The 142,576-nt window shown below is 51.0% G+C and overlaps 2 protein-coding genes and 1 pseudogene across 5 annotated transcripts; all 3 read right to left on the bottom strand.

The window, feature by feature from the left end:
- Positions 1–8,313: 8,313 nt before the first annotated feature.
- SLC6A3 (solute carrier family 6 member 3) lies at positions 8,314–39,415 on the bottom strand. Of its 3 annotated transcripts, none has more exons than XM_080678136.1 (15): positions 39,313–39,389; positions 37,121–37,453; positions 35,622–35,753; positions 31,258–31,489; positions 27,221–27,359; positions 25,795–25,929; positions 24,129–24,232; positions 22,446–22,570; positions 19,952–20,064; positions 18,673–18,801; positions 17,593–17,692; positions 16,191–16,291; positions 14,461–14,628; positions 13,775–13,846; positions 8,314–9,653 (listed from the first exon to the last, which is right to left on the bottom strand). In XM_080678136.1, the coding sequence occupies exons 2-15, from the start codon at positions 37,404–37,406 to the stop codon at positions 9,630–9,632; spliced, it is 1,860 nt and encodes a 619-aa protein (XP_080534262.1). In that variant the 5' UTR covers positions 37,407–37,453; positions 39,313–39,389; the 3' UTR covers positions 8,314–9,629. The 3 variants fall into 3 exon arrangements, with proteins under 3 accessions (XP_080534262.1, XP_080534261.1, XP_080534263.1); XM_080678135.1 differs by having other exon boundaries at positions 13,775–13,842; positions 39,313–39,382; XM_080678137.1 differs by lacking the exon at positions 18,673–18,801 and having other exon boundaries at positions 39,313–39,415.
- Positions 39,416–45,209: 5,794 nt separating this feature from the next.
- On the bottom strand, positions 45,210–84,008 carry LPCAT1 (lysophosphatidylcholine acyltransferase 1). Its single transcript, XM_080680556.1, has 14 exons — positions 83,737–84,008; positions 67,907–68,049; positions 65,675–65,889; positions 63,605–63,717; positions 62,055–62,115; positions 59,129–59,187; positions 57,150–57,184; positions 56,022–56,076; positions 54,180–54,262; positions 51,917–52,042; positions 51,143–51,296; positions 49,343–49,441; positions 48,930–49,071; positions 45,210–47,557 (listed from the first exon to the last, which is right to left on the bottom strand). The coding sequence occupies exons 1-14, from the start codon at positions 83,869–83,871 to the stop codon at positions 47,373–47,375; spliced, it is 1,605 nt and encodes a 534-aa protein (XP_080536682.1). The 5' UTR covers positions 83,872–84,008; the 3' UTR covers positions 45,210–47,372.
- Positions 84,009–119,825: 35,817 nt separating this feature from the next.
- Positions 119,826–120,345, bottom strand: LOC308253278 (peptidyl-prolyl cis-trans isomerase A-like; annotated as a pseudogene). Its single transcript has one exon. The product of its transcript is annotated as a peptidyl-prolyl cis-trans isomerase A-like (transcript).
- Positions 120,346–142,576: the final 22,231 nt, after the last annotated feature.

The raw sequence follows: 142,576 nt of genomic DNA on the forward strand, positions 1-142,576 counted from the left end.
ATAAACTTGCATTTCTAGTTAGAAATCAGAGAGAAGCCATAAAAATCTATTGCCTGAGTTAAAAACAACTTTCCGCCGAAACCGGTTTGGCTCAGTGGATAGAGCGTCAGCCTGCGGACTGAAAGGTCCCAGGTTCGATTCCGGTCAAGGGCATGTACCTTGGTTGTGGGCACATCCCCAGTAGGGGGTGTGCAGGAGACAGCTGATCGATGTTTCTCTCTCATCGATGTTTCTAACTCTCTATCCCTCTTCCTTCCTCTCTGTAAAAAATCAATAAAATATATTTAAAAAAAAACAAAAAACAAAAAACAACTTTCCTCCATGCTAGCAACCGTCAGTGAGTGCAACTGAGAATGTGATCTCGTTAGCGAATCACTGGAAGAGCCCATGAAAATGGCTCTACATCAACCTCATAACCCAGGCTTCCCAGCGCTGGGTGCTCTAAGACCCTCCACACTTAACTCATTTAATAGTTTCAACATCTTCAGCTGGGCCTGGCGATCACCTGTTTACAATGAGTAAACTGATGAGTAAACAGGCAGGCGGGAACTTTGCCCTTGAACTGGGCAGTGGGGCCCTGCCCACCCCTCCCCCCTCCTCCCATGCCCTCCTCCAACACCTCTGGGGTGGGCAGAGTACAGGGTGGACAGGACAGGGCGTCCCAACATTGACACACAGACAAAACTCTGCACCCCAGCGGCACAGGGCCAACATGGGCTTTGCTGCCGTGGGGAATGGATCTATAGGTGACTTTTCCCCTTCTTCCCAAGCTTTAAAAATAATCATTTTGTGGTATAGTAGAATATTTAAAATTTTAGATTTAGTGTCTCTGTGTGAAAAAGGCTTAAAGGATAAATCAGAATGTTTAATAGCTGATGGTTGATAATACCATCTTTGAATACATTTATGGAAAAGCTACTCAAATATTAACCTTTGATCCAGACCGGGCTAGCTCCCCGTGAGGACCCCAGGGCATTGCCCCTGGGCCGGGCAGCTAGGCTGGGCGCACAGTTTAAAGTGGGATAGTGTGTGAATACATTTACCATTCAAATTTTAACCCAATAAATATTCTGTTGGAGGCAACTCTTCATCTACACAACAAATAACTTTAAGGCAAGAGGAACTTAGCTCCTGGAATAAGTAAAATTATTTAAATTCTAGATAAATATATTCAGTGCATAAGTGGCTTGACTTTTAAAGTTCAGTTATATAAACTGAAGCTTTTTGCATTCAGTTTGGAAGAGCGAGTATTCCAAGCAAATAGGGTTTGTGATATTTTCTCCCACCCCACATATTTGCTAGGTATACTCAAGGACCCCCAAGGCTGGTGTCCCCAAGGGGGAGCCTTCCTTCCCAGCGAACACCACCCCTCCTGAGAAAGGGAAGGGCTGCTCCTCAGGGCAGAATTTCCTAGTGTCTGCACTCATCTCTGTTACCTGTCCACACCTGGCTGGTCTGCACTGGTGTAGGTGACCCGGGGCCCCACCCCCACTGGAGCCAGCAGTGCACACTCGCACACTATGGGCGGTGAGGTGTCCTGAACAGGAAAATGAGGGCCACTTAGCACCCCCAGTTCACTGGACACTGTTCTCTTCGATTGTGTCATTCATCAGCTGCCACCTTCTACTATAGCTGCCCTGGGGACACAGTGGGGCAAACATGTCTGCTCTCCTCAAATACCCCTCTGCTACCTTCCTCCTCGGGATACCGTGGCCCTTCTCAGATGTAACTGTTCTGAGTCTCACTCCTCCCGAACTCAGGGCTCCGCCCCTGGTCTTCACAGAGGGACAGCATGGGGGCTACAGGGGCTGCGGACTCCAGTGACCAACCATCCTGGGAAGTGCTGGGCAGACTGGGGTGGTCACTCAACCTTCCCAGTCTGGGCCCCAAGTCTTTGACCTTGACCTGCAAAGGCCTGTTCTCCCTCCCCCCCCCCCCCACCCCACACACACATGAAACAGGTTTCACAAAACAGAACTTGCCCTTCTCAGGTGCACTAACTTTGATATTTTGGGTTAAAATTTTTAAAAGTATCAAGCCAGAATCACTAAATTGAAATGCTCTGACATTTTCCATTCTATGTGATGTTACCCAAAACTGTGGGTCCTGGCCCAGTGCAGAGGTTCTTTTGCTTGGATTACCTGCGAAGCAGTTAGGTGCCCAGCCCCTCCCTGTTACCTGGCAAGCAGGGGTGGGGGCTGGAGGGGTGGAAGCCCCTGTGCGGCTGTCTGCTCCTGTTTTGTCTTCCCAGCTCCCACGTGAGCCTTCTGTGCAGGCAGTTAGCATGGATGCTCTGGGGTTGGTTTGAAGGGATGTGTGGGGAGGGTGTGGTGCCTCAGCCTTCTCCACTGGAATCATGGCCTTGTAGGTGGATTTTGTGCCCTTGAGGCTCCTTTGGAAGGAGGAGGGGAACAAGTTGGTCTGGGTGTGGCAGCAGCATCCATGGGGACAACTGAACCTGGGACTTGCTAATTACGGTAATTGTCTCAAAAAAAGGTGACCTTTTTCTCTGCTGCCAGGAATCAGGATTCAGGTAAAACCGCAAACTTTGGGCTGGTCAGATGCATCTCTAAAGATTAAAGGATTGTGGAGAAAAAGCAAAAAAGCTGAACACAGAGGAATCTGTTTACCCTTTAAATCACCGACTTCACTATTGCTGAACCTTAAATTAAAATGCTTCTCTCAAAGGAAAATCACATGGCTTTTCTGGGGTTTAACTTGCAGACTTTGTGTCTAAAGGTCACTTGGCAAACAGCATAAATTCGATGGTAAAGTGCAGGGTGGACAGAGGGCTGAGACCTCCCACTTGACAGAATTGGGGGCACAGGCAGGCTCTCCCTCCCAGGGAGCTTGGCCTCTGCACATGTTGGTGTAAGAAGAGTATACTTCTCCATGTGTTTTGAAATGGACAGTATTAAAGAGCCTGATGTCTCCTTGGAGAACAAGTGGTACATACAGCGTTCCTATGTCTAGCCTCAATGTCAGAGTACTTCAGTTTAGTGAGTCTGGATCAATACTTTTATTGGGGATCTTATACTGGGCCAGAATGACAGACTTTTAGATGTAATGCAGGACCTTCCACCCATCCACCTACTTGTTCATCTATCCAACTACCCCTCTATCTATCCACTCACCCATCCATCTATTATCCTTCCTTCCACCATCAATCCATGCATCCATGCAACCATCAACCCAATCACTTGCCTGTCAACCATCCATCCACATACCCACCTATCCATTCATCCATCCCTCCATCATTTGTCCATTCATAATCCATCATCCACCTACCCATCCATTCTTCTACCTTCCTGTCTCCCTTCCTCCTTTCTCTCCATCCTCCTTCTATCCACCCACCTATCCTTTTTTTCATCTATCCACCCATCCACCAAACATCCACTTACTCACTCACTCGTTCATCTAAATACCCACCCATCAACTCATCCATCTGCAAATATAGGGTGTCCCCCAAAATGTATACACACACACTTTAAATAATTATAAATGCAGTGCTTATTAAAATACATTTCATCTTCAAAATTGAGCTATCAGCTGTTAAAGTGTGTATACATTTTTTTGGACACCCTGTATATGAGTGACACCTTCCACTGTGTTCCAGGACTATCCAAGACACTGGTAGAAGTGACCGGGACCAGCTCAGGCCTGCTCCCAGGGGAGCTCCCAGCCGATTGGGAGGAGCGCCGCCCTTTCCTGTGACACCTGGGGAGAGTGGACATTCAGGGGGCACTGACCAGAGGCCAGAACCCAGAAGTGGGGGTTGGAGCAGGCTTCCAGAGGTGCTGTCCAAGAGAAGCCGGAATGGTGTCGGGAATGGTGGTTGGAAAATGGGGGCTGAGAGTGGAAAGGAGATTGTTCTAGACAGGGAGCAAGTGGGAGGCTCAGGAACTTGAAGATGAGTCCCATTAGGCTGGAGCCTGGAGGGTGGTCCCAGGGACCTGAACTCCACTCAGGGTAGACCTGCTCTCTCTGACATTCCCGGCAGGCCCACCTGTATTAGTTTTCTGGGGCTGCTATAACAAAGCACCACAACCTGGGTGGGATGGAGGGGCTTCAAACAATAGAAATTGATTTTATTTACCTTTAAAATGTACTATTTTTTATGCAGTTTGGGGGTCTGAGTCTGAAATCAAGCACAGGAAGGGCTGGCTCCTTCCACAGGGCCCCAAGACTGTCTGTTCCATGCCTCTCTCCAAGCTTCTAGGGGTGACTGATGATCCTGGGCATTGTGGGCTGTGGCTGCCTCACTCTCATCTCTCCCTCTGTCATCCCATGGTCTTCTCCCCGCTGCGTCTCTGTCTCTCTCCTTTTCTTATAAGGTCGCCAGTCATATTGGATGAAGCCTTCCCCACTCCAGTATGACCTCCTCTTACCTAATTATATTCCACTAGTGGCCCGGTGCACGAAATTCGTGCACATTAAAAGGGGATTAATTAGAGGAAACAATTTAATATTTCTATTTGCCCTTTCTCTATAATAGAAGTGTCAGAGATGAAAGAAAATTAGTAAAATGCATATGAAAACCTTCCTCCTGTCAGAGTCTGGGGCACACCATGGGACCCAGAGTCAAGTCCCTGCCCACCCACATGCGCCTCAAAATCTTGTGAGACCCAGACCTGGCTGCCCCCCCCCCCTCATTGGGATAGATCCAGAAGACCTGGCTAGTCCCACCCTTGTCAAGCCCCACCAGGCAGGGAACGTAGCCTCAGGTCCCCTGGCCCGGCGCCAGGACGGGGGGCATGGCCTGAGGTCCCCCAGCCCAGACCGAGGTGGGGGGACGTGCCTTGAGGTCCCCCGTCAAGCCCCACCAGGTGTAAGACATGGCCTGAGATCCCCTGTCAAGCCCCACTGGGTGGGGGGCATGGCCTGAGGTCCCCCGTCAAGGCCTGCCAGGTTGGGGGGGCCGCAGCCTCAGGTCCCCCGGCCCAGCACCGGGAGGGGGGAACAGCCTCAGGTCCCCTGTCAAGCCCCATTGGCAGGGGGCTGCAGCCTCAGGTCCCCCCTGGGCAGGGGGCATGGCCTGAGTTCCCCCGACCCAGCACTGGGGGTGCACCTTGAGGTCCCCTGTCAAGCCCCACCAGGCAGGGGGGGGCGCAGCCTCAGGTCCCCTGGCTCGGTGCTGGGGCAGGGGGTGCAGCTTGAAGTCCCCTGTCAAGCCCCACCTGGTGGGGGGCGTGGCCTGAGGTCCCCTGGCCTGGCGCTGGGGCCAGGGGAGCAGCCTGAGGTCCCCTAGCCCAGCACCAGGACGGGAAGTGCACCTTGAGGTCCCCTATCAAGCCCTGCTGGGTGTGGAAGGCGGCCTGAGGTCCTGTCAAGCCCCGCTGGTTGGGGGGCGCAGCCTGAGATCCCCTGTGAAGCCCTGCTGGCCTGAGGTCCCGTGTCAAGCCCCACTGGGGAAGGGAAGGGCGTAGCCTCAGGTCCCTGCTGATTGCTTGTTAAGGCTCCTTATGGGAACTTGGCCTCAGCTGTGGGTGCAGCCATCTTTGTGATGGAGTGATGGTTAATTAGCATATTCCCTCTTTATTAGATAGGATTAAATATACGTCCTGTGTGGGAATACCCCTGCCCAGCCACACAGCTAACATTTAAAAGAGGACAACCCCTTGTGTTAGTGAATTTGTGGAGCAACGGGAACTCTAATACTATCTATCCTCTGATACTCTCATACCTCCGCTAATGCTACCCCTAATGCTCTCATTTACCCTCTGATACTATGCTAACATAATAGTAATGATACATTTCCAATGAGGTGCTGGGGTTAGGACTTCACTGTCTCTTGCTGGGACACAGAACTTAACTTCTAGTGCCCCCATAAGTCAATGCCATCTGCTAACAGGTCCTTCCTTACCAGCTGAAAAGTTCCATTCATGATCTCTCAGTGTGTTGTGACAGACAGGTGTGTACGTGTTCTGCTGGGCATGTGGTTGGAGGTGGAATTGTTGTGTTTGGGGATGTACTTCTCCATAGGCTGGAACTCCTGAGAAGCAGAGGATTCCGATTCAGCAGAGGGGGTGGTCAGGAGAAAATGGGAAGGAAATGGGGTAAGAATGGGCCTGGTCTCAGGAGCAGGCAAGCAAGCCTGCCCTGGGGCACTCTGGGGCACAGACCCACCTCAGATCAGTGTCAGGCTTTTGCACATGGTCAGTGGTTGGTAACTGGCATCCCCATCCCAGGGCAGGCCTAAGCCCAAGCCCCAGGAGTCTCTGTGTGAGGGGCCCAGTCACCCAGGCAGCCCCCGGGGTGGTTCCAGGTGTGAGCTGTGCTGACCTGCAGCAGGTGCCACACCCGAAGGCAAGAAAACATCCCGTATGCCAGACAGAGAGCTTGCAGCGTGGTTCAACCTTGAAAATGCATATCATTTATTCTTGTGCCCGAAATGTGTTAGCGTTCCCATTGCTTGGCCTGCTCATCGACATGGGTGGGGAGTGACCGGCCTCTGGAGTTTACCAGGAGTGGTGGGCTGAGGTGGAGTGGACTCACAGCTTCCCCTGCAAGTCCTCGATTACGGATGAGGATGAGCATCTTTTTGTGGGACCGTTGGCCATTTGGACCCGCCTCCCCTTGTGTGCCTGTTCATTTTCCTATTGGGTTGTCCCTCTTTTTCTTACTGATTGGTAGAAATTCTCTACAGATGCAGGGTATAAGCCCTTTGTCATGTCCATTTGTGTCACAGCTCTGAGCAGCATGTGGCTATCTGTCTGGCTGCTTAGGAGGAACCCCAGCCTAGTAGCTTGGGATCAGGACACAGAGGAGACTCCCATTGTAACAAGTGGCTGCCAAGACAACACCCCTCAGCAGTTCTGGGGTGGCCTGGCTCCATGGAACAGCTCCCTGGGACCATCCAGGGAGGCACAAAGTTCCCAGGCTGTGCCCCACTGACCATGAGGCTCTCTGCTGATTGCAGTGGACCCAGTATGAGAGCATGTATGTGTGCATACACATGCTCATGTGTGATGTGAAGCATGCCTGGTGCATGTGCTTGTATGTGTACATGCAGGTGTTCACATGTGTGGGTGTGGAATGTGGTATGTGTATGATGTGTGCAGCATATGTGTGTCTATACGTGTGACACGTGCAGGATATACACTGTGTGTGCATGTGCATGTCTCTCTCTGTGTGGGAGAATATGTAAGAAAGGACAGCTTGGCTCCTGGAGTTCTCCCCACCCCAGAATGTGACACCTGGAAGGCTCCACGTGGGGGCTGTGGCCACAATCAGACCTTTGTTTCATGACTTTTCCCAGGGTCCTGTGATGCTCACACTGCACCTGGGGCAAAAGAACAGGCCTGTGAGGCCATGGACAGTTAGTCCAAGTGGACCACGCCTGCTCTGGTGACCAGGGAGCAGAGGGGACACAATGGTGCTGAGATCTGCTCACCTGGTCCCCTTGGGACAGGTCCTGTGTCCCGCCCAGGGTGTGTTGTGATGGCTGACAGAGGTGAAGACACCTGTGGAGCCAGGAGGGGGAGGGCTGGGTCATAGCCAAGGAGCAGGCAGTACCCCCAGGAAAGCAGCAGCAGCAGGAAGCGCTGGACAGTTGAGGCATGGCCCAGATGTGGCCAGATGGGTGGAGCCCAATGGGCAGACTCTGTGTGGTCCCCTGGTCCCTGGGAAAGTGAGACCCAAAAGAAGTGAGGATATTCTTTGGGGAACTGGAGCAAGAATGACCGTGCAGGGGTGGGTGTGTCTGCCGGATACCCTGGCTGGGAGCAGGGCTGGAGGGTCTGGCAGGAGTGACCAGTGTCCCATAGCCTGGAGGGAGCGACTGGCTGCCTGACCACTCAGATCACAGAATTTGGAGTATTTCAAGTATAATGATAAGCCACAGAGCTCTCCTCTAGGCTGTGACCTGAGCTGACTGGTATCTAGAAGGACTCCTTTGGCCATAGAGTGGATGAAAAGCCTTCAGACACCAAGGACAGAGAGCCACTTGAGACCCTGGTACATGTCCCTGGAAGGGGCATTTGGCCCAGCAGGGGCAGTGGTCAGACCGCAGGGCTGAAGTCTGGCCACGCAGGAGCCTGCAGGGGAGCTGATGGGCTGGATGAGGACTCTAGAGGCAGGAGGACAGTGTGAGGTTGGCCCGAGCCAGCGGGCACCAGGGAACCTACAGGCCTGGGCCTTGGGTGGGGTCCAGGTTAAGCCCAGCAGACCTTTAGGGCCAAGGCTGTGCTCCCTCTGGTCTGGGAGGTGCCAGGTGAAGAACTCAGGAGGGAGTGAAGCTGTGAGCCGAAGGCAGCCAGCCCATAAAACAATGGGGTGGAGCAAAAATGTGGCCACACAGCCGGGGTTGTCTTTCCCGCATACATTTTTTATTGTTGGTGATGCTGAGTATGGACACAGACAGACACTGACAACACCGGTGTTCTACATGGAGCTCTCGATGCTCCCCAAAAGGAGGAGAGGGCAGACCTGATTCCTCTTGGCCACACTGCAGACAGCCTCCAGCTGATAGTCTATCCCCCTACCGCCCTCCCTCCCCACCCTAGAGGCAAGTTCCATACCCCCTGGGGCCAGCGTCCACGGTAGGGGGTGCTGAGAAGGCCCTGCAAGGCCAGCACATGCAGTGGGACTTCTCCACGGGGCACAGAGTTGTGCCAGAGCTTATGGTCAGCAGCCCCGTGCATCCTGATGGCCGATGGCTGCTTTTCCTCCAGACAGACGCCAGGTGCCCGGAGAGCAGTCCTTGGCCAACAATCCTCACTTGGTTTTGTTAATACTCTCGTAAACAACAACTGGACATCAGCAAACAGATTTTCAGAGACCCATCCTACATCTGAGAATTAGTTTTGATTCACAGGTAAATATGATTTCAAAAAGCCATTCCCTAACTTAAAAAGTGTTGTTATTGATGTGATGTGTGCCAGAGAGAAATAAAATCCTGGCAGGGTCCCAGGCTGCCTGCCTCCGGGGCTCTGCATGGTCGGGGCCCAGAGCTGGGGATCCACAGCAAGATGAGCATGAGCTGACCAGGGCTCACATCAGACGGAAGTGGTGGCGGCCATACAGATTCCACAGGATTTGTTTTTCTCAGCTACAAGGACATAAGTAGCTTTCCCATCATACACGGGACCCTGGCCCTCAGTGGCTCTGAACAGACCGAGTGTGTAACGTGGAGATATGAGCACCTCCCCCTCCCCACTTGATCAACTTTTGCACTTCTTCCATTTCACCTTCTGCACAATTAGGCAAAATATGGTCTTTGTTTTTTAATATGAACAAAATAAATGACCGAGGGAGTTGCTGTGAGCACTGGGCTCTCACAGAGTGCACCTATAATTACTGCATTTCTTTTTGGCACACAGATGAGCGAGACCTGTTCTCTGGGTGGCGGCTGAGGGTGGGGAACATGTTACATGAATAGAACACAATGTTTTCTACCTGCAGGACTGGGCACAGATCTACGGAGTTACACAGCGACACAGGACGGACGCAGGCCCTCTCCTCGTGGCATAAGGGTGTAAACAGTCAGAAGATAAAGCTCCCGTGTTTCCAGTGAAGCAGAAGTTAAATAGTGGAGCAGCCCTCCTTTCTGTCCAAGCTCAGCTTTTCCGTCTTGGTTTGCGTCTCTCCCACAGGGACGGCTGCCCAGGGCCTCCCTTCTCCACTCCCCTCTACACCATGAGCCAGTGGCGCAGCTGCGAAGAAAATGGGCTTATTTAGAAGTGAATTGAGAAGCCTATGACCGACTGGTAGCTGTGAGGGGTCTCAGCAGAGGATGGTGACGATACAGCCGGGGACCTCATGGGGGCTGGGTCAGTTGCTGGCCAGACAAACACTGCACACCAGCAAACCTGGGGCTGGTCTCAGATGGCATCCCCGCCATCATGTGTGTCACCTGGGGTGCCCCCAGACCCCAACAGCCACTATCCTGGGGCCTCTGGTCCATCCCAGAAAGGCTTGCCCTGCAGTTCTATGACCCCAACAGGTGCAGGAGCAGGCCTCGTTACCACTCGGGCCGGATGAGATCGACAGGACAGCTATTTAGTCTTCCTGCAAATGTCATCGCCTATTATGCAGCTGGGAGTTCAGCCTATTTTTTGAGCACAAGCCATTCGATCACACTAAATGGCAAGAACTACGCTTTTTAAACATTTCCAAAACAAGAGCATGCAGGGCTTCTTTCTGATGCAGCCACAGCAGGGACAGGGAGATGCTCAATCTGCCACTGGTCCTCCTGTAGGGCTCTTTCATCACCCACATGGGGTGGGGACGCCAGGGAGCCGACAGCGACCGACAGGTGAGGCCAGTGCTGGCAGAGCCCGGACACTCTGAGAAGGGAACTGGTGGGCAAGGGAGGCCATGCCTGGGACCCAGGGCCGAGCCACAACCCTCTGTCCTGGCCATGGCAGCAGCAGGAGGCGACCTTCTCTGGAGGAAGGTGTGCTCAGGGGGCATCTTAAAACTCCAGTAGATTAAGATCAAGCCATGAGCTCGTGAACAAGGAGACCAGGAACATGGCTGCAGCCCACCCTGAGTGGGGTCAGAAACTTCAGACCCCACAGACCAGAGAGGCTGCCACTGTCAGATCACGGGGCAGCTGTGTAAGACGTTTTAAAAGTGACATCTGCCACTTACAATGATGGCGTATTTCACAAGAAACGGGCGGACCAAATGCAGCGTCCAGGGATGAAGTGAAGTGTAGCTGTCAGTGAAGTGGGGTACAGTCAGAGAGCCACGAGGTGGAGGGTGGGGGCCCTGTTGTGCCAGGTTTACACAGTGAATGTCATATAGCCGGTGGAGGGAGTGGGCCACAGCCACACACAAGGGTAGTTCTGGTCAAGAGGGAATAATAGGGACTGAATTTACTCTACTATCTGATGTTGTCCAAAATGAATAAAATATACATAATAATGCTTGTCAAGACACGGGACCCAGATGACAAGGGACAATGATACTGAGAGAAACAAGCATGGGGGCTCTCAGACTGCCCGCCTGGAGAAATCTATAGGTTGCAGTGGGGACCCTAGTGCAGCCAGTGAATCCCCTGGTGCTGGGGACACCACGGCAGCTGGAGTTTTCAGAACAAAATGCCCTAGAGGAGAGACCTGCACAGGGAGCCATGGGTTCCCCTGAGAGGCCACAGAGTCCCCCTGAGGGTTCAGCTGAAGACTCTGTGTACAGGAGGTCTGGGAAAGAGCCACCCAACAGGATTAGAGGGAACAGCCTCTGAAATGCACCCTGGATGGGAACCGTGCCTGCTCCGCCAGCACAACTGGAAAATCCCAGGTGTGGGGACGCTGGGAACAGTACTCATGAAGGACTCGCTTCAGTAGTGGGAAATAGCCCTACACTGCTATTTCCTACCCTGAATGCTGCTCTGCTCCCACCTAACAAATCCTAAAAGGCAAGTCTCCCAAAGATCACACTGTCCCCAAGTAACTTGACAATGTCCCAGAACAAAGCTCAAGAACGTTTAAAGGGATGCAACAATACCCAGCACCTAGCAAGGTAAAATTCACAATATTTGGAATGGAATCAAACATCACTAGACATGCAAAGAAGCAGCAAAATTCACACCTAATGAGAAAAGCCAACCAACAGAAACTGACATAAATGTTCAAATCAGCAGAGAAGGACATTAAACCTGTGATTATAATTGCACTCTATATGCTCAAAGAGTTCAGCAGAGACAGGAAAGCTGTGACCCAAACTGAACTTCTAGAGAAGAAAACTACAATGTGTGAGATGATAAATTGCTGGATTATCAGCACATTAGATATTGCAGAGGAAACAAATAGTGAAGTAAAATACAACAGAAAGCATATGAAATAAAACAGAGAAAAAAGAAAATTAAAGTGGCCTAATACATATAATTGGAGCCCTTGGAAGAGGTGGGGGCAGAAAAAATGCTGAAGAAATGATAGCCAAAATTTCCCAAATTTTCTGAAAACTATAAATGCAGAATTCCAAGAGGCTCAATGAACTGTGGGTATAAGAAGCAAAAAGAGAGTTGCTGTAACTACACACATGGAAAAAAAAAGCAAACCCCAAAGATTCAAAGCATAATGCCCAGGTGAGTCTCACACATCAGAGCCCCAAAGGGAAACAGAAAGGCAAGAGGCAAGATTTAAGCCTAGCTGCAAAATTCCCAGAACTGACAAAAAACATGGACACACACATCCTGGTCACACAAGATATCCCGAGAGGGCGTCAATGGGGGAAAGAAGGGGGACATTTGTCATACTCTCAGCAATAAAGATAAATTTTAGAAAAGAAAAAGAGAAAGGCACACTACCGGGAAACTGCAACACCAAAAGCAAAGGAAACAGGAAAGGGTCCATAGCACATGGCAACCATGCCCTATAGGACTGCAAGTTTTTCAGTGTGACAACAGAGACAGCAAAGGAGAATTAATGTCTTTAAAATGCTGAAAGATAGTAACTGAAACAGGCGGTAATATAAAAGCAGACTTGAAGAAATCACATTATATATTAAAATAAGCTTAGAACTGAATGATGAGGAAAATACTGTTAAAAGTTGTGGAATGCAGCCAACAGGGTATTTTGAGGAAAATTCATAGCCTTGAAGGCTTATATCAGAAAACTGAAAGGTTGAAAATTAGTGATCCAAGGTCTAAATTAAGATGTTGACAAAAGTATAACAGAGTAAACCCAAAGAATAAAGAAATAATAAAGACAGGAGGCGAAATTAATGAGATAGAAAACGAAGCAAGCATAGCAGCCTGCACCAAGTCATCTGTCCTTCAAACTGTGTAAGAGGAAGTTCTCTGTCTTAATAGACTACCTCGCCGTCCCCTGCCTAAAATCATGCCCCTTTGATGGTTTTTGAATCAATGTGGCATCCACGTCCTGGAAGGATTGGCCATCCAGCACTATAGCTGTCATTAGTGCCCTGACTCAGCCCTCACCTGATCTGGGGCCTTCTCACAAGGTAGTAGAAGAGGGAGTGCCTGCCAGGTCACCTCCCACTGACCAGCTATGTTACTGTGGGGTGTTGCTTAGTCTCTCTTGGAAGAGAGAATGACAACTTACCTCTTAGGATGTGGGAGTTAAAATGTATCACATGTTTTACTCTGTCTCTCAACAACATTAGGGCCATTTCCACAGCTGCTCCATAGCATATGGTAAACACCTATGGAAGCTCATGCATGCTCAGATGGCTCCCAGTTGGAAGGTGAGGAGAAAGAATAAATTCTGCCACAAGGCCTGATATGACCCGCTACTCTCTCCCACCAATGCCTCCCTTTATCTCCCCCAGTATCCTTGCAGCCCCACCTCAATATAGCAGCCCGAGGGAGCCTGTCCATGTCATCACATCTGGGCTCCATCAGATCTTGGCGCCAGATCTTCTGGAGCCTCTCACCTCCTGCAGATGACCAGCAAGGTGGCCTGGGCTGCTTCGAGTTTTTCTCCCTCGCTAGTTCCCCTTGAGGCAGGTGGGTCCTTTGCTGATCCTACAATTTGCCCTCCCCCCTCCCCCCTCCCCCCTCCCAGCAAATGCAGGCCCTTCCCTTCACACAGATGTCTGCTCAGATGCCATGTCTTGGTGGGCCTCAAGTCAGGTTCCGCCCCTTTCTGCTTTCTCTTTCTCCCTGTGCTGTCTGCACCTGATACACTTTGTCTGCTGCCCGCCCTCCTCAGGTTAGGGGTTCTCAGAAGGTAGTGGCAGGGAACATTCACTGAATGAGTAAACGAGCCTCCCAGCTTTCTGAGGGCTGTGGTTCAAGGATAGGCTTGCTCTCCAGATCTGTCCGCATCCAGCCGAGGAGACAGTGGGGACAGCAGCACTCACTCACCGTGAACTGGCGCACCTCCCCGCTGTCCACCAGCTCGCGCTCTTTCTCAGGGGTGATGGCATGGGCCACTTTCTAGGAGAAATGGAGAGACAGTGGGTGCCGGCACACACTCAGTAAGGCGACTAGACTCCCTGGTTGGCATGTGGTGGTCAGGTACAGGAGCTGACATCCGGGTCCCCTTAGGCCCTGGAGCAGAGTCCAGCACAAGTTAAAGAGGCAGATGCTGGAGAAGTTTTGTCTCCACATCAGCTCCCGGAGGGCTCCGAGGGGAGTTGAACAACACGCACCCCCACTGGCCCAAGTCCGGCCCCAGGGCACCTGAAGCTCACATGCCACGCAAGAGGAGCCTGCTTTCTGTCGCATTCAGCTCCAGGAAGCTGGTCTTCCTCCCACCTCCTGCCCCAGTGGCCCATGCCCCAGGGCTGGACAGCGTGGCTGTGCTCCTTGCTGGTCCTCCAGAGCCCATCTCTCAGCAGCTGCCACCTCTGACTCTCTGTGGCCAGGTTTCCTCTCCAGTGTCGCAGCCTCAGAGGACCCTCCCACAGCCTCACCTGTCTCAGGTACTGAGATTTTATGTGGTCTATGTTCAGAGTTTGGCTGGCGGGAGGTAAAAGTCCATTTGATGTAGTTGGTGGCCTCATGATCAGGTGACTGGGATGGGTAAGGGGCCCTGCTCACATACGCACCTCCCGCAGGGACCCGGGCAAGCTGCAGAACTTGTAGGCCGCGTAGATGGGCACCATGGACATGGAGGACGCTGCGATGGCCCAGCCCAGTGCATTGGCCCACTCGGGGAAGACGTAGTCTCCATAGTGCGGGGGCCTGAAGGTCACGATGCTGACCACGACCACAAACTGAAACCAAGGGCAGAGGTCATGCAGCTGCACTCGGCCAGCAAGCGGGGGTACAGAGGTGGAATGGAGCCAGCGTGTCGGGGCCTGGGGTCTTCCAGCTACCACAGCTCTAGGGGCCCTGTCCCTGCAGACCAAGGAACCCAGGCAGTGGCCTGCTTCGCTCGCTGCTCCGAGTCCCTAGCTGCTGCCACAGGATGGTGTTCCTGAGGTGCACATCCTCTCAGTTCTGCGTTTGACAGTGGGTATTCCCTCTGCTGTCCTTTGACAACCTCACACCTTGTCCCATCAGGGGACCTGAGTGTATAGAACAGCACAATAACACCTCACCTGTCTAGAGTTCACACACTCACAGCCTCCGCCCTCTGGAGTGCGGGGAGATGGGCATATTGGAGACAGGCCTCTGGCTGCCAGGTGGGGGTGGCAAGCAGCTTACAAAGGTTCGGGAGCAGCATCGTCATATCCGGTGCCGCACCCTGACTCCTCCCTCTTTCTCTCACTAGCCTCTGGGCTGGCCCATGATGGGGTCAGCCTAAGCTTCCTGTCTTTCCCAGGCCTGTCTGAGGTGCCCACTGGGCTGGCTGGGGAGAGCCAGGGGTCAGGGGGTGCTGGTCTCTGTGCACAGTTCCCTGACTCTCCATCACCCCAGGACTTGGCCTTGAACGGCCATCTGGAGTCACCTGACCAGACCTGCCGGGGTAGTTTAGGTGTTGAAAGCCATCGGGTCTCAGTCACAACCACTTAGCGCTGCTGCAGCGAGGAAACAGCCACGGGCAGCCTGTGAAGAGGGCAGAACCTCTTTTCTGCCAAGGGCCATTTGGGTATTTCTAACATCATTCATGGGCCATACAAAATTATCAACTTAAACATTAGCTTAGTATGTTTAATAAACTGACCCCTAATGCTTTGGCAAGGCCAGACCAAATGATTTTGCAGGACTTCTATGGCCCGCAGGCTGGGCGTTCCCCACCCCTGCTGTAAGTGAATGGCACAGCTATGTTTTAATAAAACAGGTATATGCGGTTTTGGCCCAGACAATAAAAGCCAGGCAGCTGCTGGATCGTGAGTGGTGCCTGTGCCTGGGGAGACCCCTGAGGTCAGAGCGGTGACAGAATCCACATCACTCTGTCCTCTGGACTGAGTACTTGTTGCCCCAGAAGGTTTAAATTCTTTTTTGGTCCTCAAGGCAAAACGTCAATAACCACACTCATCTCAGGCCTCCCCTCCAACACAGAGGTATGGCTGAATGCAGGACACACAAGGGCCTTTATGGAGGAGATCACCCTGGATCCCATGTGAGGTTTCTCAGTGGGCTTAGTGGGGGGTGAGCCATGCCTTCAGGAGGCTAGAGAGGATTTCAGGGACCAGCCTGCCCTTCTGGAGTCCTGCGTGACCGCTAACTCCATCCAGAGACCCTGGTCTCCAGGCAGCATGGGACCCCCCCGTCCCCCAGCTTCAAGAATATTCACTTGTCCAGGTGAAAGCTGCTTGCGGCCATCACTGACCCTGGGGTAGACGTGAGAGCTGGGGCAGAGCAGGGACGCGCATGGCCTTCAGCCCCTTACCAGGAGGAAGCAGGGGCTGACGAACTTCCAGCACAGCCGCCAGTAGAGGCTGGGCTGCTGTCCGGTCATCTGCTTGATGTCATCACTAAACTGCCGCACACCTGGGGAGCCAAGCAGGGAGGTCAGGACAGCACTTTCCCTGAAAGCCAGGCAAAGACCTTGGTCCTTGCTGACCCCCAGGGCCGCCCCAGGGAACCTCAAGCCCAGACTGCCTCCTGTAGGGACCAGCCCCACTCCAGACCGCCTGGTGGTCTTGCTGATGGCGGGTCCCCACACATGTTCCCCATGGTGATAATGGGTGATGTTTGCTCCTCAGTCCTGATGAGGAAGACCGGTGGGGTACCAGTCACTCTGCCTGACCCTCTCTACCCTCTGCTCACCTCAGGGGTCCTCCTGACGTCCCATAGCTGTTTTGCCCCACCTTCCCCAGCTGTCCTTGCCTCCCCACTGCAATCATTATTTTTTCACTTCAAGAATTGTGGCAAGCCCTAGCTGGTTTGGCTCAATGGACAGAGCAATGGCCTGCAGACTGAAGGGTCCCGAGTTCGATTCTGGTCAAGGGCACATGCCTGGGTTGTGGGCTTGATCCACAGTAGGGGGCATGCAGGAGGCAACCAATCAATCATTCTCTCTCATCATTGATGTTTCTATCTCTCTCTCCCTCTCCCTTCCTCTCTGAAATCAATAAAAATATATTAAAAAAAAAGAATTGTGACAAAATATATATAACAAAGAATTTACCATTTTTAAGTTCTGTGGCATTAAGTACATTCATGCAGCCATCATCTCCATTGATTTCTAGGATTTCTCTATTTTCCCAAACTGAGACTCTGAACTCATTAAAGAATAATCCGCTCCCCGCGCCCCCTCACCCCTATCTCTATGAGCTTGACAATACTAGGAACCTCCTAGGAGTGAACTCGCAGAGGATTTTTCCTTTTGGGATGGTTTATCTCAGCATAATGTCCTCAAGGTTCATCCGTGTTGTAGCGTGTGTCAGGATTTCCTTTTTTTAAAGGATGAAAAGTATTCCATTGTATGTATATAATCACCATTTTTTTAAGGAAAGTATTTCTAGATGACCAGTATTTTCTCCAGGAGATCTTAAAAGAATTTCTCCTGCCCTGAATGTGCCCCAGGCTCTGGCACGGCCGAGCCAGGTTTGCTGAGGGTGTTGGGGTGCCACCCAGGCTGTCTTCATTGATCCAAGAGAATGATGCTGCCAAACCTCTCATCTCTGTGATGCTGTGGTCACCACAATAAGCGTCCTAGAGGTAATGTTCTTCCCTTTTCAAGCCAGCTTCACTAGGAAGGCAGCGGCACAGCCACAAAGCAGCAGCACCGTGGCCAGGTCTCATGCCTGCCGAAGCATACCAGCCCCTAGGAAAGGTTTTGTCCTTACCGTAGAACCAGGCCACCCCAATGGCCTCGATGAGCACCCCAAAGAGGATGGATGTGCCGGCTGCAAAGTGGTCCAGCAGGGTGAAGACATAGATGCCACCCTGAAAGAGAAGGGAGTGCCCACTGAACTCCAGTGTCCCGGTGTGGCAGGCCTTGACCACAAAAGTGCTTTTCTTTCTTTCTTTTTTTAAACATATTTTTATTGATTTCAGAGAGGAAGAGAGAGGGAGAGAGAGATAGAAACATCAATGATGAGAGAGAATCATTGATTGGCTGCCTCCCACACACCCGCTATTGGGGATCAAGCCTGCAACCCAGGCATGTGCCCTTAACCGGAATGGAACCTGGGACCCTTCCGTCTGCAGGCTGACACTCTATCCACTGGGCCAAATGGGCTAAGGTGAAAATGCTTTTCTTAAAACATAAACCTGGCCTGTGGGTTCAATTTATAGACATATTCTGTTTTACTACTTCCTATAAAGTCTGATTTGAGCCACTAAAATTCAATTCACATGCAACTTCTTAGGGACACATCCATTACAAAGAAGAAAAAAAGGAAAAAGGCGAACTCTCCTTTCCTTTCTGAGGGCTCCTGGTGGCATGAGAAATGAAAGCAACCAAATGCCAATCTTGGTAGAGCCCCTACTGGGAGAGGAGGTGACCTGGGTGCCCCATGGACTAGCCTCCCTCCAGCCCCATAAATCCACAGGTGGGTGGCTGAGCCAAGGGCACCTCCCAGGGAGCTGTCCAGGTACTGAAGTAACTCTAGACCAAGTTCCACAGGTGCCATGGCTACTCCATGTGACCACGGCTATCCAAGTGTGACCACTGCTAGCCTGAATGTGCTCGTGGCTACCTGTGAGTGACCACTGCTACTAAAGAGTGACCACGGCTACTCCATGTGACCATGGCTACCCGAGTGTGACCACAGCTACCCAAGTATGATTATAAATCAAGGGTTGTTTTGGGGGGATGCAGCCTTAGAAGAGCTGTGCTCTGTCTGGCCTGGCAGCACCAGCCTTTTGCTGCCCAGTGCTGCGTGCTAATGAGACATGGTCAGGTGAACTGAGCCTGTACGTACATTGGTGACGCAGAAGAGGGAGAGGAGGAAGGTGACCAGGACGATGAAGAGGGTGAAGAGCTCCCGGTGCCTGTGCAGCAGCTGGAACTCATCAATGAGCCCGGTGATCACTGACTCCATCCCGCCCATCTGCAGCCAACACAGAGCAGGGGACGTGCTGGGGGGCACTCGGGACCACACCCGGGTGCGATTTACATGTGATTCAGTGGATGTTCACCCAGAAAATGGACATGGAGTGGGAACTGCATGGTGTCCAGGGTGCAGCATGCCCTAAAGACAAGACAGCCTTCATGAGGGCTTCTCTTGTGACATGGTTGTTGGAGAGAGAGGACTGGGGGTGGATGCTCCATCCACTGGTGACGACTTTCCCAGCCACTGTGAAGTCCTGGGGGTGGGGTGGGGAGAAGTGCTACGTGACTAACATATGAAGCCTTCCTGACTCTGAGTGTGTGTCCTGGCTCAGTGGTGCCCAGGGGGCCCTGACTGCTTGGGGTCCCTCTAGCCCCACTCTATCGAGACCACCTCCCCCAGGAAGTGCTGTCAGGACTGCATCCCCACCAGACCTGCCGTCCAAGGCCGTGGTTCACCCTGAGGGCTGGTGACCAGGCTGGCAGGAGAGGAGGTGGAGGGCTACGGAGTGTGACCAGCGTTCTCATGGGGAGGGACTCTGCACTTTCCAGGAAGCTCAGGGGAACAAGGCCAGTCACAAGGACCTTGAGGTCTCAGCTGTTGGTCAGGAGCAGGCAATGGGGAGGAAGGCTGAGGAAGTCCAGGAGGCCCAGGGCCACCCCCTAGTATGCCCCGTACACACACACACAAAGGGCCTCACATGAGACCCTCAATGGGCAAGGCCTAGGCTGCGGCTAGAGACTCCTGTTGCCCTATCCTGCAGGTGCAGCCACCCCTCCTGCAAATGCAGCCACCCCTCCTAGGGCTGAGGGGTTGGGAAAGTGATGCGTCATGAGGAACCTGCCTTGACTCAGTGTGGTCACATCACCCTGTTTTCCTGCACAGTCCTCTTGCTTCGTGTGTATTTAGGGCCCATGATGGCTCAGGCAGAGGGCGCAGCTGGCACCCCAAATGAAAAAAGAAGGGGTGAGTTGGTCCGAACACTCCATCCCAGGAAGGATGTCAAGTAATCATGGGCTCCCTCCCTGCCACCCATGTGGTACTCTGTGTGAACACAAACTTTAGGGGACCCCAGGGAGTGTCTGTGGCTGCAGAGGAGCCTGGCTGTTGTGGGCGGGACCCAGGCACGGGAAACGCTGATGTCACTCACGGCGCTGTCGATCCCCAGGGTGAGCAGCATGATGAAGAAAACCACAGCCCAGGCGGAGGACAGCGGAAGCGTGGCCAGCGCCTCGGGGTAGATGATGAAAATTAGCCCTGGCCCTGAAAGCAGAACCTCAGGTTGCCACCGAGTATCACTTCACTTTTACACCCTCTTCCCCACCCTCAAGAGGCCAACTCAGCCCCCACAAGTGCCTCCAGATTCAGTAGCATGAAATCTTTCCCATCACAGCCTCTCCTGTCCTCCCTCCTGTGAATTTCGCAGACACCTGGCTCTGGACTCTAGATAATGGAAACACAGGAGCAGAACTAGACCAATTCACCTGTCCCATCCCCAGGGGCCACAGCTCTGCTCCAGATCTCTCCTGTCCATGGCTGTGAGGGCTCGGGGGTGGGGGGGGGAGGGAGGACCTTTGGGGTCCTGCCTGTGTCCCTGAGCATTTGAGGACCCTCTGGTTTGTTCTTCCTGAGCAGGTTGCTCACACACTTGCACTCACTATGGCTCGTGAACAATATGTTGTAAATATTTTCTGTGCCCTGAAGTACTCTAAGGGTGATCTGTAAAACCACAGGCTAGATGCGCAGACCACATTCATGAGTGCTGTCTGGTGTGTTGCTGGGAACAGGAGTGCTCCTGGGCACACGCCAGTGCTCCTCAGATCAGTCCCTTTTACAACTTTCTGGAACTGGTATTGCTGGGTCAGGACAGGCGCTGTGGGCAGCCACACCTGCTCCTCATCCCCAACAGGTGAGATCCAGGTGGAGGTGAAGGCTGTGAGCCTGGCCAGAGAGGGGACGGGGACAGCGGGACTCACCTAAGATGAGTTGCAGTTTAGCTTTCAGTGACCTTAAGGTAAAATATATTCCTACAGGAAAGTGGTAAATATTTCCACAGAAATTTTCATGGTCAATTAGAAGACACACATACTTAGCTGACGAGCACTGTCCACTGAGAGTCTGCTTTGGAGGTGCCTTATAGCTCTTCTGTTTCTCCCAGTCCTCAGCAGACCTGCTGGCACCCGCTAGAAACAGGGTGCTTATATGGGGTGCTTATATGGGGCACTTATGGTCTTTCTAGAGGATGGGACAAAGGCCAGAGACCACGGCCAACCTTCCAGAGGCTCTATGGCCCTGGGGTCAGGCTGGGCTCTCTGATGACTGAAATGGAAGGCCAGGGTTTAATTCTTTGAGAGGCTGTAAAGTCTAAATGCCATAAAGCCAGGAACCCAGAGAGATATTCATCAGCTCTATTGAATTAATGTCAACACCCTCACCTTTCATTTCTGTATCCGAGTTAACATTTCACCCTGTTTTCCTGAGAATTAGAGCCATAAATGACATTTACTTTGCTTGTCATGCAAATGCATAGAAAACATCCAGCTTTACCTTCAAGGGTTAATAGAGGTCTTTGCAAGTTATTCCTATTTATCATAATAAAGGGCAAAAAAGACCAGTGAAAATGCATACATGCAGGTGAGTAAATTTCACGGTCTGTACTTATTTGCGTTATGTTCCCATTCTCCCACCTTTATTAATTTTTTTTCCAAGAGGGAAGAAGATGGACTTGAGACCATGCGAAGGATTCATCCCAGCCCCCTGCTTTCTCTGCCATTCCAGAGGGGTCCTTTTGGGTCTGTTTTCTACTTTCAAAGTGGGTTCTTAATGCTCAACTCTCGGGAAATAGATGGGATGATGAGGCTGCTGGCTGAGAGCTGAGGGCACAGGTGGGGTGGGTCCCTCCCTGAATGATTCCTGACCCAGGAAGATGAGTCAGGGAGCTGCAGCAATCAGAGTCCCCTCTCAGGACCCTTATCTGTGCCCAGCCTCCCAGCTTCCCCTGCCTGGCGCCCTCCCTGCTGGGGCCGAGCCCGATCCTGTGTGGTCTGTGCCCGCACCCGCACCCTCCACCTGCCAACTCCCAGGGCACAGACACCGTGTGCTGGAGAGTCCAGGTTTCCTCCAAATACTGTCCACATCCCATGTGAACACGTCATGGCCACCGGTGTTTGGAGGGAAAAGCTTTGGAAAAGATTAGCTGCTCATGTCAAAAACAACCCAACTTTTTTTCAGCTGATCATGCGTGGAAGTCCAAAAGCCTTGTTGCTTGTGACTGCTCAGTGCTCCCAACCCCGCTCATCTCCCCTCAGGGGGTAAACAAAGTCGGGGGATCCAGACTGACAAGGGAACCAGACCCTCATCCTGCAGCCCAAGTGGCCTCTGTGAGGAGCATGTGGCTGAGGGGCCACTGTCACACTGTCCCGCAAAGGGTGGGAGTGGGAGGATGCGGGGACAGGGTTTGTCCTGCTTCCAGTTACTTGTCTTGCAATCTGTCCAGCACATGAACATGTACAATTCTTCAGATCAGCAACTATTCTAGTACCAAGACCTGTGTCTCCCCCTCATTTTGCAAGAAAACACCTTTTGAGAACTGGCCTGGAGCAGGCAGAGGTGTGGGGGCCCCAGCCTGCCCTTGGGGGACTCACCATCCTTGGCCACGTCCCCGATGGGCACACTGTGCTTCTGGGCCATGTACCCCAGGAAGGAGAAGACCACGAATCCCGAGGAGAAGCTCGTCAGGGAGTTGACCGAGGTGGTGATGATGGCGTCTCTGTGAGAACAAGACACCCAGGCCAGCGCTGGAGCAGCTGCAATTTCCAGTCATTATTCTCAGTTTACTACATCTGTTTCCTGCCAAGCACGGCCAGTCCCTCCTGCAGCTGCAGAGCCTGTCCTCTGGCTGTGCTGCCCGTTGGGACGGGACCTCTCAGCTGCAGGTTCTGGGCTCTGGGCATGTCCTTATGGTGAGCAACCATCATGTTTGGCTGGGATGGCAAGGCTCCTGGGATACATGACTCAGTGTTGAAGGTGAGATGGTCTGCACTAGCAACCTGGGGGCTCTGGATGGACAAATGGATGGCCATGGGGGTCCCCACCCATGGTGAGGGGCTGTCAGGCATCAGGGACCTTGTTCAAATGCAGATTCGGACAGGGTGGGATTGGTGGGCCCTAGATGTCGTATTTTCCTGCTGCTTCTGGGGGAACTGGTGCTGCTGGTCTGGAGACTCCACTCTGAGGGCTAGAGGGGGGGACAGGGGTGGGATCAGCCCTCCTGGGAGCCAAATGAAAGGACATCATGGAGTGCCCCGGCCTGTGGGCACAGGTGGGCTCAGGCAGGGCTGTGTTGGAAACAGCCGTCCGGAGTTCACCCTCTGTGGGAGTCTGGCAGCAGTCTGTCTGGTCATTTTGCTGTGCACGCTAGCTGTCTTTGTATTTTTACCACTTTTTATCCTCAGGATATGAAAGAATATAAACACGAGCCTGTAGTCCTAGCCAGTTTGGCTCAGTGGATAGGATAGAGCATTGGCTTGTGGACTGAAGGGTCCCAGGTTCGATTCCGGTCAAGGGCACATGCCTGGGTTGCATGCTCAGTCCCCAGTGGGGTGCATGCAGGTGGCAGCTAATCAATGATTCCCTCTCATCATTGATGTTTCTTTCTCTCTCTCCCTCTCCTTCCCTCTCTGAAATCAATAAAAATATATTTAAACACGAGCCTGTAAAGGCCAAAGAAAGCAGGTCCCAGGTAAATTCTGTTTCTGTTTTTAGAAGGATTTTGGGTCCAACATGTGGCAACAGCTAAGTCAGGTCATTCTGGGCCAGGCGGCATGGCCAAGATGTCACCAGGCTGTGGGCACAGAGTGCAGCCACTTTCCTTCCTGTCCTGATGCTGTGTCATCTGGGTGCCTCTGCATAGGGCCTGGGATACCCTGTGGGACCCAGGCTCCCAGGTGCTTCACGGTGGGGGTATCTGAAGGAGGAGCCTGACCTGGGCTTTGGGAGGAGGAGGGAGGCAGGGGGAGAGGAGGTGGCAGGGGTGGGGCCTCGGGGGGAACTGCTGCTCCTGGGATTTAGGAGGCTTCCTTGCAGGGATGTGATGCACATCTTCATGTGTTTCAATACCTTCCTTAAAGCAAGGACCAACATTTTGCCTGTAGCTTTCCCATTTCAGTTTTCACTTAAAAAGCCATTTGGCTCAGAGGTTTTGCACACAGAGCTTATTTCCCCCTCCTTACAACTAGGTGTGATACCCCCACCCCCATATCAGTGATGCACATTGATTTTTGCACACCATCTTATGGGAGGAAATGGGACAGGAGCTCAGAACCTACCTGTAGCAGTTGTTGGTGAATTTATTGTAACTGGAGAAGGCGATTAGCACCCCAAACCCAATGCCCAGTGAGAAGCATATCTGGGTGGCAGCATCGATCCAAACCTGCAGCCAGAGGGGAATGAGCGGCTGTTAGAGATAATTGCAGAAGTGAGGGCCAGCTGTCACAAGGCAATTGTGCAAAGACCGAGGCCTCAGCTCCCTGTCCTCCCTGCAGGCGTCTCCTGCTGAGATGCCTCCAGTTCCATGGAACAGGGTGGAATTTAAACTCAACGTCATTATCAAAAAGCACCTGGCATCAACATGATCAGAGTCATAGGCGTCTCAAGGAATAAACCTTCCCGTGTCACTGGCCTGAAGGAGCGTGATGAAAAGGGACCACGTCTTTGTGCATTCTTTGCATTTGCCCACACGACCTCAGTTAATTTATTATGAATCAATGCTGGCATCTGTTTTGCTTCCTCGTGCATGTTGCCTGGAGCTGTGTCTGGGCCTCTGCTGCATTTCCTCTCTCTCCAGTCCTCCAGCTCCCTCTCCCTTCACCTCACCTCATCTTCCTTCCATGGCTCCTGCAGCTACTTCCCCTTCTGTGGCTTCCTTGGAGCTGAACCCCCGCCCCCCCATTCTTCCCATTTCTGCCTCAGGGCTGCTCCTTCCTGAGTCCCTAGTGAGCCCCACACCTGCCTCTCATTGCCACCTAGAAGCATAAGGCAGCCCCTTCCAAAGGGGCCCCAACCCCCAGCCTGGACCTTCCCCTCCTGTCCACATGCCTCTCCACACCTAGTTACTCCCCCGGTGGCTGCTGGAGTCCCACCATCTGCCCATCTAGTCCACCTGAATTTGCACCCATTCCCTTTGGAAAGCTGCCTACCCCTACACCCAGCAGCCAGCGGTCACCATCATTTCTGAGCTGTTTCCCTGCAATGCCCCCCCACTTCTCTCTCTTTCTCCGGAGACCCCTCTCCCATGGCCCAGCCAAGCCTCTGCTTTCCAGGAGGCTGCCTCCAGTACTTCTTCCTTTGCCGAAGAAACATGCAGCCTGACTCCAGAGTTAGTGTTTTAGATCATGCTCTTGTGCTGGGGGCACCCGGAGTGTTCACCATTGAGGTCTGGCTTCCTGAGGAGGCGCCCTGGCTCCTGTGATATCTCAGCCTTGCTGGGCCCATGGACAGGGAGCTGGAGCTCAGGCTGCATTCCAGGCGAGTGGTAGAGCTCTCTGGCACAGACTGGACAGCGCCATCGGTGCTTATCCGGGAACCCAAGAGCATTCCTCCAGGACATGGGATGGGACATGGGGAAGAGACCAATAGGCAGGAGCCTTCATCCTATTGCCTTTCCCCCTAACTGCCTTCTTCTGGTCCATTGAGCTCTCCTGAATTGCCCATCTAGTCCACCTGAATTTGCACCCACTCACTTCTGTCCATTCCCGCCCCCCCACCCCTTCTCAACAAGACGGTGAACTCTATGGTGGGATCAGGTTTGCACATTGCCCTGCAGAACCTCACACACAGCAGGGCAGCTAGCACCTGCTGGATTTATAGGGTGAGTGAGAAATTCCCACCCAGATGCTGCCTTTGGGATCTCCTGCCCCAAAACATGGGGACCCCCTGACACTGTGCCTGCCAGTCCACATGGACTGCAGGGTCGCGAGCGGTGGGCATACTCACGGACGCCTCACAGAGCCGACGGAAGTCAACGCTCAGGTATGCCCTGATGCCGTCCATGGCTCCGGGGAGAGTGATTCCTCGCAGGAGCAAGGCGAAAAGGACCACGTATGGCATGGTGGCCGTGATCCACACGACCTGGGGAGAGGACAGCGTCACCAGGCTGCACAGGCCACCTGCTGGCAGGGAGTGGGCACAACGTCACCCTGGTGGTTGGTGCTAGGAGAGCGGTGGCCTCTGATTGGGAAGCCCAACATCCCAAACATTTACAGGATGTCAGCTCAGCAAATGCTCACTGGGTGAGGCCATCATGACTTCTACTCTGTGTATCTTTCCCAGGGATTAAAAGAGGACAAACAATTTGGCAAGGAAGCATTCCTGCTCTGTGTTTGGTCTGTCACAGCAGGAGTGGCTGGATTTCTGATGAGTGAGATGTGAGCAAATTTCACTTGATTGTGCAAATGTGCACCTGGATTACGTGTACAAGATGGGTTCTGGGCTCCAGAGGGAGGAAAGTCACCTTCAGTATCAAAAGATTCCCATGTGTTGGCCCTTCACTACATGTATCATCACAGCTGATGAAAATTGGGTCAAATTGCTTTGGGTGCCCGGATAATAGCCAAAGTATTGTCATCAGCAAAAACCAATTTATGCTGCGCTTGTCTTAATGCTGAAACACTCTGCTGTGCTTTCCCCTTGATGCCATTTCTCAACCACAGTCTTGCGCTGACGCCTCAACTCAAACATAGACCCCCTGACTACTCCCCAACCCCCCACAGCCACCCCTCCACTTCACAACCATCTGTCCATAGTCCAACCTGCCATGGCCTGCCCTCCCACCATAAACCTCATGACAGCCCCCTGTTCACTCCCCCCATGGCCTGTGTCCACTCCCCCCATGGCCTGTGTCCACTCCCCCCATGGCCTGTGTTCACTCCCCCCCTGCGTGGCCATGTGTCCACTCCCCCCAATGGCCTGTGTCCACTCCCCCATGGCCTATGTCTACTCCCCCCTCATGGCCATGTGTCCACTCCCCCCATGGCCATGTGTCCACTCCCCCCATGGCCTGTGTCCACTCCCCCCATGGCCATGTTTCCACTCCCCCCATGGCCTGTGTCCACTCCCCCCATGGCCATGTGTCCACTCCCCCCACGGCCATGTGTCCACTCCCCCCATGGCCATGTGTCCACTCCCCTCATAGCCTGTGTCCACTCCCCCCATGGCCATGTGTCCACTCCCCCCATGGCCATGTGTCCACTCCCCCCCATGGCCATGTGTCCACTCCCCCCATGGCCATGTGTCCACTCCCCCCATGGCCATGTGTCCACTCCCCCCATGGCCTATGTCCACTCCCCCCGCAATGGCCATGTGTCCACTCCCCTCCCAATGGCCATGTGTCCACTTCCCATTTGGCTAGGCTTAGCCTCACCTTCCCTGAAGTCTTCACTCCCTTCCACAGGCTGAAGTAGAGCAGGACGATGACCAGCACCAGGCAGGATGTGAGCTGCCAGCGGGGAGGGCCCAGGTCGCCGATGCCGCGGCTCTCATGGAGGTGCAGCACGCCGCGCCTGGAGAGGGAGAAAGGTGGGGGTCCTAGAAGAGCACTGCCTCCCCACCCAGAACTGTAACCAGACAGCTGCGCTCGCCCAGAGACTGTCCTCCCCAGCTCCACATGGCAGACAGGACCCAGCCTGGCAGGGCCACAGACCTCCCCCCTGCCCGCTGAGAAGGGCCAGGCCCAGCAGTCCTAGCTGAGATGCAGGCTATATCCTCCAGGTGAGGGAAAGGGTGGGCATAGTCTTCTAGGAGCCCACAGAAGCCCAGCCCTGCCCCTCAGCACCCTGCGTTTGGAACTGGGGAGGGAATGGGTGCCTTGGGTCTTTGAAGAAAGAGTACAGAAACCAGAGGGAAGGTGTCAGCAAGGTGGTGGCCGCTGCTGCACTCAGAAGGTCCAGGCCCTTCACAGGGCTGAGGCTGAGTGGACCCAAAGTAACAGGTGTCTTTGCTGCTCTCTGAGGGTGACAGTTGAGAACTGTCCAGCTGTTGAGGAGGATTCTGTGGGTAACAGACTCAGGAAGAGTTTGCGCCAGGTTAGCTCAAGAACTTTCTGGGAGAAGGATCTGCCACCATAAAGACAGAGCATAAGGCCACATGGGAAGGGGACAGAATGGCCAGCAGAGCCCGCCCAGTGGGGCAGGCAGGGGTCTGAGGCACTTTCCACACAGTATCTCATTAAATCCTGTGACAACCTGTGGGAAAGGTGCCATTGTGTCCACCATGCACCTGCCGCCTCCCCTCCCAGGCGGGACTGTGAGTCAAAGCTCAGCCAAAGGCTGTGCTGCTGCCCAGACAGTGGAGGAGCCACACTGTGAAAAGGGCCATCACCACCGGATTTGCGAGGTCCGAGGAGATCTTCCTGGCACCCGTGGGAGAATGCCGCAGACCGCAGCATCCCAGACCTTTCACCAGCTGTAGGCACCTCAGGGTATGTTGGAGAAGTTCGGGTCTTCACACAGTATTGGAACAGGAGAGGCTGTGACAGGCAGGGAGAGCCCAGAGCAGCACTCCTGTTCCGTCCCAAACCCGGCATGGCCCAGGTTGGCCTGCAGTGTCCGAACTGTCATCACCATCTTTTCTTTACGGCACAAGATACACACTGAAGTGAAAGGAATCTCCTCACGCTGTCTGATAGCAATGTGGGATCTGGGACAGGGAGCTGCTTGGTCAGGCAGAGGAGGGGGCCACTGGGACATCCTCAGCCTGTGGTGCCCTGCCTGCCCTCCTGGGACCTGCCCTCCCAGGACCTGCCTCACCTGGGACATGCCCTCCCGGGGCTTGCCTCACCTGGGACATGCCCTCCTGGGGCCTGCCTCACCTGGGACATGCCCTCCCGGGGCCTGCCTCACCTGGGACATGCTCTCCCGGGGCCTGCCTCACCTGGGACATGCCCTCCCAGGACCTGCCTCACCTGGGGCCTGCCCTCCCAGGACTTGCCTCACCTGGGGCCTGCCTCACCTGGGACCCACCTCACCTGGGGCCTGCCTTCCTGGGACCTGCCTTTCCAGGGCCTGCTTTACCTGGGTCAGTAGAATTCCCCGTGTCTTTCTCTCCTCTTTCCCTCACCTCAGCCCTGGCTCTGTGTCTGCTGCCCTTGCTCCCTCCTCACCTTGCACTGGAGCCCCTGCCAGGTCTTATCACCTGGAACCTCTTTTCACCAATGAGAGAAGTCTCCTTGGCACAACACCAGTGAGGCCACACATTGTGTGGGGTCCAGACCAACCCCTACATACAATCCAGCTACGCCTTGCACACAGGGGCATGGGTTATGCACCTAACCTGGTGGCAGATGGCCACTTATCCTTTTGCCCGGGAAAGGAGCACGGTGGCCCACAGGGGTACAGCCTCCAAGGCCTGAGAGGGTGTGGCTGGGGAGAAAGCATGTGGCTCTCCTGATCATTAACTGCTTCTAGGACGCTGTGCACCCTGGTTTTACCTCAGATACTCCAGGCTGCTTTGAGAATTAGCCCTTCATCTGTGCTGGCCAAGTCCCTTCCCCAAGACTAAAAAGTCCTCTTGTTTGAAGTTGTGTGAAATCCCACAGCCACTCAGAGGGCAGGCCCTGCAGATGCTGTCAGCCATAGAGGAGCCAGCAGGCACTGCACTGCGTGGGACAGCCACGCCAGTCACGCCAGTCCCAAGAGCAGGTGCATGGTAGGATGAGGACAGGACATCTGAATAAGATGGTTTGGGACTGAAATGCAGACATTTCCAGAGTGTAAGTGGCCTGGAGGACCAAACAGGGATGGCCTGGGATGTCACCAGCCTCGGCAAAGATCTAACACTTCCACTTCCTGTGTCTTTCCTTCTCCAGGTGTGTTTAGTGTCATGGTTCTTGGATCCGGATAAGGGAGCCTTTGAGGCGTGCCAGGTATGCACTGGGCTGCACCTACACTGTCTCATTGGATCCCCACTGCAGCTGTGTTGCCCCATTTACAGCAAGGAACCCAAGAACTGAGAGGGTAAGAACACTATCCAAGCCGGAGGCAGCAGCAGCAGAGCCAGGACCTGGACCCAGGCAGCCTAACTCTGAACCCATGCTCTGCCTTGATGGGGGGTGGGGAGGGGATGGCTGCCATGGAAAGGAGGGGAGAGGCCTCCACTCTGGCCATGAGAAATTGTCATCATAAAGTACACCGAACGAGAACTGCAGATGTGGGACTGGAGATGACAACGCCCCACTTCCCACCTGGAGGCACCTCCCTGCCCCCCGCATGAGCATAGCATGTGGTCTTGCTGGGTAGAGCTTAGGGAGTCTCAGATGCTGAAAGGCTCTCCACAGGAGCCCACTGACTCAGCCATAGGGTGAGACTCTGCAGGTCTCTAAGCCCAGGCAGGGCTGAGGACCACTGATCTCCCACCAGCCACGGCAGGGGACTTGCCGATCACAGGGAGAGTTCAGTAGACCCTGGAAGGGTCATTGCAGTAGAGGTGATAAACCATTCCTGAAGCAAAGGCTGCCCCAGAAGCATTTCAACAACAAGTTTCAAAAGGAGAAAACTGTACCACAAGCAAATTAACTTCCTACCAGAGCAAATCCAACACTCATTACAGGAAGATTACAAAATTACTGGACAACAAGAAGCAAGATAATGTGACCTATAGCCAGGAGGAAATCAATCCATAGCTTCCTCATATCAAATACAAAAAGCCACTCAAATGGGTAAAAAACTAAATGTGAGAGCTGAAATTATGGAACTCTTGGAAGAAAACGCAGGCATAAATCTTCAAGACCTTAGGTTTTACAATGGACTTTTTATAAAAAAAAATTCTATTTATTTAAACAAACAGAAAACCCCCAGTTCACCCATTTTTTTTACCCTCCATCCCCTACCTCTAGCAGCACCAATCAGCTCTCCATACTTATGAGCTTAGCTGGTTTTTGTTGAGTTTTGGCTATGAAGTTTTTGATAGGACCCCAAAAGTACAAACAATAAAAGGAAAAAATAAATTACTGAATTTATCAAGATTAAAAACTTTAGTGCATCAAAGAACATTATCAACCTCCAAAAATATCTTGTGAATCAAAGATAAATCACAAGGCAGATCAGGGAACACTTTGAACTGAATGAAAATGAAAATACAACAAATGAAATGTTGCTAAAGCAGCCTCTTAGAGGCAAATTCGTAGCTTTAGATTTGTAATTTTCTAATTTACATTAGAAATTAGGCGAAAGCCTTCCATCTGTGCCGAGGACTCATGCTAGCTTTGTCCCACAAAAAACCCCAAGGGAACGAAACACGGGCACATGACAATGAAAGGGTCCTCTCACACCCCTGTGAGACAGCAGGGGTGGGTGGCTGACCCCTGGGCTGCCATAGAGAGCTTTGCTCTATGTCCTTCCCTTCCTGAGGCAGCCACAGCAAGTGAGGAGTCATCGCACCCTGAGGAGCGGACCTCCCACTTACTCAAAGTACTCGGCGGCAGGCGTGGTCCTGAAGCTGTCGTTGAGGCCGGAGCCGTCACTGGTGTTGCCGAAGTAGGCATCTGTGCAGTTGGGGCTGTTCCAGGTGTTGTTGCAGTGGGTCCAGGGCAGCTCCATGGTGAAGGAGGAGAAAAAGTAATGCAGCGCCCAGGCGATGATGACATTGTAGAAGAAGCCAACGTAGAGCGAGATCAGGATGACTGTGAAGCCCACACCTAGAGTGGCGAGAGCACAGAGCCACCGTCAATAGAACGCCCCTTCCCACCTTCCCTTACAGGAGACACTGCCACCTTGTGCCAGCTGTTTGCCACCATCCTAATATCAGGCAGCATCTTTAAATACACAAGGGGAGATAGGTGAAAAGGCAGATGCTGGACTTTAAGCTGTGACCACAGAGAGGGGCTTCCCCCTTCCAAGGCCATCTATGGCCATCTCTGTCTACTCAGAGACATTCAGAGAGTCTCCGAGGGACATTCAAGGTCTGAAAGGCCATCCAGGCTCATTGAAGGGTACCCAGAACCATGTAGTATGCCTAGGGACATGAAGAGTCATCCAGGAACATGTAGGATCATCTAAGGCAACCGTGGTAGAACAGGTCACACACAGACATACAGGGCAACTAAGGGCCACCCACAGCTATCCACTGCCACTCACAGCCACTCAAGATCAAACAGGATCATCCAGGCTCACTTAAGGTCATCTAGGGTGGCTCTGGGTCACCCTGAGCAATCCAAACCAGAGTTATCCAGCACCACTAGGCCATGCAAAACCATCCAAATCGTCCACTGCCACCATGGCCATCCATGGCCACTCAGGGTCATCTAGGGGCAACCAGAGATAGAAAACACCACCAAATGTCAACAAAGGCCACCCAAACCATTCAGGATCACAAAGAAACCTTCTGGGCCACCCATGATAATAGGTTTATCAAAGGCCATCCAGGGGCACACAGGAATACTCAGTGATTTCCAGAGCCATTCAGGGACAGCTAGAGCCACCCAGAGTTACCAGTAGTCACTAAGGGACAACTCGGTTCCTCCATGGCCATCCACAGCCACCCAGGCTCATCTAGGACCACCAGGGCCATCCAGACCCACCAGGGCTCATACAGGGTCACCCAGAGCCATCCAGGGCCATTCATGGCTACCCATAGCTACTCAAGACTACCCAGGGCAAACAAGGTCATATGGGTTCATTCATAGCTACCTAGGGCCACCCAAGGTCACCCAGGGCCATGCATGACCATTCTAGGTGCCTCTTCTCTAAACATTAAAGTCTAGTAATTCTTGCGCTGAATTGTTTATCTCCTCCATGAGCACAGCCCTGTGCTGGCTGCACAGATTCCCAGTCAATAGCTGACTTTCTGTGGTTTGCGATTCCCTCAATCCCAGGTTAGGAGATAGGTGACCAGGATCCGACCGAGATTCCACCCACAGGGGCCACATGGCACATCCTCCGGTGGCCTCAGCTCAGCCCTCCACACGGATGAGTTTCCAAAACTGGACAAAAGCCAACATGAGCTGCTAGGGTGTGGCAGTGAGGCTGGGACTCTGAGTGAGTTACCGAGGTGCACCATGTCTGCTGACTTCTCTTCCGGGTTCTGATACTTCTGGGATGTGGCCAAATGCCCCCATCCGTGGTCTCAGCTTCTCTAGAATGGGGTGCTGACAGTCATACTTCCTGTGTCGACCCCAATTCATTAGGGTTTAGTTACACTTTGAAATCCTTGGAAACTATTTATTGACATTTTATAAGCTGCAACATAACAAATCACTTCAGCATCTTTCTTGGAGAAAACTTTTTGTGGCAGGAAAAAGCTGGACATCAGCTTCCACCTGCTGGCCCGCTGGCCCCCCTCCCTGTGGAGCCACCATCCTTTTCCTCTTCTGCAGGCTCTCACCCATGGGCGCTCCAGAAAGAGGCAGATTTACTTTGACTCAGTGCTAGACTCCCCGGAGGGAGGTGGGGGCACAGAGTTGTGTCCTGTAAGAAACTATGACAGACAGACTTCGGACCAGAAGGACATGCTTCTTGAAAACCCAGAGATACAAACTGGTCCCACCACAATCTGTGTCACAGTTGGAGGCATTCTTCCTCAGCACTTCCCCGATGGTCACTTGAGGATAGACATGCTTAATTTCCGACTGGGCGCTTGAATGCTCTATAAATACTGACCACAGCGAAAGCTCATTGCCGTGCGCGGCCGCGTGACATGTCAGCACTGCCCAGCAGAGAACACGATTAACTCATTTGTGTCTTTTCTGTTAGCTTGGGTTCATTGCCCTCGGTGGCACCAACATTGGGCCAGTACACAGGTGCGGAAATGTCCAGGCTGAAACCTGTAACTGTCAGTCATAGGTGTCCGGTGTCTTCAGGTACCTGCACATTTCTCCACTGGGGAATCAGTGATGGTGCCGGAGGCGAGTCTCAGGCAACTCATTTTAGCTTTGACTTCTGTGTGCAAACTGCACAAGGGAACACCCAGCACCTGGCACCTGAACCCAGAGGTGTCCAAATCTCGCTCTGAAGTTCCACTTGAGGGTGGGCATGAATCATTTGGCCTCGGAAAATATTTCTAACATTTTAAGATTCACCCAGCAGTCCATTAAGCAGGAATAACACACGGTGCCCAGAGGAGCTATCATGCCCGGCCGGTCTCAGTATTTCCGCTGTGGGAGGGCGATTCTCCCATAGAGACGGACTGCAGCAGCTGTGCCAGGTCCTCACTCCTGAGGCTGATCAGTCTCTATCTGAGCACAACCCCCCTGACCCACCCACACGGCATCCTGGGAGGGACAACAGGGCTTTGATTCTCTTCAAAACATCAACTTTTCAAGAAACTCTAAGAAAATCTAAAGCCTGGTCTTTTAATAGCCATTTTCCTAATGAACCCAGCTGTCTGCACCAAGCACTTTCTCCGGTCTCTTTGAGGAAATACCCCTGAATCCTGCGCCATCAGCTCCTGTTGGCCCCATGGGAAGTCAGATAGGATTCCATCCCACCCTGCCCCTGACTAGGTGACAGGGGCCAGTTACTCAAGCCCCCTAATCTCAATGCTTACATCTCCAAGACACACAACACAGCACATCCCCTCCCCAGGGCTCTCATGAGGATGGAGCGAGGGAACTGTGGAGGGTTAGTCACCGGGACTCAGCATGAGGTGTGTTTGCTTCATGGTGTCATGGCATCTCAGTAGCAGCTTGGAAGGCTCAGTGAAGAACTAGACAGTTAGGTAGATTGTGGATAAATGATAGATAATAGGTAGCTATGATAGGTAGGTAGATAGTCGAGCTGCTAAATTACTAAAGTCAGGTACTGGTTGAGGCATGAGAAAATAATTCTGTTCTTGTTTTAAGTAGCCTGGGAACTTAAACCTTTGAACATCCAGTCCTGCATCAATGCCTGGATATATATCAAACCTCCCAAAAACCCTGATTACCCCCGAAGGACTAGGGATAGGTGTCCAGGCAGTCTGACATCCAGTATCCAGACCACCAGTCATCTAGAGCAGTGGTCGGCAAATGGTGGCTCATGAGCCACATGCAGCCTTTGGCCCCTTGAGTGTGGCTCTTCCACAAAATATGTGCAGGCGCGCATGTACAGTGCGATTGAAACTTCGTGGCCCATGCACAGAAGTCGGTTTTCGGCTCTCAAAAGAAATTTCAATTGTTGTACTGTTGATATTTGGCTCTGTTGACTAATGAGTTTGCTGACCACTGATCTAGAGGATTCCCAGCTCAGACCAACCCGGGGACTGAGAATGCAGGACTGATTCTTCTCAATTGTACTTTTTAATATAAGAACCTCAGTTTTTCTTTCTTCTTCAGAACACTCTAGCTATTGCCTAGTTATGTTTCCAATTTGTAAACCCTTGAATACATCTTTATCATTTATTTCTAGCCAGAGCCTCCTGATTTTATGTTCAGATGACATTTAATAGATAGATAGACAGGTTATACACAGGTTATACATAGATGATAAATAGGTAAGTAGGCAGGTAGGTAGGTAGGTAGATAGACGATAGATGGTTGATAGACGATAGATGGTTGAGAGATAGATGACTGATATATAAATGATACGTAGATAAATGGACGGATAGCTAGATGATATCTAGATAGACAGATAGATTGATGGATGGATACATAGATGATAGATAGGTAGCTGATATATGGACAGATAGACAGAGGTTTGATCTTAGGACCAAAATTCAAATGGTGTGTTCATATGCGTAGACATTTAGCAAAGCACTATGGACTGCATGCGACTTGCATGGGTTTGCTTTGAAAGCTCTAGAGCCGCAGCCTGATCTGTGCCACGCCAGGTGCGAGGACGTGTCCCTACCATTACCTTTGAGTACAGGGCAGATCTTCCAGACGCCGGCAGCCCCCTCCCTGTTGAACTGCCCGAGGGCCAGCTCCATGTAGAAGAGCGGCATCCCCGCAATGACCATGAAGAGCAGGTAGGGGACCAGGAAGGCGCCTGTGGACAGTACAGCATGGTCACTGAGGGCCGCAGGGCTCAGCCATCTCCACCAACTATACCCGTCTTGGCCCTGACCACAGTCCCTGTCCCTGTTTCTCCTGAAGCTCCCTGCCTGGCCACCCTCCAAGGGAAGCCACAGACTAGGTTGGTGAGTCTCCTCCGTCCATGCCTAGCCCCACTGTCATCAGTGCTCCAAAACCCTCTAAAGCCCTTAAAGTAAGCCCACCCCTACTGAACCCCCAGTGTCCAAGGTTATGGAGTCAACCCCTGAGAACACAGAGATGAGGCCCTGCCCACACTGTGGCTTCTTCCCCGCCTTTGGCCCCTCTTGCTCCTCTGTGGAATGTTGGACCCTCTTGAGTTGTAACTCTTCTGGGATCTGTGGGCCACCTCTGGCCTTGTGTGGGTTCCGTCATCATCCCAGCTCCCAGCATGTGAAACCTGCCTCGACCGGAGGCTGCAGCCCCTCAGGGAGGCGCCTTGTTCCTCTTGGAGCTACATCCTGCCCCAAGCACAAAGTCCAGGGCCCCAGGCTTTGCTTCCTAAAGGCCTGCCTCAAACGAGAGGTGATTTTGCCAGGGCCCTCTTCCTGGGACGGGGAGGGAGGCAGGGAGACCCCGCAGCTCTGTCTGTCCTTGGGCAAGTTAATGCACTGCTGAGGCATTGGTCTTTTCCCCCTCGACCTGGGAATAGTAATGCCAACCTACCCATGGGCATGCTGGAGGGCCCTCCTGGGACCGTCTTCCCAGGCCCTCCCTCTGTGTTGTGTGGTTTGGCCAGGGACTCAGAGAGGCCATTAGGGAAATGGAGCACCAGGAGGGTGGGCATGACCTCCAACTTAACTGGCTTTTTCAACTTGAATTTTTGGGGTGATCCTGCCCTGTACCTTCTGATATGTTTTCTGCCTGGAGTCCAAAGACCGTCATGGTTCTAGGACAGGTTGAGTTCAGGGAGAAGTGGGAGCAGGGGGTGGGGGAAGGGCAGGGCATCTTCCACCACTCCAAGCTCAAGGGCCTCACTCTGTAATACTGTATTAAGTCACCCTTCTGTGGCCTTTTCTTTCCAAAGTGAAAACCACCCTTGGAAACAGAAGGCAGGACGACAGTGCCTCCAATGGCTAACTCCTGCTTCCTGCTCTCCTGGCCTCAGTATCCTCAACTACGAAGTCCTGACATGGAGTGAGATTGCTCTGGACTCTGTTTCTCTGTTTCTGTGACGTACACCTAGGGAGTCTGTGCCCAGCTAATGCTAAGTTACAACCCAGTGCCATGCTGCCAGAGGGCGCGGATTTCTCGAAAGCCCTGCTTCCGTTGCCTAGGACTCCAGCCCAGCAGGAGAGCACAGAGAGGATGGCGGGGACTCACCCCCGCCGTTTTTGTAACACAGGTAAGGAAACCGCCAGACGTTGGCCAGGTCCACTGCGAAGCCAATCACCGAGAGGAGGAAGTCTATCTTCTTGCTCCAGGTCTCCCGTTCCTGGGGCTCCATGGGGGTCTGTGGGGAGTTGACGAGGGTGGAATTGGTGAGCTGCACCCCATTCTGTTCCTTGACCAGGACAAGTTCCACCGCCTTCGGGCACAGGGCGTTGGGCTCCTTAGCTGGGGCCACCACAGAAGGCATCGGTCCCACTGGGCATTTGCTTCTACTCATGGGCAGACTGGAAGGAATCTAGGATTCTGCGCTTCTTCCCTCTTGGTCTTCAGCCAGCAAGAAAAATAAACACACATAGGAATGCAATGAGTTAGTAGCAGAACTACAGATGTACCCAATGGCCAGAGCAGAGATCCAAGGCATTTATAATCATTTCTTTGGGGCAGAACAAATACATTCCAAGCAGCCAGGGGTGAGGACGACAGGAGATGAGTTATTTCTCCTGAGGGCTGGGGGAGACAAGCTGTGGACACCTCAGGATAGACATCTGCGTTGCCCCCTTCCCCTGGCTCTCCTCTCTAGTCCAACGAAAGTTCAGGGCTTGTGTAATCTCTGATTTTGCTTTTAACAATAATATAAGTGGTTACCTCTGCCATACCCCACACTGCAGGGAGTAATTTGCAATCTTTAAATAGCATTCAACAGTAAGACTTTACAAGAGTGCACACCCATTCTTTCCACCATAGCAAAATCACCCACAGCAATGACAAGTTGAAATAATGATTGTAACAGTTTCTCCAAGGAATGCCTACATGACCCACGTACACCTGTGGCCCGGTGGCTCACCAGCCCCACCTGGAAGAGACGGCATCATGTCAGCATTCACCTGAGGGACCACGAGCGCCTACACTTAGCAACTTTACCAGGAGCTCATTTCCAAGCCCTGGACAATGCCATTGAGGGAACAGAAGAAATTCCACAGTGACAGCCAGGAGCAAGCTGGGCCATCGGGGCCAAGAGCGGCTTCAACTTTGATTTCTGGCATTTGGACCCAGCAGCATTGCTGCAACTGTTCACGCACAGGTGCGCGCACATCTGCACACACACACACACACACACACACACACACATGCGCACACACACCGTGGTTGAAGCGGAAGCATATCAGGATGGAGCTTAATGGGAGTATTTTCCACTGTATCCAAGTTTGAACAAAAACTCACAACTTAAGTTTATGCACGACTCCTCTGTGGCCCCTTCCCCTCTGGTGACAAACCCAACAGTGCATTCCTGAGACTATGAAACACGGGCCAAGGGGCTGCATCTGCTGGGAGGCAGGTGAGATTGGCCTGCCGGGCGGTGCAGGTGAGGGGGAGCTGTAGAGGTGGCAAATTCCCGCCTTTTTGCTCTGACGAGGGCCCTTGCATTCCAGTCTGGCCACCTGCCAGGGAAGCCCCCACCCAGCATTTGGTGTGAGCTGACCCACTCCTGGAACCCTGCCCTCAGAGGTCAGGTCTGGGTACGGGAAGCAAAACGTGGTCTCTCAGAGGAACACAGCTGGCTCATAAGCTGTGGTTCGCTGGTCCGTCCCTGTCTGTGCTTGTAATTAGCCTGGAAGCACAGCTCCGAGCCCCTCCTCTCACCTTCAAAATCAAAGACAAAACCCTGCACGATGGAGCACTGGCTACGAATATCACCCTGATCAGATCCGGGGCGCTCCGCCCAGTCCGATTCGCCCTGCACCGCGTCTGGGTCAACAGGCAGGAGTCAGTTACAAACAGCTGGCGCCCGGGTGCCGGCGCCTCATGGAAGCCGCCCCTTCCCGCTATCCCAGGAGCCGGCGCATCCCTGGAGCCGGGGCGAAGCTGTGAACTGGGCGCTCCACCTGCAGGGCCAGGGCCAGGGGTCACGGGGGCGCGCACCAGCCCGCATGCTCCCTCGTGCACACGCCTCTCAGCCACCGATCGCCTTAAGGTCTCCAGAGGCACTGGGGCGCGCTATGCACCCTGGCTGTGAGCCACTTTTGGAGACGCTGTCGTCTGAGGAACGCGGCGCCTCCAGACGGTGCCCGTCCCAGCTCTGTCCCCCTCGGCTGTAGCCTTCGGGGTCCAGGGAGTGAACGACGAACCCGAGGATGCGTGGGGGCGCCTGTGTGGGAAGTCACCTCAGAGTGCCCAGGCCTTACCTGGCCTCCCGGCCTCGGCTCTGCTTTGGGGTCCTGCCGCCTGGCCCTTGCGGAAGCTCTGGCTCGGGTCCCGCTGCGCTGGGCGGTCTCAGCCTCCAGGCTTTTATCTAGTCGCCGCCCCGCTCCGCCCCGCCCCGCCCCGCCCGCTGTCGGGGGCGCACGCCGGCCGGCCGGCCGGGCTCCCTTTCCCGCCGCCCCGGGTGGGCGGGGGACGAGCCCAGCCGCGCCCTCAACCCACAGTCCGCGCCCGCAGAACACTCTGCCCCAGATCCTGCGTGTCCCGGAGCCTCAGATGCTTGGGAGCGGGAACACCTGTGGGTCCAGGCATGGCCGGCGGGGGGCTGAGCCTGGCCAAGACCTGTGCTCTCCCTCCCCCCAGCCCTCCGCGGCCCAATCCCCACCTGATGCTACACTTCACCCCAACACCCAGCTCCACAGACTGCTCTCCTGTGGCGGTTCCCTTCCGAGATCCAGCGCCCAGGGGATCTCTCCCTTTGAGGCCACGCGGGTGGTGTCCTGTCTGCACCCCAGCCCTGCCGCAGCGACCTCTGCCTTGCCCTGACCTGTAGCTGAGCGCCGGGTCTCCCAGCCTGGAGGTCTCCCAGCCTGAAGGTACGAGGTACCAAGCTGTGGAGACCTGGTCCTTCTGTGGCGGCACTGCCTGGGCAGGCAGCTTGGGGCGAGCAGCAGGAGGTCTTGATGGTTTGTGCCTGCAGCCATCGATTGGCACCAAGGGGCTCGACTCCTGCTCTCCTCGAAATCTGATTTCCCACAAAGGCCTGGTGGTCAGTACTAGTTCCAGAACTGAACAGAGTTGGAATCTTCCTAGCCCAGATGCCCTCTGCACGATTTCACATCATGACGCAGAAGAATGGAGACCCCAGGCCACCAAGCCAGGTTCAGATCCCCCAGGTGTGGAATGGCTCCAAGGTGAGCGGTGGCTTCTGGTATGGCAGCTGGCTGGTGACCCAAGTTCCAGGCATTAACAGCCCTGGCGTGTGTCCTTTGATTGACCCACTGTGCACTCACTGTAGGGGGACATCTACATTCTGTCTGGACTGCAAGTTGCTGCTCAGAACTGTTATGGAAGCAGTGTCTCTTTGTCACACCCTGTCACATCCTCAGTACCATTTCCCCCAATTGCTCTCGGCTTTCACCTGAAAACCAGCATCACTGCCTTTTACCCACAGCCTCAAGCTGGTGACAAAAACAGGGCTGGTACCCAGCCACAGTGCCAGGAACTGCTCTTCCAGGCTGATTAGAATCAAGGCCTTAGAACTCATAACTTGGTGTATCAGTCTTCTCCAGCTGCTATAACAAAAATGCCACAGATACTGTGACTTATAAACAATGGACATTTCTTTGTCACATTTCTGGGGGTTGGAAGTCCAAGATCAAGGGAGGGGCATACTCAGTCTCTGGAGAGGACCCACTGCCTGGCTCACAGGCATCTCCCTGCTGTAACCTCAGAGGGCCAGGGGCCAGGGGGCTCTCTGGGGCCTCGTTTATAAGGGCACTAGTTCCATGGTGAGGACTCTACCTTCATGACCCAATCACCTCCCAAAGGTCCACCACTTAGCACCATTGCATTGGGTGTTAGGATTCAACATATGGATTGGGGGTGGTGTACACAGTGCAGTCCATGGCACTCAGGGTTTCAGGAGATAGTAATGTGCCACCTTGTCTGTACACACCAGTGACCCTCACACAGGCTGTTTCTCCCCACAAGTGCTCAACAGCACAGGTTTCCTGGGACAGGAGTAATCAGTGATAGGGCCTTCATCAACAGTGTGCAGGAAATAAATGGCCATCAAGGAAACCATTGTCCTTTAAATAGGGGACACAGGGTAGAACTCATGAGTTCAGATATGTATTAAACACACAAACACAAAGAGAGAACAAAAAACATCAGGCAGGAATGCAAGCCAGGCAGGGGTGCAACTGTGTGTCTCCAAGTGTCCCTAGTCCTATTGGATCAGGGCCCTCGCTGATGCCCTCATTTTAACTTGGTCACTTCTGTAAATACCTCCAAATGAGGCCACATTCTGAGGTCCTGGGCTAGGATTTCAACATATGAATTGGGGTGGGGGGTACAATTCATGCCACTCTAAATAGGAATCTTAGCAGGCCTGTTCTGGAGGGAGCAGCTCAGAACATGACATGCCCCAAACCATGCTCTGCTGCTTGGCAGCCCCTCCTCGTGAGGGAGGAAGTGAGGTGTTGCGGTGTGGAGCGGGCCCTGAGCAGGAGGACCTCTTTGAAGGAAAGCCACCAGCAGACCAGGCACACCCCTGGTGCTCCTCTGTGAGCAAGAGGCTAGCTGCTGTCTTGCTTTTGGAGTGCAGTGCAACCCTGACTGCCATGTCCAGCGCATCTTAGGGCCTTCCCGTGGGTGGCTGGGCTCTACAACACTGCATTCCCCACCACAGGGCAGCTGGAGGCCCGAAGCTGCGTTTCTCAAATGCCCTGGCCAGCAGGGCTCAGGTCAGGGTCTGCCACTAGTGGGCGCACCTGCTGCGTCTGAGGGGGAGGAGGCCCAGGCAGCCGGACTGGGTTCCCTGCAGCTCCACAACGCTGGGACCCACACGCCTCCCACCTTTGTCCCTCTAAACCATCTAACAATTTTTAACCTAATTCTCTGCATGAAATCCCTTTCTGTTTATAACTTGTACAGTGGCTGGTGTTCCTTAGTCAGCTTGGGCTGCTATAACAGAATGCCCCAGGCTGGGCAGCTCGAACTACAGACGTTTATTTTTCTCACTCTGGAGGCTGGAAAGTCCAAGAGAGTGCTGGCGTGGTGGGGTTCTGGTGAAGACCCTGGGCTGTGTCCTCATGCGTGGGGGTGAGGGTGAGGGTGTGGGGAAGGTGAGAAAAATGGGGGGTAAGGGAGGAGAGGGAGTCAGCACACCTCTGATCTCGCCTTATAAGGGCACTGATCCCATGGGGGAGGGGCACTCTCTTGACCTCTAAATGGAGTCACCTCCCCAAGCTCCACCTCCTAATATATCCTCCCTCAGTGGGACCCTGGGGGGAGCACAAACATTCAATGCATAGCAGTCCCAGACCATAATGTTTCTATTATTCAAACTGAGCTATAGTGTCCTAGGATTTCATTCTCATGTTTCTTTTGATTAGAGTGAACACCCATTCTTTCCCTTTTAGCTGATTTGTGTTTTCATATGTAAACTGTGTTTCTTACATGCATTATATAGTTGGGTCTTGCTTTTATATCCAAGCTGACAGTTTCTACTGTTTTTTTTTTTTTTTTTTGGGGGGGGGTATTTAGACCATTTACATTTAATGTGAATATTGATGTGGTGTGTTTAAATCTAAATTGACTCTATGTTTTCTATTTTTCCAATGTGTTCTCTGTTCCCCTTTTCTCCTTTTCTGCTGTCTTTGGATTGAGTTTTAAAAATTCTATTTCCCTCCTCTTTTGTGGGATTATTAGCCAAATCTCTGTTGTGTTATTTTAGTGGTTGCTTTTGACCCTGACCAGCATCGAACTCAGGACCCTTCAGTCCATAGGCCGATGCTCTATCCACTGAGCAAGACTGGCTAGGGCTCAATCTTCTTTTAAAGAGATTTCAATAATGCTTAGTCGGTATGGCTCCAGTGGTTGAGGGTCGATGCATGAACCAGGAGATTACAGTTTGATTCATGGTCAGGGCACATGCCCTGGTTGTGGGCTCGATCCCCAGTAGGGGGTGTGCAGGAGGCAGCTGATCAATGATTCTCTCTCATCATGGATGTTTCCATCTCTCCCTCACCTTTCCTCTCTTGAAATCAATAATTAATAAATAAAAAATAAGATTTAAATAATAAGAAAAAGTGATTATATTTGCCCACGTGGTTACCATTTCTGGTCCTCCGCGTTCCTAGTGTAGGTCCAGATTTTCTCTCTGCTTTAAGGACTTATTCCAACATTCCTTGTATTGAGGCACTGCCAGTGATGAATGCTTGCAGCTTTTATATGTCCAAAGCAGCTTTCTTTCTTTTTGGAAAAATATCTTTGCTGAGTAAAGAATTCTAGGTTGGCAGTTGTCTTTTTCTCTTCCTGTTTTGTAGACGTTGCTCCACTGTCTGCTAGTTGGTCTCATTCCTAACGAGAAACCTGCTTTTCTGAATATTTTTGTTCCTTGCATGAAACGTGTCTTTTCTCCTCTGGTTGGTTTTCTCTTTACCCTTTATTTGAACATTGATTTGCCTCATGTGGTTTCCATTATGGTTCCTGTGCTTGGAGTTCACTGAGCTCTTTGGATCTGTGGATTCAGTTTGCATCAAGTTTGGAAAAGTACTTTTCTAAATATTTTTTCCTGTTTGCCCCTTTCCTTGGAGAAAGTTCCACAGCTCACTGATGCTTGGTTCACACTTTTGTCTTTTCTTTATTTTGTTCTGAATGGTTTGTACTGCTGTACCTTCAAGTCCACTCGCAGTCTCTTCTTGTGATGTCAAACCCACCCCTACTCTTAGCCTGTGTATTTGGCATTTCAAACATTGTAGTTTTCATGCTGGAATTCCAAACATTATAATTTTCATGCTAGAATTCATATTGATCCCATAAAAGACCTTGCATGTCTCTACTGAAGATATTCAATCTTGTCTCTCGCTGGCTTTCTAATAAACAAGGTAATATACAGTGACGTTGTGTAACAAACGAACCTCACCTAACTCCATCATCCGAGTCATTTCTGGGTCTGTTTCTACTGATTATAGATCATTTCCTGGCTTTGTTGTTGTTGTTAAAGCATCCAGGGATTGGATGCCAGGGATTGTGACTTCTACTCTGCAGGGTGCTGGATAAGTTTGCATTCCTGTGAATATCCTGGAACTTTGAGGCTGCAGGTGAGTTACTGATATACAGCCTGGCCATTCCTTCAGGTCTTGCTTTGAAGCTGTGTTCAGCTGGACCAGGGCAGTGTTTTGCCAATTTCCTCACTACTGAGAAAAAAGCCCGTCAGAGTTTTCCACCAGGAGGGAGGGTGGATCCAATCTCTGTTCCTTCATTTCGATTGGAAGCAAAATTTTGGATTCTTACACTTTTATTACTTGTAAGAGAATTAATCAGAACCTAACCAGTTCTTGACAATATTAAATAGCAGAGATGGGCCCTGTTGTCAGTACTGGACCAGCCCATGTGCATGGGTCCCATCACAGACGGGCTCCCGGTAGGCATTCCCATCCACCTGTAGCCACCCTGCCCACTTTCATGCCACCCAAAGCCCACGGCTGTGGTGACCTCTTTCGTTTCGACTGCAAAGCTGTGTCCATCTCTGGATGTAAAATGTCCAGATCCTGTCTTTGCTTTATCCCTTTCCTTTACTTAAAACAAATCAATTTAACCAATTTCAAAGGCAAGACTCATTTGTTATGTTAAAAGGGGCTTACAAGCACAAAGTAACAGTGGCTACTGTGTGAATGTGGTCCCTGTGTGTCCTCCTCCTGTCACTCCTGGCGGTGGCTCCTGACGCACTTCTGTGAAGAAACCTCATCCCTGTTACCTGAGCCGAGCCAGTGGCCACACACCCTCGATGTTCTCACACAGTGTTTAGGATTGTAATATAACAGTTCTGCTTTACTTCTATTTATAAATCCTTTACTGATTTAATAGAAGGACTGCAAAGTGTGTTTAAGCTGTATATGCTCAACACAGAGAATTTACAGAACCAGGGAGACAGCTATGCAAGTCTGAGTTCTGGGAAATGCCATCACTGCCCACAGGGTATCGAACCCCTCCACAGCGCCCCTTCGCTATCGAGAAGCTGATTCTACAGAATTTCAATTACAGTGCTTCCCAAACATGCTAGAAATCTCATCTTGACTGCCTCTCCTGTCACAGCCTAAGAAATGTTGTGTTGTCTTTCTAATAAAAAAAACTACACATAACAAAGAGCATCTTCAAGTACATAGGACTACATTTTATTCATTCCATTACAAACCCAAAGTTCTTCACATGGCACCCTTTCCAGCAGGGCCCCACGTCCCGGCAGGGCCCCGTAGGTGGAGGGGCCAGGGCTGCACTTGCCCACGTGTCCTTGTCTCACACTAATGGGGTTTAATCCGACACTATGTACATTCACAGTTCCGAATGCCATTGAGTCACTACGAGAGAGAAAAGGGATCAGGAGGAGCAAACATCCATTCGAAGTCTGATTATCAGAGATTTTTTTCCTGAAAACGCACGGTGGCATTTCATTCAAAAAACCCTTCATGCACAGACCTGGAGGATGGAGGCCAAATTCAGGCCCCTTCCCTCAGAACATCTTAGTTTATTCACCTCCTTCATTGGTCATTGGTGGGTTTTTCTCTTTGAAAAATGAATATGCATTTTATGATTATAAAATCAATCACCGTTAGCTACCGAGGCTGCATCTGAGTTTCTGTGGTGTCCAGCAGGCTGAGTGCCCCGGATGGCCCTCAGCACCCGCCCCTGTGTGTGTCCTGGCTGGCAGTGAGCAGCTGGAACAGGGGGAGGGGACAGCTGAACCGGAGTTAAGGGTTTTCCTGGCGTCTACCGGTAGAAATGCACGTCATGGATGCCTCGGGAAATCAGTAAACATCTTCCCTGTGCTTCTGGCCCTGGTGGTCACTTTCAGTAGAGATGCCCCAAATACAAAATTCAATTCATTTTAGAAATTAAAAAAAAAAAATTCCCCCCAAAGGAACCCAGAGGCTTTGCTTCAGGACACCAACTGGAGTCTGTGGTTATGATTGTGCTTTAAGGACAGGTTCCAATTCTGTCCTAAACAAATGAACCAAGGGGATTTCAGGAAGAACAAAGGCAACACCACCAGTGTCCCCCTTCTGGTGCCAGGAGACTGCTCTCCTCTGACCCAGGGCGGGACTGGAGTTGGTCCCTGACAGACTTATGTGGCCTGTCTCCCTGACAGACGGCGCATCAGCTCCTGAGGCGATCACCGGCTCTGCTGCTCTCCAGTTCCCGTCCGTCTGTCTGTCCGTGCAGCTCATTTGTCTGCAGGGGCAGCTGCTTTGTCCACTCACCACAGAGCCGGAGCAGGGGAGGGATGGCCACCCTCCGAGCAGGACGCACTGTCCCAGGGCTGCTGGAGGTGCACAGCCAAACATGACCAAGGAGCCGGGACCAGTCCTTCCCTCCTGCCTCCCTCATGCCACCCATGTTCAATGCCTCCGTTGGAGCCGACACTACAGTGAAGTAGATGACTTCATATTAAAACAGAAATACCAAACTGGTAATGTTTATAAAAAAAGAGGGGGATTCAAAAGGATTAAGGATGGGAGATAGCAGTTCTGGGCTGGTACTCCTGGTGGCCCAAACAGGAGGGAAACTGACCTGGTGGAGAGGACAGAGAGAGTGAACTCAAAGCCACAGACAGCCTCAGAGTCTATCAAAAAAGGGCCTATAAATAAATATCCTCTGACCCTCAAAGGAAAATGAAGTAGAAAAACAACTTTCTTCTTTTAAAAAAAATGCTGAATGTTTCCTGTAGTATCTAAATGAGGTTTATAAAATACTCATGAACTCCCACAAATATAGAAATGTTTAAAAACTGCTGGCGGGCCGGCCATGCTGACTCCAGAAGTCAGCAAAGGGTTTGTCTGGAATCGAACACATGCCACATGCCCTGCTTTTTGAGTGTGCGTAGAGGCTGCCCGCCTGTGCGTGTGCCTCGAACTGACCAACAGGGGCCGCGTGAAGAGTGAGATGAAAATCTGAACCCAGGACACTTGAAAACAAGCCACACCTGGTGTCCACCCACCCCCGAGGACCTGCCCACAGGGAGACCCCTGAGCCCCGCCAAGGTGAGCAGGACATGCCCCACGCAGTCTCGCTGTGAGGAGTCCTGGTGCCGTGAGCATAAGGTTTCCTTCCAGATGCCCCACAGGCACCCCTCAGGCCGGTGCCCCACAGAGAAGCAAAGTGGAAACACCCAGCCTCTGGCACTTGGGCCTGGGGACAGTGACCGAGCAGCCGACGTGGAGAGTGGAGCCCGGAGGTGGTCACAGCAGAGGGCTAGCGGCCATGTGGAGGCGGGTGGCGACTGCCAGGGAGCAGTCTCATCTCTCCAGCACCCTCAGTCCTAGTCCAGTTTCTTCCGCACAGGCTTCCTCCCAGCATCCGAGTTCTCGGGGCTGAAGTCAGCACAGAAGCCGTTGGGGGTGAGAGCGGGAAGCGTCTGTGCACAGCTCTTGAAAGGCGGCTGGTCGGGGTACAGATACTCCTCTGCAAAGTCGGGGTACGTTTCTGCAAACCTGCTGAAGTCGGCTGGAGAGACAAGGGCACATGGTTACTGGGGCTTCGGGAGCAGACATCTAGAGTCTGGAGCTCTTCCCTGGGCCTACATGGCCCTCCCCTCCCCTCCCCTTGGGCCATCCCCTCGCCCCACTCTGGCAGGGGTGGGGTCTATGTTCATGGTCTTAGAGGTGAGGACAAGACCCACACTCAGTTTTTCTCTGCTGCGCACAAAATCACAGCAAAAGCAAAGGGGCAGCCATTGCATCCTCTGTTACTTCTGCTTGGGGGAAATCTAAAGAAATGGCACAATTCTGGGCACTCTGGGGACTCAGTGCAAGTAAGTGAGGCGCTGCACATCACAAGAGCTGGTTCAGGAACAGGACGAGCGTCCATGTGGTGACAGATATGCCATGAGCCAGGCACTACTGATGGATGTCTGAGCACTGGGGAGACCATGCGTGCATGGAGGGTCACCCTGAAAGCTGGCCACAGGGCCTGAATGCCTCCCTGCCTGTGCATCTCCCAGTGGCCAGAGCTTGCGTTGGGTGGAGAGCACCCTCAGGCTTGCATTCAGGCATCCTGAGAACAGGTGATGCTCAAGAGACCTTGGGTGTAGGAGCCTGCAGGCTCCAGGGTCATCCATGTGTCCTTGTAGGAAACCTGGAATGGCTTTTACTGGAAAAGTCTGCAGTTGGTCAGGCTCATTACCAACGTCATCAACAACCCCCAAATCCACGGGAAGCAGTGCGCGCGCACACACACACACACAGATAACCACCTCCCAACCCACATCTGTGCCTGACATTTGGATGCAATTTTAAAACATGTCCAAACAAGACGTGCACAATGACCTTTCTTGAGCAAATGTCTGCTAGTTTTTCAGCAAGAACACTTACTCACTGTAAAATGCGCACGCTGGCCAGTGCGCTGAGCAGAATGCCTTCCGAGATCCTACTGCCCAGCCCCCAGCCCATAGGTGGGTTTCAGGTCCTGGCTCCTGAGGATCAGGCTAGCCTGCTCTGTGCAGTCACAGGTAATGAAGCCAAACCTTCCAGAGAGGAGCTGTCCAGCAGAGTCCTCAGGGCAGGTGATTCGCTCCTGCACTGAACCCTAATGGCAGAGGCCCTGCCCTGGCCTGGCACACGTGCCCACAGCCCCCAGGACGACGTTCATCCTGGTCCCAGGTCTACTGGGCTTGAAATTTGGCTCCTTAATCGCCTGCAGAAATCAGATTTGAAAGCTCCCACCCTTCTGGCCAGGTTTTAGGAAGAACCTTCCTCCTGAGAAGCTCTGTGTTACGGAAGACACAGGGTGACCTGGCAAGCACAGGTGGGCGGGGGTCCCATGTGTGTCCTCACTTCCAGCACCACTGGGCCACCCTCCCTGCTTCCGGGCCTCTCACCAAACGTGATCCTCCCCTTCTCCTCCTGGTCGATTGCCCGAAAGAGGTCGGTCACGGTGAGTTCTGCCACCCCTAATGCCGTCTTGAGGATGCTAGACAGGGCATCCTCGTCTATGGTACCATCCTTCTGAGACCCGTACATCTGCAAAGCAAGGCCGGTGTCACCCCGAGGCCCCCTCCTCCATCCTCAGGCCCCGCCAGCCCCAACTGCCTGCCCAGAGTGACCTGTTCCTCCTCCCCTTGGGGCTCCAACAGGCCCTGATCCACTGGACAGCATGGCCAGAACCAGCGTGCCACCCTAGGGAGTGCTGAGCCCCTGAGCGTGACCCGCCCTCCCACCTACAGGTGTGCTCCACCTGTAACCCACGTCTCACTGTCCCCATAAATTAAACTCATGTGAACCGTGCACTTGCCTTGAAGGCCAGCTGTATGGTGTCCAGGGTCTGGGCAGGCCGGCAGACGACAGACAAGGCGACCACGTACTCCCGAGGGTCCATCTCGCCGCTCCCACTCTGTGAAAGAGACGCTCTGTCAGGGGCAGCCCGGCCACCTCCCTGGGAGCTGGGGTTCAACACTGGCTGCTGGGTGTCAACACAAGGCTATTTTCACACCAACTTGAGATCAGGTGTCTACATGAAGAGAGCATCTGTAGAGTGCTCCTAACCACTGGCTTCTCCACTCTTTAGGCTGTTAGAATGGATCTTCAGTGTGACTGTTACATAAAGCTGCTCAAGAAGGTATGTGCAGCATGATGACTGTTGCCTGCCTTATAGAAAAACAGACCTGCCCACAATGAGGCTCACTGCTGGGCTCTGAAACCTAGCCTGCTGGTGACCACACAGCGAGCGTGCAAATCAAAGGGGAGCCCGAGCAGATGTGGACACCACACGGGCCGAGCACACTGGGTCCCACGCCTATGCCCCTGACTCTGGGAAGGTGTGTAATCTCGGGTCTGAGGCTCTCTGTGAAACGGAGAATATTCCTACCTTGTAAGACCATTGTGCCCTAGAAATTGTGATAAATAAAAACGAACAACCCACACACGGTGGCAAGAGGTCTGGTGCTCAGTGATGATAACGCATCACTGGATGTCACCACGATGTCACCGGCTGAAACCACGCTCACTCTTGTATTTCAAACCTGACCCTGTTGTCACAGCGCCCGAGTGAGATGTAGCCACAAATCCACCCCAAGCTGCTTTATGCCAGGGGTCGCCCAGATGGGCCGCCCGCTCAAATGCACACTGTGGTGCCACAAACCTGCACACTCATGGGGTCTCTAGAGCCCACATCACTCACCAGCTTCTTCGGGTTCCACCACGCTGCACCTTGTGACCACACAGAACATGAAACGTTGTCACATGGAACATGCTGTGTTGCACACACATGAAATTCTAAGTGTTCACACAGAACACACAATGTTGTCCACATGCAACATGCTACATTATTCACACAGAACATACTATGTTTTTCACAGGGAACACTTGTGGCTGAAGGAGCCCCTTCACACACACTGTGCCACGCTGACTGCTCCTACAGGACGCACCACACAGGGGTCTGCACTGCGATACAAACGTCCAGAATGACGAGGCGTGGCTGGTTTCTGGCTACATGGCAGCCTGCCCTCCTGGTTCTCCGTCCCCCCCACTCTCAAACATGAAAGGCCACCCCCCGCCCCCGCCGTTCCCAGAGCTGCAGTGACGTGTTGACTCTGTGCAGCCAGCACATACGACTGATTACGACACGCGAGGTGGAGAGGGGAGGGGTTGCTCCCCAGGGGGAGACCCCCAAGCTTTACACAGAGGCAATGGGGAGCCACTAAGCCGAGCATCCAGAAAGAGGCCATGTTTAGAAATTCTGAAGGCCTGGCTGGGCTGGTCAGTGGAGGCCTCTGGGAAGAGACATAGCAGCGGTTAGGCCAGCATTGCTGTGTGATATCACTCGGCCTTTTAGTGATCTGATCTAAGGAAACCCAAACTACAGACATGTTTATCAGCACATGTTAACTGAAACGTCAGGTTCTTTGTGCATTTAAAACTATGGGAGAAAATACTCCCGAGGACAGGGTAGGCTGGTAGGATGGGGCCACTGAGGGATGGTTTTCCCTTCTCTACTTCCAAAACTGTCTACAGAATGTTTATATTACAAGGAAAACAATGTATACTTTGAAGTCGAAGGTTTTGCCACCCTCACCCCCACCAGGTGATGTGCTACCTCGTCAAACAGGGAGAACATGTCGGCCAGCGGGTCGGAGACAGGCACTTCCAGGTAAGCCGCAAACTCCGAAACGTTGATCTTTGCCCCCCTCTTCACCCCAGCACTTTCCGCATATCTATCCAGATCTTTTTCAAGTTTTTCTGGTTTTAGGCTAAATAAAAAGAGAGGAAAAGTTGTGTGTTTTTTTTTTTCAATAAAATCACAGAATGCCAAAAATAGGAGGCTTACTGTTTTAAGATCCAACATATTATCAAAATGATTTATAGACCAAGCTGCTAATTTTCAAGAACACACTTCTAATAACCTGAAGGCACACAATGCTTTCTGCTTAAGCATCTGCATAAGCATGTACACCCCTCGGCAGGGCGGCCTGTGAGCAGGACGTCCTCCGGGGGCAGCTCCAGAGAGAGTGGCACCAGCCATGAAGGGCTTTTGGGCACTTCAGTGTGGGCTGAAGTTGGCATATGAAAAGAGGAAAATAACTGGACCGCCAGAACAAGCACTCCAGTTCTCCTTGATGCCCTGTCTCGAGTGACATCGGGCAGCCCCAGGTGCTGCTGTGACCTCCAGCTCGGTCCCCAATACTTGCAGGGTGGAGGCCCCTGCGAGGTTCTGCCCGGAGTTTTTGGTCCAGTACAAAGCTTTTCCTCACTGCTGCTGAACACAATGCACCTGCCCTGTCACACATTGCAGCCCTGACGCTTGTCACAGCATTTGAGGGAGTGCCCTTTCTGACGAACTGATCAAGAGTAAAAAAACCCAGGCACTCACCCCAGGCCCCGCACAAGCCTGGCGAATTCCAGAAGGCAGGTGTCTGCAGGGAGCCGAAGCTGTCCTTCCGCCAGGGCCAGCTGGCAGTCCTCAAAGGTGTAGTCGGTCACGGAGACGCCCAGGGCTCTGCAGCAGAGAGGAGGCCCTGCCGTGAGCACCCTGCATGGCGGCCGCCCCGAGTCACAGGAACCCCTGTGGTCTCTGAGTCTGCTCCGATGGCAGACACCCTGGCAGAGGCAGTGCTGCATGCAGGTACTGCACCCTGCTCTGAGCCACTGGGGTACACTCCTCACACAGCGATTAGTACGTGAGGGAGGACTCTGAATGCCGAGATGCACAGAAGGGCAATGTGGAAAGTTCATGTTTAGTACTAAACATAAATGCCTAATAGCTGCCCCTAAATTTCAATTACTTAAAACTAGGGGCTGCCCAAGTTTGCACCCCATTAGGAAACAACCATGCATTTGGGCCTGAAAGATGACACCACCACCCCACAGGGTGTTTTATGGAGAAGCTCAATTCTTCACAAGTGACCGGGATTGCTTTTATCAGAGCTGGCACCTCCCTGAAGCTGGGGAGAGTCAGAATTTGGCCATTCTCAGAGCTGCGTCAGGGTTCATGAGATTTAACCTTTCCTAGTATAGAAAACTAAACAGCTCCCCACCCTCATAACTGAATGGGCTTCAATCATTTGATAAAAGTTCCTGTTGCCATAATAATGCAGTGTGCAATCACATGAGAAGGAAACAGTGACTCTGACATTCTCCTTGACAAACTCAGGTATAATCCTTTGGGGACAGAAGCCAGAATTTTTCCTCAGGAAGGGGGATGAGGCCAGCTGAGGGGCTGTCCACAGAGCCCCTGGGGATCCTGGTCCCTCCCAGGAGCATTTGAAAGTGAGACTAGAGATGAGGGAGGCAACAACCCACTGAAATTCTCCTGCAGCCACTGAGGCGAGGGGGTGACCCATGGGTTATCTGTCCTCTTCCTTTGAATTAATATGGACAGTTTCTTTAGGATATATATTTTTAAAAATGTTAACAGTTAATTTATTTCAGTGTGTATGAAGAATATTTATACCCAACCTGTTGAGCCTGCAATTCCATGGATGGACATTATTTTTTTATCAAGAGGTTAAACAAGGGTATCACTGAGCACCCTGACTTCCCAAAGGTTGAGGATCAAGCACATCCTGGTGGCCGGTGTGAATCAGAGAGGGAGAAGAAGAGGGAGTTTCGGCAGGGGGGTGGAGGCGGGGAGGTGCCCAAGGCAAGGGGAGGAGCGTTTCACTGCACTCTATCCCTAGCGCCCAATTTCCTGAGGAGCCTGTGGACAAAGACGGAACAGCTTGCTGAGTGTTAATTCATGTATGCTGAGGTGAGATGCATGATTTTGCCCAATGGAGTCTTACAGAATGCATTAAAGTGGGGTGCAATGTGCATACTGAAATGCTTTATCTTAGAAGTCTAAGCCACACAGGTCAGCAATAGCAACTGTTAAAACCCCCTCTGCAGCCGCGTGGACCCCCAACGAGTGGCACTCACTGTCAGAGCCGCTGAGCTGCTGAGCCCCCTGCAGGCACCGAGGTGGCCAAAGTCAGAGGCAGCCCCTGCTGCCCTGGAACAGGAGAGAGGAGGAGAGGGGAGAAGACGGGATGGGAGGGATGAAGGCGGTTAGAGGGGCAGGTGTAAGAGCTGACACTACCACTATCTGGAACAAGCTGGGAATGGCCAGCAATAGGAGGTGAGCATGTTCCTGACTGTGGCATGGGTGCTGTACAAGTGGGACGAGCTACTGTACAAGATTAGGTGCACAATTACCACACTGAACTTGGTGAGATGGAGCAGGAACATTAATAAACACTGCGTGGGTAGATGGAGAGAGGAGCTTCGAGAACATTCCTGCCCAGACAGACCCTGAAGTCTGCACAGACCATCGCTCTCACTGACAGCTCTGCTGCCCACACATGCGGCACCTGGGTGACTGATGGCTATGGGCACACCTGACATGAGTGAAACTAAGTGATGTTTAAGGATCTTCCAAATGCTGAACAAGCAGAAATGTCATCTGAGACATAAAGTGTATGTCCAATAGGCCAAGTCCATGCTGTTCACTAGCTTTTGCAAGAACCCATCTTCCTAATGCTATTGGCTTTCTTGTTTTTAGCAGCACTGAGGAGGAAAACAGCAGGTAAACAAGAGTGCTGGGTAATACTTAGGGAAAGGAAATCAGGAGGCCAGGAGGAGACAGAGGGCGCACTCACTCGGCCATGACGCGTCGCACATTGCTGGCATACAGGGTGGGGTCCTTCTTTTCCTCCTCTGAAGGGTTGTACACCGGAAGGAACTGAGCACACAGAGAAGGCTGCATTACTTGCACAGCATCACAAGACACCCCCCCTTACCAATGCCACTATGAGTGACAATTGTGAGTCTAAAAAATTAAGATCAGTCAAAGCACTTCACACTAGTATCATCTTTGAAGTGGTCACACATGCACATGTACACATGCACATACCCATGTGCACATATAGGTGTGTATGAAAATTCACAACTCGCCATTCCTCACTAGGAGTACCCACTCCCCTGACGCTGCAGCTGTAGCCAGTACACTGTATTTGTAATTTCACACAGGGGCTTAGTCTTTAGATATAAAAGAACGACATGTGTGTTTTCATTTCTAAAGGTCTCAGTTTTGTGTTGGGGATAACACAAGAAATTATTTCTACGTAAAAGACAATTACTAGCTTTTGGACATCTACACAATGTTTTAAATAAGTCCTACCATGCAGAAAAGGCAAACAATCACCACTAAGCCCTTTTTCTTTAACACTAACATTTAAGAATACAGGAATATCCCAAAATACTATCAATTCTCATAACTGAACCTTCTGCTTACAGCTACATTGAAAAGAACCACACAAATTGCAACCGTTCCTCACATTAGCACCAGCGTCTCAGAGGAGTAACACCAGGAATTATGTTTAGAGGGATTTCACAAGCCATGAAGCCTCTTTTCAATGCTTACAATAAGAAGCCAGATCTGAAATAGAGCTGTTTCTACCAAGAGGCACAGAGCAGGCCCAACTTGTCTTTCTCAGAGCCTGGCTCCATTGTGCTCTGAGCCACCAGCAGGAGAGCCACATAAAATGTCCTAAGCTGTGGGCCTCCTACCCTTGGCTCAGCCCTGAGTATTAAGTGGCTTACATTCTACTGAAATAAAAAAAACCTGGTGGAAAGCCGGCTCATTTGTAGTATTACTCTGTAAAATTGATTGGAAGGTAGTAAAGTGTTTCATGAAATACTTAAGTTGCATATGACTCATCTTTAATTTTCAGGTGCAGGAGTAGCCTGGTAATTCCCTTTTAAGAAAATAAACTCTATTCCTCATCTACTCAGATCAAATTTACAAGTTGAACAAATATAGCTATATTTAATTTAGATGAGAGGATGGGTGTTGTGACTTTGTCTGATACTTCCAGTGGGATGCAAACTGAAAGGCAGACTACATGATCTGACCAAGTATCAAAGAGAGGATGACAGTATGACAAATTTAGCAGTATGAATTCAGCAGTATTAGTATCAAGTAAAAAAAACAAAACAAAAAAAGCTAAAAAATTTATTCATTGCATATGTGTATGATGGGGTTAGCTTCCTTGTTGATTTAAAAAAATTGTATCTGTCCTGGCTGGTTTGGCTCAGTGGATAGAGTGTCGACCTGCGGACTGAAGGGTCCCAGGTTCGATTCCGGTCAAGGGCACCAAAAAAATAAAAAAATAAATATAAAAAAAATTGTATCTGAATAGATTAAAAATCATCCAAGAAACACAAAGTGATTGATGAAAAACTACTGGGAAGCACCTCTAAGGAGCCATGAGAAATGGCAAGGGTTCTAAGAGACAGATGACATAACATTGTGTCTATAGAGATATCAATGTAACATTGTATCTATATAAAACCCAAGATACCACTAACACTGTATCTATATAGACACCTATATAACATTGTATCTATAAAGACAACATAACATTGTATCTATAAAAGACCTTGATACAATGTACTTATAACCCCAATGTAACATTGTGTAACACTATATTTATACAAACCTCAATTTCAATTTGATTGTGAAACTGACACAGGGTGAGCCACAGGATTTCTAACCTTAAAAACAAATAGATTTATAGCACTGGTTAGAAGATTCTGTTTAGCAAAATCTTCAAACCCTCTGCCCTGCAGAGGGCAGTACTAGGCAGTTAATTCTCCTTCAGGAGACAGATGCTGAGCCTTCCTCAGCCTAAATCTAAACCTTAAAATACAACAGTGAGAGAAAAGGCTACTTTTATTACATAGCAGTCTTTACTGTTCTTATTAAATTCGTCCATATCTGAAACCTTGCCCACCAGTCCTCACCCAGTCATCTCATGGCAGCGCAGACTGGACAGACCCTCGCTTATGCCACCCCCATGCCTGGCTCTCAGAGTTCCTGACTTCAGAACCAGCATTTAAAAATTTTTATTTGCAGAAGCTGGAAATGGGGAGCCATCCAGAATACCATCCCTGGGCCTTCGCTCACTACCCCCTTGTAACACTCTTACATACCCCACTTTTGCCTCATAGACAGCTTCAAGCCCAGGCCACCAGGAGCCCCTTCCAGCCCTTCTCCCAGCTTCTCACCACCTATCCCCACATTCCAGCCTCAGAAATGTGAGGACCACCACTCAGACATGCCGCTCCTCATGGCACCTCCCAAGCATTCTGTTCTAAACACCTTGACAAGGCCTGGGGGCCGTGGGAGGGCTCTTGCTTGGCCTCAGCACCCACACTTCCATTTCCAAAACCAGCTCAAACGGCAGCACCCTAGAGGCCCAATGTGCCTGGATCCCCTGTTCCACCCCCTCCTCTCCCCCCAATAGCTGAGCAAGAGGAGGGCAGCCCCTGGAGGTCTGCTGTCTTTTCCAGGGACAGGATGGTAATCACTGAGCTGACAGACGCAGGGCAGGAAGAGAAAGGTTCTCACAATTATCTTACCAGTGGGGCTGAAGACAATGAACTTAAGTCCCGGAACCCAGGGTGTGAGGACAGACCAGATTTTTACATTCGGTTTCCACAACAGGCTGAACCTAACTGCTGTCAAATAGCAGTGGGTTACGTGTTCAGGTTTCACATTTGTTAAATTAACTGGAGCACTTTCCCAGGAGGACAGAACAAATGAGACAGCACAATGTCTGACTTACGCTCCGGGGCCTTGCCACGTCCACGTGATGGTGTCCTGGGGGCAAGAAATGAATGGATGAAACATGACTGGGAGTCAGGCATCAGAAATTCCTGGGGATGCCACATGAGCCCCCCCTCCCTACCCTTATCCTAACTTCCTCTGCTGCCCTCTTCCTCCTCCCTGCCCTTATTCTAACTTTCCTCTGACCCCAGATGCTGAGCTCCTCATCCTCCCAAGTCCACTCTGGGGCAGAGAAGAAGGTGGGTGCTCACCACCTAAGACCCCTCCCAGCTCCTTTTCCTGCCCTTCCCCCCAGGTATCCTGGCTACCTCAATTTACAACAAGGAGCCTTTGTCCATCTGCTCCCTCAGACTTGCTCATGAGGGCCTGCGACACCCAGCCAAATTCCAACACCACACCCGCCTGCACCCCCAACTCCAGCGAGCTGGCCCCAGGTTTGGGAAGGGGTAGAACAAGCCACTGCAGAACCATGACTCCTGCACTCCCGTGCCAGGCCAGGGCCCCACAGGGCATTTCTGACCACTCCATTCTCAGCCTCAGCAGGCACAGCAGCCACCTAGGTGGGATGGAGGACAGGTGCCTGTTTCTACCCTGACAAAGGTCCCCTATGGAAGCTTTTTCCTTCTTCAGTCCTGACACCCATGCACTCCTCTCATAGGCTCCAAAAACCCATGGCACAGGGTTCCCTGCCACCCATGTGGCCCCCTCTGTGCAGGTCTGTGCTCAAACCTGCCAGCAGTGGGATATGCCTGTGGCTATGCAGCTGAACACAGGACATGGGCCACAAACAGGCAAAGCAGGTGCTCTGACACCCGAGCTGCATGCTCTGGAACCTATAAGAAACCTTGCTTACAATACGTTCATGGGACAAACTTAAAAAATGGCAAATCTAGAATTCTACACACCAATTACAGATTCTCTTATTTTCAGAGGCTAACAAACACACCTCTTTAGTTTCAGCTGTGCTGCAAGAACAATTTTGTCAGTCTGCGTGGAGACCAGTTCTGATTGACATTTATTTAGTGGCCACTCAGAGAGCCTCCACTGCGCCTGTCCACACCCGTAGGCCCCGTGTGCAAATCTCAGACCCTATAGGCCTGGCCCAGATATCACATGTAATTCTGCACCATCTATACCAGGGACTCCAGAGCCCACCGTGTCCTGGCCAATGGGTTTCTTCCTTTGCCGTCATAAAGACACTGCAACGGAGAGAAAGCTCCGTGTTACGAGCAGATCTGCCTCAGGTGCCTCCGTGGAGAACCACTCCCGTGTGTCCAGGGCCCAGACAGGGCGGGACACGTGTGTGTGTGGACCTCTCTCGGCTGCAAGGGCCCTCAGCCCATCAAGATGAGAGGACATGCACGGATGGGGTTACAGAAGTGAGACACAGCCAGCATGGAAACCGCTGCCACAGGGCACCTGGGAGAAGGGGGCAGCCATGGCTGCTTTGCAGATGTGGACAAAGAGGCCAGCAGGGCCCTGGCCGGAACCTGCTCTGAGGCCTTGTCCCAGCTCTGCCTCTGAGGTGGGGATTCATCAAGATTGTCTGGGAACTCTGAGCCCCAAACACCCCTTCTTTTATTTTGTTCTCTTAGAACAAACAAAACCTCTGCACACAACAGAGGCAAGATAAAGACACATGAACCACAAAGTCACCTAACTCCTTTCTCTCCTGCTGTCTCCAGCCCTTCAGAACTTGAATATTCTTAATTTAAAATTTTCCTTGAGTGTGAACTAGGCAGTGACAGCTGCTGAGGACACTGGGCAGAGAGGGGGGATGTTCACCTGAAAATGTCAGGATCGATTACATGAGAGGAGGACCACTCCCTGACCTACGAAGGTAGGATTTCTGTGCGTGAATATTTGGGAATATTCGGAATAGCAGGGTTGACTGGAAAACCAGTGTGTTCAAACACCTCGCAGTTCTCACTCCTAGGCCCTCCGCCTGAATACAGATCCGCAGGAGAACACACTCACCAGCTTGTTTGGGTACCGCAGAACCACCGGCTGGACAGGAACTCCCGGGATGAAGGCACCTGCAGAGAAAAGGGACACAGGAACCGTCTTATTGCAGGTCCCATGCATGGCCCATGCTGGCCTCAGAATAAAATGGGATTTCCTGCAAGGCTTTCCTGGTCAGCAGCAATCCCATGCCTGGAAGGCCCTCCCCATCTGTGCTGGTGGAAAATACAGAGGATTCGGGGGAGAAACCAAGATGGCGGCATAGGTAAACACCTAAACTGCTGCCTCGCACAACAATTTCAAAACTACAACTAAAAGACAGAACGGACACCATCCAGAACCACAGGAAAGCAGGCTGAGTGAAAATTCTACAACTAGAAGGAAGGAGAAAAGCTCACAGAGAATTGGAGGTACGGCAAAGGGGCTTTGTGCGCGCAGAGAGGAAGGGCGGCTGAGAGCTTGGCTGACTTCCTCTGGCGGAAGGGGGAAGGAAGCCTCGGACCGCGAGCTGGGAAAGGCAGAAGTCTGAAGGCGCACACAGGCCAGTGCGCACAAAGGCTGCGGAGGTAGCCATAGGCTTTCCCTAGTGAAAGGGAGTCAGAGGATCCTGACTGAGCCCCAGTTCTGACTGCAGTGAACCCCGGTTCCAGGCGAGCCCCTGGGGACCCACGCTCTTGTAGGGGGAGTCTGGACTCTCGGGCGGAGACTCAGGAGCCGGGGAAGGCGGAGGACTGAAAGTGCACACACGCGCCGCGCCGGTGCGCACAAAGGCTGTGGGGGTTGCCACAGGCTTTCCCTAGTGGAGGGGAGTCAGAGGATTCTGACTGCACCGAGCCCCAGTTCTGACTGCAGTGAACCCCAGTTCCAGGCGAGCCCCTGGGGAACCACGCTCTTGTGGGGGGAGTCTGGACTCTCAGGCGGAGACTCGAGCTGGGGAAGGCGGAGGACTGAAAGCGCACATGCGCGCAGGGGCGGGGCTGACAGGAAGCCAAGACTGAGACTCCACCCCATCCAAGCTGAGCACAGAGGCTATTGCAATTTGGCAAGTCTAATCCTATAAGGCTGTCTCCAGCACCGGGCTTCTCCCAGCATAGACACAGCTGATCCTTACAGCCAACTGGCCCGGAGGTCAATTCTTCCCAGTGATACCAACAACAATAAAGACTTAATTACAACAAGGCTGTACACACAGTCCACAAAGGGGTGCACCAAGAGTGTCCACCTCAGGTTAACTGGGGAAGCAGACCCACTGGGCCATATTGGAAACCTAGCACAAATATCTACCTTACCAACTCAGGGATCCAGTGAAAATGCGGGGTCAAAGAATCAGATCACAAACGAAAGAAATGGAGGAAAACAAACGACTGGATATAGAATTCAAAACCACCGTTATAAGACTTTTTAAGAATATCCTAGAAAAGGCCGATAAATATAACGAGACCCTCGAAGATATGAAAAAGGACCAACTAGAAATTAAACATACACTGACTGAAATAAAAAATATTATACAGAGACCCAGAAACAGAATAGAGGAACACAAGAATCAAGTCAAAGAATTGAAATACAAAGAAGCAAAAAACACTCAACCGAAAAAGCAAAAAACAAAAAAAAAAATCCAAAAAGTTGAAGATAATGTAAGAAGACTCTGGGACAACTTCAAGCGTACCAACATCAGAATTATGGGGGTGCCAGAAGAAGAGAGAGAGCAAGATACTGAAAACCTATTTGAAGAAATAATGACCGAAAACTTCCCCCACCTGGTGAAAGAAATAGACTTACAAGTCCAGGAAGCCCACAGAACCCCAAACAAAAGGAATCCAAAGAGGACCACACCAAGACACATCATAATTAAAATGCCAAGAGCAAAAGACAAAGAGAGAATATTAAAAGCAGCAAGAGAAAAACAGTTAATTACCTACAAGGGAGCACCCATACGACTGTCAGCTGACTTCTCAACAGAAACTATGCAGGCCAGACGGGAGTGGCAAGAAATTTTCAATGTGATGAATAGCAAGAACCTACAACCAAGATTACTCTACCCAGCAAAGCTATCATTCAGAATTGAAGGGCAGATAAAGAGCTTCACAGATAAGAAAAAGCTGAAGGAGTTCATCACCACCAAACCAGTACTATATGAAATGCTGAAAGGTATTCTTAAAGAAGAGGAAGAAGAAAAAAGTAAAGAGAAAAAATTATGAACAACAAATACATATCTATCAACAAGCCAACCTAAAAATCAAGTGAATTAAAAACCTGAGGAGCAGAATAATCTGGTGAATATAATAGAATCAGGGGCATAGAAAGGGAGTGGGCTGATAATTCTCAGGGGGAAAGGGGTATGGGGGGGTTCATGAAGAGAATGGACAAAAATCATACACCTATGGATGAGGACAGTGTGGGGGAGGTAAGGGCAGAAGGTGGGGTGGGAAAGGGGTGGAGGGGAGCTATGGGGGGAAAAAGGAGAAATAATTGTAATAATCTGAATAAAGATTTATTTAAAAAAAAAAATAAAAAAAATATATTAAAAAAAAAAAAAAAAAAAAAAAAAAAAAAAAAAAAAAAAAAGAAAATACAGAGGATTCCAGAGTCACAGCCCTGCTGGCAGGAGGCAGACGTGAGTGTCTCCAGGCTGAGCTGCACTTTGATAGGACAACTGGGAGCACTGGTGGGAGTGAGGGTCTCCCCCACTTTTTCAAGGAGAAAAAAATAATTAAGAAAACTATAGCCTGGCTGTGTGGCTCAGTGATTGAGTGCCGACCCATGAACCAGGAGGTCACAGTTCGATTCCTGATCAGGGCACGTACCCAGGTTGTGGGCTCAATCAGTGGGGAGCGTGCAGGAGGCAGCTGATCAATGATTCTCATCATTGATGCTTCTATCCTTCCCTCCTGCTCCCTTCCTCTCTCTGGACTCAATAAAAACATAAAAAAAAGCTACATACCAGGTTTGAAGGTAATTAGGCAGGTCCTGTTGGTACAAGTTCCCTCTGGAAAAATCATTATCTTGAAATAAAAAAAAGAAAAGAAAAAAGAGTTTAGCAATAAAGGGACATAATTCAGAATTCACAGGTGCCAATTTTCACTATCTATTTCCCTACTGCTGACATAATTTAGATACTTTAATCATTTTCAGTTGAATAAGGTGAAACGCATTATGGAAGATTATGCTGATTTCTTCTCTAACTATGGGATTTATTAAAATCTGGAAGCAACGCAAGTAGACAACAGCATGTGCCTTCTTAGACCAGGGAGTTGCATATGCTAATTGTGGTCCCTGCCTCCTGGCTGCCCCGAGGACCAGACACACCTGCACAGAGCAGGCTGTCAGCGGGAGCAGGTCTCCGAGGCAGAGCAGGACAGGGGCACACAGATGAGAGCGTGTGGCAAAAGGACTCGGGACTTGGAATGGCCCTGGGGAAGGAGGTGTTGGCCAGCAAGTGGAAACCCCAACAGAATCCACAGTAAAGCAACACCTTCCCCACGGCTGAAAAATACAACCTGTGTGGGTGCTTTCAATTCTGGTCCCTGAAGGGAAGACCATCTCCAGGTGACAAGGAGCCACCAGGGGTCCAACCCTGGCATGCCCAAGGATCAGGCAGGTAAGCTGAAGGAGGAGCAGGAATGGCCTGCGCTTGTAGGGGTGGCAGCCAGGGAACCACTCCAAGTGGCTGCCTACGGGCACAGGTGCTAGGAGCCAGCCCCCCTCGTGTTTCCTGAGCAGCCAGAACCCAGAGTCTGGTGGGATTTCCAGCTTCTGAATGTTGGCTCAGTTTAAAAGAAGAAAAATACAGCTTGGGTCAAACACTTCGACGGCAAATAGCAGCCGAGGCCTGCGCCTAATGGCCTGGGTCAGGAACCAGGTGCACTCAGGAAGCTCAGCCTATGACCCTGAAGCAGTGGGTACCTTATAGACGAATGCTCTGCTCAGAAACGAGGTGCTGCTGACCCCGCGGACCGGGCAGCAGGTCTTTCTGACTCAAAACTTATACAAAGATTTGTTGTCAATAAAGACGATTGTGGGAACTTGAGATGCAGGTCTGAATGATTTCTTCTTTCTTTTAATTTTAAAATTTCAGAATCAAAAGTACCTGATATTTAGCAGATTCTTGGATTTACACACTCATCAGAAATAAAAGGAAACTAAACACAGCCAGCCCCCATGGAAGGCAGGTTCTGGCCCTTTTGTTTCTTCTCCCCTCAGTCTTTTTTTAAAAAATATATTTTATTGATTTTTTACAGAGAGGAAAGGAGAGGGATAGAGAGTTAGAAACATCGATGAGAGAGAAACATCAATCAGTTGCCTCCTGCACACCCCCTACTGGGGATGTGCCCGCAACCAAGGTACATGCCCTTGACCGGAATCGAACCCGGGACCCTTGAGTCCACAGACTGACGCTCTATCCACTGAGCCAAACCGGTCAGGGCTCCCCTCAGTCTTTAAGCTCACACCTTCTGGAATAAATCCACTCAAATGCAAGCAAGGCGGGGTTACCTGTGGCCACTTGCCATTTGACTGCACCCGTCTCTTGATTTCCTCCACGGTCCTCCTGCGAGAATCCTGGTCTGACCGGGACACGAAGACGGGCCGTATGTACTTGATCAGAGCTGAAAGGGAAGGGGAGGTGTCATGTGGGGATACACCACTTCCGCTGAGCAGGACTGGGTGAGAGGTGAGACCCCTAGAGGTCCCAGTGGCTGTACCATGGGGTGGGTGGGAGTCCATGCCTGGGCACAAGGGAACTGGGAAACCACCAAAGCTTCCAGTAAACTTAGAGGACAGCATGAAGCCTTAGCAACAACACTGAGTGTCCACAGGAGGTTAATCAGGGAAAGAGCAGAGCAAGGCTGACCATCAGGGAGCAGAGAGCCTCTGTCACTGTAAATAAAGAAGGGTGTGAGGGCCATGGACTCAAGAGTCACAGGACCCAGGACACATGGCTCCTGTTGTGGGGTGAACTGTGTCCCTCAAAAAGATAGGCTGATGTCCTAGCCTATGACAGTTATCTTGGAAAGAAAATATATTTTAAAAAAATATGTATTCATTTCAGAGAAAAGAAGGGAGAGGGTACCCTGAGAGGGATAGAAACGTTAATGATGAGAGAGAATCATTGATTGGCTGCTTCCTGCATGCCCCCTACTGGGGATCGGGCATATGCGCTGACTGGGAATCAAACTGACTAAGACTTCCTGGTTCATGGGGTAACGCTCAACCACTAAGCCACAGCGGCCAGGTAGAAAGAAGATATTTGCAGATATACTCAAGATACAGGGAGGTAGTCTGGATTGAAGTGGGCCCTAATCAGTGACTGGGGTTTTTTTTATAAGAAGGGATAACAGACACAGAGGGAGAGAACACCATAGCCTGCCTCTGCCTAGACAAGCCCTGATCCAGAATCCACGTGAAGTTTAAAAGGCAGAGAGGGTAGCCTGAATGGCTTAGTTGGTTAGAGTTTGTCCTGTGCACTGAAAGGTCACGAGTTCAATTCCCAGTCAGGGCACATACTCAGTTTGTGGGTTCCATCCACAGGTAAGAGTGGGTACAGGAGGCAGCCAATCGATCTTTCTCTCTCACATGGATGTTTTTCTCTCTCTCCCTTCCTCACTCTTGAAAAAAAAATCAATAAAAATGTATCTTTGGGTGAGGATTTGAAAAAAAAAAAAAAGGCAGAGGCTGGTTGGCGAGGAGGAGAGTAGAGGCAGGACCAAGGCAGAGCAGGAGGAACCACGGGGATGGAAACCTGGCACAGGCTGGCCAACCCTTCAGGGGCACCATGGGCAGTGCTCCAGGAGGGCTGGGCCAGGCTTGGCATGTGGGGTGCTTTTATCCGTGAAGTGAGGGGACCATGTAGAGTACCGAAGGGACCACCTAGAGTGCCTAGGATTCCTTACAGCCCCCACAATATAATGGTGAGTGTGCTCCGTGGTGACCCCAAAAAGATGTGTCTATGTCCTAACACCCAGAATCTGTGAATGTGACATTTAAAACAAGGGTCTTTGCACATGTACCTAGGTAAGAATCTTGAGGTGACCTCATCCTGGATTGTAAGACACACAGAGATACAGACACAGGGAGAGGCCCTGGGACAATAGAGAAAGAGGTGGAGTGACTGTACCGCAGGCCCAGGGACGTCTGAGCATCAGGAGCTGGGGAGGCAGGAAGGCCGCCTCCCTATGCCCCCCGGAGCCCCATCGGGGGCTCAGTCCTGAGATAACGTGATGAGGGCCTTCTGGCTCAGAATGAGAGACCACAGAGTTCTGTTGTTTTAAGCCACAGTGATCTACCATGCAGTCTAAGGACCCTCCTGTGCCTGGGTTTCGAGAACAGTAACTAGTGTGCTGGGTCGGAGCCCTGCGCTGTGCCCAGACTTCTAGGATCCTCGGTGCTAGAACTTGAAGAAGTACTTCAACAAATTATATTTAAGGGCACTAATGAAAACTAAAACCCACAATGACTAATACAGAGGAAATCACAACAAAGGAAAGATAACAGGGACGCAAGCCCAGGGCCTATTTCACATGGGAGTGACCTGCACTGAGGGCGGGTGGGGAGGGCCTCACTCACTTCCCCATATTGGAATGTCTCTGCTCTCAGCCTTCATCACGATGGAGGACATGGTCATGGTGACGGGGATGGCATCGAAGTAGGAGGAGTGTGGTGCCAGGGTGAGGATGGCTGCCTCGGTGGGCAGGGCCTGCCGCCCCTTCACGGCCACCCGGTGGAAGCCGCCGACGAACCACATGGTCCGCATGATGGCCTTGAGCAGGAAGTCCACGACCCTATGAGAGAGGATGCAAGTCAAACAGGAGTCTCCTTCCTCCTGTGGACATCCTTGAACTAGACGAGCTCACCAGGAGAGCACAGGGACTCACTGCAGCCGAGGTCGGGGGGAGGTAGACACAGCCAGCAAAACAAGAAGGGGCACATGGCAGGTAAAGGGTTACCGAGGTGGGGGGATAACTGGACACTGAGGAGACAGTGTGTCCAGGTGGAGGGAGCATCCTGACATCGAACCCTGGGTGTTGGTCCCTGAACATGCAAGCATGTGAAGAGTGGCACAAGAGCCCAGTCCACCTGGGTCTTTGAGATCCATGTGGTCCTGGAGACCGCTGATCTGCATGTTTCAAATGGTTTTGCTACAAAAGGGAGCAAGCACCCAGACAAGGGGAGAGGTGAGAGCTGGTCTGTGTGTTGATGGGACATTCTGCCTACTATTCCCCCTCCCCTCCCCTTACCATGAAGCAATGACAGCTGACGATGCACAGGAGAGGCCTGAGGCCATACCCTGGGGCTGTGAGGACAGGAAGGGCCTGGGCCATGTCCTGGAGCTGCAAGGAGCTTCGAGCTCAATGCAGGGCCAGGCTGGCCAGAAGCAGGGCCAGTCCCTGGGCAGCAGGTCTAGAGGCAGTGCTGGGCTGCAGACTGGAAGGCAGGTGGGGGCCACTGGGCTTCTCCAGGGCAATCCCAAGCTAAGACCCTGGGTGTGGGGGAGGCCTCCAGGAGAGCAGAGAAAAGCTGAAAGTAAGTTCAAGTCCAGGCCCCGGTCTCCAGTGCACAGATGACACCAGGCTGTCATGAAGATGGACTTCTCAGATCTGAGAGCAGAGTCCCCCCATGGAGCACTTGGGACTGAATCATGTCCCCCAAACTCCTATGTTGAAGCCCTAATCCCCAATATTTTGAAATAAGGTGAAGTGAGATCATAGGGTAGGTCTTGCATCTGATAGGATGTCTTTATAAGAAGAGGAAGAAAGATCCGAACACTGTCCTGTGAGGACACAGGGGGAAGGTGGCATCTGCAGCCAGGAAGAGGCCCTCCCCAGGAAGTCAGCCATGCCGGCACCCTGGCCTCCAACTTCCAGACTCAAGGCATGAATGTCTGTTTAGTCCCGGCTGGTGGTACTTGGTTAAGGCAGCCTGAGAGGACTAAGACACCCTCTTTCTACCACATGAGTCAGGAGGGTGGGGAGTGTCAGCACCAAGACGACCATTACCATGGCCCGCCTGGCCTGGCTCAGGTGTCGGCCCGCTGATGAGGTGTTGCAAGAAGACACTAGTTTTTACAACGCTGTGTGTTTTCAAAGTAACTTAGAGTAAGTGCCTTTCGTGAAAGGGCGCACTTCCTTTCATTAACAAAACCTAAGATTTTTATTTTAGGAACTTTTGAATGACACTAACATACATTCAGCAAAAAGGCTCCTTAACCTAACATCAGTCTACTCAGAGCCGCACAGCTGTGCACAGCAGGGAGGATCCACCTCCCCGCCCACTGCACGAGCGTGGTGCTCCCCGTTGTGCACAGGGCCAAAGGGCATATGCTCTGAGCCCTGTTATTTCAAAACCTGCTTCCTCTTGCCTCCCTGGGTCCCACACTTGGGCACAAGTCATTGTGTGTTCCTCTCAGGGGTTCAGTGTGCAGTTTGTTCTCCCATATTTATTTATGTATGTATGTATGTATGTATGTATGTATTTTTATTGATTTCTGAGGGAGAGATACAATCATCGATGATGAGAGAGAATCATTTATCAGCTGCCTCCTGCACACCCCACACCTCACACTGGGGTTTGAGGGCTGGGGGACATGGATATAGCAGCCATGTGGCTGGAAGGACCCTGTTAGAAGCTGGAGACCATGGCAGGGGTGTGGCAGGAGCCGCAGTGTCCCAGCCCAGAGCGTGCAGCCCTGGCGCACACTGCCCCGGGAAGGGGTGGATAAACACTGGGTGGACAGAAGCTATGAGAACAAAGAAATGACCCTGTGACTCCCCACATCAGAGCATCACTGACAGGACTTACTTCCGCCACAAGGCCAGGGGCTGCTCCGGGTCCCTCTCAGCGGGTCCCAGGGAAGCGACGAGCGCGAAGGGCCAGGCGAGCAGCATCATGAAGGCAGCAAGCAGCAGCCGGATGGGAAAGAGTGTCAGCGTCATGACCGCGATCTGGGGAGACAGACTGAGGTCGTTCCAGAAGCAATGTCATCAGGGAACCTCTCCTCTGGAATCCTCGTGTGGAAGCTGCCAGGCACCAGCGCTAGACCTGCCCTGGCCGGGGTACTTTCATCTCAGGAACAGCCAGGTGGCTGGAGCAGCAGTGACACCCTACCCAGGTTACAGGGGACCTGCTACCCTTTTCGCACTCTGTCCTAAAGTCACCCCTGCAGGAGGCCGAGGACCAGGGTTGGGGGGCTCTCTCGGGGAGTCAAGAGTGCTCCACCCCGACTCCCACACCTGCAAGCAGTCCGAACCTGAGGCTTATATGATAAGAGGACACTTGCATAGCACTAAGATGTCATCTGTGAAATAGCCAGATGGCAGGGGTGGGGCTGGCAAGACTAGGCCCCAGGAAGACCAGGGAATTCGGGGGGCTTTCCAGCCCAAAGAAGTTATAGGGCGCAAGCCCAGCAGAGAATGTGCCACCATGGGTCTAGCTAGGAGGACACCAGGAAGATGGGTTGGGGCTCTGTGGACAGGGGCAGGCTCTGCAGGTGAGGAGATAGTGCAAACACGGGGTGGGAGTGGGAATGATGGACATGTGGGTTCAGCGGAGTGGTCGAGTCCAAGAGAGTCCAGGTGGATGGACAGCTGTCACTAAAACACTACCATGCACAACTCGACGCTCTGGCTCTGCACCAGCTGATACTCAGGCGGTCAGTCAGAAGTGGACTGGGAAGGATGACAGAACTGAAACTTACAAAGACGTTATGACCCATACTGCAGTGTTCCATTACCTGCAATAATACACACTTCAAATATGCAGGTTTGGTACAGAGAAGACAGAAAAGACAGGAGGTCTGTGGTGAGGTCTCATGTTCTCGGTTGGCCAAGCCTGAACAGCCCCACCCGCCTCACCTTGCTGGGCCTCCATCACCTGCAACTCGAGTGCATGTGGGCTGTTCACTCAGCCTCTGCAGATTCCCTTGGGCTCCTGTCAAGACCAGCATAGCCCAACATGATACAATGCCAGCCATTTGTGTAATTATTAATTTCCCAGTGGCCACACTTTAAAAAATACGAAATGATGAAACTTAGTTTATTTAATCCAATATACCTGCAATATCACTTCAGCATGTACTCAATATAAGAAATTATGAGGTAGTCCATGTTTTTTTCATGTCTTGGAAATCCAGTGTGCGTTTTATGCTTATGGGGCATCCCAATTTACACTCACCTCGTTTTAAGTGCTCAATAGCCACCTGTGGCCGCGGCTGCCTGTTGGACAGTGCGGATTTGATAACCATGTTTTGCAAATGATGGCAATGTTTAATGGCCCTTCTCTCCTCCTCTTGCAGGAGCGGGGTGGGGAGAGCCCAGCGGGAAGCTCCTGTTTCAGTAGGAGCCTGCACCTAAGCGGCCATCCCAGACCTGCTGTCCTGCTGGCTCAGTGGCCATGCTTCCCACTAAGTGGTGCTGGCTCGAGGCTGTCAGGAAATGTCTTTTACTGGTGAGAATGCACCTTTGCATCCTGGCTTTCTGAGAACTTGGCTTTGCTTTACATGGTGACTGGGTGCTGAACTTTATCACAGGTCTGTGTCCAGTGAGTGAACCTGTGCCTGCCCTCACTCACCACAAGTGATGTGTTCACAGCTTGTCTCACATTAAAACCTTAGCGACAGTGCTGCAAAGTGACACGTACAGTTTCTTTTCTTAAAGCAGGGGTAGGGAACCTTTTTTTTTTTTTGGCCAAGGGCCATTTGGATATTTATAACAGTATCTGCGGGCCATACAAAATTATCAACTTAAAAATTATGTTGCTATGAAAAAAGCTCCTAGATTTATTGAATTTCAAATTCCAACTAAGGTTGTCTTGGCAGGGCCAGATGTCCCCATCCCCGTCTTAAAGGAATTGCTGGGGGAAAATAAATAAATGAATAAATAAATAAATAAATAAATAAATAAATAAATAAATAAATAAATCGCTATGTCTGGCTGTGAAAACGCCTCTGAGACCGAGTCATCGGGATCCTCGGTGACCCTGACCCCTGGGTCTCCTCGCGTGCTGCCTCCTCTGGGTGAATACTCTGAGAACAACATTAGGATTTTAGCCAGCTGCCTCTCTAGAGAAATTTCTACGGAGATTTCTGACTGCTGTTTCCATGTTTCTAAGACTACTGTTTATCAAGCTTTCTCTTTTCTCTTGGTTTCATTTCAGTACTTTCGTCAATGAGGAAATCTCCAAAGTTCTCAGACTTTTCCTCCCCCACTAAACTTCCCGGCATGAGTGATTTCAGGATAACGGAAGCTGCCCATGACATTCGTCATGACTTTTAGATCAGTCCTGATCTACAATCTCATTGTTTATATTATTTGTGCCTTCTAAAACTTTTCAGCCTATATTGACAGATTTTCTTCTATTTTATTAATCTGCTTATAGAACCAGTTTGATACTGATTCTGGCTCTTACGCAGGCGTCCTCAAACTACGGCCCGCGGGCCACATGCGGCCCGCCGAGGACATTTATCGGCCTGACGGGTGCTGCTGCCTGTCCTGCTTAGCAGCCGACTCATCCCGAGCCCGCAGTACGCATAGGAATTTGTTCATAGTTTTTTTTTTTTAAACTATAGTCCGGCCCTCCAACGGTCTGAGGGACAGTGAACTGGCCCCCTGTTTAAAAAGTTTGAGGACCCCTGTACTAGAGTGTCTCCTACTCTGAGTCTATGCTAACGGTCTAATTCACATCTTGCAGTAAAAGCCAGGAGCATTAATTTCAGAAATACCTTATTTCCCAAAATTCACACTGAGAACACACAACTTTCTCTTAAGTACCTCTTTAATTTAATCCCGTAAGTTTATTGCCTTTCCTTCATTTTTAACATATAGTTTACAATATTATGTCCTTTTCTATCATTTGTGATTATTTTAGAATTCTGTTGCAGAGGGAAAAGAGATCGCAGTCTGTAGGTGACACTTCCCTCCTGTTCCTGAGATGTAACCCCCCACCCCCTCACCCTTCTCCCCAGCCCGTGGGCTGCTCTCACTGTTGGGGTGCCCTCACTGTTGGGGTGCTGGCTGGGAGCTAGCTCAGCAATCCTGCTCTGCCATTAAAATTGACAGCTGGCCCTCTCTTCTCAATTTGCAAAGATAGCAAGTTACAGGAGAGTTTACTATTTGTTCCCATAAATCGCCCTTTGTCTGGTGCCTGTGCTGTAGATGTGTGAACAGGCACAGTACCTGAAAATCCCAGAAAGTCCGCACTTGGATGGTGTGGCATTTACACCACACCCTGCTCTGCAGGCATTTTTTTAAAAGTATGTTTTTATTGACGTCAGAGAGAGGAAGGGAGAAGGGGAGAGAGATAGAAACATCACTGATGAAAGAGAATCATTGATCAGCAGCCTCCTGCACACCCCCTCCTGGGGATAGAACCCAAACCCAGGCATGTGCCCTGATTGAGAATCGAACCAGTGACCTCCTGGTTCATAAGTCGACGCTCAACCACTGAGGCACACCAGCCAGGCTGCAGGCATTTTCTGTTTCCAGGATAGTTCCTACTATAAATCATCGTCTAAAACAACTATCTCATGGGGTTCAAGAAAGAGCATGTGGTTTCCAGCACCCCTCCCCATGTGCCTGGGACCTGCAGACTGGGATGGAGGCAGTGCCTCATTCCATCTGGACCAACAGGGAGAAGCTGTCGAGACCTGGTCAAGGGACCGGAGCCTGCCCAGCACCCTGACTCAGGGCCAGAGTGCTGCTGTCCAAGTTATTTGGTTAATTAGCAATACATGTTCCTGTAGCCAGCAGCCACGGGGTCCACTCGGCCATTCCACATGGGACACAATATGTGAACCTCAGGGAATGCATTAGTGCTCCTGCTCCTCTTGGGGGCATCAGGAAGGACACAGTTCTGGTTTCTGAGTTTCGCAGCAAGCAGGGGAAGGACAGGCTCTGACCCTCCGCAGACAGACAAGCCTCCAATGACAAGAGGAGTGGGCGGATGGGACATAAGGTAGACCAGACCCAGGGTGAACCACCTGGCTCCACCTAAAGGATGAGGAGGAAGCGGTTCTATTGGTATGTGTGTGTGTATGTATGTGTATGTGTGTGTGTATGTATGTACTAAGTACATATATATATACTAAATATATGTATGTACTAAATATGTACAGTGTTGTGTAAATTGCACCCCCACAGAGTGCAGGGGGTTCCCAGCATCCCAAGCTAAGAGCCCACATGTTTTCCGGTGTTCCACCAGGTCCCCATGGCTCAGCCTTCACCTCGCCCAAGCACGTGGCCTGTGTGTTTTCTGCCAGGTGAGAACTAAGGTAGGACCTGTGTGAATGCACCTGCCAGCTGGAATCCCAGGCCCCCTCCCCAGGAGCAGGGTGTGGGCACTCGGAGAGGCTGCTGATCCCAGTGTTGCTGGGAACAGAGCTGGATGCACCAGGGACAGGTGAGCTGAAGACCACCTGTGTGTGACAGACCCAGGGGCAGCCAGAGGGAGGGGCTATGAGTTATGAGGCACTGAGGACAGGTCTCGAGGTGGCAATTCGTTTCTTTTCAAAGATGGTAGGCTTAGGTGAGCACATAGGACGTGGACAAACCACTAATGGGTGTGGGACCTGGGTGGGGGTGGAGCCTGGATTAATGGGGTTGCTATAGCAAACATAAGGATGGGACCCTAGGGCCACCAAGGAGAAGTACCACAGGCCAGGGCCCCACCCTGCTCCCAGCCCACAGGGTCCCCACATGCAGGCAGGAACTAAAGGGGACTGCTCACCAGCTCTAGGGGTGCCTTTCAGAACAAAAGGAACAATACAACAGACAAATCAACTACCCCAATCAATTAACTCCCCAACACCTCCCCCAAAAAAACACACCACAACAACACAAACAAACCAACAATGGTGGCGTGTGCACCAGGGGCAGGGCATGCTGAGTGAGATGCAGACAGGCAGGGCCGCCGCTGCAGGGGGAAGCAGGGAGAGTCCTGCCAGGGAATGCAGGGTGTGGTCCATGTCCCAGAGAGAAGGTACCCACAGTGGATGGGCAGGACAGGGAGGCAGGCAGCTTCCCAAGGTCAGTCAGCTGGTCATAGCAAAAGCCCAGGTTCAAGGAATAGACAAGGTGCCCTGAGGGGAAAGCCCCAGGCCCAGGACTCAGTCCTTCCTCCATGCAACTCGTGCCTGTGGACAATGGCCTGACACGGGGACAATGGCTCTGATGTTGACACCCCACCTGATCTGCTGCCCAGGGCTCCAGATATGTGTTGTCAACAGCATAACTGAGAACCCACAGCCATATGCAACCACCACCCAAACGGAGCCCTGCTGGCCTGCTCCTCTCCGGCCTTCCCCTCAAACAAGGCAACACGTCCCTCAGGTGCCGCTTGGGCAGCAGACACACACTTCACAGTCATACCTGCCACCTCTCTTTCTTACCAATTCCTAATGGTTCCACCTCCAAAACAAATCCAGAATCTGAGACCCCCCCCCTCTCCTCCAAGGTGCAACATGGCAGCTCCCACTCTGGCTCACCACACATGGCTAATCCCACCCCTTGGTGCTCAGAGTTCTGCATTGCTGCCAAGTCACCCTTTGACCCCAGCCCCCTCCCCCCACCCCCAACCTGGCCTCTGCTGGAAACACTGGCCTCCCTCCGTTCTCCCACCATACTGGGCACCCCAGCACGCCTGCACGGCAGGCCCTTCCCCAAATCACTGGAGGGCTGGCCGCAGAACCTCGCTCACATACCTGGCCATACAGGAGGGCCCATGTTGGACCTCCAGAGAAGGAATTGAGCCAGACAGGTACACCAAGCCTTTCCCTGGGAGGGGGACTCCTGGGATTGGAGCTATGAATGAGGGCAGATCAGTTGGAGACTGGGGGTGGGAGGACAAGGGCTCATCTTTGGAATGAAGCATGCACTAGGGTTCAGAAGTTGTTGGAGCAGCGGTTCCTGGGGCTGGGTCTTGTGCACTCCACTCCACAAACACACCCTGGGAAGCTGGCCTTGGTTACCTCCAAGCTTGTGCCACGAGGAACAGGTTGGAGATGCAATGCATTCATCTTGCAGGAAGCTCTACGGGGCAATGTGAGATAAACAGGACAGCCTTGCCTAGGGAATTAATCTTGTTTTTTACTGTTACTTATAAAAAACAAACAAACAAAAAAACAAGCTGGTTTTGCTAATCCTGATTTAGAATAGACAGAATATTCTAAAACTGGGAAGCTGACGCCTGATGCCCTAGGAAGATGGTGGTCCCCACACCTCAGCCTGTCCAGGCAAGATGTGGTCCGCAGAGCCACGTAGAAACAGTCAAATCTACTGGGGCCACTTTCTTCTGATGCAGTGAGACATCTCATTTTATTTTTCTTTTTAAAGAAAAAACAACTTAGAAAAAGCACAGTAATCCTCATAGGAGTCCCATCAGCTGGCACAATCCAGCACTTTCCTTAGAAAACTCCACCAGCCACAGAAGCCTGGAGCCGCGCCTGGAGGAGCTTCCGAGGTCAGCCCTGGGCCCGACGTGGCAGATGCTAACCCAGCAAACCCACTGAGGTGCTTCCCCATCACCACCACATCCTTGTTAGATATAAAACACTGCTGGGCCCAACTCTATGCTGCCTTCAGTATGGAATAAACAGTAGCTTTCACACTTACACTAGGAGATAGAATACGTGAATGCAAAAGGGAAACAAAAAGCCGATGTCTCAACAGTCGGGGTCGGTTTTACCTCGTCACACACATGACTGCTCTTATGAAAAAGCTTCCTCTTTACAGAAAGACAAGCATGAAGGTGGCTAGTGAGCCAAGGTGTCAACGTGGGGGGTGGGGTGGGAGTGACTGCTGGGGGGCCAGGGAGTGCAGGTCACATCCGAGGGCAGCTTCAGAGGGGACAATACATTGTGTATGTTGGGTACCTGAACTTTTGTGACTTGCCCAAATTCACATGGACTCATTTGCCTTTTTCTTACTAACATGTGAATGCTGACTGTCTTCCTGACCCTACGTGTCAACTGTATCCCACTCTGAGGCTCCCTGTCCACGGACCTGTGTGACCGTTAGGATAACCTGTGCCTCCAATGAAGAAAACTTCCAGCGCCCACGCTTACTGCTACATACGTGCTATTTCTTCTTAGCTATCCCACTCAAATCTAAAATTAAATGCAGCTTTTCTAAAACAGCTATTTTTGTCTTTCAAACTCTCAGCCAACCCCAACATCCCTGCCATCCCCATCATCACTATTCAAGAGCTCTCAACTCAAATCTAAGCACTCACTGCCCAATCTGGAGGCATCCGAAAGTGTCTCAGTCATTCCCTCGGAGTTACACCTCTGCCCTGCAGTTGGTGGCCAAGCAGTTTTCCTGGATGGCCACACTGACCCCTCTCAAGGCTTGCAGTGATGGTGGGTCTCCTGAGGCAGCAATGGGCACCCATGCCACTCCTCAGAGGTCAGCACCTCTGGTCTATGGCAACCCTCAACATGACACCCTATAACAGGGACCCCCCCCCCCCCCCCACAAGGAATCCCACCACTACCACCAGACAGTCCTTGCTTGCCTGCCCTTTAGCCAGTGCCCGAAGGGTCCAGCCAGAAGGCCAGCTCAGGCCTGAGTCTGGCTCCATCAGCACTGATGGTTTCACAGGCCCAGGGTGTGCAGGCCCCTGGCACCGGGACCTGGGGGCAATTTGAGGCAGTGGGGCCCACAGACCAGCTGGTGAAGGAAGAATGAAATAAACCCCTCAGTCAGCAGTCAACACAATGGGCAGCACAGGTCTTCCAGATGAAGGGAGCAGGAGTGCAAGGCACTGCTGTGTAGGTGGGCCCACAGTGCTGGGGTGCTCAGCAGAGCACTAGGCCCAAGGACACGCAGCAGCAGGTGAGCAAAAGAGCCTCCACATGAGCCAGGGAAGCAGACCGTCAGGGACATCAGCAGCCACCTGCCACATGGACTCAGGTCTCCAGGGAAAACTACCACCCAGACGCCAACAGAGGCTCACTGGTCAGAGGCTAGGCCCCAAGACAGAGGAGGGACAACACAAATGAGCAGACAATAGGTGTCCAGGTGTAGTGGGCACACTTGGAGTGGGGTGGGGGGTGGAGGGGATTATCTCTTCTCCAAGGGAGTTGAGGAAGGTCTTTATAATGTCCGGTGGGATTCAAGCAAAGACCGAGAAAGTGCAGGGGGGGCATGGGAGGGGTCCCATAGGGGGAAGGCTAGTGCAAAGGCTCTGGGGCTAGAGGCCAGGCCTGTGGGAGGGGCAGGTGGGGCCAGGGGGCTAGGCAGGCAGGATGGGCAAGGGTAAAGCACACAGGCAGGGCAGCCACATGGGACACTAATGCTCCACTGCTTCAGAATGATGGCATCCTCAGGGTCCCCTTCCCCTCCCTCCGCCCCCTGCCCCCCACCCCCCCCCCCCCATGCTCTCCCTGTCTTCACTCCTACTCCTCAGTTTCTACAAAATCTCATCTCCTTGGGTTTTCAGGGCCTCTTGGCTGGAGCCCAGAGTCTGTCCCTGTGGCCCTGGGATGTGAAATTCCACAGTAAAACAAAACGCAGGTGGGGGCCCTGGGTGGGGGGCAGAAAGGCTGGGAAGTGTAGCTTCCTGGGCTGGACATTCCACTTTGGGACGAGGTTCAGCTCCAGAGGCAGGAGCTGGCTCCACATCCCGTCTTAATGGCTGCAGGAACCCAACAACACCTGACCTACTCCCACGGCACCTCACTGTGGGCAGGACACCCTGTAATTACACAAAGAAAACCGAGTTCCACTTGCAGAAATGGACCCAGGAGGCTGTGAGCCCCACAGATGGGTGTAGCAGCCCAGAACAAGCAAGGCTGGACGGCAGGCCCCAGGGGGTGGGGCAGGCCCCCAAACAGCCTGGTGAAGGGCCAGGATGCAAGAGCCACTCTAAAAGGTGGCTTATCCTTGAGAATGTCCCTGAGGGATAAGAACTCAGGAGGGAGGGGAGTGCACAGGCCAGGCACTAAGAAGACCTCGTCCTGGTCCACTGAAAAGTGATATCCAGAAATGACAGGGTCAGAACACCAGTGGTCCCAGGCTGGCAGAACTAGAGTGCTGCAGTAAGCACCAGAGGCAGACAGGTCTGCTCATCTGACAGGTGGGCCCCTATAGGCCCCTGGCTGTGTCCCAGACAGAGCAGGTCCCTGTCCTCGAGGCTCACAGGCCAGAAAGTGAGGCAAAGGCCCCAGTCCCTGCTCCTAAGTGCACAGCCCCCACAATCTAACTGTCTGAAGTCGGGTGTGCCCTCCCAAAGGCAGCAGGGTCAGTGGGCAGCTTCATGTGTCATGTGCTCCAGGGGGAGCATCTGGCTCAGGGGGATGGCGAGCAGGGGCAGGAAAGGTAGGGGGTGCAGACCACAACACGCCGGAGGCAGGGACAAGGATGCTGTGACCACCCCAGCAATAAGGGCCCACCTACACAGCAGGCCTGAGGGATCCTCACTGTTCCCCACTTAGCTCAGCTCAGCTCAGAGTTGTAGCTCAAGGAAATCCTTTATCTCCAGGGGCCTTCATGTCCGTTTAAAAGAATCTTGAAATTCAAGAATCTTGAAATCCAGCATTTCCAGCCGCTTCCATTTGTTTAGCAAATACCTGCACAGCCAGCAGGGCCCAGGTGACACGGTGTCCTAAATTTCCCATGGTGGGGCCCTCTCCAGAAGTCCTGGGCTCCCAGCCATGGGGAGAATGCCTCCAACTGCAGGCAGCCCCCCACCTGGGCACCTACTCATGACTATACCCACCCTCAAATACAGACAGTGCCCCAGAATATCAGGGCTCTGCTCCCCAGCTTCGAGGAGCCTCCAGCCCACCAGTCTGTCTCCTGGCCATAGCACAGTGGGGAAAGACAGGAGTGATCGGAAGACACAGGGTCAGCTAGGGTGGATGGAGGGTGTGGGGGCAGGGTAGCCAGCTGGTGGTGGTGGTGGTGGGGAATTCTGCTGTTTGTTCTGTATATGAGACAGTCACCCATGCCTCCTCCAGAAGAGCCTGGGAGAGTAAATGGGCTAAGATAGAAGACCCCCATCCCAGGGTGGGCATCCAGGGCCTGATCCAGATGGAGCCCTCTGCCAGTCAGCATACCTGGCTACCTTGGGCACCAAGGTCACCTGTGAGCAGCTCAGGCTCTGGGGCAGGCCATGGAGCACCAGGCCTCACTGGGTGTCAAATGCTGGTCTTCACCCCCCAGATCTTAGAGAACCTGCGTGAGACACAGTATGGAGAGGCCCGGCTCTGTGTCATCAGCCTAGGGGGCTGAAATATTAAAATTATGAAAAGTTTTTTTAAAGAAGGTTTTATGTGGCAAATAATTTTTTTTAGGAAATATCACTCCTCGGGCTTTGAGATGGAAACCTGACTTTTATGAGGAAAAGGGCCATTGTCCCATGGACACCTGCACGTGTGGTAACACAGGGCGAGGCCAGGGCTCTGACCATGATGGCCTGTAGTAGCTGGTGGACTGTCACCAAATGTAACAGAGCCCAAGAAATGTGCCCAAAGTAAGACAGGAAGCCGACTGCCAGTGGCCGTGTCTGAACAGCATTTCAGCACTTAAAACACCTAAGCTCATAAGGCTGCCACATGGTTAAAATGCCAAGGGACAAAGAACTAGTTTTTTGTTTTTTAATTTGTATTGAATTTATTGGGGTAACATTGGTTAATAAAATTATATAGGGTCCCAGTGTACAATTCTATAATACATTATCTATCTATAGATATTATATTTTGTGTTCACCACCCGAAGTCCAGTCTCCTTCTGCAACCATTTATCCCCCCTTAACCCTCTTCCACTTTCCCCATCCCCTTTCCCTCTGATAATCACCACACAGGTCTGTGTCTATGAATTTTTTACTTAATCCCTTCAACTTTTTCACCCAGCCCCCAAACCCCCTCCCCTCTGACAGCTGTCAGTCAGTTCTCTGTATCTATAAGTGGATAAAAAAAGCTGTGGTATATTTACGCAATGAAATACTACTCGGCCATAAAAAAGAAGTAAGTCTTACTTTTGTGACAGCATGGATGGACCTGGAGAGTATTATGCTAAGTGAAACAAGCCAGTCAGAGAAAGACAAGCACAATATGATTTTACTTGTATGTGGAATCTAATGAACAAAACAAACAAACCAAACAGAAATAAGGTCCTGCAAAACATGGCCCAGGGGCTGCACGGTGACTTGGGCTCTAGAAGGATAAACACTATGACCACGTCCTCAAACATGTTATTTCCAAGCCCATGCTTTCTTCTGGGCTCATTTTCAAAATACTGCACTTCACAGCTAGGCCTGTGGTCGGAAAACTGCGGCTCTTTGGCCCCTTGAGTGTGGCTCCTCCACAAAAAACCACGGCCTGGGCGAGTCTATTTTGAAGAAGTGGCATTAGAAGAAGTTTAAGTTTAAAAAATTTGGCTCTCAAAAGAAATTTCAATTGTTGTACTGTTGATATTTGGCTCTGTTGACTAATGAGTTTGCCGACCACTGAGCTAGGCCATGGCTAGGTTCATGAAACACTAGGAATGTCGCCCTAACCCAGCCCCCAAAACCCACAGGAACTCCGGGGGATTGATGGGGACTCTGCCTGCTCTGGGGATGGTGGCACTCTGAAGGCCCCGGGGGCAGGAGGACAGGGGGCAGGGCCAGCAAGGCTCCAGGTCTCTGGGCAGGCGGGCAAGGCAGGGGCAGGGCTCCTTGGAACATGGTGTGTGGAAGCCTTGCTCAGGCTCGCCTGGAAAGGAAAGTTCAGGGCTCTCCTCAGATGGTCTACATCATCAGGGGTGTGCCCTCCCAGGGCCCTGACACTTGTGGGCCTGGCAGGGTGGGCAAGGTGCCCAGCTCCTGCAGCATGGCTTTTGTATGTGTGTGTGAGTATGTGAGTATATACTTCTGTGTATATGTATGCATGTAATGTATGAATATGCTTCTGTGTATATGTATGTTTATATACACACACATATAAAAAGTATACACGTGTTAAAAATTCATATTTCAGGACAGAGGAGTATAAAAACTAAAAGACAAGCCTTTTGAATCTCCCTTCCCACCCTCAGTGTCATGTGTGGACCCTTCCATAAATTAGAATTGGATGGGGCTCCCTGGGAGGTCAGGTCAGATGTCTGCATGAAGCAGCCATCACTGCCCTGGACTTGGGGACAGCACTGTACTTGGGCCTGTCTCCTCACCTGGGATGTGGGTATATAGCACCTGACCCTCCAATGACCCCCTCCTCCCACAGATGCACTGAGTGACCAGTGCAAGGACACTGGGAATTCCCCTGGACCCCATTGAGCTACAAATGTGCCAACAGAGGCATTACCATCAGAACTCCCAGGTGGTCAGAGGTGGCCAGAGACCCAGGGCCTGGTGCCCACTTGGAGCCTCAGCCTGCCGGGCCTTCTGTGCATCTCATTATGTCCGAGCTGCTCATTATGTCTCAGGCATAGAGCACCCAGATACAAGGGGCGGCAGGGTGTGTGTGATGGAAGGGCTGGGCAGGGCCCAGAAGTCTGGCATGTCAGTGGAGCAGGAGGGAAATACCAGGCCTGGTCTGTGTGCATGGGGATGGGGGCACTGAGGCACTGAGGCCAGGTGACAGGGTACCAAGACCACGAGTGGCCCAGAATGAACAGAGTGTGGGCTTCCCTGTTCTAGAATGGTCACACCTAACCTGGGATCCAGGCTGGGACCAACCAAGGCCCCTGCTGCTGCTTTTTTTGATCAAAACTGAGAACTTGTAGAAAAAGACCACCCACTTTTGGGTGAATTCCACAAAGGGCTGCTACCAGCAGGTCTAGTGGGTCTGAGTCTCCCTGGACTCCACCCTTCTGGTAATCCTCTCTAAGGATTAGGCAGGGGGAGGGGTGTGCTTCTCAGCTTCCTCCCTCCCAGGACTCAGTTCCAAGGTACACAGGAAGCCAGTCAGCTTTCCAGGAAGTAAGTGCTCACTGACCCTGGTATAGGGAATTCAGAAATGGGGAAACTTCAGAGCTGGAGGTGGGATACACTCACACTTGTGGGCTCCAGCGGGAAGTACCCCAAAACCCAAGTGATATAAAACCACTTCATGATTTCAGAAGCAAGGAATCACCATGACTAGCCCATATTATACTATTCCCAGTTTTCAGATCTTACTGCGCTGTTTTCTGTCCAAAGAGTTGCTTAAGCTCCTTGCTAAATCTGCAGTTAAATGACAGATGGACTGGTCATTAATCCACATACAATGTTCTTCCCTGGCAGCAAATTCAAGCAGATAAATGCAGGTCCCCTTACTGGTTTATCTTAACCAGAATTTAGGTGAGTTTCTGAGCTCCCACGGTGTTCCGTCATTGCTGAATCCATTTACTTATTGATTTGGGAGGCAGGCTTTCTTTGCTTGGATAGTCCAATTCACTCTGTGGAAATGTTACCCTAAAATACAGTAGATAAAGGTAGACGGCTTGGCAGACAGAGCACTGCTTGATGAAAAGCAAAATATGTCTGCTGAGCAGGACTTGGAACTTGAGAGCACTGAGGAGCTACACACCCTCATCCACACACTGCTGACATCTGAGCAGTAGCGATGACTTCGTTACAAATGCACGTGATTATTCTGACTACGGTTTCTGAAACATTGTGACAAGGTGTACACAAGGTACCCCGCCCTTCCTTGGAGGGTAAAACATCCCACCCACCTGTTCTTTTTCTGAATGTCATCCAGATGCTGCCTGCCAACATCTAAAACCAGGATCTGAAAGCGGTCTCAGGGAAGAACAGCCACAGGCACTGTTCCAAACCTCCAATTTACAACTTTGTGATTCCTGGGGAGGGGAGCTGGGGATTTCTGACTCTGCTCTGACATCCTCCCCTTTCACTTGTTTATTCATCTAACTAGCTGAGTCTCTGCAGTGGACCTCACCCACCTCAGCAGTGAGCATACAGTTTGGGACAGGACAGACCTGGAAGGGGGGAGGAGGGGGACTGCAAATGTGACAGGGATATGGAGGTGGCCCTCTGGGAACCTCCAGGAAAGAGAGCTTCTTCCTGGAGGTGATATTTCACCCAAGAGGGAGGAGCAGAGAGACAGGGACAGAATGCCCTGTGGCAGCTGGAGCCAAAGGTGTGGGGAGGGCCCAGAAGGGACCTTGGAAACCACCTGAAGGGCTCAGGGCTGGCTTGGTCCCCAGGGCACCTCAGGGGATTCTAAGCAGCAGAGCAGTGGGAGGAGGAAGGCCTCTTAAACCAGCGGTTGCCAACCTTTGGGACCTCACGGACCACCAGTGGTCTGCGGACCACCGGTTGGCGACCGCTGTCCTAAACCACAAGAATCAGGGGGGACCTGGGAAGGGGGCATTCAGGAGCACAGAGGAAGTGACTGTGTCCTAACACCCTAGTACGCTGGGCACAGCACCTAGTAGGTGGTGAGTACGAAACTACAAGTGAAAGAGGAAGATACCAGTGTCTGGCTCTGGACACACACGGGGCAGGGACCAGGAGCCAACTGGGGACAACCTTGCCCTTTCCTATCATCAGGAGGGACACCACCCTCTCCATTCTCTTCTCAATCTCTGCCCGGTTTCCTCTGCCACCCATGCCAACTGAACCCACCAAGAAAATGCTTCAAGAAAAGGCAGGAGTCCCAGAAATGACAGCTTTAAACTGACTTCAAGAACTTTCACCTGAACATTATTTCAGATGAGTTACATTACACATTAAAAAATTCTCAATGTCACACCCAAAAGTTTTGTCACGGTTGGAAACATACTCCCCACCAAATGGACAGCCACTGAAGTCCAAAATCTGCGCCTGCTTCGGTGTATAGTTTTGGAGTCAGAAGAAAGGCTGACCTGTGTGCGATCTTACAGAAATCCAAACACCACTACCAGAACACGGAGACCCGATAGTCAGGGAGTCATTCCACCAGGTCAGAACCCACGCGACAAAAGGAACAAGTGTGGAGGCCCCCTTGCTTCCTGCAGCCGCCCATCCCTCAGCCAGGGCCAGACGACCTCACAAATAAAACCGGATGGGAGCAAAGCGCACACTGTTCCCTCCCAGGCTGGAACCGAAGTTGTACACAGTTTCCGGTTATGGACGAACCCCCAGGGGGGCGTCCCTTGCACACTCCCCAGAAAATAACTTGCAAACAGAGAAGCGCAAATTCTCCTAGTGTTCATCTTCAGGGGACACCACACAGCTCGCACCCCAATATCTCTGGCACTGACTCAAATGATCAACTAGGTCTTCACACACGACCAAACTCATCAAGTGACAAAGTCACATCCAGGAGGGTCCTCTCCAGCCCCGCGCGAGTCCTGCAGGAGTGGACAACCGGACCAGGGAACGAGCTGCGTGGACTGAGCTGGGGGGAGGGGTGCGGGAATCAGGGGAGGGGTGCGGAGATCATGAAAAGGGGTACAGGGATCAGGGAAAGAGGGTATAAAGCCGGGTTCGAGGTGCGGGGGCTGGGGAAAGGGGAGGAGCCAGGTTTGGGGCATGGGCATGGGCGGCGGGAAAGTAAGGAGACCTGAAATGGGAAGAGGGCGTCGGGGATGCGGGCCGCAGGGCAGCGTGGAGGGCGCGGGCGGCGGGGGCCTGAGGGGCGGCAGCCGGGCTGGGCCGCGTCGAGTACCCCTCCCCGAGTCCCTCCTCGGCGCGGCCCAGGCCAAGGTGCGAGGGGCGCGGGCGGCACCCACCTGGGCCTTCTGCAGGGCGCTGAGGCGCAGCTCGTGCACGAAGGGGTTCCGCCCCGGGGGCGCCAGCCGCCGCGCGTCGCCGGCCCCCGCGCTGGAGGCGGGGGCATCCCGGGGACCGCGTCCCCGCATCCTCATGGCCGCGCCGCCCTCCGCGAGGGGAGCCGAGGAGCCGGGCGGGCCGGGCGCGAGCGGGACGCTGAGTGGAGCTGAGCGCAGAGCGGGCGCGGGGCGAGGATGCGCGGCGCCAGGAGCGGGCCGGTGTGCGGCCGCGCAGGCGCGGGAGGGGCGGCGGCGTGACGTGGGCGGGGGGCGCCGCGGGGGCGTGTCCGGGGCGGGGCTTCGCAGCAGACTCCGCCCACCGCCGTCCCCGAGAGGCAGCCCGGCCCCGCCCCCTCCCAGTGTCCGGAGGCTTTGTGGGGCTGTGGGGCTGTGGGGCTGCGGGGCGGGGCTGCGCGGGTCTGAGGAGCGCTGGCCGGACCTCCGGGACGTGCAAGCCGCCTGCTCCTGAGAGAAGAGGAGGACGGTCCGGCCCCACGTGCGGCGAGGCCCGCCACGTCGCGCCTTCCGCCGCTCAGCGCATGGCCGGGGGCGCGGCCGTGGTTCCTGAACTGACCCACGCAGGGGCAGGGTCGGGGGCCCGCACCCGCCCAGCACGCATGCTCCTCCCCCTCCCCCCCCACTGGCTTGGGTGAGAGGCCGCCCCACCTGCTCAAATCCTGAGACCCCGGAGGAGCAGGGCCTGACCTGGCCGCAACCACGTGTGAGAGGCCACAGTATACTGTCCCATTAGGGCTCCCAGACCCCCGTTCCCCCTGCTTTTCTTCCCTCTCAGGCGGGGTTACTGGGAGGCGGTTTTGGGGAAGAAGGTTCTCCCTGGCTTCTTTGGTCTGTGCCAATCCTGGCTGTTAGGGTAGGCCTCATCCAGACACGGGGCGGGGGGGGGGGGGGGGGGGGGAGGGGCGGGGGGAAGGGCACTCAGCCCAGGGGCCCACCCGAGTCGGTGGGGCCAGGCCGGAAGGGGTCAACGGATGCATTTGCTACCTGGGACCCAGTGTTTTGAATCAAATGATTCTCATTCCCTAATTACTCTGGTTCATGGAATTACCAGGTGAAGGGGAGACATTTGGGGATCCCTAATTTATGGCACAGTATTAACTAGGGAAGTGGTCAGCAAACTCAGTCAACAGAGCCAAATATCAACAATACAACGATTGAAATTTCTTTTGAGAGCCAAATTTTTTAAACTTAAACTTCTTCTAACGCCACTTCTTCAAAATAGACTCACCCAGGCCATGGTATTTTTTTTTATTTTTATTTTTTTTATTAAGGTATTATATGTGTACATATCTTACCATTGCCCCTCCCCACCCAACTCCCATACATGCCCTCACCCCCCATTGTTTTGCATCCGTTGGTTATTCTTATATGCATGCATATAAGTCCTTCGGTTGATCTCTTATTCCCCCCCCCCCCAACCTTCCCACTGTAATTTGACAGTCTGTTTGATGCTTTACTGCCTCTGTATCTATCTTTTTGTTCATCAGTTTATAATGTTTTTTATTATCCACAAATGAGTGAGATCATGTGGTATTTTTCTTTCATTGACTGGCTTATTTCACTTAGCATAATGTTCTCCAATTCCATCCAGGTTGCTACAAATGGTAAGAATTCCTTCTTTTTTATGGCAGCATAGTATTCCATTGTGTAGATGTACCATAGTTTTCTGATCCAGTCATCTGCTGACGGGCACCTAGGCTGTTTCCAAATCTTAGCTATTGTAAATTGTGCTGCTATGAACATAGGGGTGCATATATCCTTTCTCACTGGTGTTTCTAGTTTCTTAGGATATATTCCTAGGAGTGGGATTACTGGGTCAAATGGGAGTTCCATTTTCAGTTTTTTGAGGAAACTCCATACTGTTCTCCACAGTGGCTGCACCAGTCTGCTTTCCCACCAGCAGTGCACTAGGGTTTCTTTTTCTCCACATCCTTGCCAACACTTGTCGTTTGCTGATTTGTTGATGATAGCCATTCTGACAGGTGTGAGATGGTATCACATTGTCGTTTTGATTCGCATCTCTCAGATGATTAGTGACTTTGAGCATGTTTTCATGTGTCTCTTGGCCTTCCTTCTGTCTTCTTTTGAAAAGATTCTATTTAGGTCCATTGCCCATTTTTTTATTAGATTATTTATCTTCCTTTTATTAAGTTGTATAAGCTGCCTGTAAATGTTGGAGTTTAAACCTTTATCAGTGATAACATTTGCAAATATGTTCTCCCATACAGTGGTGTTTCTTGTTGTTTTGTTGATGGTTTCTTTTGCTGTGCAAAAGCTTTTTATTTTGATGTAGTCCCATTTGTTTATTTTCTCTTTGGCTTCCATTGCCCTAGGGGCAGTATCAGTGAAGAAGTTCTTTTGGCATATGTCTGAGATTTTGCTCAGGCCATGGTATTTTGTGGAAGAGCCACACTCAAGGGGCCAAAGAGCTGCATGTGGCTTGCAAGCCGCAGTTTGCCGACCACGGAACTAGGGCAACAATGAAATAGCTCCATGTTCAAAATTTATAAATTTCAAAAGTTCACCTCAAACCTTTTGTAGTGAGAACAGCTAACTTTCTCGGCATGCCTCTCCGTGTGGCCCAGTCAGTCAGGAGATGGAGGAGCAGGCATCAGGTGGTGGGTGAGGGAGGATGCTGGGACACATGGGCGTCTTGACATTAGGGGCAGGAGCCCAGCTTGCCTGCATTGCTCTAGGACTGCAGGAAGGTCAGACCTCTCTGGGGCTTTGTGATCTAAGCGGGTCCCCAGCCTCATCCCTTCCTGGCCAGGGGGGCAGGGAGTAACTTGACCCTCTGAATAGCCAACTGAAACCCTCACCTCTAACACAGTGAAATATCACCATGCTGGGCCCTTTCTGTGTTTTGATGGAGGGAGAGAATTGGAACCAAAAAAGAGGCCAGTGGTTCTCCTGGCATCCTACACAGCAGCGCTAGTAAGAAAGGGAAGACCAGGGCTGGGTCCAGCACAGCTTCAGAGCCATTACGCTTGACCCGGGCAAGTGAGTGCTCCTCGAACCTTGGTTGGCACATCTGTGAAAGGCACTCTGTGCTGTGAAGACGTGAAGGCCTGGGGAATGTGGTGGGTGTTATTTGCTGGTGGACACTGGCAGGCACCAGCCTCTGTGGCCATCAGCACTCCGCTGATCTTTGGGAATTTGGTTGGTAAATGCTCTGCCATCAGACATGAGAGCCCAGCTGGGAAGGCTGATGGGGCCCTGGGAGGCCAACCAGAGCCAAAGGTCTCCAGAGAGCAGGGTGGAGGAGTGAGGGCTCAGGGGTGGGTTCAGGAGTTGCCCCCTCAGGAGGACTGGCCAGAATAGAATTTAGAGGTTGTCCAATTGTAGTAGACGGCAGTGGAGACCACCCTACAGTGAGCCATGTGGTGGACAGGGAGTGGGAATTCCAGGAGTCTCTTTCTGGAAAGCTGCCTGGTGAAGGAGGGAGGGGAAAAGGGAGGAGTGCAGATGGAAATGCAGGGTGAGGAGGTGTGGGAGAAAGGGGCAGACCCAGGGCCTTTCCTTTAGGGAGGGTACTCTCAGGCCTATTTCTAGGTGACAGCAAAGAGCTGGCCATGCAGGAGCAGCTGAAGACCCCTGGATGGCCCCATCTCAGTCCAGAGGACCCAGGGTGGGACCCCTTCCTGCTTCAGCTGGAAAGGAGAGACAGCTAACAAGGTGGGTTACCCACTGTGGACAAAGGTTCCTTGTGTGTGAGGAAGTCAGTTATCTTTTTTTTTTAAAATATATTTTTATTGATTTCAGAGAGGAAGGGAGAGAGATAGATACAAACATCAATGATGAGAGAGTATCATTGATCAGCTGCCTTCTGCACGCCCCCTACTAGGATCGAGCCTACAACCTGGACATGTGTCCTTGACCAGAATCAAACCTGGAACCCTTCAGTCCACAGGCTGACACTCTATCCACTGAGCCAAACCAGCTAGGGCAAGTCAGTTATCTCTTGGAGGCTGAGTGACAGGTGGGGGCTGGTAGGTGGGGTTGTGGGGAGAATGGTGCAGGCTGGGAGATTGGCTGCCTGGCACTGGTTGTTCACTGTTAGGCTTCAATTTTAATACTGTGGTGGAATGTTCTAGAAGTCCCAGAGGGTTCTGAAAGCTTGATTAGGAGAAGTTGGTCCTCGATCTGGGGTTTTACTGTAAGCAGTTTCTTTCAGAAGAGGGTAATAGACTTCCATTCATCTCTAGGACTTAGTTTCTCAATTTTGGAAAAACCACCAGACAGGCCCTTTAAACTACTAAGGCAAGTCCCACATGGTTCTCCAGGAACCTTCTGGAATGCAGACGCTGGGAGCACAGGAGCTGCTGGCCTTGCTTGGTCCCTGTGGATCCCTGCTCTTTTTCTCGTTTAAGCAGGTAAATGGAGAGAAAACTCTCTCCCACGGTCTAGATGAACTGAGGATGCAGGTGCCTGCTGGCTGCTGTGGGGCTGGGGATTTGTGGTGTGTTTAATTGTTGAATTTTAGCCTTATTTACAGAAAAGGAAGATGTTCTTCTTCATTTCTTTCTAATATTTTAGTTCTGCTTTTCATGGTTATTTTTATTCTAAGATCTTTTTTCTCTACATGGCGACCCAATATTCTCACAACCATTTATCAGTCTCTCTCCCATGTGTGGCTCCACTTGGTACATGAGCAGTATTTATAAAGCTATTTCTGGGTGCTCTATTTTATTCTATTGGTTTATTCATTCCTGTGCTGGCCCCACACTGCGGTCACTTCTATCTTAGAAATAATCTGCCTTAGAAACCATAGGGTGCATTTCTGTTGGCACTTCTTTTCAAGAGTTGCCTCAGCAATTCATAAGACTTGTTATCCATCCAAATGATAGAATCAGTTTGTCTAGTCGCTAAAGGTTTTTACTGGAAGTTTTGTTTTAAGTTGCATTAAATGTGTAGATTGCTTTCATAAGAATGTGTTGCTGGGTACCTGGAGTTTGGTGAAATCAGCTGTGGAAAGACACACAGACAGGGGGGTGACTATCATCAAGGGAGAACTTTTACTCACAGTTCCCTACACACAAGCGGCACATAGGGACATGGGGCCATAGGGGGAAGAACCAGGAGAGGTCATGGGGGCAGAGAAAATGAGGGAAAACCATGGGCAAAATCCTTTATTTGTGATTAGAGGCCCAGTGCACGAATTTTGTGTACTGGTAGGGTTCATAGCGGCTGGGCTGAACTCCCTGTCCAGGGGACAATTTACATACTACGCTTTTATTATATAGGATTTCCACAAGAGGAAATAGGCCACGAAGGGTAAACAGGCTTAGGTTTGGCTAGTTTGAATAATTTCAGTGAGGGGCTCAGGGTGTGGGGGCTGCCCCTGATTGTCTGGTATCTGCCCTGAGGTGATTAGGGCAGAGACATTGGTGTGGAGTTTGAGTGCCTGATGGAGGAGAGGGTTGGTTTGCATTTGAAAGGTGTGCTCCAGGCATATAGCCCTGGGAGAGGCAATCAGTCAGCAAGGCTCCCAGATGTCAAAGCATTAGAAATACCGAAAATCATGTTTCATACAGAATATATGATACTTTGCAATTTTAAGCATTGTTTTTTACCAACATGGTTTTTTTTTTTTCATTTATTTAAGTCTTCTTAAGTTCTTTAAGAGCATTTAAAATTTTTCTACATAAGTGTTCCATATTTATTAGATTAATTCCTGGATATATTATACATTTATAGTGGTAAAATAAAGGAATCTTACTATTTGTTCATGACTCATATGGAGGAATACTACTGGTTGTGTTGATATTGTTGAGGTTGTGTAATGACAGACTGTGGGGGATCAGAGGCCATGGTGGATGTCCCTGTCCCAGGTGGCTGTTCCTGGCCCACACTGCTGTCTCTGCTCCAGGTGGATGCAGCTCAAAGAGGGGCCCCAGCACCTGCAATGGACCAACCTCCCAGGGAAGCCACAGAATAATGAGAAACAGTAAATCCTGTGCTTTTAAGTAGCTAAGTGTTGGCATGTTTTGTTAAGCATCAATAGTATCTTCCAAAGGGCAGGTGCTTTAAATTTTGATGAAGTCCAATTTATCAATATCTTTCTTTTATAGGTCATGCTTCTGATATCCTGTTTTAGAAGGACTTACTTACACCAAGGCCATTAAGATACTTTTAATAAATAAAAAACAATTTTTAACTTAAAATTTTTTTTTTCTTATTTCAGAAGTCTTATGGTTTTAGCTTTAACATTTAGGTCTATATTCCATTTTGAGTTAATGTTTGTGTATGGCATGAATTGCTGGTAGAGGCAGAGATTTACATTTTTTTCTGTCTGGATATCCAATTGCTCCAGTTGTATTTGTTGAAGAAAATACCTTACCCCATACAATTACCTTGGCAACTTTGTAAAAAATCAAGTGATCATGTCTATATGGGTCTGTTTCTGGATTTTGTATTGTGTTCCATTTACCTGCACATCGAACTATGCCCATATCACACCGTCTCTATCACTGAAGCTTTATATTAGGTCTTGAAATTAGATAATGTAAGTCCTCCAACTTTGTTCCTCTTCATCAAAATTGTTTTGACTCTTTTAGATCCTTACATTTTCCATACAATTTTAGAAATCAATTTGTTAATATCCCCCAAAACATCTGCTGGGATGTTTAATGAGATTGTGTTGAATCTGTTGATCAGTTGGAAAAATCAATAGCTTCCCATTATTGAATAATCCATGCTTGGTTATTTAGATTTTCTTTAAATTTTCTCAGCAATGTTTTATCATTTTCACTTATACCAGGTAATTTATAGGTCTTATCGAAGTCTCTCTAATTCTGTCCCTAAGTATTTCATGTTTTCATGCTGTAAGTTGTAATTTTTAATTTCAACTTCCAGAAGTTAGTTGTTAGCACATACAGGCACAACCTAATGCTGTGTTTACTATGTATTCTGCAGTCTTGCTAAATTCACTCATCAGTTTGTAGAGTTCTTAGAATTTTCTCTGTTTGCAATCATGCTACCTGTGCATATAGTTTATTTTTCCAAGCTTTTGCCTTTTGTTGGCTTTCTCCTCTTTCATTTCACTGACACCCTCTATAGACTTGAGCAGAAGCGGTGAGAGGGCACCCCTAATCGTTGACAACCTTGGGGAAAGTGTGAAGTCATTATGTTTACTGTAGGTTTTCCCAATAAGGTCAGGATGTTCCCTTCCATTCATTGTTTGTTGAGCATTCTTGTCATTTTATTAAAAAAAAATCTATCCTATAGTTTTTCTCCTTAATCCTGTTAATATGTTGAATGAAATTGGTGGATATTCTAATCTTAAACCAGCCCCGTTTTTCTGGATAAGTGCCCACATGCCTGATATTAATTTACAGAGCATGATATTTATTTTAGTTCTCCCTTTCATGGTTGTTTTTTAATCTATCATTTTTTTAAATGAGTTGTGCTTTCAGTGTTATATCTTATAAGGCCTTGCTTAAATCAAGTTCACAAATATTTTCTCCTGTTTCTTTTTCAAGAAGTTTTATAATTTTAGATTTTGCATTCAGGTCTATAAGCTTTGTGAGCTAATTTTTATATGGAGTAAGGTATAGCTACAAGGCTGTTTTTTTTTGCATATGGATATACAGTTGTTCCTCCATTTGTTGTAAAGACTATTTTTTTCCTCCATTGAATTGCCTTTGCACCTTTGTCAAAACTCAACTGACCACATACATGTGCTTCTACTTCTGGAATGTCTATTTTGTCTTATTGATCTGTTCATCAGTTTTGATGTCAGTTCTACACCACCTTGTTTGCTGTCGCTTTGTAATGTGTCTTGAAATCAGGGAGCATTGCTTTAGTTTTCCAAACTAAACTCAGTTTTCTTTTTTGAAAGGTGTTCCAGCTGTTCCAGATCCTTCTCATTTTCCACTGGAATCTTAGAATCAGATTTTCCACAAAAAATGTCTCTGCAATTTTTTAAAAAATATATATTTTATTGATTTTTTACAGAGAGGAAGGGAGAGGGATAGAGAGCTAGAAACATCGATGAGAGAGAAACATCGATCAGCTGCCTCTTGCACACCCCCTACTGGGGATGTGCCCGCAACCAGGGTACATGCCCTTGACTGGAATCGAACCCGGGACCCTTCAGTCCGCAGGCCGACACTCTATCACTGAGCCAAAACGGTTAGGGCTCTGCAATTTTGATTTGGATTATGTTGACTCCATGCATCAATTTTGAGAGAAATAACATCTTAACAATATTGAGTCTTTTGATTAACATTGCATGTCTCTCAATTTATTTAGGTTTTTTTAAATTCTCTCAACAATGTTTTATAGCTTTCAGTGTACAAATCTTATACATCTTCTGTCAGATTTATCACTTTTAATTTTTCAGTGCTACTGTACATGTACTTTTTTAAAAAGTTCATTTTTCATTGTTCATGGGTAGTATTAGAAATATGATCAATTATATATAGATTTTGTGTCCTGAAACCTTAGTAGATTCACTTGTAAGTTCTAGCAGCTTTCTCAGAGGTTCTATGTTTTCTAGGTAGAAAATCATGCTGTCTTCAAATAAAGACAGTTTTAGGTTTCCTTTTGATCTGATGCCTTTTATTTCTTTTTCTTGACTGATTTTATTGGTGAGAATCTTGAGGAAGTTTTCAAACAGAAGTTGTGAGTGGGCATCCCATCTTCCTGCCTGGGTGTTATGTATTACCCTGTTACATTGCTGTATTCTGTCTGCAAACATTTTAAAGGATATTTGCATCTGTATTCATAAGGGATAGTGCTTGACTGGTTTGGGTATCAGAGCAAGGTTAGCCTTCTAGAATGACCTGGGAGTTATTTATTGTCCTGTTGTTTCTGGAAGAGCTTTTGCACAACTGGCATTATTTCTTCTTTAAACATTGGTAGAATTTCCCATGAAGCCATCTGGGTGTGCAGCAATAGTCTTCTTTCTGGGGGGAGTTTTTAACTTAAATTCAATTTCTGTAATAGATTTAGGGTGGTGTCTGTGGGTCTCCAGCCCCCCTCTCCCTTCTCTTATAAGGACATCAGCCATGGGCTGTAAGGCTCTCATCTCCAGGTCTTACCTAATCACCTCTGCAAATAAGGTCACCCTCACAGGAACCAGGGGTCAGGACTTGGGCCTTGATTCAGTGGTGGCCTTATGGGAAGCTCAGCTGCTCAGGTCCCTGGCTGCCCACCATCATCGGAGGCTCCGAGGAGGGGAGTTCGGGCTGCAGTGTTCCCAGTGAGCCATAAGAACAGGGACTGCTCTGTCTGTGACTCCCCCATGTCCCTCTGCACTTCAGGGAACAATTGCCAGTGTGGGCAACAGGGCATCATGAGGGTGATGAATTTCTAAAGAAAAACAAAATTGAGGTGCTGTGCATATACCCCCCCCCCCCCCCCACATTCTTATTCAACTCAACGCTGATGCAATTTGGAGAAAAGAAAGAAAATATTACCAAAATAGGGACTTAAACACGTCAAAATACCATGTTGATAAATGTCAGCCAGTTGAAAATTATTACGTAGGAGTGACAGTTGGCAGGTTTTATGTAGCACACAGCAAAGAAAGTGATTTTCTGTGTACTCAGCTTAGTTTTAAGGTGAAACTCAAATAAAGAAACACAAAGAAAAAATGTTTTTATACCCTGAGGAATTTACAATACATGGTTCCTTAAAAGAAAGGAAATGTGGGTATCTTGGTATTTCGTGAGTTGTTACGACAGGAGCTCATATTACCTGTCTGTGGGCACAGGCGGTAAAGGGTGCGGATGAGGTCAGGGTGAGGACTCCACCCATTAAGTCCCCATTACAGGGTTCTATGTAGCGTCCTGACACTTCACAGCAATGCCCTCTGTAGACAGGCTGTACAGCATCATCCTCTGCCCGGTTAGGTGACCCACCAGTACAGGCTGTGCCCTGGCACCCTGTGGCAGATGCAGAGCATCTAGCTACAGTGCTGTAGTCACGGGCTCAGAAAAGACACCTGCCAGCACCTGAAAAGCGCAGAGGCCACCTGGCCTGGAGAACTCGCCTTGCTCTGCTCCTCCCAGGGCTCCAATGCCTTTCTCCTCTGCCTCCCAGACGCCACAGGAACCTCGCTTCCCTCCTGCTCACTCTCCTCCGTCTTGGCCAGTGGTTCCTCCACACCGTGTTCGACCCTGAGCATACCTTCTCCAGGGCTTCTGTGGCCCTCCTCCGCTCCCCTCCCCATCCTCCCTCCCCTTTTCCGCCTCCCTCACTATTTTTGCTAGGGCCATTTTATAGACAGGAAAATTGAAGCACAGGAGACTGGGCCAAGATTGCAGCTAGGGCCAGTGAAGGCTGTAGCCTCATTTCCAGAAGTCTCTTCTTGCTCAGGTTCTGGATTCCCCGGGGCCATGGGCCGTGGTCATTATTTCTGCATGTGTCCTTCCAGAGAGAGGCCCTAGTTTTACAACCCTTGGATTCCAGATAAAATCATTTTCTTCAAATACATAATATTTGACATCAAATAAGAATCTAAATACTTGACATTATTTTATATTTTATTTGTGAGTTTCAACTCTTATTCAACATGCAGGTCAGCATTTAAAACATGAGGTAGTAACATCAACAGCACAGCCAGCAATCTGAAGCCGCCATGAAAACACAGGGTTAAAGGGCCGCGCGTGATTTAAAAATGCACCATCCGCACACAGGGTCTCCCTCAGCTGTGTCATCTGTTTTATTTTCCTTGACATAAAAAAAAAATGATCCTCTTTCCTGTGGGCCTTTATGCAAACTAAAAATATTTTTGAAATTCAGAGGCATGGAAACAATTTTTTGGTGTTTGAGTACAACTTTCTTCACACGTTGGGTTTGCAGAACAAATGTTTGCATGTAATTTTGCTTCCTAAAATGTCAAAAAAGCACAAATATGAAAATGATTATTCTCAAAGGAGTGATCTTTTATGAAAAAAATGCATATAGTAATTCTTTCCAGTTGGTTTTGAGAAGTAAAGGGGAATTATATTTGCAAAGTTGCAAAGACAGAGATCTCATTTTGTGGCAGGAGGGAAAATTCTTGGAGGCACAATTCACTGTGAGGAAGGGGCACTGGCCTGGCCAACAGTGATTATATTCTGGCCTCAACTAGTCATGTGATTACATTCTGACAGCTAGCTGTGGTCAAGTGATTATATCCTGGCAGCAAATGGAACACAAGCACAAGATGGAATTAATGGGAAGTGCCCTTAAGGGGAGGGTCCCTGCCTGGAGGTGAATGTAATGGCTGGAGCTAAAGCATTCATTTTGGGCTATGAGATAACCTTGGGAATGTAAGTCATGCCAACAGAACAACCAGAGAGTAGGAGCCTGAGTCTGGGCCCATGGAGGATGCTCCCAGCCCTGGATGACTGCCTTTGACCTTCATGAACGTGAAGAAGAAGTAAACGTCTTGTTTAAGTTGTTAATCATATTGGATTTTTCTGTTCCTACTTGCGAGTGAACTTAATCCTAATGAATATACATACCACTGGTATGCTTGGACTGAAAAAGCAAAGCTGAGGTGATGTGGTATTGATTTTTGCATATTGAAATTGATTTAGAAAGCCCTTTTAAGTTCCTGTGAGTATGCCTGTCTGCTGCTTCCTCTTCAAACCCAGGTTGTTTCTCATCCCAATTTCTACAGGATCTTTCGGCCTGGCTCCCTTTACACCTTCCCACACCACGTCACTCCCCCAAACCCACCCTGTGCTCCCTTCAGGAGGGTCTCCCATGCCCTCGGTGGTCTGACACCTCCAGACCCTTCTTGTTTGTCTCCTCAGTGGGCCTGGAGCCCAGCAGAGCTCTGGAACATGGTAGGAGATCAGGATCAAGGTGCCACCTTTGCTATGAAGTCCTGAGACATTTTGGTTGTATAATATTCATTGTCTGTAAAGAGAAAGAGAATCAACACATTTGGAGAACCAAAAAGTTTATTCTAGAAGGATGTAGTGACATCCATCTTCATATTCATGATCTAACCCTTAGTATGTCCTAAGCTCTGGCTGGGATGGGAGGACTTAGGGTGACAGGTGGGCTCTGCTCCCAGCTGGAGGTTAACGCTGACACTGACACAGTTGGGCCTCTCAGAGTGTGTGGGAAAGGAGGTACTGGGGAAGGTGGAGGAGCTCTTGGGAAGAGAGAGCTAACTCCTACTGGGAAGATCAGGAAGGTCCCTGGAGGAGGCGGCATTTGAGAAGTTCTGGGAAGAGGCCCAGGAGAAAACTAGTGAGTGAGGAGGTAGACACATCATCAATGTCACTTATAAGAGGCTTGTCTTGTAAAGTCCCAGAGCTAGAATCTTACCATGTGAAGGTGGGGTCAGGTATGTGAGCCTGCTCCCTCCCCCTCCTTTCTCTCTGGGGACATGACTGCTGTTGACTGGCTCCTTGACAAGGCCTCTCACTCATTCCCAAAGGTGAATGGGTGCAGCAGGTGTGGATGGGATTGGCAGGAGAGCCATGAGTACCCCTGAGTGTGCTGCTCACAGCCACACCTGTATGCCCACCTGTACCTGAATGCCTACTGCACCTGCACACACACCTGCCCCTGTATATACACCTGCACCTGAACCCACACATGCAAACACATACCTGTGCACACACTGCTCCTCCACACACACCTGCACATACAGCCTCACCTGCATGACTACCTTCGCCTGTACACACACCTGCCCTCTTCACCTCACATGTGCACTGACGCCCCACCCACACAGCCAGTTGAGGTTGCTTTGTACCAGTTCTGGCTTTAGCAAACAGGAAGTCACCCTAAGTGGGAAGCACTTGGTCTCTGCTAACAGATGCCGAGAACCTCCTGACTTGCCCCTCCACTTCAGGATGTTTGTCATAGAGGTCCTTGTACATATTTTCAGTACTTGAATTGATGAGGCCAGGAACTCTTACTGGATTGGAGGCCTTTTATAAGCCATTTGAGTTTAAAGATTCAATAAAGAGGGTGTGTCTCATAAAACAAGGAACAGGTAAATAGCATTTGTGTTTTGGGAAGGACTTTTTGAACGTAACTAGTGGTGCAGTCCTGGACTCTTGGAAGTGTGTTTAGCATGCGTTTCCCTTCATCATGTTTTTCTTTTTAATATTTTTATTGATTTCAGAGAGGAAGGAAGAGGGAGGGAGAGAGAGATAGAAGCATCAATGATGAGAGAGTATCATTGATCAACTGCCTCCTGCATGCCCCCTACTGGGGATCGAGCTCGCAACCCGAACATGTGCCCTTGACCGGAATCAAACCCAGGACCTTCCAATCTACAGTCCAATGCTCTATCCACTGAGCCAAACCAGCTTCATCATGTTTTTAGAATGATCTCCATTTAGGACACACACTGTTAACCCAAATGAACCTAATGTCTTTGGCAGTGGTATTCTTCTTGAGTGGAAGCATTTGGTCTCTGCTAACATGCTGATAACCCCCTGATCTGCCCCCCCACCACTTTAGGATGTTTGTCATAGAGGTCTGACATATATACTTACAAACCATTCCATTGTGCCAACCCCTTCCTATGTGGCAAATACTCTCGTTTCTGCCTGGCTGAGTAAAACTTTATGCAGACAATGCTGTTTTCTGCCATTCTTCTTTCCTCTGTGCTTGGAATTAAAGGATTCTCCTAGAAACCCATTTGTAACAACAGTGATCTGATCGCTGGGGTGAGCTGATACCAGTCACAGGCCTTTTTTAATCACTAGAGTTATATTTCATGACATGGAGAGGCGATGGAGAAGGGTTAGAGCACGGGCCCTGTGTGATCTTGGGGTGACAGCTTGTTTCTGCCTCAAGCTCTGTCCTCACCTGTGATATGGACGAGGTAGAAGCTGCCTGAGGTTTTTGTGAGGTTCAGAGTGCGTGCAGGGAAGTGGGGAGCAGAGCGCAACCTGCAGCCAGTGCTCGCTGAGCCGCTGTCTGTCAGGGGCCTGGCCATTGCCCTCCAGGACAGCAGTCCTTTCACGAACATGGGATTGGGTGGACCAGAGCACAGCCCGAATTCTCAGTTCAGCGGAGTTGACGTGGCCGGGTAAACACGAAGATGGACTCTTTTACGAAGATCAGGGAACTAGTCGGCTTTCCTGGAGAGGTGGATCCTGGATTGCAGGTGCGGTTTTGTAGAAAGCTGGGTGTGATTTCAGCCACTGACTGTATCACTGGGGGAAAGCAAATCCCAGGAAAACGCCAAGTTTGAGTGTTTCCAGTTCCCAGAGGAAAAGTTGGAATATTCTGTGCTGGGCAATTCACCACCTTCTCTTTGAACAAATGGCTTCTTACACCCTCAAGATGGGTACGTGGGCTCAGCTGTGCCAAGGTGTCCTCCATTCGTCATTGTAAGTGTGAGCTTGTTACCACATCCCATACACGTGTTTCTCTGGGTCTGTGTCCCTAGCCCATGTGCACAGGAATGTAATTTAAAAGTGTAATATGCCCGGCCGGTGTGGCTCAGTGGTTGAGCGTCAACCCATGCACCAAGAGGTTGCCCGTTTGATTCCTGGTCAGGGCAGGAGGCGGCCTATTGATGTTTCTCTCTCATCATCGATGTTTCTAGCTCTCCCTCTCCCTTCCTCTCTCTCTCTTTAAAAAAAAAAAAAAAACAAACCAATAAAATATATTTAAAATAAAATAAAAAAATTAATAAAATAAAATGTCTACCCTTTAAAAAAAAAAGTGTACACATCACACAGAAAAGGACCAGAGAACCAAGGCTGTCCCCGTGGCCCCTCCCCCAGGGCTGCCTGAGGTTGGCGGGGGAGGGAGGGGCGGGGAAAGGCATGAGGCCTTGGCACCATCATTTACCACGAGGGAAACATTGAACAAGTTCTTTCCACTTCAGAGCCTGGGTTATCTCGTCTACAAAGAGGGGCTTATGATACAACCCATCTCTAAGGTTTGCAAATAGCATTTGCTGTCGAACCTTAGCATAAGCTTGGCCCATAGGAAGCTCTTAAACATAGCTGTCAGTGTTAACATGAAAAGCATGAGCCACTATCTCCCACCTAAATATTAAATCCTGGTATTTCTCACTCACTGCGCCAGCTGAATGAACAGACTTCTCCGCCTTCTTCCATTAGGTGTAAAATCATGGCCTTTCATTTTTTTTTTCGGTTTGGGGGTCTGCTGGGTATTCATGACGGGTGGGTCCACGTCCTCGCCTTACCTCTCAGGAACCATGTGGGCTGATGTCCCGTGGTCTTTTAAAAATTGTTATTATTATTCTAAGTCAGAGTATGTTTTCACAGTTGGTTTCATGTCTTAAAGGTGCTGTTTAATTTTATGAGAAAACATGAACTCACACCTTTGACGGTCATAGCCATGCTGTGCTCCGTGGAAAGTTAAAGGCGGCCAGGCGCTACAGGAAATCCAGTTCAAAACCTGAATCCTAATCCTGCTCCTTACGCACCAGAGTCCTGTGGGAGCGGCTGCCTCCAGATCATGTTTCTCCTTTGATCACTGTCCAAGAGATGTATGGAGAAAATAACTCAGTAAACGGTCCAGCCACTGGGCTTGGCCTGAGCCCGAGGAAGTCAGCTGGGCTGGGCGGCACGTGAGCCTCTGCTCCAGACCAGAGTGACCCGGCTCGCCTATAAAGAGCCAACGGACACGAACTCAAATGTCAAGAGGCAATAGATCTAAGGAAACTGTCTTTTCATTGTTATAAAAAAACGAACACCTGGGAAAAGCTGCACACAATGAAACAATATACTTTGAGGGGAACTCATAAAGTCTTTACGACGTTGCATTTTGTGCTATAGGGTTCCTGTGATTTATGAAGTGTCTTCAATAAACTGATGTGAGGGCCATTTCCTCCTTCCAGGCGCCCAGCACAGCCTTCCCCTGGGGCCCACAGTGGTCGCTCCGCAGCACTGGGCAGAGGACCCCCTCCCACCCGCTGAGAGTCACAGAGGGTTCCTGCAGGGCCCCAACAGGAGGGGCCGAGACCAGAGCCTCGTTCTGAGTCAGCACGGCCAAGCACACAGGAGCACTGTGAGCTCCCGAGTGTGCTCCCCACAGCTATTTCTGCAGCCATGGTTGTACCTAACAGGCAGGGACTGTGAAACTGGGGTTCCCTGTATAGAAACCCACACTGGGAAATGGATGGATCCCCTCAGAAGGTGTCGAGTACATTTCCATTTCCATTTCCATGATGTAAAGCAGGTATTTGCTTGTTCTACTATCTGGTCAATTACATTTCAGGGTTAGGGCCCAGGAAATGCAAACACCACCATGAGGAGACGCCCCCCCCGCCCCACACCCCTGAGCTGGCAGCATGAGAGGGTCGGCCAGGCCAGGAGACGCAGTGATGCTCAGAGGAGATGAGAGCAGCCCCTGGGGAGGCAGGGTGCAAATACCCAATAAACAACACACACGCCTTGTGATCTAGGAATCACACTCCTTGGAACCTGTCCCAGAGGAGTCTCATGCATGAGAAGAATCTTGATTTGGAACTGAGACTGGCAATGCCCTCCAGGAGGGAAGCGACAAGTCCAGTCTGCAAGGTCCTGGGTAGAGCACTGAGCAGGGTCAAGTCACCAGGCACTGCAAGCGGCCACCAGGATCTGTCGTCTCCTGGCACAGCCTCAGCGCCGCGGCGGAACGGGGTTTTCAAGAAGCACTGGGATAATCACGAGACCAGAGACGAGAGGCACAGAGGGCGAGGGGCGTTCTGAGGCAGCACTTTGAACCGTCACTCGGATCTCTCCACGAGACAGCGTAGGTTTTCACCAGTGAGATGGCAGGTGCTGAAACCCCATTTGGAACACCGAAGCAGCATGGCTGGGAGTGGGGACCAAGTCGGCCGCAGAAGGGGCAGTGTGAGGGGACGGTGCCCAGTGGGGCCAGGGTGGCTGAGGGTCTGCTTAGGAAAGCAGCCTGGGGTGGGAGCCAGACGAGGAGTGGGCATGAGGCCAAGGAAAATTTCAGCTGTTTCTTTAATTATGAGTGTAAATTTAACTTAACTTGATAATGAAGCTATGGTGTTTACGTTTTTTACTTTAATCGCAGTTTTTCTGTTTTACTTTAGGTTTGAGAGTAGCACTGCTGTCTGAATAATAAGTTCTCTTACTGCTAGCAGCATTCACAGGACTCTGGTCTGACATGCGGCTCAGCAGCCAGGCCCTTTCGCTTTCAGATGGAATGAGAGAGGGCCGCGCCTCGTTTGCCCGGCTGTGTGTCTGGTGGTGTCAGCACTCGCTAGACCGCCTTTCATGGGCTTCTGCTGTCAGCAGAACAATTGTTTCTGGCCGACGCTTGGCACAGGCAGTTCTCAGCCAAGTGTGTTTTTGAAGGGCAGGGTTTGATCTCCATTCATTCGGCTTTGTTGAAGGAGAGTGAGAAAAAGGAATTTACCCTAGCTTCTGATTCTGTCATTTTTATTTTCAATCCAAATGCCGTAACCACGGCTGGCATTGAGTTTTCAGCACGACCCGGCATCTTGGCTACGTTGGAAAAAGCATGCCTCACTCACACCAGTCAGAGTTTTATGAACGGCTGCCCCACTTTCCCGCCACGGCTGTGCTGTGCTGTGCTGTTGACCCAACACGACACACAGGTCCCTCTGTGTCCCACTGGACACTGGCCAGGCCTCCTCGGTCTACGGAGCGAGATCACTCAGCCCTGGAAATCTCAGGGCAACAAAAAGCCTCTGTTCATTCATGACTTTGAATAGAAGGGGTCTGGCCGGCCACACTGCGGGGGCCGGAATCCCAGATGGGTGCCCGGACAGCTCTTCCGTCTGCCAGCCCGTCAGGTGGGAGAGGCAGTGGCGCCCATCCTGGCTCAGTGGGTGAACCCAGAGGAAACCCGTCCCGTGAATTTCTCAGGCAACGTCAGATGGTCACTGGACACTCAGCGCACGGAGCCCATTTTTAGTGTTTAGTTTTTGGGGAGTGGGCACTGGCTCAAGTCAGCACTGCCTATGTCGGTGAGAGGGCACCACACGGCCAGAACCAGGAAGAAAGACAGGCACTGGTGCAGGTTTTGTGAGGCTGCTGTGGTCAGTCCCCATCCACGGGCTTTGAAACCTGAGTTGTTTGGCTCCCTGGAAGGAAGGGGGGCTGATCCCCTGACATCTGGTGCCCGAGGGGAAAGCCTCTCCAGGGAGGCTCTGGTGGGCCCGGGAGTTGGGCCAACACAGCCAGAGAGGCTGCTCTGCCCATGATGTCAAGGAGGCACTCGGTAGTTGAGGCCTAAATGCAGGGGTGTTACCAGCCATGGTGCAACTTTTTAAAGTTGGCTTGTTGTTCAGCCCGGCTGGCATGGCTCAGTGGCTTAGCATCTACCTATGAACCAGGAGGTCACAGTTCCATTCCCGGTCAGGGCACATGCCCAGGTTGTGGGCTCAGTCTCCAGTGGGGGGCGTGCAGGAGGCAGCCGATCAATGATTCTCTTTTATCATTGATGTTTCTATCTCTTTCTCCCTCTCTCTTCCTCTCTGAAACCAGTAAAAAAACAAACAAAAAACCCCCATATGTATATAATGCTGGCTTGTTGTTCAAATAAATGCACCCCCATTCTTGTTAAGTGGCAGTGCTAACTCCCAGTGTCAGGAAGCTGTGGGCCATTCTCAGAAACTAGGCAGCAGAAAGAGGGAGAGGGCACATCGCCCAACTTCACACTCCCCTGCACAGCCCTTAAAGCCATGCCTGGCCCAGACTCCGAGGGGGAGAAATGGGGCTGACATACCAGCTGGAAGTCAGCCCCAGAGCAGGAGCGGAGAGCTCTGTCCCCCTCTGGGCATCCGCTCAGCTGGCCTGCGGGAACAGGAAGTGCCCCATGGTGCTCCACCCCAACAGACCCCCATTCCTCTCCTCAGGGTGTTGCTTTACACTTTCATGCCTCTGGCCCAGAGAGCTTGTCCCCAGGGACACGGAGTGCAGAGGTTTGTGGTAATGACTCCCCCACATCTCTATGTATCGACCTCTTTGCTCCCGTCCCTGACTCCTGATGAGACGGCTCCTGGACATGTAGAGAGGGCAGTGCGGAAAAAACGGTGTGTGGGCGGCTGGGCTGTGAGTGCCACGGCAGGGGGAGAGGGCACCATCCCAGAGGACACCCCCTCCCACGTGGGCTGAGGGCTCACTGTGCCAAAGGAGGGGGCATGCCCTGAACCCCAAATGCCTAGGGAGTGAGGTGCTGCTCAGGTTGGCTTTCAGGCATGTTTACATTCACACACACTTCAGTGGATGTCCAGGAAGCAGGTGGAGTTGTGTTTTGAACTTACCAATAAGAGTCAGGTAAAGGGCGAGAGATTTCGGAGGCAGGTGACTGGTCAGGGTCTGTGTGCCAAACAGAGATTCTGCAGACCCAGCCACGCATGCTGTGGGTGTGGGGCAAGTGGGGTTAGGAGGCTGGCCTGGGTCTGGTCACTGCGTGCCCTGGATCAAGACTGGGCGCTCAGCCCCTCAGCTTCCTCCTCTGTGTCGTGATGAGTTTGGTTCCCCCACCCCAATGCTGTGATGAATTTTAACCATGTTTTCCAAGGCGACTGGAAACACAGGTTTGTCCACTGCTCACGCTGACGGCAGCACCCAGAGTCCTGTGTAACTTAGCCCTGGAACGCACTGGGGAGGTGGTGTGGTTGATGATAAACTCAGTTCCCACTAGCCCATGCTGAGCCTGCTGCAGGGCAGCCTGCTGTGGGTGCACGTCACTTCAAGACACCTCAGCATAGAAAGATTTTCAGTTGTGAGACATTAATTTGGAAGCTGACTTTCCTATTAAAACAAGGGTTATTCAACCTCGTAGTAATGATTCCTTAGTTTTAACATTTCTTTTTTTTTAATCAAAGGCTGCTCTTTATGTATCTAACCATGTCTGGATGGCAGGCGTCCTCTGTGGTGCATGGAAAGCAGGCTTGCCCAGTATTTGCCTTTCTGAACAATTTCTAGTGGTTTTGATGACACATGGTGGGGGCGGGGCAGTGCCTTGGGTTCTCAGCAGGCCTGACATCACAGAGAGAGCAGGACTCAGCGCCTGCAGTGTAGATAGTGGTCCTGTCCTCAGCTGGGCCAGGCGGGCAGGGGAGGCTGGTGTTGTCCCCATGGGCGGTGCCCTGGAGCAGAGAGGGTGTGAGTGGTGCTGGAGAGGGTCCCTGTGGCAGGTGCCTCTTTGGCAGGACCCGTCCACATCAGGCCTCCTTGTCCATCTCCGAGTCCAGCTGTGCTAATATTTACTAAGCCATCGAATCCCAGCTTCCTTCCTGAAAACGTCTCTGAGGGGCTCACTCTTGAGAGCAGGTCAGCATCACCCTCACCTTCTATGTCCTTGATCTGTAAATGCCACCGAGCTTCCCATAAACCCTTGAGTTTTCCACAAAATAACACCTGTGCTAGATACAACCCTCCTGCCCTTATTGTCATTCTTCTCACAGTTGCCCAATTTGCGACTCTGTGTGTGGAGAATACTGGGCAGACCTAGGCCTGTCAGAGGTAGGGGGAGGCTAGCCCAGAGCCAAAAGATGAACCTGGCAGCATTTACACTGTCCCACGACAGCTGTTATGGAAAAGTGTGGTGTCAGTCAATCAGCCGATGGTTTACACTGAACTACGCAAACCAACGACCCTGGCTGTGTCTTCTTAATGGAATGAAACACATTAATTGAGGGTCACGCCACTGCAAGGAGGCAGGCAGGGTCGTGGTGACTTAGGGCCCTTGAAGAACTCATGTAGCAGAAGATTTCTGGACTGCAGGCCATCCAGCTGGATGGATCATTTCAGTTCCAAGTTGTAACCCAGGTGTGGCCCCAGTAGAGCAAGCTGCCACCTGCTGTGTGGTCCTGGGAACAGGTGTCCATGGAGGCATCCCTCATTAGCTGCTGGTTGGAGGAGGAGTTGAGGGGGCGTGAGAGCACCCTATTAATACCCTGGATGGATGTGTTGTAAATGCACTCCCTCGTGGAGTCATTGTTTTCCCGCAAAACAATGACAGTGCCCACTGTTTCCATTGCTCACGAGGAGCTAAGCATCTCCAGAAACTTTCCGGACGCTGTCTCAGGAGTGACCCACGGCCAGTGGGCATTGATGGATGCCCAGCACCTCTGCAGCAGCCACCTAGACAACACTGACCATCACTCATGCAAGTTCCGGGCCATCCAGCGGTCTCCCAGAATGGCTATTTTCAGTGATGGTTCAACATGGGATATTTCAAGGATAATAGAGGGAAAATGGGGAGGCTGCCTGAGGATTGGAGGGACCAGTATCTACAATTTAAAATTAATTCAAAGTAGCTAAACAAATGTACACTTCTACCCACCCATAATGAGGGAAAGTCCATAGCAGGAAGAATTTGCTTCACCTGCAGTGGACAGAAATCCAAAGAGCAGGGCCTTCCATTAAAAACAAAATCCAGGTGGTTGGTCCTGGCGTGGCTGCTGTGGTGGCTAGTAGTCAGGCAGAAACTGACCCCTACATTTGTGGCTCTGCCATCCTCAACTAGGGGGTTCACTCTGCATGCAAGGCCCAGAAACACCAAAAGGCCATGCATTTTAAGAAATCATAATAAAATAAATGCAAGCACTGAAAATATATGAAGTAGAGACTACAGATAAGAGCTCATTTTGAAAGACTAGCTATTTCTGTCCATGGTTTTCTTCTGTCTCTGGAGTGGCCTGGGGCAGAACCTCAGCATTTTCAGGGGGCACATTTGTCACTTTGGCTTTCTTGCCTCTCATCCCCTTCCTGCCTTCATGGCACCAGGGCAGCAGATGCACTTCCTGACACAGTTCCTGGACCCACCCCTCCGGACCCCATTGTTTAGACTCCTGTGGGTCAGCGATCAGCGGAACGGAGACCCTTCTCCATCACTAGCTGCTCTCCAGCTGCATGGTTTGGGTCCCACAGTTGGGGGGCCCTCAAGTCTTCATGTCCTGGGGCTTTCACTTCTTATAACCAAGGGATGCTGCATCACCCATGACTTGCCCCTGACCTGTGCTCTGCCCTGTTCCCTGAGAACTGGGTTCCACGTATTTTGGGGCCAGGAAGCCCGACCTGGAGGATCCCATCATGAAGGGTCCTGCATCCCACCTTGTGGTGAGCCGGCACGGCCATGGCATACTCAGCCCAGGGTGCCTTATGTGCCGTGTTAGCTCAGCCAGGTTCAGTGAGCCTGAGTGGGGCCGGTGAAGGATTGAAAAAAGACAGACAAGAGAAGAAAGCTGGGGTCTCGGTGGGACGCTGTCCTCTCTTATGGAGAGCTTCAGGACCCTCACCCACCACCAGGTGCATGGCAGAGTCCATTCCACGGAGAGTGACCAGGTCACTGGGGGTCCCGTGACTAAGGCAGGACCCTACCTAATCTGCTCTCGGGTCTAGACCTCGACTGGTTTCTGGCCTCCTGCCTTGGTGCCACGTTCTGAACCTGCCTCTCCAGTGCCCCTGAGAAACTGGACACCCCCCGATGTCCTTCCAGTGGTTCCTGTGCTGCAGATCTGGGCAGAATGGTCTCTGCTGGTCAGACCCGGGAACGGATGGGCACAGCGGTTCTGTAACCGACGCCTCTCCTGTGGTGAGTGCCGTGTCCATGTCCTGATCCCTGGAGCCTGTGAATGTGACCTTTCTCCAAATAGGAGAAATGTGATTCAGCAGATGTGAATTAGTTAAAGATCTGAGATGATCCTGGATTAACTGCTTGGCCCTGAATGCATCACCAATGTCCCTACAAGAGAGAGACAGGAGATTAGATGTGCCACAGAGAGAAGCCACGTGAAGATGGAGCAGAGGCTGGAGACGCGGCCACCAGCCCAGGAGCCTCTGAGCACCGGCAGCCGGAGTGGGCAGGCCCGTGGGAGCCACTGAGAGCAGGATCTGCATGTCAAACTCTGGCCTCCAGGATGGGAGAGAACCCATTTCTGCTGCTGTGTGTGGTGATTTGTTCCAGGGGCCTCAGGACACACAGACACTCACCCCATGGAGAGCCTGCCCAGCCCTCTGGAGAGTGTTCACTCCAGGCCACTCCCTCCAGGCCAGGCAGGCCCCCGGGTCCTGCTCACTAGCCAGCGGGCAGTTCTTCAATGCCAGTTACACAAGGACCAGTGGACGGACATGCTGGGGTCCGTAGACCTACAAAGCGAAATTCGGGTGTTGTCCATGACTGTGCCCAGGCCTTCTCGATCCCCTCTGTTTCAGACCGAGAGCCCCCCACCCCCGCCACCTCCCCTCCCCCCAGCGACTGGTTGCTTCCTCCCTCATACCCTGGGACCCTGTCCTCTGTGTGAGCTCAGAGCCCAGCCTGCTGTCTGCCCCTCAGAGTCCTGACACACACCGAAGACCAGGGCTGCTCTTAGGGCAGGTTGACTCTGGTGGAAACCAGTGAAGGAGGCCTGGGAGGCAGGTGGAAGCCGCTGGCACCCTCTCCTGTAATCAAGGTTTATCACTGCAGACGCCTCCGTTTGTTCCTCGGGGCCTCTCATTTCTCAGACGAGAATGTTATCTGTGATGACAGCAGTTCCGATGTTGCAACCGACTTTCTGACGGGCGCAAACACGCTCAGCTCATCCTGAGCACTCACAGGTGTCCCAGCGCATTTAAACTGGTCTCAGAGCGGTCAAACGGTTTTTCTCACATCAGAAGTGCCATAAACATACCTGGGGCCCGGGTATCTGGCAGAGGGGTCTCGGAGGATGGGGTCCAGCTTCAGGGAACTTCCCAAACCTGGTGGCTTTTCACAGCCATGTCACTGCACTCCTGAGGGATGTGGGTCTAGAATTCTGGGAGGTCCTGGGTGGCTCTCTCTCAGAGTCTTGGTGGCTGGGATTAGGTGTTGGCTGAGCTGGAAGCCTGGGGCTGGGCATGTGGAACAGCTGGGGGCTGGCTGGCCTCTCTCCCTTTAGGTCCTCTCAGGCCTTTCCAGGTGGTCTCCCTGAGTGCCATCCGCCAGGAGGGTCACTGAGCTCATAGCCTGGGGTCTAGTCTCGCACAGACTCGGACAAACCTTCCTTGCTCTCCCCACTCCTGAAGCCTTGCCTTCCTCCCAGGCTGCCTGACTCAGGGTTTCTGCTCCTCCAGTCGGGCTGTCCACGGGGCCCTTCACGTAGCCTTGTCACAATGTCACAGTGTTTACCACAGTGTGCTTTAATTTTTGTCTTAATCAAAATGTCATTGACTTAAAGGCAGTCGACTAATTTTCACCCATGTGTGGATCTGCACAATCTTCACCCAGTCAAGACACAGAACGAATATCCCACCCTGTGGCGAGCCGGCACGGCCATGGCATACTCAGCCCCAGGGCTCCTTATGTGCCGCGTCAGCTCAGCCAGGTTCAGTGAGTCTGAGTGGGGGCGGTGAAGGATTGAGAAAAGACAGACAAGAGAATGAAAGCTGGGTTCTCGGTGGGACGCTGTCCTCTCTTATGGAGAGCTAGCGACAGCGCCACGGACTACAAGCCGTGTCTTTATTTTATAGCCAGATTCCACGAGGCAAAGTAAGGGCATGGTTAAGATGTTTACAACATTCTCGTGGGTTTCGATCCTACTCAATTACATGCACCTGAACTCTATCAAGCCCACATCACTCAGGCACGTGGGGCCACGTGTTCGGACCATAGGTTCAAGCTTACAACAATAGCTGTTGGCTATAATTGTGCTGGGAGGGTTCTGCCAGCACAATTATAGCCATGCCCTCTCATTAGTCCGAGGCTTGAACCTGGCCAAACACTGTAACCGCTCTCCACACCCCCCCTCACCCCCGCCCCCCGTCGCCCTCGCCAAACACCGCCCTCAAGAGTAGGGGCCACTGTTGGGAACTCTATCCTACGGGTGAGTTTTTCCTGATCTTGAGCTCCAAAAGTTGGAAACGCATAGTATGTACTTGTGGCCGGTCTCCATGGTGGACACCAATGACCCCACCTCCTGGTCATCTTAAAATGATAGCCCTTGAAGTCCCTCCCACAGGAGAGGGCTGTCCCTGTAGCCAGTTTCAAAATGAATGAAGAGCCCCAGGGAGAAGTTTCCACGGAGAATATCTTGCAGCCAGTCCTTGGGCTCATCCGGCCTTCAGGTATCTGGCCAACATCTGGCCTGCAGCCTCCTGAGGGACATGGAACTGGAACCAACACGTTAGGCCCGTTTGGAATTCCTGACCCACAGAAACTGTGTGAGATAACTGTTTGGTGTTGCTTTAAGCCACTAAGTTTTGGGGTTACGAGTTATGCAGCAATCGGCAACTAACATTGTTTAACACAACGCCCATGCGGTGCAGCTATGCCGCGTGTATCCGCTGTCATTCTCCTGTCGGGTGGATGAGCTCCAACCTGTTCCTCTGTCCTCCTGTTGATGGACACTTGGGTGACGGGAATGCCAGGGATGAAGTGCCGGGCCCCCTGCTCCACAGCCCTGTGTGGACAGGCTGTCCCCCTCCCGGGTGCACGTGTGGGGGCAGCACTGACGGGTCGCAGGGCAGCTGTGCCTTTGTTTTGTGAGAAGCTACCGGATCATTTCCCCGAAGGGGAGACACCACCTTACATTCCCACCATTGATGTGTGAGAGCCCCAGCCGGCAGCCCTAACTCATGGATACTCGGTGTCGTTAGTCTTCTGCGTGGCTGGCAGCCCCTGGAGGAGGCTGGGGTGAGCTGGCTGGAGATGCTTGGCTGACTCCAAAAAAAGGGTCCTGCTTGGGCCTCCAATGCCCTATGGCAGTGGTTGGCAAACCGCGGCTCGCGAGCCACATGCGGCTCTTTGGCCCCTTGAGTGTGGCTCTTCCACAAAATACCACGTGCGGGCGCGCACGTACAGTGTGATTGAAGGAGTACCCTAATTAAGTTAATAACAATGTACCTACCTATATAGTTTAAGTTTAAAAAATTTGGCTCTCAAAAGAAATTTCAATCGTTGTACTGTTGATATTTGGCTCTGTTGACTAATAAGTTTGCCGACCACTACCCTACAGGGTGGCCAGGTTGGTGCCTCCGGGAGGACGCGGGATAGTAAAACAGGAGTGGAGACAGTGGACCGGGGTCATGATAGGGTTGGAGAATCACCTAGTGGGTGACCCCAGGTGAGAGAGCTGGAAAGACAGTTGTGGGTGGGGAGGATGAAGGCACCTTCTGTCCCAGGTGCTCAGTGGAGCCACGTGGCAGGAAGTGGAACATGCCTGTGGCCTGGGATCTCTTCGGGTGCTGAGCAGAGTGGGGTATGGGGCAGAGTGGGACTCGGTCCTCAGAACCTCTCAGGGGAGAGTGAGAAAGCACTCTTACCAACATCGCCCCTCCTCTGTGCAGCTGTTTGTGGGGCGAGGCACGGAGGCAGGGGCGCGTACAGAACAGAACCTCGGCCTGGGCTTCCCTAACTCCTAGCAGCAGCTGAGAGCACTTGCTAGCATGATAATTAGCACCGAAGGGCCGATTAAAGAGAATTGGCTCAGAAGAAGGGAGGAGAAGAAACATGGCCTTTTAGTGTGAGTTAATATAATCGCAAATACATTATTTTCTAAATTATCTGGCCATTTCCTTGATTAATCACTTAATCATTACCATACATACAAAACAAAAAGTTCTACGTCATATTTTTATGAAGCATTTAAGATATTTATGAAGTTGAATAAGTGCTAAATATAGTCACATAATATTTCACACTCTGCATTTTATTACAATGTTGCAGCCGGGCACTAGACTATGTACAAGTTTTCTTTATTATGATCAATTGTGAAATGAACATCTTTCTATATAAACCTAGTGAGCACTTCTGATGATTTCTAAAATAAATCAGAAGAAGCAATAATGAATTAGGCATATAAACATTTGGGGCTTTTAAACAGAGGCAATTTTTATAAATTACAGACTGTGTTTAATAAAGGGAGAAACGATTGTGTCTCAGAAGACTCCTGGTAGTGAAGTTTGTGCTGAGAGTGCTTCTAGTTGCTCTTAGCGCGGTCCCAGGTGTGAGGGGCCGCCCAGGGGCTGGTGCAGGGACAGTTCTCTGACGCGTGGACAGCAGGAGCCTCACCTCTGCAGATGCCACGCGCTCTCAGGAACCAAAGAACAGGCGTCTGCGCGGGAGAGTGTGGACACCACGGCCTGAAATCGTTACCTTTCCTCCTCTCACCCATCGGAAGCCTCAGAGAATGGTCAGTTTAAAATATAGATGGAGGAAGTGGCGAGTCGGACCACCTGTCCATTTTTGGCTCCAGCCATTCAGGCTTTGAGAACCTTTTAAGGCTTTCTAATGCAAACTCTAACATTGCAGGCATTCCTCTGCAAGACGGGAGGTGCCCTCTGCCTCCAGCGCTCTGACCCCGTGCCTCCCTCCCCCTCCCCACCGCCTGCTTGCTCTTTACATACGTCTGCTTTTTCTAAGTTACTTAACTACTTAGAGCAGTTTGGGGCCTTATGGTAGCTTTCTGAGGTGTTTGTCAGCAGACCTGACCCAGTGTACTGTGATGTTCTCCAACAGACTAATTCCTAAAGGAGAGAGAAGCATAGTGAGAATTCTCTTCTGAGATGAACAACACAGTGGTCATGACTCAGAAGGCAGGTAAGCGATGACAGAGAGCAGAGGGCCAGGATGTGGGCATTGCAGCCGCTTGGTGCCCCGGGAGGCGAGGCCTGAGCCAGGAGCCCAAAGACAAGCCCATGGTCCCATATGTTCTTCAGAGATAAGGGGTGGCCCTTTCTGCAGTGGCTATCTTGGTTTCAGCATGAAAGTGCCGTAGGCTATGGTGGAAATTCGTGATAAATGCCATTCCTCAGTCCTGTCAGTTAGAGTCGGCTCATCTGGTGCTGACTCTCTGGCCATGCTGACGCAGGTCAGCCGGACCTCCAGCAAGCAAGGGCCAGCAGAGAGGCGGACGCCCAAGTGAAGCTGTCGGATGGTAGTCGAGGGTGGGAACTGAGGGACACCTGTTGAAGCCTAACTTTTATTAATTCTGCTCACAGGGACAGAGTTCCTGACTTACTCTCAGTTCTTGTGTACACACACCATTTCAGTTTAAATGTGTTCATCAACATTTTCCAAATACTGTACTGAAATCCAATATGTTTTGTTGCCTAAACTCTTTAGAATTGAGGTGCACGTTCCAAGATGAGGAGTTCCCCCTTTCATGCTCATCCTCGTGCCTCTGACTTGCGCTCCCTGCACGTCCTTTGACCTTTTCCTACTGGACGTCAGCAGAACTTGGCCTGGACATGACCTGCTTCTCCAATCACTTGAACTGCCTGCGCTACCAGATCCCAACGTTGACTCTGTCAAGACACGTGGCAGTGCGTTACCAAGGGCACAGTGTGTGGCCAGGGGGCCCTGAGTCGGGACTACTCTGGGGTGACTGCCATCTGGGTGGTAATTTAGGGATGGTGCCCATCTGGCCTGGCAGGTAAGCCACTCCACTGACCCTGGCAAATGCAGCGAGCACCACACACCTGCTTCACCCTGCCTGCCATCGGGAGGGCAGAGTAGCTGGAATTCTGTTGATCTGGACACTTTTCACTACATGAACCAAACATGTTCATTGTAGAACCAGAGCATAAATAAAGAGGGAGGGAAGGCCATTCCAGGGTGTGGTGAGCCCTGCCAGGTTGCCCTCAATCACCTGCTCGCCGCCTGCTCTCCCTCTTGGTCTCGGAGGAGCTCACAACCACGTGTTGGGGCTTCATTTGGCCTGAAGTGTGTGACCTCAGGGTGACACTTCGCCTGCCTGTCTCACTGTAAAGTTGGGACAATAGTAAGCTCCCCTCTGGCTCCTGTGACCTCAGGAAGTTCAGGCTCCAGGTCATCCTGACTCCGGCCCCTGCCTCTACTCTTAGTCTGTTCTGCTCCAGGAGGGCCCGGACCCCAGACCTGGCCCCACATCCTCTCACACTCAGGAGCTCACACACATGCTGCTCTGTGAGGGTCGGGGACCCCAATGGAGCTGGGGTCCCGTTAACACAGCAGATGGGCGAGAGACCACAGCTGCCTGGAGGACACCCCTGTTCTTGCCTACCCACCTGCTGACTCGGGGCTGGGCTGTTACAAAGAGGCAGCCTCTACCCCAAGGGCCCTCAATCTGTATTTTCTGAAAAATTCAGACAACCAAATCCAGCTATTAGGAGTTCTGCTCCCTCAAGCTCTTAGAGAAAAGCCCTAGGCCGTGGCCACCTCCTGCACCATCCAGGAGCCTGGGGTGCGGACGGGGGCTCGGAGGGGCTTCAGAGAGGCCGAGAGAGGCCTTGGAGACAGCAATCACCCAGGTGCACACACAGGCATTTGAGTTTTCTCCGTGGAGCTGAGGCACATGCTCACCTGCGAGACGGGGAGCATGTCTGTCCCTGGGGCCTGTGTCTCTGGAGATGGTCACTTCACGGGAAGACTGTGGTTCCTTGTTGCTGAAGCATTTTCTTTTCTTCTTTTTTTATTTATTCTGTCAAGTTTTATTTGCTCTTCGGCCCGGCCCCGCCCCTGGACCCAGCCCCGCCCCCGGCCCATCCCGCTCCCTCAATCGCCAGTCCCTTGTCTTCAATCTCTCATCTCCACAGACAACTGGTCAACCCAATCACTCTGACCCGCCACCAGAGACAAAATACAGGCCGGGTCTTTTCTTCTTTTTTAAAAAATAATTTTTTATTTATTTCAGAGAGGAGGAGAGAGATAGAAACATCAATGATGATAGAGAATCATTGATCGGCTACCTCCTGCATGCTCCACTCTGGGGATCCAGCCTGCAACCTGGGCATGTGCCCTGACAGGGAATCGAACCAGTGACCTCCTGGTTCATAGGTTGATGCTCAACCACTGAGCCACACCAGCCTGGCTGAAGTCTTCACGTGCTTGTTGCCTGTGTGCATTTCCTTTCTCTGGGTCGTGTATTCATTGTGTCCACTGAGTTCTTGTCTTTTATTTGCAGTTTTGCAAAAGCTGATTTACTGTCTGTCACTTCTCCTGACACTCTGTAAATATTTCCCTTGTCTCTGCACCGGCTTTAGTTTGGCTTTTCTTTCTTTCTGTGGTGCCAACATGTTTCATTACTCAGATGTAGCTGAACTTAGTCATCGTTTATGGACTTTGTCATATTCTTTTCATAGCACTGGGGTAGAAAACAGTTCTGCTTTCTGCCTGGGAGACTCCTGACCTTAGGAAACCATCTGGTGAGACCAGCAAGGAGGCCACAGGACACAAACCAGGAAGTTCACACCAAGGCCAGAGCCTCGTGCTGGTGATGGACTGACCGGTGCCCTGGGAGAGTGTTGTGAGTCACCACACCTGCCCTGGAGGCACTGCCTTAAGCTGCGGGAGGAGCATCTGCCTCCAGGCAGCCCCCACTGGGGCTGGATTAGCAGCCTATGGTGTGAGCTCCTCATAAAGGGAGGGTCCTAGCAGTGACCACAGGGCAGAGGTGCCTGAGGGTTGCCGGCACCCTGGAAGCCCGTGTGTGACTGCGGCCCACTCTGCTCCCAGAACCCCAGCCTTCCCATAGATCCTCCGAACACACCCCACCTGGATCCCGGGTGCCTAGCGATGCCCCCTACCACCTGCAGGCTCCCTCAAGTCTACCATATGCCTGCCCTGAGGGTGCAGAGGAAGTGTGGCAGCCCAGAGGCAACCCCGTGACTTTTGCTGCCCCTGAGGTGCTGGGGACCCGGCCAGCCTGGGGTCCGTGGGTAGGTATCCCAACACCCATGTGCATCCATCAGCTCAATAGGGAGGAGATGGGGTGCTGCCTGGGAGCAGCCTTGTACAGGGGACCTCATGCTACAACCGAAAGGGAGGCACAGGTTACCTGGGAGATGCCACCTGCGAGCACCTGGGCAGACAGTCTCCTCAGGTGTGAGCACATGCCTGCCCCCACCTCGTTGGCTTTTAGGAAATAGCTTCTGCTGGAAGTGAGCCTAAGGCATGGAGCCCAGGGCCAGGGGAGGATGACCGACCACAGCCTGAGGAGTCCAGCAAACACAGGGCCAGACCTGCTCGGTTCCCGTCTCCAAGTCGTCAGGACACCTCTGCCCCAGCCCAGGTCCCACTATTGGGAACAGAGCACCTGGGATCTCACAGGAGGCAGGCGCGGCTGTGCCTGGGTCTCCTGTCCACATGGGGTGGGCAGGGTGGGGGGGATAGGGCTGTTGGAGGGGCTCACTGGCCCCAGCTTTGCCTCAGCCTCTGATGCTCTCTCCCCAGCACTGCACTTTCTGCCCACCTGCCTGTTTCTGAACATTTTGGCCATTTTGTCACCTGGCCTTTCCTCCCCCAGAGCTTCATGGCAGGAGATCAATGACTCACACCCTGGCCACCTAGCCTCACCCTGTCAGGCCTCTGGGCTCCTTGGCTGTGCTTCAAGCACTTGCCCTTCCCTGGGCGAAAGAGAAAGTGACCGAGTCCTTGAAGGAGCCACGTGGTGGTGAGAGCCTTGCTCAGGTGCTCAGCGGTGCCTGGAAGTCGGGAGGTCCCCAGGTGGGGGGCCGGATGCACTTTGCCCTTTGGTCAGAGGCTCTCCTAGCGGGGGCAGGGCAGTGAGGGTGGTGTCCAGGCGTGGGCGGCAGGCTCTCTGTGACTGGGGAAGGAACCTGGTGGTGAGCTTAGTCATCCTGGCTAAGGACGGCACCCTGGGGGGATGCCTGTGCTGTGGGTGGGGTCACTGGAACCGCGGACCAGCCCGCTGTGCCAGGGCATGGGGCAGCCCTTCCCTGTGTCCACAAGAGCTGACCCGAAGGCACGTGTCCTGGGCCCCTGGCCTTGGTAGGGTCCCTGAGGTCTGGCTGGAATGACAGGTTCCAGTGCATGGGGCACAGGGCACGGGGGACGTGCTCAAGGTCAGCCACTCAGCAGCTTGCGGTGAAATGGGCCTGCACCTTCACTGCTCTGCCCATGGCCAAGGCTCACCCACCTGCACCCCACAGTCACGTTCCCCAGGCCCTGCCAGGAGCACGTCTTCCCAGCCCTCCACTCAGGCTGGTCACATTCCTTCCAAGAGCACATGAAGGGCTCTCAGAGAAGCAAACTAACAGGAGAGTTCTCCAAGCCCCACCTTGTGTCCCCAGCAGCCCCTGAGGCCTGGGACCGGATTCTTCTGAGAAACGTGGACAGGTACCTCCCCGTCCCTGGTAGACAGGTCAAGAAAGGGGGAGCCAAGGCGTCCTGGTCCCTGGCTGGGTCTTGCCTGGTGGCAGCTGTGAGTTCACACCTCTCTCAGGTACTTAGGGGAGCAGGTGACTTAGGGGAGCAGGTGACTGTGGGGAGAGAGATCCTTGTTCATGGAACTCCTCAGCACCATCTCCTGAGCTCCCAGGCACCTCCGTGGAGTGCTCCAGCCCAGGGAGGGCTCCGTCACAGTGTCTGTGTGACCCTGAGTCAGCAGAAGTCACGTTGGCATGTGGGTTCTGACTCAACAGTTGTGGGGTGGCTCACATCTGCATTTCTCCAGGCTCTGAGGGCAAAGGTGACTTGCTCATAGATTAGGGACTGGGCATGTGAACGTCAGAGCACCTCTGGGTGACAGGGTGCGGGGGTCTGAGCAGCCCAGGCAAACCAGCCAGCCTCATGGAGACGGAACCCACTGCCTCCAGTAAGACTCCTGGGATAGGGACTCCTGGGGTTCCCAAGCCCCAGCCCCCAAAAGGGTCACTTGGGTCACTCCGCCCTGGCAAGGGACAGCTTCTCAGAAGGTGTCGTGATTCAGAGGATAGTGGTTTTGTTAAAATTACTCATTGTAAAAAGACCCTGGAGAATATTTATATGCAAAGTTTAGAAAATAAATTCACTCAGATTCCCACATCCAGAGAACACTACAGATACCAATTTTGCTATTTTAAAAAATGTTTTTAAATAAAATCTTTAAACTAACTTACAATATCCCTGACGTTTTAGAGAGTTTTTCTGAGCCATGAAATACATTTCACACATGGTTTTTATGGGCAATGTTACAATGAGATGCTGGAAATAAAGTTCAAGGTTTAAAACAGAGCTTAAATCATGATGACTAGTTCTCAGTCTTCAGTTTTTTCTTTTTTCTTTGGTTCTAATGTGTGCTGGTTTCCACTTGAAATCACGTGGGAGAAAGGAACTTTGGGGAAAACTCGGCTCGCAGCGCCCCCGTGTGGTGCGTGAAGTTAGGACGGGAAGGAGCTTGGCTCTGGGACAGTCTGCCAGGGGCAGCCCTGCAGTCCTCCAGCCTTGTATTATGGGGACTTGCTTTTCAGTATTCTGGTTGCCTTCAGCCTGTTCTTCTGGGCAAGTCTGGGGTGCCCGCCAGTCTCGGTGCCCCTGGAAGAGGAACAGCAAGGCCAGGGCTGGCCAGAGTGAGTGGGTGGGAAACTCCCAGGTGGGTGCTTGTGAGGCACGTGGTAGGAGCAGAACCTACCACTTTTCAGGGAGGGCCGATGACCAGAAGAAAACCCACAGAAGAGAAAGATGCGATGATAAACAAAACTGCTCACCACCACAGTCAGGAGCATAAAGAGGGAAACAGAAGTGACCCACTGGACAGGCAGCATTTCAAATGGATGCCAGCTCAGTGTTGGGGTTGGGAGGGCACGTGTGTGGATCGAGGGCCACCTACACCTGGGTTATTTCAGTTTCCCCATCTCATGTTTGGGTGAGGTAGATTTGATAAGAAATCATGTTGTAAAAAAAAATCTCCTTATAACCTCACATATAAAGAGTTTGGACTGTTAATGGTTGTTTGAGATTTGAATCAGTTTTTTCCTCTCACTCCCTCCACCAGAAGAACCCTTGCACTTCTGTGAATCTATCACACCTCCGCCCTGCTCTTCACGGGATGTCCAGACTTGCGTATCCCAGCCTGGTCTCCTGCTGGTCCACCCCATCCCAGCCATTCTCACTTCCTCTGGCCTGGGGGTCACCAGGATTAGGATGGCAGGGTGACTGACTGGGCCTGCACCCCAAGACACCCCAGGCTTCCAGGTAGAGCCCAAAGGAAGTGTGTAGATATGTGTAGGTGAATGTGTCAGTGTGTGTCTGTGAGGATGTGTATGTGTGTTATTTGTGTACATGTGTGTATGCTTATGTATGTGTGTGAGTGTGTCTGTGTGTATATACACTGAGTGGCCAGATTATTATGATCTCTGAATGCATAATAATCTGGCCACTCAGTGTATATCTTATATAATAAAAGGCTAATATGCAAATTGTCCCCTCGACCAGGAGTTCGACCAGCAGGCAGGCTGGCCAACTGCCCATGTCCCCTCCCCCTGGCCAGGCTGGCCGGACCCCACCCATGCACGAATTCATGCACCGGGCCTCTAATATATACACACACACATACTGAGTGGCCAGATTATTATGCATTCAGAGATCATAATAATCTGGCCACTCAGTGTATGTGTGTATTTATGCATGTGAGTGTAAGGGTTAAATGCAGAAAATGCAGTCATAACAAATGGACAAACATGCTTGAGATGAGGAAATTTTTGTTTTTTATTTGCTTTTTACTGTGGAACTCTCTTCCTCACAGAACAGATAAAAGTTTTGTTCTCTCTGGAGCATCAGTGGGGGGCCCTTTTAGTGTTTATCTGGAAGTTCTGAGGTGCAGCTTTGAAAACCACTCCTTGAATCATAAAATTAAAAGCTTTGGCAATTCAAAAAACGCTAAAGCAAAACAAAAGCCAACAAAGACTTGTGAGGCTTATGTCAGAGGACCAACGTCCACCATGAGTAGGAAGACTTGCACGGAACCATAAGTTAAAATGTGCAAACAGACTCACAATCACCTAAAAGGATACAAGATACAATGTGGCTTTTGCCTTTGAAACTAGCAACCCATTTAAAAATAATACTGGTTGATATTGGCAAATATTCAGAGGAATGCATTTCAGGTACTTCTGGTGAAAGCACAAATCCGTGTAATTTTCCCGGACAGGAATTTGGAAAACATATCAAAAGCTTTAAAACTGGCTTTAGCCAGTTTGGCTTAGTGGATAAAGCATTGGCCCTCGGACTGAAGGGTCCCAGGTTTGATTCTGGTTAAGGGGATGTACCTCAGTTGTAGGCTCGATCCCTGGCCCTGGCAGGAGGCAACCTATCATTGTGTGTCTCTCTCACATTGATGTTTCTCTCTCTCTGTCTCTCACCCTCTCTTCTACTCTGTCTAAAATTCAACGGAAAAAAATCCTGGGGTGAGGATTAAAAAAAAAAAAGCTTTAAAATTGCATACCTTCTGGCCTAGAAAAATTCCACTGTTAGGACTCTGCTGTGTGGGTGATGTTGGGTGGGGGATGGAACAAACTATTGCCAAGTGATCCAAAGGCAGCCTGTGGCCTGTGTGTGTGTGGCCCAGGGCCTAAGAATGGCATTTACATTTTCCAAGGGTTGTAAAAACAGTCAAATAAAGGCTACCATGTGGCAGAGACCCTCAGCTCCAGAGCCATAGCAAACCCCTCAGTCTCTGTTCCCCTGGCCCCGAAGGGCCCGCCGGGCTCCAGGTCTGCAAAGTAAAGTGGCCACAGACAGATTCCCAGGAGAAAAAACATACGTGCTTATTTAATGTCAGTTTTATGTGGTTGGGGGGGAGCGGGTGGTTACACAAAAAGAGAAACCCTTCCGCCGGGTGTGAAGGATTTTATACCATTTGGACAGAGGAGAATGAATTTAAGAGAAGTGACAAGACAAAGGAGAGGGATGGGAAATTGGGGGAAGGCAAACACCCGGGGACTACCAGGATCGAGGGCAGTGGCTGGGGGTGTCTGGGACCCTCCTCATCTGTGTGATAGGGCTGGTCTCCCCTGTCTGGTCCCAGGAGTGCAGGCCTTCACAAGAGAACGATGATCTGGGATCAGGCAGAGAGGGGACAGCAGGGAGACCCTGTGAGTCTGCTTTTCCCCGAATGCCGCCAGCTCAAAACAACCGTATGTCAGAGCAGCAGCTGTGACCTGCAGTGGCCACTGTCTGCCTAGCCGGCCCTGGATGCATGTGCTTTACCTGCTTATTCTTTTTTTTTTTTTTTGACAGACAACTGTTTTGTTTTTATTTCATAATCATAAACTTAACTCTGCAATCCAGCTAGACTGGGAAGGGGGAAGGAAATTATGGAACCCAATAAACTGGCAAGAGCACAAAGATGATAGAACATTCCAAGCAAATCGGGGTGAAGGGGCGCTCTCCTGAGCTATAGAAGGAACGGTCTGGTGGTTAGGATAAAACACCAGTCAAATTTATTAGAGTTGTCCACAGTCAGGAATGGTAATCTTCTTGCTGGTCTTGCCATTCCTGGACCCAAAGCGCTCCATGGCTGTCACAATATCCATGCCTTCGTTCACCTGGCGAAGACCACATGCTTGCCATCCCACCACTCGGTCTTGGCAGTGTGGATGAAACACTGGGAGCCGTTTGTGTTGGGCCCAGCATTTGCCAAGGACAGGATGCCAGGACCTGTGTGTTTCAGGATGAAGTTCTCGTCCTCAAATTTCTCCCCATGGACTTGCCACCGGTGCCATTATGGCATGTGAAGTCACCGCCCTGGCACATAAATCCCGGGATGATCCTGTGGAAGCAGGAACCTTTATAACCAAATCCTCTCTCCCCAGTGCTCAGAGCACGGGAGTTTTCTGCTGTCTTTGGAACTTTGTCTGCAAACAGCTCGAAGGAGACGCGGCCCAAGGGCTCGCCATCGAGGATGTCGAAGAACACGGTGGGGTTCACCATGGCTGGTCATGGGCGGCTTCGGGGTGGCGGCGTCTGCAAAGCCTTTACCTGCTTGTTCTTGTGGGCTTGTCAGGCCCTTGGGGATGATGGCAGGGCACCAGCCTTTCCTGCAGGAGGAGAGGAGAGCCCCCGGCCCTCCACAGTCCCTCACAGTTCACGGTCTGGCCAGGAGGGGACCACGGCAGGAGTGGGGAACAGCATGCCTGGGATGCTGGCCAAGAAACCCTTTCCTCTCCCCTCAACTGGGGACTGTGCGGTTGGAGGTCAGACTACCTGTCCTCTGGACCAGGAGCCCTGCGGGTGGGTTGTGGAGGGGAGTGGGCATCAGGACAGGGGAGGGAGCCCCTGTACCAGGCTGGCCTCTGACCCTTACCCAGGCTTCCCAGGGTCAATGCAGGGTTCCAGGCCTGTCCCTAAGCCTCCCATTTGGTCAGCAGGGGCCCAGGAAGTGGAGTTTTAACAAGGACCACCCTTTGAATAACTGAATTAGAAGGTGTGGGGGCAGGACCTGGTTCACCAGGGAGGGTCAGTGTGGACTGGAGGCTCCCAGCCTTTCCAAGCACAATGGCAGGTGTCCTGCCGCAAAAGGCAGGTTCTGTTTCTCTCTGTTTCTGTAGTTAGAACCCACCTGGGGCCTGGCCTTGGACCCAGGCGCCAGCATCACAGCCAACACCTCCCTCTAGTGGACAGTATCGGCACTCCAGGTCCAGGCTCTCAGGAGGGAGGTGAGGCAGGAATGGGGGAGCATTAGGTGTGGGGGCACCCCAGCAGCATGCATGCACGGTGATCCCCGGGCTGGACCCGGCTTAGAGGAGTGTAGGTCTCTTTTGTCTTCCTCGCTTGGTCCAGGAAAAGGCTGTCCCAAAGCAGATGCCAAGGGGAGAAGGGGTGGCAAGGTGTGGGGAGCTGCCTATTCTGGCTTTTCTGACTCAGCCTCCATCCCTCCCACCAGAGCCCCATCCTTCTGATATGTGTGTGTGTGTGAGCATTGGCAAGAATGTGAGGAAGTGTTCCTGTTCCTGTGTGTGCATATGTGCAAGTGTCATGTATGACTGCATGCATCAAAGTGTCTGTGTGTGCACATGTTCAAACACGTGTGTGTGTCTGGTCATGTGTGGCTGTCTGCATGCATCTGAGTGTGCACATGCCTGAGTGTACACATGTGCAAGCATGTAAACACATCTCTGGCCATGTGTGGCCATGTCCGTACATGCATACATGTGTTTGCAGGTGTGTGTGTCCACAGGAGTGTGTTGGAGGAAGTATAGAGGAGAGGGTGATGAGGAAATTGGTGCCTGCCCTCCCCTATCTTTCTGGGCAGGACAAGGGAGCCAGCTCTGAGGTAGGAGAGGGGGCGGGGACAGGGTGTGAACAAATGGGACCCTGTCTGTATGGGGCAGGTGACAGGGGCAGGCCCTGGGTTCAGCTGAGGATCTTGCTGAACCCCGGGATGGGGTTGGGTGTCTTTAAAGTGAGTCTCCAGAAAGTGAGCAGTGTTGGTACAGTCTAGAGGCCGCCTCAAAATCACGGGCCACCGTGGGCCTGGGGTTCTGATGGCCCCTCAGCTGAGACTGCAGGTCTCTGTCAGCGCAGCTGTGACCGAGCCCACAGCGCCCCCTGGTGCCGCGTCACTTCGGCGCACAGGCAGAGGGAGCTGGGGAAGAGCTGATTTGTGCCTCCCTTTGGAGAGGCGGAGTGGAGGCCAGGGGCTGCTTACCCAGTGCGTGTGCCTGGACAGGTCCACAGAAAGACAAGAATAATGGATGCAGCAATAGGCAGACCCATAGCTGGATTTTTAGCAGATTAGTTCCTTTGGGGTCTAAGAGGCTGAGGCTGGGTTTTTCTCAGCTTTAGCCACAATGGGCCTGTGGAATAGCAGAGTGCTCACCTGGGTGGACTGGCCAGAGGCTGCCCAGGACCAGTGAGCCCCAAGGAGCCAAGGGTCAGGACAGGCTGCCCAGCCCTGACAGAGCTTCCTCAGTTGAACCGCCAGGACGTGCAAACCCCGGGCACTGCCCCTCAGTCCCCTCCTCCCTCTGAGGCTCCCCTGATGGATGCGGGCAGGATGGACCAGGAGGGAGGCCGACACGTGGGTGTGTGTGCAGGCGCTCTGACAGACAACCATCCCATAATGGGACCCTAAAAGAACAAACCCTTTCACAGGATTCCCAATGCATTTTGACTGGAATAATCTGTAACCTCTGGCCTGGCCTGCAGGCCTGGAGTGATCAGACGCCTGCCCCCTCTCAAAACTCCTCTCTCTGTACACCCCTGAGCCCACTGCGGGGGGTTGCCTTTCCTTTTCCTAAGCGGCCCACAAAAGGAATGTACTCTCAGTGCTGGAGCCAGAAATCCAGAATCAAGTGTCACTGGGCCATGCTCCTTCTGAAGGCTGCAAGGGAGGGTCCTTCCTGCCTGTCCAGCTCCTCGGCCTTCCCTGGCTTGTAGGTGCATTGGTCCCATCTCTCCTCTGGCATCACCTGGGGCTCTCCTTTGTTGTATCTTAATATATATATATATATATATATATATATATATATAGATATAGATATAGATATAGATATAGATATAGATATAGATATAGATATAGATATAGATATAGATATAGATATCCCTGTGCATGAAATTCGTGCATGGGGGGGGGGCGTGGGTGTCCCTCAGCCCAGCCTGCACCCTCTCCAATCTGGGACCCCTCGAGGGATGTCCGACTGCCCGTTTAGGCCCGATTCCAGTAGGATCGGGCCTAAACGGGCAGTCAGACATCCCTCTCACAATCCAGGACTGCTGGCTCCCAACTGCTCGCCTGCCTGCCTTCCTGATTGCCCCTAACCGCTTCTGCCTGCCAGCTTGATCACCCCCTAACCACTCCCCTGCCAGCCTGATTGATGCCTAACTGCTCCCCTGCCAGCCTGTTTGCCCCTAACTGCCCTCCCCTGCAGGCCTGGTCACCCCTAACTGCCCTCCCCTGCCAGCCTGGTCACCCCTAACTGCCCTCACCTGCCAGCCTGGTCCCCTCCAACTTCCCTCCCCTGCCGACCCGGTCACCCCTAACTGCCCTCCCCTGCCAGCCTCATCGCCCGTAACTGCTCTCCCCTGCTGGTCTGATCTCCCCCCCCACAACTGCCCTCCGCTGCAGGCCTGGGTCCCCCAACTGCCCTCCCCTGTAGGCATGGTCACCCCCAACTGCCCTCTCCTGCAGGCATGGTCCCCCCCCAACTGCTCTCCCCTGCAGGCCTGGGTCCCCCCCAACTTCCCTCCCCTGCAAGCCTGGTCACCCCCAACTTCCCTCTCCTGCAGGCCTGGTCCCCTGCAACTGCCCTCCCCTGCAGGCCTGGTCCTCCCCAACTACTCTCCCCTGCAGGCCTGAGTCGCCCCCAACTGCCCTTCCCTGCAGGCCCGGTCGCTCCCAACTTCCCTCCTCTGCCGACCTGGTCACCCCTAACTGACCTCCCCTGCAGGCCTGAGTCGCCCCCAACTGCCTTCCCTTTCAGGCCTGGTCCCTCTCAACTCCCCTCCCCTGCTGGCCATCTTGTGGTGGCCATCTTGTGTCCACATGGGGGCAGCCATCTTGTGTGTTGGAGTGACAGTCAATTTGCATATTACTCTTTTATTAGATAGGATACTGAGTGGCCAGATTATTATGATCTCTGAATGCATAATAATCTGGCCACTCAGTGTGTGTGTGTGTGTGTGTGTGTGTGTGTATGTGTACACACACACACTCATTAGAGGCCTGCTGCATGAATTCGTGCATGGGTGGGGTCTGGCCAGCCTGGCCAGGGGGAGGGGACATGGGCAGTTGACTGGCCTGCCTGCTGGTTGAACTCATGGTCGAGGGGACAATTTGCATATTAGCCTTTTATTATATAGGATATACACTGAGTGGCAGATTATTATGCATTCAGAGATCATAATAATCTGGCCACTCAGCATATATATATATTAGAGGCCCGGTGCATGAAAATCATGCACCAGGGGTGGGGGTGGGGGGTCCCTCAGCCCGGCCTGCACCTTCTCCAATCCAGGACATCCCTCTCACAATCTGGGACCACTGGCTCCTAACTGCTCACCTGCCTGCCTGCCTGCCTGATTGCCCCTAACCATTCTGCCTGTCTGCCTGATTGCCCCTAACTGCCCTCCCCTGCCAGCCTGATTGCCCCTAACTGCTCCCTTGCCAGTCTGATCACCCCTAACTGCCCTTCCCTGCTTGCCTGATCCCCCTAACCGCCTCTGCCTTGGCCCTGCCACCATGGCTTTGTTGGAAGGAGGACCAGACGGTGTCTGGTCAACCCAGTCTAATTAGCATATTACCCTTTTATTAGTATAGCTACTTTAGAGAAGAAGTGAGAGGGAGAGAGAGATAGAAACATCAGTGAGAGAGAACCATTGATCAGCTGCCTCCTGCATGCTCCCTACTGGGGATCGAGTTCACAACCCGAATCAATCCGTGACCTCCTGGTTCATAGGTCAATGCTCAACCACTGAGCCACGCGGGCTGGGCTCCTCTGCTGCATCTTCACATGGCCTTCTTCTAAGGACATCGGTCACACTGGGTTAGGGCCCACCTACTCCAGTATGACCCCATCTTAGCCTGATTATACCTGCAGGACCTTATTTCCAGATGAGATCACATTCGCAGGCTCCCAGGACACATGAATTTGGGGGACACATTGAGCCACTGCAGCCTACCTAGCTCCTCTTCCCTGAACCCTGGGCTGGGTTTGGGTGTCCTTTAAAGCAAGGACCAGTGTGTCTAACGATCTGAACACATCTTATATAATAAAACGCTAATATGCAAATAGAGCAAATGGTGGAACGATGGGTCGCTATGATGCACACTGACCACCAGGGGCAGACACTCAACGCAGCCTCACAGCTGGCGAGCACAGTGGTGGTGGCAGGAGCCTCTCCCGCCTCTGGGGCAGCACGAAGGACCCCTCAGGGGATGTCTGAAGCTGGCAATTGGAAGCCCTGAGGGCTTCTGGACTGCGAGAGGGTGCCTGGCTAAGGGGACCCCCCACCCCCTTGCACGAATGTCGTGCACTGGGCCTCTAGTTAGAACATAAAGGAATATCAAGTAGTGAAATTCTAAGTTCCTGTGCAGCCCCTGTCACTGCTGGGGGCCTAGCGGAAGGTCACCCTGTCTAAGTGCCCTCAGAACTCCACGGGGAACAGGATGTCCACTGACTCTTTGCCAAGAGAGCTGCTTCCCATTGCTTAGCATGGAGCCCAGCATAGTCAGGGCCTCAAGCCATTGTTGTTTGGACAAAGAAGTGGAGCTGGACTCCCCAGCAACCCGCCCCCACCGTGTGCTACAGCCCCCAGGAGAGGCCTCCTGTAGAGTTTGCTGGCTTAGGGTGCTCAGCCACCTCTGCTTTGGGGTTACAGTGAGTCTGCTCCTATTTTTAAAGCATCAAATCGAAATTGTCCTTTCACCTCATAGTTATCCATCCCATGGACTTCACTGTCCCATGGTGTTTTGGATGCAAGCATGTCTGTTAATCCATGTCCTCATGTATACTTACAAAGGCTTAAACGGTTAAACATCTGAAACAAATACACTCGGCGAGTGGAAATCAAACCTCATTTTCTTTTAATTTCAGAGTTGTCTGTGGAAAGCTGACTTGAAAGACACCGAAATTGGATAGGTAATTAATTCACACGCACCTACAAGAAAGGAAAAAATGCACAAATTATTGGTAACATTTTGTAAGCACTGAAATTAATGTAGTGTGAATTTGTCATTTCTACCCAAAGTTACAGATTTTCTATATTATAATTTAATCTTTTTAATGTAAAAAGAATAGGAATTTTGCCCTTTCTGGCCTCTCGGGAAGCAAGAACCAGTGTATCTAATTATCTGAACACATAAGAACATAAAGGAATAGCAAGTAGTGAAATTATAAGTCGGCCGGAACAACTCCGTGTTCTCTGATTAAACTCTCTTTCTGGAGCCCTTAGCAATCATGTTGGCCTTGTGTTCATCGTAATTGCATGTGTCAAAGCCGAGGCTTTGTGTAAATGGGACCGAACGAGTTACAATTTTAATTTAGAAGGAGATAACGTCCGTGGCTCCTGCGGGCGGCCAGCCTGGGGAGTGTGGCAGGAGCTGAGAGGGCAAAGGCCCCGGGCGGCGGGTTAATGGCGCGAGGGGGCCTCATCAGGCCACATCGCGACAGTGGAATTTCTAAAACAGAGAAATGCAATTTAGCAACCCGGAGCCAACCACCTGCTCTCTCCCTGATCACTCATGTAAAGGAGGCTGTCTAATTTTTTCATAGCTCCAGGCAATGAATTTCAACAACGGATACTGTGTTGATCATCAGGATGGTGACATACTTAAATGAGATCTTTTTGTCACACTTGAATCGCAGAAACAAAACAAAATTCTGTTTTTAACTTTTAAAATGTTCCCCAAAGCCAGGGGAGTAGCCACTTCTCTCTCTCTTTTCCCCCCTCAAAGAACCTCAGCGTTCTTCCTCCCTCCCCATCTCCCCCAGCACATCAGTGATTTTTGTCTTTGAAGTGTCATTTCACTGAGGGTCATGCTTGGTTACTCCCAAGCAGGATGTGCTGACTTCGTCGTCAGAAAGAAAAGTCCAACAGGAAACCCCTTCGCGTTGGAAACCCCTCTCTGAGGGCGGAAGGGATTCGTAGCCAGGTTCCTAACAGAAAGGGCCAGGCTTCCCACAGACAGACCTGGGGACACCCGAGCTGGTTCCCATCACCTGCTGCACAGAGCTCCTCTGAGCCATGTCCCAGTCCGTGGGCTCTGAGGGGCCTTCACACCCAATGGAGAGGGCCCTCGTGACCCGGGTGCCCCATGCTGACCGCTCGGTGCTGAGCCCCCTGTGTCCCTCTTCCAGTCCGGGTTTTCTTGCTGGCCTCTTGTTTTGGGCATGAAAAAGGCCAGCAGTTGAAGAAATCCCCCTGTTCAGACAAAGGAGGCAGAGCAGGGGGCAGAATTTGCAGGGTTTTAGACTTGACTTCTGCCTCAGTTGGCCCAGGCTGCCAACACAAAGCACCACAGATAGGGCAGCTCAAGCCACAAACGTTTATTTCTCACAGTTCTCGAGGCTGGAAGCCCGAGGTCAGGGTGACTGCGTGGTCAGTTCCTGGTGAGGACTCTCCCAGCCTGCCCTAAGCCTAGGGGATGGGTCCCTGCCCACGCTACCCTATAACTGCATCCCAGAGGCTCTGAGAACTCCTCCTCCTCACTCATCCCTAGATCCCCTCTCCCTGTTCCTGCATTGCGGGGCTTTCCCGGGAAGGGCGTCTTCTCGGTCCGATTGTCTGGGGTCTCTCCACCTTGGCACACCCCAAGTTTCACTACTCCATGCGTGTTGATGAAAGAAAGAGCATGCCCCAGGGCCTCTGCTAGGGACTGGCACCCGCAGTGAACGAGACGGATGTGGCTCAGCCCTGCCGTGCCTGTGGGCCTGATGGCAGGGGCGGATGCGGAGGCGGCGGGGGAGATAAATGAAAATGGAAGAGACTGACAGAGGCTTGTGGGGCGAGAAGGAATTCTACCCTAGTTCAGACTCATTGGCCTTTCTCAGTCCAGCCCCTGTTTAATTTCAGCTGATCCCCCAGTCCTTTCCAAAGAGCCCACAGTGCTCAGGAAGGACTCCAGGTAGGTGGATGTGGGTCACCTTCACTCACAGGAAATGCAATTTCAGGGACTAGGACCCACAGTCTAAGATGTTGCTCAGGTCACTGGACTCTCATCTCTGCCGGTAGAAACACTCAGGTTTCCAGGCCAGACAGAGGCCGTGAGGCTAAGTTTTGACAGAGGCCAGAATGCAGGTGAGAGCTCAGGTGTCCTCCATGCCCTAGGACACAGAGATGGACGGCAGGGGCTGCTCCCAGATTGCTTACTTGGAATGCCAGCATCCCAGGCAGCAGGTATCAGCAGAGGGGCTGCAGGTGGACCCCAGGCTGGGGCTTTGGAATGTATCCTGTCTTCTCTCTGTTACATTGTGTTATACCCAGAGCATCTTGTTACATAGTGGCACATTCTGTTAAAGATAATTACATTGTATCACATGTATCATACTGTGTTACACTGTGTTATATTTCTCTTGCATTGTGTTACATTATGATAGGATACCATACATCCCACCCAGACCCCAGAGGGGCCATGCAAGAAGGGACCTTTCCCTTCCCTGAGTTTGTCATCTTTATGATGTTAGGAGACATCTCCCCTCCACCCACCCCTGCCCTACATAGGGCACATCGCCTTGTATCTGCCCAACCCAGGTGCCCTCCCCTGGACTGGTCCCCTTATCTCCAACTAAGTGCGTCCACCACGCCTGCCCGGTGGTGGCACTGTTGCCTTTGAAACTCAGCGACCCCGCGGCCACCCGCCTTTGGGGGCCTCATTTCCAGCAGGGACAAAACCCTAGGGCACAAGCAGAACAGGTGGTGCAGTACTCACAGGGGGCGGGGCCTTTGAGGGCTGCAGGGGCCCAAACACGTGGGGGATGAGCAGACCTGAAGACCTCGCCCCACAGACCAGAGCAGGGATGTTCGCGGGGTCAGGGGCAGCTGGCCCTTCCTCCTGGGCTGGCCAAGGTGGGCCCCTCCCTGCTCCTGCTGGTGTCCACGCTGGTCCACTGCAGTGGAGTGCGGGTCCTGGTGAGCTGCGGGTCCTGCTGGGCACATGGAGGCGGGACAGTGACCTCTTTGGCTGGTCCCCTGATCTGCCTTTTCTCAGCACCCAGACCTCTGGTGAGGGCCGGGTCCAATACTGGCTCCTGAATCCTAGTCCCACCTAGCTGTCCCTTGAGACCCTGTGGGTGCCAGGACTGGCCGGCTGCCCGAGACAGGTTGGATACTGACTCTAGGGAGAGCTGGTGGGAAAGTCAGGGGTCCCCATTCAGCTGTAAGTGAAGGCAAGGAGAGGGAAGCCGAGAAGCACCGGGCTCTGAGAATGGGGGTCTGCAGAAGCCCACAGCCAAGCTGCGCACCGACTCCAAGGGGGAGGTGGGGTCTGGAAAAGGACAGAGCTTGAACCACCTGCCCAGGTCAGCAACCTTCCGAAGCTCTCTGGGAAATAGATCCATGGAAAGACCCTGGGAACAACATTGACTAAGGTCTTGTATGCTGAGCACAGGTTATCTGTGGTCGTGGTATTTGACAGTCAGATATGATGAATATAAAATAAAATGTTTGGCTCACCTGGTTGGCATGGCTTAGTGGTTGAGCATCAACCTATGAAACAGGAGGTCATGGTTTGATTCCCGGTCAAGGCACATGCCCGGGTTTTCCTCGATGTGGGATGTGCAGGAGGCAGTGGATCAATGATTCTCTCTAATCATTGACGTTTCTATCTTTCTTTCCTTCTCCCTTCCTCTCTGAAATCAATAAAAATATATTAAAAAAATTAAATAAAATGTTTGGCTCAATTTTCTTTCCTTGAGAATCTTAACTGTTACTTCTTTTTTTTTTTTGGCATTTACTGCATTGCTATTGAAACCCTAATTATAACCAAGGTTCCTTTTCTTGAAAGTCATTCATTCTCTTTCCCTGATGCCCCATAGATTGTTTCTTTACTTCTTTGGAAAAAATAAGTCTTTTATATTCAAAAGAATATGTGCTCATGATGGTGACTCTGGGCAGGTAATCTCAGGTGTACAGTATAATCTTTCAAAGTGATATTTCCAATCTTTTAATAAATGAATTCAGGAACTCTTGAATTACAGTTGTTAGTCTTTATTCTGCTCTTTCCATTTGCCACCTTCCCCCCCCCCATATTTATTAAGATATAATTGATATATAATACTATGAAGTTTAAGGGGTAAAATGCGATGATTTGATATATTCACATAGGTTAGTTAACACATCCACCACCTCACACAGGTACACTGTGTGTGTGTGTGTGTGTGTGTGTGTGTGTGTGTGTGTGTATGATTAGAACTTTAAAAATTTACTCTCTTGGCAACTTTCAAATATACAACATAGTATTGTTAACTATAGTCACCACTGTTGGAAGCAAATTCCAGTAGTTAGCATAGTAAATGCGAGAAGTTCATCAGAAGGCTGATGGACAGCTTCAGCAGGGCTGAAAATCTGCATATATTATTGCCTGCTGCTGGAACAACCAAAGGCAGTTCCCCCAACCTGATAATCTTTTTATTGTTTACCAAACTTTACCTTTGATATGTATATCTGACTAGAGGGCAAGATGTGTGAATAAAAAGCCCTGTGTGCAGAGATTCAGGGAACTTAGTCACTAGAGCTAAGCATCCTCTGGCTCCCCCTAAATGCCTTCCAAATTCATATTTCTTCTCTAGTGTCTTTAATCCATTTATGCACAGCCTCTTTTCCAGATTCCTGACCCTTTGTAGATGCGGAAACCCTGGTGTTACACCACGCTATACATGACATCCTCAGGGCTTATCATATACCTGGAACTTTGTACCCTTTGACCAATATCTCCCATTTCCCTTCCCCCACTCCTTATTTGGTTTTTGACTCAGGGTTTTCTTTGCCTATTGTCAATATTTGTCATGTTTCTTTGCATTCTTTAGACCTATTTCTTCATGTATTATTATTATTAGAATGTCTTTTCCTTTTCAATGTCTAATTCCCTTAAGTCATTATCAATTTTGCTTATTCATTCTTGTGTCCTAGTTTATTCTGCATTTCTAAAATGATGTTTTTCTCTTATTTCTAACTATATCCTAGGTATAAGCTCATTTCTGAGTTTTTCTAATTATTAATGATTTTTGTCCTCATAATTTATAACATTTATATGTTGCAATCAGCTTGTTTTTTGAAGTCAGTGGGTTACAATTTTATCTATTTTGTGGACATATCTCTCTGCATGTTTTCATTAGATGCAAGGAAGCTATTTTGTTATTTATTCTTTTCTTTTTATAATGGCCTGGTGAAGGGGCTAAACTTGACCCACTCCTGGTGCCCATTTTTATTGTAAAACTATTTTTTCTTAACCTTTAGAAGGAGGCGTGCTCAAGACAGCTTTCCTAATTCACAGTGTCCCTCCTGTTTTTCAATAGTTACAAAAATATGGTGGCCTGAGATTCTTGACCGTGTTCCCTTCCCTTTCTTTTATCTTCCTGTTAGCTCTTTATCTGACCTGTTTTCCCTTTGTCTCCATCGGGCCTCAGGGTGGGCCTGGCCCTGGGAGGGAGCTCTGGGTCTGTTTCCTGGGAATGTGTAGCAGAGGAGATGCTGTCTGAAAGTTACTTCTGATTCTTAGAGTATCTTTTCCAAAAACATGTTTTGATTGTCCATCCCTAGGATTGTGCTAAGCTTGTTTAGCTGCAGCATCTTGTCACAGACCCATGTGTGTTCTTGCTGGGGCTCCGCTGCTTCCCAAGCACGTCATCTCTTCCTTTGGAAACAGCACGGTGGTGTTTCTTTCCACATTTTCCCTCTTGAGAATGACAAATGAATCCAGAGGTAATCACCCTCATCACAGTGTCTTTGGTGACCCCTGCATCCACCCCTCATCCAGGCAGGGGAAGCCGGGCCCCTCTGTTGAAGCCCTTACATGGCCTTTGCTTGGGCTTCAGGAGTAAGGTTAAGGATGGAGTCCTGTGCAGGCTTTGGCCATTGCCACTGTCAACCTGAGAAAGGTCATGAGACAGTTTACTTCCCTTTCTCCCCCACTCCTAAGTGTCCCCCTCTGACCTGAGTAAGCAGAGCAGGCTCAGGCCGAGGCCGAGAGCTCTGCAGACTTGGCCAGTACAGTGCGCACTGCCCTGAGTGGCGAGGGAGACGGCCTGGAGAAATCTCCAGTCAGTTTCTATTGATCTCAAAATAAAGATGGCCTTTCACTTGGGACACACAGTCACATGGAAAGTTCACAAGGTAAGAGGGTAGGTGCCCGCCTTGAAATTGTATTATCTCAAGAGATATCTAACAGCAAGAAAGAAGGCTTACAGCAGGTTCTGAGCATAAAAGGAGAGCGAGGCTTGTTAAAGAGAGCAAGAGAGCTGGAGTGATGGCACACTGCAATCACTTTTTAATGCCTTTACTAAAAGAAAAGATACGCAGACAATAAATAATGCCAAACGCAGGGGGTCACGTAGGTGTGTGGCTCCCACACCAAAGTGCTCGCCCCATCGCTGACCAGCCTGACATCCAGTGTGGCCAGCCTGCCAGGCTTATTTGTAAGAGGAAGAGGTCCTGGCCACGAGGTGATGAAGCCTTGACTACATGGCCGTTGAAATGTTCATGACATACTTTTCCATATTTCCAAGTTCATTGTTGCCAGTTGCATAATTAAATTTGCTTATGTGTCAAAGAAGCATCCTGTGTGGAGAGCCTTGATGTGCTCTTCTGAGGGGCTGTCTTCTAAACATCACCTCTATCTCCCAAATACTGGAGCACAAAGCACTGTCATTTCCAATTTGGAAGCAGATAGGACTTACTACGACCCAAATGTGCTCTCCCACCCTGGGACTAGGGCAGGGGTGGGCAAACTTTTTGACTCGAGGGCCACAATGGGTTCTTAAACTGGACCGGAGGGCTGGAACAAAAGCATGGATGGAGTGTTTGTGTGAACTAATATAAATTCAAAGTAAAGGAGCGGAGGGGAGAGCAAGAGAACCGGATAGAACAGCCGGATCCGGCCCGCGGGCCGTAGTTTGCCCAAGGCTGGACTAGGGGAATGACCCAGGTAGTAACAACCATAAGGGTTTTCTGGGGTAAATAGACCTCTCTGATCTCTGAGGGCAGGTGGGAATAGGAGTGGGTATATGGGCACACGTGGGGTGGATAATGGGTTCTTCTGCAACACTGGGGCTGCCCCCTTGGGCACAATTTGGCTCCACATCAGCCCTGTAATGGGGCCAAGAGAGAGTTCTGTGTTTGGTGTGGAGATAGAGCCAAAGGCATTTTGTCACCATTATTCAATGAATTGCTCAAGTGTGGACTGTGTGGCTAGAAAAGATAGAGAAGCTCTGAATTTTTCTCTAATGCTGACCAATAGTGTCATAGACCTGAACTAAAGATGTTCCTGGTTTCATGCCTAAGGTTCAGGTGCAGACTTTGGCACCAGCACCCAAAGCACCCGCTGCTGACCAAACAGCTCAAATTCCTTGTAGATTAAATGGAAGGCAATTTCTGTTTTCAGGAGCCAAGAATACACTGGAAAAATTTAGGATAGCCAATAAAGCTCATTTTTTGAGCTTCTTTTAAAGTAACTTGATGTTGGGCACCCATCTTTCTTGTTCCAAGGGTGTAGTTCCAAGGGTCTCAGGTTAGTGGCTTGGGTGACCCTGTTAGAAAAGTATCAATCCCAACATTAAAGCATTAAAAAGTGCCTAGAATAAGGGCATATTATTCCCATTACAAAAAAACGTTATAACTCAATTTTACTTTACAGTAGTTTTATTTTTATCCAAGTTTCATGTATCAATGAAATATTTGTTAAATATCTTCCCTCTGGTTGTTTTTAATTTATTTTACCTTACTTAAGTTTAATGCATGAAGAAGATCATGTGAATTCTCACCATATATTTTTTAGTTTATTCTAGTAGTGTGCAAGTCAATATTCAGCAATTGGGTTTCTGGGGTAAACAACCCTGATTAGCAGTGCTTGCTGCTTGCTATGGTGTAAATACTCCAACCATGGCTAATTTCAGGATGTCAGCAATGTGTCACTGAGCGAGTGTTTGAGAAGAGAGTGTGTGTTGCTCTCAGAAGTCAGAGCAGCTGGCTGCACCATTCTGCCCCCACATGGAGAGCAGCTTAGACTCTAAGCTAAGTGAGAATTTGCCCATAATTCAGGCCCTGAGGGACATGCTACCTTTATTTTTCATGGTTACATATTGGCTTTGTTTTTGCAAGAGGGGGCTGATCCTAGAAAATATGGCTGGGTCAGCACAAGTCAACCTCATCCTGGGGACTGGGAGGAGGGCCCATAGTGGTGAGCGAGGAGTCCTGTACCAAGAAATATCATAATTTTTCTTAGTTCATTCACCATCACTGAAATGACAGGATGGGTTGTAAGGAGTCTGCTATTAGAAGCATACTCACCAGGATTAAAATCCTAGCTCTACCTGACCTGAGAACATTACATAAAGTAAGTCTCCAGCCTACAAAAGCCTACCTTTGATGGTGTTGTGTGGAGAACGGCTACAGTGTTCGGACAGGATCAAGCCTCGGACTGACTTGTGGCAAAGCCACATACAAGTCCCAGCTTGGAGGGCAAAGCCCTCCCAGCACGATTATAGCCAAAAGGCTATGGTTGTAAGCTTGACCTTATAGACCGACCCTGCAGTCTAGGGTAGCTAAGGGATGTGGGCTGCGGGGGGTGCAGCCTAAACAAAGCTTGATAGAGTTCAGAAAATGGCAACAACAGGAAAGAAGCAGATTTGAAATTCGCAAGAACATTGTAAACATCTTGCCCTTGTTTTGCTTTGTGTGATCTGACTGTAAAATAAAGCTTCGGGTTACAGGCTGGGTCACTGTTTCCTCATCCAGGCACAGTGATCCACCTAGTCCCAACTGTATTCTCTTGTCTGTCTTCTTTAATCCTTCACCGCCCCTCCTCAGGTTCACCGCTGACCGTGCTGGACGCGGTTCAGTGTTGTGAAGATTAAATAAGGTCATGCATGCACAGTACCTCACCCAGGCCTGATCCACACTCCACACCCAATGAACTAGTTTGTGTCTATAACCTGCTTTCTCCACAGGAGAATCGATACAGTGTATGTTCTCTGAGACTCTGGTGGATGAAATCAGTCAGAGAATCTAAGAAGGAATGTGACTTCATCCTCCAGCTGCTGATAGTTCAGCAGGGACCTGATGGTTATCAGGGTGTCTAGGAGAGCACCCCGTGTCACAGGCTGGGTGGCTCAATCAGGTGGATGCAGAGCTTGTGGCCTCTCAGAGGGCAGTGACTGCCCAGGGCAACCGGGGTCATACCTCTGAGAAGGTGATGTGAGCAGCGAGTCATGACAAAGGGGTGACATTTGTCAGATGGTCAGGGGGCACTGTGCCATATTAAAGAGTTTAACGTTCATTTATTTCAGAGAAATGTTTGGGATTTGGGGTATAGCTCGTAAATGTCCACACAAAAATCTGTTTGTCTCTATTTCTTTGACATTTTAGTAAGCCATAAAAAAAAGTATCGGGCCCTGACCGGTTTGGCCCAGTGGATAGAGCGTCGGCCTGCGGACTGAAAGGTCCCAGGTTTGATTCCGGTCAAGGGCATGTGCCTTGGTTGTGGGCACATCCCCAGTGGTAGGTGTGCAGGAGGCAGCTGATCGATGTTTCTCTCTCATCGATGTTTCTAACTCTCTATCCCTCTCCCTTCCTCTCTGTAAAAAATCAATAAAATATGTTTTTTTTTTTTTTAAAAAGTATCGGTATGAATTCTTCAAATTCCAAACAAAAAGATAGTGAGATGAAAAAATGATATTTTACTTTTCTAAGGTCTATTTTTTATCATTATGATATGAGGTCAATGACAGGTAGTCGTCCAGTCCAGGGACTTAGAGCCAGTAAAGAAAACAGTGGCCCCACGGGTTCCCGACTCTGTCACCCCTTCCCCAGGGACACCTCAGATCCCTCTCGGCCTGTGCTGAGCCTTGCTCTTCCATGTTGCCTCTCTGTAGGGAATCATGGGCTCAGGCATTCCCACCCATTCGTTTTCACTTCTCATCTACAGCCTGGCCCACGACTGATGCATTTCAAGGCTGTGGTTTCGTGTCTCTGTCAGTCTTCTCAACGTCACTCAGCTCAGCATTTGTAGTCAGATCAGCTGGTGTGAGTTCTGGCTTTATCACTTTCTGCTGCCCGGTCCAGAGGCTATTTGGAAGGAAAAAGAAAAACATATGAGTGCATTCTCCAGCAGTTTTTACTGCTATTTATAATTTTTAAAATATATTTTTTATTGATTTCAGAGAGGAAGGGAGAAGGAGAGTGAGAGAGAGAGGGAGGGAAACATCAATGATGAGAGAGAACCATTGATCGACCACCTCCTGCATGCTCCACACTGGGAATCGAGCCCACAATCCGGGCATATGCCCTGACCGGGAATAGGTCGACACTCAACTACTGAGCCACACTGGCCTGGCAATTGTTATCTATAATTTTTTTAAATATATTTTTATTGATTTCAGAGAGTAAGGGAGAGAGAGATAGAAACATCAACGATGAGAGAGAATCACCAATTGGCTACTTTCTGCACGCCCTGCACTGGGGACCGAGCCCGCAACCCAGGCATGTGCCCCTGACCGTAATCGAACCCAGGACCTTTCAGTCCGAAGGCCAATGCTCTATACGCTGAGCCAAACTGGCCAGGGCCTTATCTATAATTTTTAATCATCTCCTATTTCTCATTATTGGAATTATAATCTTGGTTATGCTTCCTTCTGCATATGCTTAACATCAGACCCATCCTGTCTTCTTTCAGATTTTCTCATTTGGCTGAATCTTGGCTTAAATTAAGCCCAAGTTTGTTAGATCTATAGTGGTCCTCAGTGAAAATTTGTTCACTCTAACAGTGTCAGATTGAGACCCTTCCACTCAAATGAAATAAAAATGTTGTCCTGTCAATTAACTTTCAGTGGCATCCAGGGATGCTATACAGAACCAGTGTACACCCTCACAGTCTGGCCTTTCCCTTGAGGGCCTCTTGGCCTAGATGAACAATTAGGAAAATTATAGAATGCCCAAGACTCCCCAGATCCATTTATCACAACTCTCAGAACCCTTCAAAGACCAAAGGGCAAAGCAGGTGCATCGGGTGAGCATCCTTGGTTGACGATGTGAAAGTGAAAAGATAAAGCTCCCCTCTGCCTGTTGGAACTCAGGTGCAAATGTGACAGCTCTCCTCCCGTGCAGCTTGCTGAGAGCATTCCTTTCGTACAGAGCCTCATGGAATTTACAGGTAAGAGCCTTGGGACATACCCATTCTGTCCTAATGGCTTGCTTTGCTATTTGCATTTTTCTTTGCCATTTGCAAAGGTGTTTTCAGTTGGTTTTATGAATCTCTGAAGAGCAGAGGGAAACTGTATGCTGCAGCTTCCTGGTGGGCAGTGACCTTGCACAGCTTTTCTTGGGGGGATACCCCAGGCATCCATGGGAAGGTTGACCTGTCAGACTGAATCAGCAAGCTTTTCTTGGGGGGATACCCTGGGCATCCGTGGGGAGGCGGACCTGTCAGACTGAATCAGCAGCACCTCGTGTAACCTCTAAGTGCTTCCAGGCCTCACAGGACAAGCTTTGCTGTGACACTCCACATCCCGATCATTGTTCCCTTACACACTGCATACGAATGACGAAGATTAAGAGAATATCACACAGGAAGAAATGTGGGCTGTCATAAAGAGAATATTGTAGCAAATACATGGACCTACCCTTTGAGCGCTGTGTGCACACGTGTGTTGTGAGCATGTGTGCATGCATGAGCATGTGGGATATGCATATGTGTCCCCACGCTGGCAGCAGGAATGTGGAGTGTGGTCATTGTGCATGCAGTCGCTGAGGGCATAGAGGCTGTTTTCACTGCACTCGGGGTGGGAGGGGCAAGGCTGCCCTGCATGTGAGCTGACTGTTTGAAGAGCTTCCAGATGACATGGACTGTGAGATCCCAAGACTAATCTGAGGATGCTCTGGCTGGGAAATGGGTACAGACTGTTCTGCAGGGACAGGGTAGGGGGTGCTGCAGGGCTCATGGATCCCAGAGAGCGGTGCCAGGGTGGGGGAACCTGTGAGGGTCCTGGGTTGGAGCCACACTGGCCCTGACTCCTGGGTCTCTGCTCTGACCCCACACTCCATATTCAGGGTGGAAACCACCGCCCTGCTGGTTTTTCTTCCTCCCTTGGACCCGAGGCACTCTAACTGGTCAATGTGTGCAGAGAAGAGGGGAGCTTGCCTGAGTCTGAGAGGCTGGCACGCTGGCTCTCCAGGGAGCCCAGCTCCGAGATGGCTTTCTCTGAGACAGTCTTGAGGTGACGCTGGCTTTTATAAATAATCCACCAACCGTCTCTTCTGCTCCATCACTCCAGCCACAGTCAGAGAGCTGAGGTTTCTGATAGGACAGGAGTTAATCAGCTTAGAGTGGTCTAGACCCCGGGGCTACCCCTGAGGGGGCCTGGAGGAGCTAGAGGACCTGAATTTCTTCAGGGTTCTCCAGGTGATGCAGTCAGGGGGCCCCTAAGTCACAACACTTCGTTGAGCTACACAAGGATGTTTCCTCTGCCCACTTCCAGTGTGGTTTACTTCACCGTCCATTATCACACTTCAGTGGATCAAGGGCAGCCCTTGAATGTGATGAACCCCCCAGGGTGCCCTCACCCCTGTGGTCCCATGCCCACTGCTCACTGCTTTGAGAAGAAGATTTGAAAGTGTATGAAGACTTACTCACCGGAGAAAGCAAAACATGGCTCTGGGAAGGTTTGGGATCGTAACACCAAGTTTGCTGTGTCATTCATTTGTTCTGATTGCACAAGGGCCTTGGAAAGGAGCCTGGGTCCGCATGGCCCACCTGGGACTGAAGGAAGGAAGGTGGGGGCTTCTAGGGCTCCGTGAGGAGGGCCTTCAGCTCCTAGTTGCCTCTGGCTGAGTTTATGAGTGCCCTGGGCCTTTCTGCCCCGACTTCCTGGAAACCGTCTCAACAAAGCTGACAGTGATTTTGCTCTGAGGGTGAACCTGCCACCTGGCGTGGAAATCCATCCAGTTTGGGGTGTGGATGTGCTCCCCCCAACATCTCACACTAGCCGTGTCAACATCACAGAATCTAAAGGCCACGGTGATGGAGGGTTCCACTGGCCATCACTCCTGGAGGTCGGCCATTCCAGAGACTTTGTGAGTCATGAGTGAGGCTGGCCCTGGAGTTCTTTTCCCCTGTTGATCCCCTTCCCCACCCCCCATCTACACACACACACACACAGGCCCACCAGCCACACACTTTACAGGAGCCGCCCCTCAAGGATGCCCTGAGTCCTGGTCACTCCCTTTCTTTCTTCCAAGGAGAAGCACTGCAGAACTCAGGGAATTGAGCTGGCCCCTCCCATAGTGCCAAAGGTGTTCATCTTTCTTTTATATTTTCCTCTTCCTGTTGACTTTTACAAAAAAAAAATAATAATGGGGCAGTTATCCAACTTGTGTAGGACTATGAGAATTAAGTGAATGAGTAGACATGTTGGTCTCAGTGGGTCAGATTTCCCTAAAGATGTGGGAACCCTGTATATGTATTTCCTTAGGACTTCACAAAGAATGCAGATGTCCCCAGGGTGGAATATTACGTTATTGGACTATTGCTTTTCATGGTGGAGGCAGTGACATCAGCTTTTCTCTCACTCTACCCCCCCATGTGGATTGGGCGAGACCTTTTGTCACGGAGTGTTGTGTGAGTATGTATGTGTCTGTGTGTGCATGTTGGCCAGGAAGGGAGGGAGAGAGAACTGTCTTGCTCTGATGAGTTTTATAAGTTTTATGAATCCTCACAGGACCAATTTTTAAAAGTTAAGAAAATTTTCAATTATAGTTGACATACAATATTACATTAGTTTCAGGTGTACAACATAGCGATTAGACATTAATATACCTTATGAAATGATCACTCCAATAAGTCTAGTACTCATCCGACACCATACATAGTTATTACAATGTTATTGACTATATGTTTAGGACCAATTTTTTATTTTCTCCTCTTTCATATCTGTTTTCTGTATCATTGATTTGTAATACTCATTTTATTATTTGCTTTCTTCTATTATTTTCTTAGTGTTTATTTGCTGGTGTTTTTCTAGTTTTATTATGGAGAAGCTGAGGTAATTGATTCTTATTCTTTCTTATTCTTTAATATAGGCATTTGAAAATATAAATATACGTTATATGTAGTATGTCAGCTGTATCTCACAGTACTGATATGTCTTATTTCAATTAACCTTCAATTGATAGTTTTCATTGTGCTTTCTTTTTTGACCCATGCATTTCTGTTATTGATTCCTGGTTTACTTACACTGAGAAGAGAAATACTCAGTATGAATTCAATTCTTAGAAATACCCTGAGGCTTACTTTATGGCCAGAATGTGGCCAGATTTAGCAATTGTTCCAATTGCACTTAAAAAATATGTTATTCTGCAGTCATACACTGGAATGCTCAATGTATGTCCACTCTCTTGTTGGCTAGTTTTGTGGTTATAATCTGTACTTTTACTAATTTTTGGTCTTTTTCTAATTAATTATTAAAGGTGGTGTCTTAAAATCTCCACTTATGATTGTACATTGATCTATTACTTTATTTATATATTTTTATCTTTTATAGTTTAAGCTATGCATACAAATTAAAGTTTTTAAATATCTTCCTATTATATGCCTCATTTATCATTATGAAATGTCTCTTTTTACCTCTAACAATAACTTTTACTTCAAATTATATATATGTTAATATATTTTTCCATTGATTTTTAGAGAGAGTGGAAGGGAGGGGGAGAGACACACAGAGAGAAACATCAATGTGAGAGAGACACATCAATTGGTTGCCTCCCACACATGCCCTGACCAGGGCTGGGGATCAAGCCTGCACCAAGGTACTTGCCCTTGACAAGAATCAAACTTGGGACCCTCCAGTCCAGTGGCCAATGCTCTATCCACTGAGCCAAACTGGCTAGAGCATCAATTATATTTTATGTTACTACTGCCTTAATGCCTTTCTTGTAGCTCGTATTTGCTTGTTCTCCATATTTTTACTTCAACCCATCTATGCATTCTATTTAAAGTTCATCCTATCTAATAAAAGAGTAATATGCAAATTAACCATCACTCCGCTACACCAACAAGCCACGCCCACCAGCCATGCCCACCAGCCAATCAGGAGGTAATATGCAAATAAACCCAACCAAGATGGCTACGGCCACAGAGAGCAGGAGGGAGGCTTGGGTTTCCCCGGCAATGGAGGAAGCCAAGCTTTCAGCACACCCTGGCCAGCCCAGGCCTCGCTTAAGGCTACAAAGTTTCAATTATAGAAGATAGATAAATCCCCTAAAAAATGGCTGCCATTTCGGAGCAAGCAGAAGGCGTGGCTCTGCTCCAGGCTACAAAGTTTCAGTTGTAGAAGATAAATAAACCCCAGATCCCAGGGCCTCCACTTGGGTCGCCAGGGGGCATGGCAGGCCTGCAAACCACCACAGGCCCCTCGCCCAGGCTGCCCCACACCCCAAGGGAACCCCCACCCTGATCCAGGACACCCTTCAGGGCAAACCAGCTGGCCCCCACCCATGCACCAGGCCTCTATCCTATCTAATAAAAGAGTAATATGCAGATTGACCATCACTCCAACACACAAGATGGCTGCCCCCATGTGGTCAAAGATCCTGCCCCATGTGGACACAAGATGGCCACCACAAGATGGCCAGCAGGGGAGGGCAGTTGGGAGGGACCAGGCCTGCAAGGAAGGGCAGTTGGGGGGTGATCAAGCCTGCAAGGGAGGGCAAGTTTGGGGTGACCAAGCCTGCAGAAGAGGAAAGTTGGGGGCGACCAGGTCTGCAGGGAAAGGCAGTTCAGAGGGACCCAGGCCTGCAGGGGAGAGCAGTTAGGGGTGACCAGGCCTGCAGGAGAGGGCAGTTAGGGGTGACCAGGCCGGCAGAGGAGGGAAGTTGGGGGCATACAGGCTGGCAGGGGAGCAGTTAGGCATCAATCAGGCTGGCAGGGGAGTGGTTAGGGGGTGATCAGGCTGGCAGGCAGAAGCAGTTAGGGGCAATCAGGAAGGTATGCAGGCAAGCAGTTGGGAGCCAGCAGTCCTGGATTGTGAGAGGGATGGCCGACTGCCCGTTCAGGCCCGATCCCATTGGGGATCCCTCGAGGGGTCCCAGATTGGAGAGGGTGCAGGCTGGGCTGAGGGACACACACCCCTCCCCCCCCCCCCCGTGCACGAATTTCGTGCACCGGGCCTCTAGTCTTTTATAAGGAACACATTGGAATATTTTTATTATTTTTATTTATAATAAACAGTCTGACAAGCTTTATCATAATTAATGTTTTCAGTCCATCAACATTTAATTTAATTACAGTAATAGTTGGGTGGTTAATCTGATAGCTTATGATTTGTTTTCTGTTTGTTCTAAATGTCTTTTATTTCTTCTCTCCTTTTGTAATAACCAAGTATTTTTATTATTTTATCCCCCTTTCCTTTACTGGTATCATAGTTATATATCTTTAATTTCTATTTAATTTTATGCATACTTGATTTGTAAAAATATACCTTAAGTTAGTACTTTTACCAGTTCCTGAGCAAATGATAACTGTCATACAATTTCTTATCTTGTATCCACTCTT

The sequence above is a fragment of the Plecotus auritus genome (genome assembly GCF_963455305.1).
Source record: "Plecotus auritus genome assembly, chromosome: 7".
Lineage (NCBI taxonomy): Eukaryota > Metazoa > Chordata > Mammalia > Chiroptera > Vespertilionidae > Plecotus > Plecotus auritus.

What these genes read in the sequence shown, in the direction of transcription:
- SLC6A3 (XM_080678135.1), bottom strand. Translation starts at nt 37,406, where the DNA reads ATGAGTAGAAGCAAATGCCCAGTGGGACCGATGCCTTCTGTGGTGGCC. An exon ending in CGGGGACGTGGCCAAGGATG is followed by an intron (nt 20,065 to 22,445) that starts GTGAGTCCCCCA and finishes TTCTGCTTTCAG; the next exon opens with GGCCAGGGCTAATTTTCATC. An exon ending in TGCCCGGGTCCCTGCGGGAG is followed by an intron (nt 13,843 to 14,460) that starts GTGCGTATGTGA and finishes TCTCCTAGAAAG; the next exon opens with TGGCCCATGCCATCACCCCT.
- LPCAT1 (XM_080680556.1), bottom strand. Translation starts at nt 83,871, where the DNA reads ATGAGGATGCGGGGACGCGGTCCCCGGGATGCCCCCGCCTCCAGCGCG. An exon ending in ACAATCAAATTGAAATTGAG is followed by an intron (nt 54,263 to 56,021) that starts GTTTGTATAAAT and finishes CTGTGTGCTCAG; the next exon opens with TTCCTTCCGGTGTACAACCC. An exon ending in TGTTCTCCCTGTTTGACGAG is followed by an intron (nt 49,442 to 51,142) that starts GTAGCACATCAC and finishes TCTCTTTCACAG; the next exon opens with AGTGGGAGCGGCGAGATGGA.